At 43.3% G+C, this 144,179-nt stretch overlaps 2 protein-coding genes across 3 annotated transcripts in view; both read right to left on the bottom strand.

The window, feature by feature from the left end:
* LOC121569733 (nuclear body protein SP140) overlaps window positions 1–19,987 on the bottom strand; it is a 21,173-nt gene extending 1,186 nt beyond the window's left edge. The window contains exons 1-11 of one of the 2 annotated variants that reach the window (XM_041880889.2): window positions 19,848–19,987; window positions 18,372–18,491; window positions 16,633–16,766; window positions 15,158–15,205; window positions 9,438–9,485; window positions 8,787–8,835; window positions 4,644–4,853; window positions 3,861–4,000; window positions 3,587–3,655; window positions 369–496; window positions 90–207 (exon numbers count right to left, since the gene is read on the bottom strand). In XM_041880889.2, coding sequence (XP_041736823.2) covers window positions 90–207; window positions 369–496; window positions 3,587–3,655; window positions 3,861–4,000; window positions 4,644–4,853; window positions 8,787–8,835; window positions 9,438–9,485; window positions 15,158–15,205; window positions 16,633–16,766; window positions 18,372–18,491; window positions 19,848–19,980 — 1,197 coding nt within the window. In that variant the 5' untranslated portion in view covers window positions 19,981–19,987. The remainder of the gene's footprint in view (window positions 1–89; window positions 208–368; window positions 497–3,586; window positions 3,656–3,860; window positions 4,001–4,643; window positions 4,854–8,786; window positions 8,836–9,437; window positions 9,486–15,157; window positions 15,206–16,632; window positions 16,767–18,371; window positions 18,492–19,847) is intronic. The other variant, XM_041880890.2, reaches the window with a different exon arrangement.
* Window positions 19,988–36,113: 16,126 nt separating this feature from the next.
* Window positions 36,114–114,477, bottom strand: LOC121569732 (nuclear body protein SP140-like protein). Its single transcript, XM_041880888.2, has 15 exons — window positions 113,925–114,477; window positions 105,747–105,921; window positions 105,278–105,514; window positions 74,568–74,687; window positions 66,843–66,976; window positions 45,298–45,345; window positions 44,562–44,610; window positions 44,174–44,371; window positions 43,383–43,522; window positions 43,109–43,177; window positions 41,754–41,881; window positions 41,490–41,607; window positions 38,188–38,262; window positions 37,909–38,052; window positions 36,114–37,671 (listed from the first exon to the last, which is right to left on the bottom strand). Exons 1-15 carry the CDS (start codon window positions 114,066–114,068, stop codon window positions 37,558–37,560), a joined length of 1,893 nt encoding a protein of 630 aa, XP_041736822.2. The 5' UTR covers window positions 114,069–114,477; the 3' UTR covers window positions 36,114–37,557.
* Between the last annotated feature and the right edge of the window lie 29,702 nt (window positions 114,478–144,179).

The raw sequence follows: 144,179 nt of genomic DNA, 5'->3' as shown, positions 1-144,179 counted from the left end.
TAATGGAAAGACTGACAGATGGATAGGTTGATTAATTGATTGACAGGCAATTGGCCGAATGGTAGCAGTCATTAATTCAGGCTCCTCACCAGTAGGTGGTCAGAGATTTGGCAGGTCAAGGCTTCCTGGTAGGTCATTTGTTTGGGGTAACGCCACGACTGACTGTCCCTCAGTACACAGAATGTACACATCCATGGACCATTATCCCTGTGATTACACACACACACACACACACACACAAACACACACACTTCAATAGTGCACAAATAAGCTAAACAGCTAAATTTACCTACACAGAACAAACAGACCTCTCTTCTATCAATCTCTTTCTCTCACTCTCTCTCTCATCAACCCTCAACTCTTCTCACCCCAGCATATCGTCATCCACATTAGGAAGATGACATCTCTGATGGAAGGAGCGAGGACACTTATCACAGCATATCAAGCTGCCCTGGCTTCTACAGATGAAGCAGTCGTCATCGTTATCCTGATCGTGCTGACAAGACAGAGAAGAGAGGAAGGTGAGAAGGAATTGGTTAACAATCAAGCACCAACTGCCTGTTTGTGTGTTAATAAATATCGTACAGATTTGTTTCCCACACCCTCGGGTGTAAAACAAGGAGACGCCTTATCACCGACTCTGTTTGCTATGTTTATTAATACTTTGGCAAAATAAATTAAACAGTTAAATATTGGAGTAAGATATGATGATGAAATGCTGATGATATTACTTTGATGCCAGAAACTGAACAAGACCTGCGGAAAATGTCAATTGGTGCAAAAGATGGAGAATCATGTTTTGTTTTTTTTTTACAACAAAAATGCATTTTAGAAATCCAAGTACTAAGATACGTTTTTTCAGTTTTGTTGTGGTGAAAAAATGATTTAGTTTACTAGCAATTATCAATATTTGGGTCTTTATTTTGATGAACATAAGACCTGTCTATATGGCACATCTGCCCTCAGCATGTAGAAATATTGGGGGAGTTATAGGAAAGTCAAAAATATATTGGTTATGCATACCTGGCGCCGACGAAGATGGCGGCCTCGCGACTAGCTCTTAGGAAACTTTGAGGTATTTTGTTTTTTATGTACAGTTGAAGTCGGAAGTTTACATACACCTTAGCCAAATACATTTAAACTCAGTTTTTCACAATTCCTGACATTTAATCCTAGTAAAGATTCCCTGTCTTAGGTCAGTTAGGATCATCAATTTATTTTAAGAATGTGAAATGTCAGAATAATAGTAGAGAGAATGATTTATTTCAGCTTTTATTTCTTTCATCACATTCCCAGTGGGTCAGAAGTTTACATACACTCAATTAGTATTTGTGATGAGGTGGTATTGAAGAAGTCAGGAGCAGGAGGGTATATCACAGAATAACAGGCTTTAATCCGCAAAATACAGGTTTACGCAGAAATGCGTCAAACACACTCCAGGGCACAAAACAGGCACACTGGAAAATACAAGGCACACGGGAAATACACAAGCTTCACAAACCTCCACAATAAACAATCACCCACACAGACAAGGAAAGCAGAGGGAACACTTATACCATGACTAATGAGGGAATAAGGACCAGGTGTGTGTGATTGAAGACAAGACAAATGGAGTGATGATAAATGGATTGGCAGTAGCTAGTAAGCCGGTGACACCGAAAGCCGAAACCTGCCCGAACAAGGAGAGGAGGCAGCCTCGGCGGAAGTCGTGACAGTATTTGCTAGCATTGCCTTTAAATTGTTTAACTTGGGTCAAATGTTTGGGTAGCCTTCCACAAGCTTCCCACAATAAGTTGGGTGAATTCTGGCCCATTCCTCCTGACAGAGCTGGTGTAACTGAGTCAGGTTTGTAGGCCTCCTTGCTCGCACACGCTTTTTCAGTTTTGCCCACACATTTTCTATAGGATTGAGGTCAGGGCTTTGTGATGGCCACTCCAATACCTTGACTTTGTTGTCCATAAGCCATTTTGCCACAACTTTGGAAGTATGCTTGGGGTGATTTTCCATTTGGAAGACTCATTTGCGACCAAGCTTTAACTTCCTGAATGATGTCTTGAGATGTTGCTTCAATATATCCACATACATTTCCTTCCTCATGATGCCATCTATTTTGTGAAGTGCACCAGTCCCTCCTGCAGCAAAGCACCCCCACAGCATGATGCTGACACCCCCGTGCTTCATGGTTGGGATGGTGTTCTTCTGCTTGGAAGCATACCCCCTTTTTCCTCCAAACATAACGATGGTCATTATGGCCAAACAGTTCTATTTTTGTTTCATCAGACCAGAGGACATTTCTCAAAAAAGTACGATCTTTGTCCCCATGTGCAGTTGCAAACCGTAGTCTGGCTTTTTTATGGCGGTTTTGGAGCAGTGGCTTCTTTCTTGCTGAGCGGCCTTTCAGGTTATGTCGATATAGGACTCGTTTTACTGTGGATATAGATACTTTTGTACCTGTTTCCTCCAGCATCTTCACAAGGTCCTTTGCTGTTGTTCTGGGATTGATTTGCACTTTTCGCACCAAAGTACGTTCATCTCTAGGAGACAGAACGTGTCTCCTTCCTGAGCGGTATGACGGCTGCATGGTCCCATGGTGTTTATACTTGCTTAGTATTGTTTGTACAGATGAACGTGGTACCTTCAGAAATTGCTCCCAAGGATGAACCAGACTTGTGGAGGTCTACAATTGTTTTCGGAGTTCTTGGCTGATTTCTTTTGATTTTTCCATGATGTCAAGCAAAGAGGCACTGAGTTTGAAGGTAGGCCTTGAAATACATCCACAGGTACACCTCCAATTGACTCAAATGGTGTCAATTAGCCTATCAGAAGCTTCTAAAGCCATGACATCATTTTCTGTAATTTTCCAAGCTGTTTAAAGGCACAGTCAACTTAGTGTATGTAAACTTCTGACCCACTGGAATTGTGATACAGTGAATTATAAGTGAAATAATCTGTCTGTAAACAATTGTTGGAAAAATGACTTGTGTCATGCACAAAGTAGATGTCCTAACCGACTTGCCAAAATTATAGTTTGTTAACAAGACATTTGTGGAGTGGTTGAAAAACTAGATTTAATGACTCCAACCTAAGTGTATGTAAACTTCCGACTTCAACTGTAGCTCCTATATAGCAAAGTGCACATATGTCTATAGATTGTGTGTAGGCCTGTTTCACACTTGAATCGTCTCTTTGTGCGAGACCAGGTTTAAACACTTTGTTTAATTTTTCTGTATTTATTTTTTATAATTTTTACTGGTCTAGGGTTATTATTATTATTGCTTGAATAACCTTATCTACTATTATGTACTGATTTCTTTTTCATTATTTATGTTGTGCGCACTGCGCAGAACACCAGAATAATTATCACTGAATTATCACTGTGAATCATTGTAATGTTTGTTTATGTGTCAATTAATCTTGCAACTGATGATTTGACATGAAAATGTCATGAATTAATTCCCTAAAGAGGTGATGTTAAGAAACATCTTGGAATTTCATTATTACAACTGAAGCATTCGTTTAACCAATGTGATTGGCTGATTGGTAAGTGGGTGCCACCATGTTCCTGAGGGTCGATGGGGAAACATACCTGGTCTTTGGCTGTGGGGCTGCACAGCTTGCATTTACAAAGGAGAGAGTGGATGACCAAGATCTTACTCTGAAAATGAGAAACAAACAAAGACAGTAGTAGTACTAGTAAAACGTTTTTGAAGAAGGGAAATGTTTTCATCACAGATCCTTAAAGACCTGGCAGACTATCTTAAGCCATTCCATGTACAGTAGGTTGGTAAGTGCCAAACACACATCTTCATTCTCTCTCATCTCTGTTCCTCTCTCTCTTTCTGTTCTCTTTTCGTCTGTACCTCGAGAAGGACACTGAGTGGTTTCCCATCCCACTGGATGTCTTTCTTCCAGGAGGCATCCTCCAGAGCTGAACTCCCCTTCACAAACTCCACCGGGGTCATCCAGCGCAGCTCCGTACGGATGCTCTTTCCACATGACCCTGGGGCAACAGAGAAGATAGGGGCAGAAGGATAATCTCAAATGAAAACCTATTATAACCCTAGTATAAATCCAATATGGCGCACGACAGCTGACCAGAGTGACATAGGGCTATGGTAAAATAACCTGTAGTGTATTATCGACAAAGTGTGTCATTTACTTTACTTTATTACGTTTATTTTTGCAGAGAGATTTTCAGTAAAAGTGCCGGTTTTAGCCAGTTGGCAAAATTTCGACCTTAGTCCCGTAGTACAGACAGACAATGAGCACATAGAGAGCAACATATGACAACTAAGACACGAACACCTCACAAACTACAGACAGGTTGTGTGTGGCGCAGTTACCTGTGTCTGGAGGTAGTTATGTTCCAGACATGGGAAGCTCTGACTGAAGCCGTCTGACTGAAGGTACTTTTCCTTAAGGGAACTATACAGTCACCTTTCATGGCAGACCTTGTGGATCTGCTGCCATGGGTTTTCTGCTTGATAAAAGCACTAAGTGGGGGCATTATTTGAGGTGCAGCCAGAGAAAGAGGGTTGCCAACATGTAAAAGTGTCTCCAGTACCTCCAATAGTTTCTGAGACACGGCAATAGCTATAGGACTTTCTTATGTTTATTAAACCTTGAGAGAATAAAATATGTACCTGATGCAAACCGATCCTTATGTAGCGTTCCATTGATGGCCCCACAGGTGACTTTGAAGACAGACTTTTTCACAACACCATGGCTGCCTCCTGTACTGCTCTCTCCTCCAGCAGTGTTTGCCTGCTCTCCTCTCCCTCCTTCCTCTCTTTCCTGCTCAGCTTCTTCTTCCTCCTCTTCCTCCTCATCATCGTCATCATCCTCCTCAGATTCTGAAGTAAAGATAAACAAAGAGGTGCCTTTTGAAAGTATTCAGACCCCTTGACCTTTTCCACATTTTGTTATGTTACAGCCTTATTCTAAAATTGATTAAATAAAAATCCTGAGCAATCTACACACAATGCCCTATAATGACAAAGGGAATACAGATTTCTAGACATTTTTGCTAATTTATAAAAAAACAGAAATACCTTATTTACATAAGTATTCAGACCCTTTGCTATGAGACTCAAAATTGAGCTCAGGCGCATCCTGTTTCCATTGATCATCTTTGAGATGTTTCTACAACTTGATTGGAGTCCACCTGTGGTAAATTCTATTGATTGGATGTGATTTGGAAAGGCACACACCTGTCTATATAAGGTCCCACAGTTGACAGTGCATGTCAGAGCAAAAACCAAGCCATGAGGTCGAAGGAATTGTCCGTAAAACTCAGAGACAGGATTGTGTCGAGGCACAGATCTGGGGAAGGGTACCAAAACATTTCTGCAGTATTGAAAGTCCCCAAGAACACAGTGGCCTCCATTATTCTTAAATGGAAGATGTTTGGAACCACAAAGACTCTTCCTAGAGCTGGCCCCCGGCCCAACTGAGCAATTGGGAGAGAAGGGCCTTGGTCAGGGAGGTGACCAAGAACCCGATTGTCACTCTGACAGAGCTCTAGAGTTCCTCTGTGGAGATGGGAGAACCTTCTAGAAGGACAACCATCTCTGCAGCACCACCAATCAGACATTTAAGGTAGAATAGCCAGAAGGAAGCCACTCCTGAGTAAAAGGCACCTAAAGACTCTCAGACTATGAGAAACAAGATTCTCTGGTCTGATGAAACCAAGATTGAACTCTTTGGCCTGAATGCCAAGCGTCACGTCTAGAGGAAACCTGGCACCATCCCTATGGTGAAGCACGGAGGTGGTCTCATCATGCTGTGGGGATATATTTCAGCAACAGGGACTGGGAGACTAGTCAGGATCGAGGGAAAGATGAACAGAGCAAAGTATAGAGAGATCCTTGATGAAAATCTGCTCCAGAGCGCTCAGGACCTCAGACTGGGGCGAAGGTTCACCTTCCAACAGGACAACGACCCTAAGCACACAGACAAGACAACACAGGAGTGGCTTCGGGCCAAGTCTCTGAATGTCCTTGAGTGGCCCAGCCAGAGCCCGGACTTGAACCCGATCGAACATCTCTGGAGAGACCTGAAAATAGCTGTGCATCAACGCTCCCCATCCAACCTGACAGAGCTTGAGAGGATCTGCAGAGAAGAATGGGAGAAACTCCCCAATTACATCTGTGCCAAGCTTGTAGCATCATCCCCAAGAAGACTCTAGGCCAGGGGTGTCAAACTCATTTTAGCTCAGGGGCCACATGGAGGAAAATCTATTCCCAAGTGGGCCGGACCGGAAAAATCATGGTATATATAACTTAAAAACAACAACTTCAGATTGTTTTCTTTGTTTTAATACGATCAACATACAACATAAAGCTGGAGCCTGAGGACAGTGTGTCCAAAATAGTACAAGCACAACATCACTATTAATCATAAAACACGTCAAGTTTATTTGAAAATTCTAAAGAAAAAGAACACACAAACACACAATGCCTCAGTGATTAACAGAACTGTTTCACAGATCACAGAACTATATCAGGGTGTCATTTCTCAGGCAGAAATGTAGATAAAAATAATGAAATCCTGTTCCCCAAACAAGTGCAAGAACCACAGAGTCAAGAATAGGTTAAATATACAAATAAAATAAAATCAATTAAAAACAATAGCACATCAACATAAAAACATATAAACATAAATCTGAAAGCGTTGCTCAAACTCCCGTAACAGTCCAGTTATTTTATCTTTGAACCGCTTCATGTCTGCCACATGTTGGGTCGCGCACACATTTTTCAGACAGGGGAAGTGAGCTGCATCACCACCGGCAAGTTGCGTCTCCCACAATGACAGCTTCAACTTGAAAGAACGTATGCTGTCATAATACTGCGTGACAACTTTGTTGCGCCCTTGCAGCTGTTTGTTCAAGTTATTCAGGTGCTCTGTAACATCCACCATAAATGCAAGGTCCGGCATCCATTCTGCGGAATGAAATTCTAACACTGGTTTGCCCTTTTCTTCCATGAACTGTTCAATTTCTTCTCGTAAATCAAAGAAACGCCTCAGCACAGCACCTCGGCTTAACCATCTTACCTCAGTGTGGTATGGCAGGCCATAGATGTGGTCTTTCTCTCTGAGAAGGCTGTCAAACTGACGGTGATTCAGGCTTCTGGATCGGATGAAATTAACAGTTTGGATGACCACCTTCATGACGTTATCCATCTTTAATGACTTGCAACACAAAGCCTCCTGGTGCAAAATACAGTGAAAAGTCAAAAAATCACATCCTCCATTTGCAGATTGCACTTTCTCTCTGAACTTTGTCACAACGCCTGCTTTTTTCCCCGATCATTGAGGGCGCACCATCTGTAGCCAGGCTGACAGCGCGGGACCAGTCCACTCCGACCCTGTCCAGCGCGCCCGACGAGTGCGGTAAAAATATCAGCTGCTGTCGTTGTATCTGTCACCGGCACCAACTCCACGAACTCCTCGGTGACGGTCAATGTGTCATCAACTCCGCGGATGAAAAAATTGCCAGTTGTGCAACATCTGTAATGTCCGTGCTTTCATCAATTGCAACCGAAAACGCAATAAATGACTTTACTTTTTGCTTCAACTGGCTGTCCAAATCCACTGAAAGATCGGAAATCCTGTCTGCAACTGTGTTTCTTGTCAGGCTGATATTTGCAAAAGCCTGCTGCTTTTCAGGGCACACAATCTCCGCTGCCTTCATCATGCATGTTTTTACAAATTCACCCTCACTAAATGGTTTTGAAGCCACTGCGATTTCATTAGCAATGAGGTAGCTAGCTTTCACTGCAGCGTCACTGATGTCTCGGCTGTGAGTAAACACAGACTGCTGTTTCTTCAGACCCGCCAACAGTTCATTCACCTTCTCTCATCTCCGCTGTCCTTGAAAGTTGTCATATTTGTCGGCATGAAGACTCACATAGTGGCGACGAAGGTTATATTCTTTCAGCACTGCAACATGCTCTGAACACACCAAACATACAGCTTTCCCATTCAATTCCGTGATTAAATAGGATGACCATTTTTCTTGGAACACTCTGCACTCTGCGTCCACTTTTCTCTTTTTTGACAGAGACATATTGGGGCAATGAGGGTGCCAAAGCACATAATGTTAAAAGTAGAAGCCGTAATAAATATCGCGGGCAAAACAAAGTAGCTCATTGGCTGCACGTGCTTGACCTACTTGCTCTGCCCCGGTATAAACAGTTTGCTTGCTTAACACAATTGCTATTGCGCCATCCAGTGGACGCAATTGGAACAGCAGTTTATTTAATTGAAAAATTGCAGCGCATTTTTATACTTAAAAAAAAAAATATATATATATATATATATATTTTTTGAAATCATCTCGCGGGCCGGATTAAACCCGTTTGCGGGCCTGATCCGGCCCGCGGGCCGTACGTTTGACACCCCTGCTCTAGGCTATAATAGCTGCCAAAGGTGCTTCAACAAAGTACTGAATAAAGGGTCTGAATACTTATGTAAATGTAATATTCCGTTTTTTATTTTTAATACATTTCTACAAACCTATTTTTGCTTTGTCATTATGGGTTATTGTGTGTAGATTGATGAGTGGAAAAAACGATTTCATCAATTTTAGAAAAAGGCAGTAATGTGGAAAAGGTCAAGGGGTCTGAACACTTTCCGAAGGCAAGTGTGAAGGGACAGGCCTGTGTTATTCACAAAACGTTACAACAACAAAAACACACAATTAGAGAGACAACACCATCCCCTTTACCAGAGAGTCATGTCTAAAGGATTCAGAAAGATTCCATTGTTGTGATTGGTGTACATACCTGTGATTGAGCCCGCTGATTGGTTGGAGGGTAACAGTGTTCTCTTGGCCTAGATAGGAGAAAAGGGACAGAGCAGTTTTACATATATCAGTCACATAATAGACTCTTCTTCATCTAATATGGTAAGAACATGGACAAAGAAAAGTATCATTGGTCAAAGTATGATCACGCCCAAGAAATATAAATACATGCCCGTAGAAACATCACAATATCAACGGCTAAGGCTAAGCTGTTGCATTAAAACTGATTCATGACTAACATTTATAAACAGCATGTCTTCAGATGCTATGACGATGCAGCACTTCCTTTGCACATCTTTCTATGCCCAGTATGGTATAAGGCTCTAGCTAGGGAAGCTGAATTGCCATGATATGTTAACGTTCTATTAATTTGTGGGGACCTCCTAACAGTGGATGAGGTACCAGGGTGGTGAACCTGGATTATATTCAGTTTATAAAGGCAAGGATATCTTTTTTAATTCAGTTATTACAAAGTAATTTTTACATAGAATGATGTGGGTGAACTGTTATATAGATATACAGTACAATGTGGATGTACTAAGCATTTGAGGGCATTTGTACAACTAAATAGTCAAATTAAGTTTGGCTGTTAATCTAGAGGATGTGGTATATTTAAAGATTGGTCACTTACCCGTGTACTCTTTCTTCTTTTAAAGCCTGGTGAAGTTAAATGACCTTCCTGAGGTGGGCGGGATGGTGAAGTGAGTGGGGAAAGAAAGGGGGACACATTTAATTTGAGTGTTGAGTGACTGAATGGCATATCAGTGAAATACTTGTACAGTTTCTTTACAGAAAAACAAAAAGGGTATAATGTAGCTATAGTTTGTTGCTCCGTCTGGCCCAATTTTCTGGTATATGTAATGATAAACCGATATGCTGTGGTAAGAGTAGGGGAGACGGGGGTTGGTTGTCTCACGGGTTGGTTGTCACAGTGCTAATTACTCCCAATCTAAATGGCGCTGTGTAATGTTTTTTAAGTTAAAATGTGTGAATTCCTCGAAAGAACTCATCCACCTGGTCAATTCATGTCAGAATGACAAAACATTGAGGTGAGGGGAATTTATGTTTTTATAGGTGAAATTAACTAAATTAATTATTGGTATTTTCTTTGTAAATGTTTGAATTATGAGAGTATCCATGAACAATTGGATGGGACAAGAGGAAAGGGAGAGCTATATTTCAAACCAATTTCTGAGTTCCTGGGTCAAGCCATGTGGAAACTACCATTTTAAAGAGATTCTCCAGTAGTCCTGAACATAGCGCTCACAAGCCAAAATTAGTCCCAGAAAATTGCGTCCTATATCACACGTGCATATACAGTACCAGTCAAAAGTTTGGACACACCTACTCATTCAAGGTGTTTTCTATATTTTTACTATTTTCTACATTGTAGAATAATAGTGAAGACATCAAAACTATGAAATAACAAATATGGAATCATGTAGTAACCAAAAAAGTGTTAAACTTTTTATACAAAAGACAGTCCTATTTGGTAAAAGACCAAGTCCATATTATGGCAAGAACAGCTCAAATAAACAAAGAGAAACAACAGTCCATCATTACTTTAAGACATGAAGGACAGTCAATACGGAACATTTCATGAACGTTGAAAGTTTCTTCAAGTGCAGTCGCAAAAACCATCAACCGCTATGATAAAACTGGCTCTCATGAGGACCGCCACAGGAATGGAAGACCCAGAGTTACCTCTGCTGCAGAGGATAAGTTCATTAGAGTTAACTGCACCTCAGAAATTGCAGCTCAAACAAATGCTTCACAGAATTCAGGTAACAGACACATCTCAAAATCAACTGTTCAGAGGAGACTGTGTGAATCAGGCCTTCATGGTCAAATTGCTGCGAAGAAACCACTGCTAAAGGACACCAATAAGAATACGTTTTCTTGGGCCAAGAAACATGCGTAATGGACATTAGACCGTTGGAAATCTGTCCTTTGGTCTGGAGTCCAAATTGGAGATTTTTGGTTCCAACCGCCGTGGCTTTGTGAGATGCAGTGTGGGTGAACGGATGATATCCGCATGTGTATTTCCCACTGTAAAGCATGGAGGAGGAGGTGTTATGGTGTGGGGATGCTTTGCTGGTGACACTGTCAGTGATTTATTTAGAATTCAAGGCACACTTAACAAGCATGGCTACCACAGCATTCTGCAGCGATATGCCATCCCATCTGGCTTGGGCTTAATGGGACTATCATTTGTTTTTCAACAGGACAATGAACCAACACATCTCCAGGCTGTTTAAGGGCTATTTTACCAAGAAGGAGAGTGATAGAGTGCTGCATCAGATGACCTGGCCTCCACAATCCCCCGACCTCAACCTAATTGAGATAGTTTGGGATGAGTCGGAACGCAGAGTGAAGGAAAAGAAGCCAACAAGTGCTCAGCATATGTGGGAACTCTTTCAAGACTGTTGGAAAAGCATTCCAGGTGAAGCTGGTTAAGAGAAAGCCAAGCGGGTGCAAAGCTGTCATCAAGGCAAAGGGTGGCTATTTGAAGAATCTCAAATATAAAATATATTTTGATTTGTTTAACACTTTTTTGGTTACTACATGATTCCATATGTGTTATTTCATAGTTTTGATGTCTTCTCTATTATTATACAATGTAGAAAATAGTAAAAATTAAGAAAAACCGTGGAATGAATAGGTGTGTCCAAACTTTTGACTGGTGCTGTATGTGCACCATGTTATTGCTCTCTCGCATGCTCTGATGTGTGTGCTTCTTGCTAGATGTCACTCAAATGGTGAGGGGCTGAAGCTGGTTGGATGGGGATGGTTGTCACATGGAATGTGGGGTTGGTTGTCACTACCAACATTGCCACTGCCAGTGCACAATAAATCCCAAGATCTTTTGTGCTTGCGCTATAAAGAGATCCCTTCGTTGCCTCTCTCTCACACATATTTTTCCTGTCACACACCCACGTGTGCAAACACACATTTACTCAAAATGTCATATGTTATTCTTAAGGCATGAAATGCTGAATTTTGTTAGGAATATTGTTTGATCAAAGAAAGGCTATTTCTAAGACTGTTTGCTAAATTGCTTCACTTCTTGTTACAAAAGGAATAATCTACTAGTAAACATTGTGACAACCAACCACATACTGTGTGACATCCAACCCCACAATGGGGCTGGTTGTAACAAGTGGACAGAGTGTGTTTGATGGCTTATAAAATCAAATCAAATTACATTTTATTTGTCACGCTTCATAAACAACAGGTCTAGACTAACAGAGAAATACTTACTTACAGGTCCTTTTCCAACAATGCAGAGTTAAAGATAACGAGGTAATTGAGGTAGCTATGTACTGTAGGTAGGGGTAAAGTGACTAGGCAACAGCATAGATAATACACAGTAGTAGCAGCGTATGTGGTGAGTGTGAAAGAGTGTGTGTTTGTGGCGTCAGTATGCAGGGAATATATTTCACATTTCCCCAAAAAAATTTATCAAATTTTCCCCCAATGTCGGCACTAATGCAATTCCACAAAATACACAACATGAGCAGCATCAGATTAGCAAAAAATGAAATAGCACATTATCCTAACAGGTTGTCGCATGGAATCCTTTAGACTAGCGTATTTACTTCACAAACAAATTGCATTAATTCAAAGTACACGCATAATTGATACTGCTGGACTGCACACGCGACCCGAATGCAATTAATAAAACCTACAGGAAACCCCTACATTACAGCCTATAAAACAAGGTTCCCCAACTGGCGGCCTGCGGGCTGAATTTGGCCCACTGGTGGTTGTATTTGGCCCATCAAGTTTTCTGAGCAAATTTTCATTGTTGGACATAAAATACTATAATTAACACCAGCAAATCAACTCCAAGTGATTTTAATTTTGGAAATCTGTTCCAAAGTATTTCCACGCATAATAAAGACACACGTGATCATATACAAATTTAAGCAAGGTTTGAAATTATTATGTTTTAGTCATACAGTGGGGAAAAAAAGTATTTAGTCAGCAACCAATTGTGCAAGTTCTCCCACTTAAAAAGATGAGAGAGGCCTGTAATTTTCATCATAGGTACATGTCAACTATGACAGACAAAATGAGAATTTGTTTTCCAGAAAATCACATTGTAGGATTTTTTATGAATTTATTTGCAAATTATGGTGGAAAATAAGTATTTGGTCAATAACAAAAGTTTCTCAATACTTTGTTATATACCCCTTGTTGGCAATGACACAGGTCAAACGTTTTCTGTAAGTCTTCACAAGGTTTTCACACACTGTTGCTGGTATTTTGGCCCATTCCTCCATGCAGATCTCCTCTAGAGCAGTGATGTTTTGGGGCTGTCGCTAGGCAACTCCCTCCAAAGATTTTCTATGGGGTTGAGATCTGGAGACTGGCTAGGCCACTCCAGGACCTTGAAATGCTTCTTAAGAAGCCACTCCTTCGTTGCCCGGGAGGTGTGTTTGGGATCATTGTCATGCTAAAAGACCCAGCCACGTTTCATCTTCAATGCCCTTGCTGATGGAAGGAGGTTTTCACTCAAAATCTCACGATACATGGCCCCATTCATTCTTTCCTTTACACGGATCAGTCGTCCTGGTCCCTTTGCAGAAAAACAGCCCCAAAGCATGAAGTTTCCACCCCCATGCTTCACAGTAGGTATGGTGTTCTTTGGATGCAACTCAGCATTCTTTGTCCTCCAAACACGATGAGTTGAGTTTTTACCAAAAAAGTTATATTTTGGTTTCATCTGACCATATGACATTCTCCCAATCCTCTTCTGGATCATCCAAATGCACTCTAGCAAACTTCAGACGGGCCTGGACATGTACTGGCTTAAGCAGGGGGACACGTCTGGCAATGCAGGATTTGAGTCCCTGGCGGAGTAGTGTGTTACTGATGGTAGGCTTTGTTACTTTGGTCCCAGCTCTCTGCAGGTCATTCACTAGGTCCCCCCGTGTGGTTCTGGGATTTTTGCTCACCGTTCTTGTGATCATTTTGACCCCACGGGGTGAGATCTTGCGTGGAGCCCCAGATCGAGGGAGATTATCAGTGGTCTTGTATGTCTTCCATTTCCTAATAATTGCTCCCACAGTTGATTTCTTCAAACCAAGCTGCTTACCTATTGCAGATTCAGTCTTCCCAGCCTGGTGCAGGTCTACAATTTTGTTTCTGGTGTCCTTTGACAGCTCTTTGGTCTTGGCCATAGTGGAGTTTGGAGTGTGACTGTTTGAGGTTGTGGACAGGTGTCTTTTATACTGATAACAAGTTCAAACAGATGCCATTAATACAGGTAACGAGTGGAGGACAGAGGAGCCTCTTAAAGAAGAAGTTACAGGTCTGTGAGAGCCAGAAATCTTGCTTGTTTGTAGGTGACCAAATACTTATTTTCCACCATAATTTGCAAATAAATTCATTAAAAATCCTACAATGTGATTTTCTGGATTTTTTTCTCCTCAATTTGTCTGTCATAGTTGACGTGTACCTATGACGAAAATGACAGGCCTCTCTCATCTTTTTAAGTGGGAGAACTTGCACAATTGGTGGCTGACTAAATACTTTTTTCCCCCACTGTATATTATATCTGTTTGGGCTTCTTGTGGTCAATTTGCAGTCTACAAATTATTTGTAATTATGTTCCATCCCCCACACCATCCGCTCAAGAAAAAATCGTCCTGTGGCTGAATCTAGTTGATGATCCCTGCTATAAAAGAGCATGTGCCTCTTTGAGCTGTCATTGTGACTCTTCAGACAGTCACAAATTTGATAGGTCTACGCACAATTCACTACATATGCATCTCTGTCACAGACATGAAGTCTGTTAATAATTCAGAGAGGCATACGGGAAAATGCTATCTTCTCCTGACCTATAGCCAAGGCTATTTTCCTATCCAGTCCCAATCCCACTGAAACCCCAAATCCTGACTCCTGTCTCGCATGAAAATTCCTAACTTTATTCTGATGGCTTATAACTCCATGTTGGAATAAGATATGAGGATAAAAAGGGACCCCATTTCAACCCAAGACCTTGGTCTTTCTCCTAATATTGAAAAGAGTCTTGTTAGATATACTGAGAAATACACACAGAGTAAAAAATGGTGACAACCAACTCCAGTCTCCCCTATATGATATGATACAGACTATGATACAAACCTATATACACTAAGTGTACAAAACATTAAGAACACAAATAATCCTAATATTAAGTTTAAGGGATCATATCTTTCACCTGGATTCACCTGATCAGTCTATGCAAGGGTTCCATAAATAATGTTGATTGTGGCCTGCGGGTGATTTAATTTGGCCCCCAAAGTTTGAGCGAAAACACATGTAATCTAGAGGATGTGGTATATTTAAAGATAGGTCACCTACCTGTGTACACTTTCTTCTTTTAAAGCCTGGTGAAGTTAAATGACCTTCCTGAGGTGGGTGGGATGGTGAAGTGAGGGGGGAGAGAAAGGGGGAGAGAGTTATTTTGGGTGTTGAGTGACTGAATGGCATATCAGTGAAATACCTGTACAGTTAGTTTCTTTACAGAAAAACAAAAAGGGTATAATGTAGCTATAGTTTGTTGCTCCGTCTGGCCCAATTTTCTGGTATATGTAATGATAAACCGATATGCTGTGGTAAGAGGGGAGACGGGGGTTGGTTGTCTCACGGGTTGGTTGTCACAGTGCTAATTACTCCCAATCTAAATGGCGCTGTGTAATGTTTTTTAAGTTAAAATGTGTGAATTCCTCGAAATAACTCATTCACCTGGTCAATTATGTCAGCATGACAAAACATTGAGGTAAGGGGAATTTATGTTTTTACAGGTGAAATTTACAAAAGTTATTATTGGTATTTTCTTTGTAAATGTTTCAATTATGAGAGTATCCATGAACAATTATGTTTGTTGAAAAGAGGAAAGAGAGAACTATATTTCAAACCAATTTCTGAGTTCCTGGGTCAAGCCATGTGGTAACTAGCATTTTAAAGAAATTATCTGGTACTTCTGTATACTTTTTAGCCAGTAGTTCTGAATGTAGCACTCACAAGCCAAAAGTAGTCCTTGAAAATTGCGTCCTATATCACACATCTGCATATACAGTACCAGTCAAAAGTTTGGAAAAACCTACTCATTTAAGGGGTTTTCTTTATTTTTTACTATTTTCTACATTGTAGAATATTAGTGAAGATATCAAAACTATGAAATAACACATATGGAATCATGTAGTAACCAAAAAAGTGTTAAACAAATCAAAATATTCTTTAGATTTGAGATTCTTCAATAGCTACCCTTTGACATGATGACAGCTTTGTAAACTCTTACAGTTTCATGTTTTAGTCAAATATTATATATGTTTGGACTTCTTGCGGTCAATTTGCAGTCTACAAATTATTTGTAATTATGTTCCGGGCCCCTGACCATCCGCTCAAGAAAAAGAATCTGCCCGCGGCTGAATCTAGTTGATGATCCCTGGACTATGCAATGTTTTGTACACTCAGTGTAAATCCCAGAGTGTAGTGAATGGCAACAGTGTTCAATTGCTATAGTCCTGATTAGAGTATGAAAAGTGACGAAGCTGTTAACAAAGAAAAGTTTATCTTCATTTTTTTTTATTTTATTTTTTTTACATTTTAGTCATTTAGCAGATGCTCTTATCCAGAGGGACTTACAGTTAGTGAGTGCATACATTTTAATACTGGCCCCCCGTGGGAAATCGAACCCACAACCCTGGCGTTGCAAGCGCCATGCTCTACCAACTGAGCTACACGAGGGGCTAATGCATTGTATCCACATATCTGGTTGAATTGTTTTTTTAAATGGTCAAATAAATCAAATCAAATATAAATATATGCCGTACCTGAATCAGTTTTCCCAGAGTGGTGTCTCTACAGCGGATACTGTACTTCCAGTTCTTACTGCTCTTCTTCCCCCCAAACTCCTCAAAGCCACTTGGGGTTAACCAGCGACCCTGGACCACAATGCACCTCTCCCCTGAGACAAACCAATGAGGAAGTCAGACATCATACACACCACCACAAATTAAAACCATGCAATGTCAAATGGACCGTAGTACATGTTCCTGACTGTGATTGAAACATGGGTCTCCTGCAATTCACAATACTGTGTTCACCCACTAAAGGCTATGCTTTAGATCTGGGCCCGTATTCACAAAGGGTCTCAGAGTAGAACATTTATTGTAAGTGCTGATGGGTAGAAAATTAAAGCTATCCTTGAAGCCTTTAGTCATGAGTCACATCTAGAAAAACGCAACGAGTCAGTGGTTCCTGCGCCACATGCAATTACTTTGGAGTTGTTAAAATAATGTTTTGATATTTCTATATGATCAATCCATAAATAATCTAGACCTACATGTAACAGTATCTCTTGAGCATTTGACAATGATTTTACATTAGGCCTATTTCACAAGTATATGCCTAAATACTTATAATCCACTAGGCTAATAAATAAACACGTTTCTCTTTTCGATTATTTAATTACCTACATCATGTTATTTCAAGTTATCCATTTGGAGCGCAACATCACTGTTAAAAATATATTTCTAAATTGGGCATGCCTATAAATTGGGCAATTGAAGGCATTTAAGGCTTCTGTTGACTGATTGTGTTCGATGAAAATGATAGACCTTTCAAACGTTGTATGCAACATTGTTGGCAAGCGACTTGATGCCTCCTGTGCCAAAGCGATTCGGAGTTGTTAAATGTAGGTTGATATAAAGGTAATCTTGTAAAAATATTTTAACAACCATCAGAATAAAATAAAAATAAAAGTTATGCATGCCAACATATTGGAGTAGGAAAGTGATCATGGCAGGCGAAAATTATATCAAAGTTTTTACCATTGCAACATTTGATGTAGGCTAAAGTCATTTCAACATGGTTACATGTTACCTATAGAGTTCACAACTGGCAATGCCTCATTGCGATTGGTTATTCCCCATCATTTGCAACAATGTCAATGAGCCTCATCACTATCTTTCCTTTGCTGTACCTACAAATGTCATGATTACCTGCTGAGAAAAACTTAAGAGTTGATTTTAACCCTGGCTCAGAATTTGTCTGGGCAGTGTCTTACAACATCCTAAAACCTACTGTGAGTTTTTTTGTTTGTTGTTGTCTTAAAACATGTTTTAACAGGATTCCTAGGACCTTTTGAGATCCTTTGTGGATACGGGCCCTGGTCTCTGGGCTGGAGAAATGTAACCAATCTCAAATTCATAAAAGGGGCTATGGATGCAAGGACTGACCATCCATGCTATTAACATTATAGTTTTAACCATGTTTTGAGGGTATACCGTGTTTGTTTACATGTACTTTGTTTACAAACATTGAAGTAAAACAAGCTTACATTTTGTTCTGATGGGGTAAGACAGTTGAACTAATTCATAAGGCATTTATAAGTTATATTCTTCAAGAATCAATGGGTACATATCATAAATGTATAAGTCCAAAAATGGATGTAGCAACTGCAGATTGCCACTTTCAAGGTTTCAGGTGCGGTTATTCCGGCCGAACCACATCCACTGTTACACAAAAACACAGAGAATCACATCACATTAAGTCCATTGTTACGATCTACCTTTGGCCAGCTTGTCCCTGATGAGTATGCCTTCTTTGTCCCCACAGGTGACTGGGAGCTGGGTCTTGTAGATGGGCCAGTTCCAGATGTCAGCTTTCTCCCCATTCCTGAAAGGAGAACCTGCATTGGGACACGTTGGGGATAGTCATTAAGATGTGACTTGAAATTTAAAATGAATATATTTCACCCCCCAAAAAAAGGTTACAGAGGGACTTTAGACTTTCTGACTCAAGGCCTCCTCTTTCCCCCAAAGAACATGAAGTCTGGGACTCACAGTATTTGAGCCTCTGGACTTTCCGGCTCTCCGTAGCCGATGTGAGTAAAACCTTTAAACAGGTCTACATTCACAAGGCCGCAGGGCCAGACGGATTACCAGGACGTGCACTCCGAGCACGCGCTGATCAACTTGCAAGTGTCTTCACTGACATTTTCAATATGTCCCTGTCTGAGTCTGTAATACCAACATGTTTCAAGCAGACCACCATAGTCCCTGTGTCCAAGAACACTAAGGTAACCTGCCTAAATGACTACAGACCTGTAGCACTCACGTCTGTAGCCATGAAGTGCTTTGAAAGGCTGGTCATGGCTCACATCAACACCATTATCCCAGAAACCCTAGACCCACTCCAATTTGCATACCGCCCCAACAGATCCACAGATGATTCAATCTCTATTGCACTCCATACTGCCCTTTCCCACCTGAACAAAAGGAACACCTACGTGAGAATGCTATTCATTGACTACAGCTCAGCGTTCAACACCATAGTGCCCTCGAAGCTCATCACTAAGCTAAGGACCCTGGGACTAAACACCTCCCTCTGCAACTGGATCCTAGACTTCCTGACGGGCCGCCCCCAGGTGGTAAGGGTAGGTAACAACACATCTGCCATGCTGATCCTCAACACAGGAGCCCCTCATGGGTGCATGCTCAGTCCCCTCCTGTACTCCCTGTTCACCCATGACTGCATGGCCAGGCATGACTCCAACACCATCATTAAGGTAGCCGACGACACAACAGTGGTAGGCCTGATCACCGACAACAATGAGAGCTTATAGGGAGGAGGTCAGAGACCTGGCCATGTGGTGCCAGGATAACAACCTCTCCCTCAACGTGATCAAGACAATGGAGATGATTGTGGACAACAGGAAAAATAAGTGGACCAAGCACGCCCCCATTCTCATCGACGGGGCTGTAGTGGAGCAGGTTGAGAGCTTCAAGTTACCACCCCCCCCTCCCCCCTCCTCTTTTACGCTGCTGCTACTCTCTGTTTACTATCTATGCATAGTCACTTTAACTATACCTACATGTACATATTACCGCAATTACCTCGCACATTGACTCTGTACCGGTACCCCCTGTAAATAGCCTCGCTACTGATAATTGTACTTATCTATTGTTTACTTAACACTTATTTCTCTTAAAACTGCATTGTTGGTTAGGTCTTGTAAGTAAGCATTTCACTGTAAGGTCTACACCTGTTGTATTCGGCGCATGTGACAAATACAGTTTGATTTGATTTGATTTGACTGGGGTGGACTGGGTGGACGTGCTGGGCTGCTCCTCCTCCATACTCTCATTTCTCTTTTTCCTCTGTTTCCTTCCTTTCATCTCCTCCTCCTCCTCCTCCTCCTCCTCCTCCTCTTCTCCTTCCGCTGAAGCCTTCTTCTTCTTCTTATCCTCTTCCTCTTCCTTCTCTGGCAGTTTCTCATAGAATGTGAACGACCCTGGAAGGGATTGGAGGCAACATTTAGCAAACCATGTACACCTAATTACAAAAATTATTATACAAATTTGACAGGTCTTTGAACCTCAACTTCAAAGTATCCACCATTGTGACTACATTTATATTACACTAGGAGTTAGAATTATATACCGATATTAACTAACAAATGCCATAATAATACAATAATAAGAGTGAATGCTCCAGAACTGACCGTCCAGCAGGCGGTTTCGTAGCAGGCGTAACGTGGGGTACTGCTGCAGGAGGTGGTCCCTGAACACACAGTTCCAGAACACCTTGATGCTGTCGGGCCTCTCTGCCTCCACCCAGTCCAACACCTGGTACACACCCTTCTCCCTCAGCTCCTTACTCCGAATCCGAATCAGCTTCTGCAGGAGAGGTCAAATACAAATCTATGGTCCAATTTGTGGGGGTTGTCAAATGAAGACTGGAGTGGAGTGATAGACTTGATTCTCTAAAAGCAACCACCATCTCAATCAGTTCATGAGACAGACAGGAATTTATGGACAATGTTCAGGCATTACTAATCAATGATCATCAACTCCAATTTCCACTCCTACAATAATGTTTAGAGACCTGTTACCAGCTAGCAATAGGACAGTAACTGGTGTTAGTGTACACAGTACACTCACACTTATACAAAATAGGATAAATAATTTTACCAAATCAATTCTGTAGACTACAGTTTGTTTTGTTACAGGGTTTAATCTGGGTTTTATTCAGTAGAGCATAGTAGAGTACAGTACGGTACAGTATAGTTTAATTCAGTAGAGTACAGTACAGTTTAGTTCAGTAGAGTACAGTTTAGTTCAGCAGAGTACAGTTTAGTTCAGTAGAGTTTAATTCAGTATACAGTTTAGTTTAGTAGGGTACAATACAGTACATTATACTGTACTATACTCTAATGTGCTGTACTCTATTGTACTGAACTATACTTCACTTTTCTTTAATGTACTGTACTCTGCTGTGCTCTACTGTACTGCACTGTGCTGTCCAAACTTGTGAAACATAGATGTCTATGATTGGTTCAGATTTCTGAACCAATCATAGACATCTGTCAATGTTTGGGCCAAATCAAAGCCGGTCCTGACTGGACCAAATCTGAACCAATTTTAGACGTCTATGTTTGGCCCAAATAAATTCCTGTCTGGACCAGATGTCTGTGGAAGTTGAAATTAAGTCCAGTACAGACCGGACCAAATCTGAACCAAACATTGAAGTCTGTGATTGGTTCCGATTTGGTCCAGTCCAGACCAAAACTCAACGTCAGTGGATGAAAAAAAAAAACACACCAAAAAAAAAGATGGCTGAAGACCTGGGCGTCTGTCCGTGCTTGGTAGGATGTAATTTAGCGCTGCTTGCTTAGACTTTGAGTGGGCGGGTGTGTCTATATAGAAACTTCGCAGTCTCTGCTGCTCTCACCTTGTACATTTCTTCCGGAATGAGGTGGTAGTCTCGGAGCTGGTTAAGAAAGGTGTGTGGTTTCTCCATGCACGACATCTCTGTCTTACTACAGCGGAAAAATCGCAGTAACTCCTCATCTGTCAGAAAATCCAACGGGTCCATTGGCGCCGACGCAACTGCAGTTTACCTCTTCAATACAGTTTTCCTTGTAGAAAAAATCCTATATTTAGCAGGTCACTGAATATCATTAGTAGTTTAGTAATGAACGAAACGGCTCATATCGGGTTGCACATATAGACGAACCAGATCATATTGGGTTGCACCTACAGACTGATAAATTAAAGTTTAAATTATGTGATGTAGTCTTTTAGATTTCAATACAGGCCCCGGGCGGACTGATTCATTCAGACGAGCGCTCATACGGATAGACGCGCGTTTTGACGAAGAACGGAGAGGACGTAAACAAAACGTTTTCAGCTGTAGGCCAACAAATTGTTTTTGTTTTTTTGTAAGATAAAATACATAGCCCGCCAACACGGAAGTACACTTCAAATGACGTTTGGAAAGTGAAAGTGTTCATGTGAACCACAAGGGGAGAGGCTATAGATTTTTTTTTTACCTCATTGTTCTATCTGTGAGGAGGAGCTCCGCGGACACTTTTTGTTCGGAAGTAATTTAGCCAGTCTAGGCATTGGCGCAAGGGTTGCCAGGTGTAGCTGAAATGTCTAGACCAATGACCAACAAAAACACTGGACCACAAGGCCTGAAAACTAGCCCAACATTTTACTTGTTTGACTGCTATGATTGTAAATAAATCCGTTATGCACATGTGCTTAACTATAGATACATCCGACAAGAGTTTGTTTGAGACAGGAATTTGTTTGAGGGATGAAAGTTCGACAGAGGATCTCAAAAAAGCTGTGCAAGAAATACTTGGACGAACTTTTCTGGCAATTGTGACTTTATTATGTGCCAGATTTTAAGACTACAAACCGTTATTATGGCCTATTTTTTAGATTGACTTGTCATTTCAATAGACATAGGCTAGGCCTACTGACTAAAATCAGGGTTTATGATTGTAATTCAACTTTGCCATGGTTTGGTTAGCTAGATGCTGGTAGCCTACAGTCCCCGATAGGCATACATCTAATTACAGATAGCCTACAGCAGGGTTCTTCAGTCCTTCTAATCAGGGAATTCAGACCTGGCACCAGTATCATTAACTACAGTAGATAAAAACAGAAGTGTTCGGCCCTCCTTGACCTGGCCCTAACCTAGGCAAGATGTATGCAATATATAAAATGAACGATTTAGCAGCTTTCTTAGTTCAAATTCACAGACTAATTCATTCAACATGAATAGGGAGGCGTATGGAGTGTGTGGAGCAATTTCAGTGACAACAGAATTGTATTAGAATTGTATAATTTAGAATTTGTGTTAGGATATTGAATTTAATATCTTTGAATTCGTAATGCACAAATTGAATCATTAAATTCCTAAATTGAACGAATATTGCATTCAGTTTTAAAATTCAATTTCAATGTAATTAAATATTCAAATTCAAAATGTAAATATTCAGTTTCAATATGGTAGATATTGCATTCATTTTATGTGTATCAAGTTTACAAAATATCATTTCAAGTCTACTAAAGATTCATATGTTCAATTTCTCAGATGGATTCAGATTCAGTTTTCAAATTCAGTTTTCAAACTGCTCTCAACAACATCCTGGTACTTTGCCAGCCAGGAAAAGTAGAAGAGCAATGATAAATCTAACTCCCTTCCAGCCAATCACAAAGGAAAACCTGACCTCATTAATGGCCGTTGCGTTGACGGTCTTTGCTGGCAGAAGAAGCAAGAGACTGTAGTGATCACTGAGAAGTCATGTTAACTAACTCTAAGAAAGGAGTTGTCTTTGATATCACACCTTATCAAACACAACGTGGGGCGATGCCACTGTACCACCACTGTCAACGGTAAGTTTTAACTGTCTGTCATACTTTGATCACTCGCGACACGAATTAGTGGAATGCAGGATAGGGCGTAACGTTTGCTAGCTAGCTAGAATAACTAAAAAAAGAAAAAACCTTGCGATCACGTTGCTAACGTAGCTGCTTGTCAACTGCAGTATAAACTCTTGGGATAACCAAAACTAAGCGAAACTGTAACACATTGGTTGATGTTTAATTTGATTTAATCAGAGCAACCAAAACGGCACAAAACAGGCTTCTTATGAAGGTAGCTACCTTTGCTAGCAACAGTTTACCCTATACCATGGCCTGGTTAGCCAGATCCAGATGTTGAGATGTGTTAACATGCGGCCATGGTTTACCCCCCAGTCTCATACAGTTGTTTGTTTGCAACCAGGTTGTGCCCTGCCTCCTAAAGTTTTCTTAGCAGACAAAGAAAGAAACCAGACACACACTCCAATTCAGTTTAAAGTGGGCAAAAGTAGTGACATTTTTTGACATTCTCCAACATCTACATAATTTGGTCTAATGTAAAGACTAATAAGCTTGAAAACTTGCTGAAGCTTGTTAAATAACAGGCAGATTTATCTAACCAAGCAAACCCCATATGTATGTTAATTTGGCTGCTGATCCAGCCTCTCCAACTAATGTGTGTTTTTGTGTGTGTGTGTTTGTGTGTATCAGAGGAGGCTCCTCAGAGGAGGAAGGAGAGGACCATCCTCAGTGATTTAATTTTTTTTTTTTTATAAATAGTAAAACATAAAAAAAGTTATCCTTTTTAGATAAAATGATACTAAAGTTATTCACGTACCAAATAATTGATTAAAACACACTGTTTTGCGATGAAGGTCTAGAGTAGCCTCAGCAGCACTCTGTAGGTTATAGCACCATTGTTTAGCCAGAGGACAGCTAGCTTCTGTCCTCCTCTGCGTACATTGACTTCAATACAAAACCTAGGAGGCTCATGGTTCTCACCCCCTTCCATAGACCTACACAGTAATTATGACAGCTTGCAGAGGACATCCTCCAACCTATCAGAGCTCTTGTAGCATGAACTGACATGTTGTCCACCCAATCAAAGGATCAGAGAATAAATCTAGTACTGAAAGCACAAGCTACAGCTAGCTAGCACAGCAGTGCATAAAATGTGATGAGTAGTTGACTCAAGGAGAGAGAAATACAATAGTTGAACAGTTAACAAATTCCTTCCAAAATGAAGGAGAAGCGAGAGAGAGAGAGGGAGAGAGATAGACAGAAAGCTAGCTTTTTTGCTTACAACTTATTTAAATCCGACCCTTGGAAGGACTCTTGGAATTTATTGAGAAACACTGATTTAGATAATGTGATTAAACTACTGTTATAAGATGACTGTGGCAACAACAACAAAAATCCTCAAACAAACGTAGTTTGTTTTGCTTTTCAGGAAGACGATGAAACGCACAATGAGCCCAGAAGACCCTTCCGCAGTGCAAGCACCAGTCCAAGCCCCAGTGGACCAAGTACAAAATGGGTCAAGTCCCGATGGAGAGACACCCAAGGCCTCCAGAAGGAGAGTCCATCCCAGTGTGAATGATCAGGAAAAAGGAGGTCTTCACCAAAATTATTTCTTGCCTATGAGAACCAGCACCCACAGCCACAGATCCATCTGTAGTTTTTTGGGCTGCTACTGAGGGGATGCTACCAAGACTTCGATAGATGGCCAAAAGTGGACATCTAGCAATTGCTCCTAAAGTATATTTTTCAGACTCGTCTCAAAGCCACTCCTTTCTTGTCTGTGTGCTTAGGGTTGTTGTCCTGTTGGAAGGTGAATCTTCACCCCAGTCTGAGGTCCTGAGTGCTCTGGAGCAGGTTTTCATCAGGGATCTCTCTGTACTTTGCTCCGTTCATCATTCCCTCGATCCTCACTAGTCTCTCAGTTCCTGCCGCTGAAAAACATCCCCACAGCATGATTCTGCCACCACCATGATTAACCTTAGGGATGGTGCCAGGTTTCCTCCAGACGTGATGCTTGGCATTCAGACCAAGAGTTCAATCTTGGTTTCATCATACCAGATGATCTTGTTCCTCATGGTCTGAGAGTCCTTTAGGTGCCTTTTGGCAAACTCCAAGCAGGCTGTCATGTGCCTTTTATTGAGGAGTGGCTTCCGTCTGGCCACTCTACCAAAAAAAAAATGGATTGGTGGAGTGCTGCAGAGATGGTTGACCTTCTGGAAGGTTCTCCCATCTTCACAGAGGAACTCTGGGAGCTCTGTCAGAGTGACCTCCCTGACCAAGGCCCTTGTCCGCTGATTGCTCAGTTTGGCCGGGCGGCCAGCTCTAGGAAGAGTCTTGGTGGTTCCAAACTTCTTCCATTTAAGAATGATGGAGGCCACTGTATTCTTGGGGACCGTCAATGCTGCTGCAGAAATTCTTTGGTACCCTTCCCCAGATCTGTGCCTTGACACAATCCTGTCTCGGAGCTCTACAGATAATTTGACCTCATGGCTTGGTTTTTGCTCAACTGTGGGACCTTTTATAAAGGCAGGTGTGTGCTTTTCCAAATCATGTCCAATCAATTGAATTTATCACAGGTGGACTCCAATCAAGTTGTAGAAATATCTCAAGGATGACCAATGGAAACAGGATGCACCTGAGCTCAATTTCGAGTCTCATAGCAAATGGTCTGAATACTTATGTAAATAAGGTATTTATTTTTAATAAATGTGCCAACATTTCTAAAAACCTGTTTTCACGTCGTCATTATGAGGTATTGTGTGTAAATTTGAGGATTTTTATTTATTTAATCCATTTTAGAATAAGGCTGTAATGTAAAAAAATATGGAAAAAGTGAAGGGGCCTGAATACTTTACAAATGCACTGTATAAATTAATGTTGAATACCCATTGATCCCATTGATTCTTGAAGAATATAACCCCATTAGAACCCAAAATGCAAGCTTGTTTTACTCCAATGTTTGTAAACAATGTAAACGTAAACAAACACTGCATAGCCTCAAAACATGGTTAACTATGTATGACTACTATAATTTTGATATCATGGATGGTCAGTCCTTGCATCCATAGCGCTGTCTATGAATTTGAGAATGTTTACATTACCCCAGGCCCATCCCTCAGCGTTTTACCAAAACACAGGCGGGGTGCCCGCTTTGTAATTGTTTCAGTTAAAGTTTCTAGCTTTAGTGAGGGTGTTACCTTGGCAGATAATGTTACCCATCTAAATAATTTGTTTTGTTGTTGTAATAATTAACTAAATGTATGGTGTTTTTGGTGTACGCGTATGGTCCGTCAGCTTCATTGTTTATTGTTATGCTATAAATGGTTACATTAAGGTTGTAAGTGATCAAATTAACTAACATTATTTTATATTTTGCGATTCTGAGTAATTACCACTTCAGTAAGGATTATTATACACTTATTCAGTTAAGTTGGGTATATACATTTCTTGATAGACTAATGAAAACATTGTGGCCCGGCTCCACGTGAGGGCAAAATGGGGGTACAAAATGTGTACATTCGCTGTGCCAAGCCAGCACAAAGGACAGATCGCGCCACGGTGTGTGTAGGGGGGCTATGGAAAGCCACTGGGGTGGTTAGATATGACTCCTTGGGGTTTCCATAAAAAGTGGGAAAAAACGCTTCTCATCTGTGGTAGGCTTAGTGAATAACGTGATGTGCCTCCGCCTGTAATATTTTATTTTGATTTATAAAAGGCGGGGTTAAGTTTACAGTTGAAGCGGCTTCATTCAACTCTGCCTCACACCCCACTACTACAGAGTTTAGAGCATAAAAAGCTTTAGTGTTATTAGCCTTAACCTATTTAGCTAGCTCGAACCAGCTCGGCAGTATCGTCACTGCTGGGCTTGGTTTGATGCTTCACCAAAGTACCCAAAAGAAAGCCAAAAGAGAAGGAGAGCGATGAGTAGCAGAAGCATCAAACCACTGAGGCCGCCGCCAAGCCCAGCAGCAATGATACTGCTGAGCTCCAGCTAGCTCCGCTTGCAGATTCTACCCACCCTTCCACAAACGCCGCCAAGATAATTGCTCCACAGCCCCCTTCACCTCTGACTGTTCCTGACCATCTTGGAACAGAGGAGCCAGCCCAGGTTTTGGCCCATTCCTCCATGCAGATCTCCTCTAGAGCAGTGATGTTTTGGGGCTGTCGCTGGGCAACACGGACTTTCAACTCCCTCCAAAGATTTTCTATGGGGTTGAGATCTGGAGACTCCAGGACCTTGAAATGCTTCTTACGAAGCCACTCCTTCGTTGCCCGGGCGGTGTGTTTGGGATCATTGTCATGCTGAAAGACCCAGCCACGTTTCATCTTCAATGCCCTTGCTGATGGAAGGAGGTTTTCACTCAAAATCTCACGATACATGGCCCCATTCATTCTTTCCTTTACACGGCTCAGTCGTCCTGGTCCCTTTGCAGAAAAACTGCCCCAAAGTATGATGTTTTCACTCCCATGCTTCACAGTAGGTATGGTGTTCTTTGGATGCAACTCAGCATTCTTTGTCCTCCAAACACGAAGAGTTGAGTTTTTACCAAAAAGTTCTATTTTGGTTTCATCTGACCATATGACATTCTCCCAATCCTCTTCTGGATGCACTCTAGCAAACTTCAGACGGGCCTGGACATGTACTGGCTTAAGCAGGGGGACACGTCTAGCACTGCAGGATTTGAGTCCCTGGCGGCGTAGTGTGTTACTGATGGTAGGCTTTGTTACTTTGGTCCCAGCTCTCTGCAGGTCATTCACTAGGTCCCCCCGTGTGGTTCTGGGATTTTTGCTCACCGTTCTTGTTATCATTTTGACCCCACGGGGTGAGATCTTGCGTGGAGCCCCAGATCGAGGGAGATTATCAGTGGTCTTGTATGTCTTCCATTTCCTAATAATTGCTCCCACAGTTGATTTCTTCAAACCAAGCTGCTTACCTATTGCAGATTCAGTCTTCCCAGCCTGGTGCAGGTCTACAATTTTGTTTCTGGTGTCCTTTGACAGCTCTTTGGTCTTGGCCATAGTGGAGTTTGGAGTGTGACTGTTTGAGGTTGTGGACAGGTGTCTTTTATACTGATAACAAGTTCAAACAGGTGCCATTAATACAGGTAACGAGTGGAGGACAGAGGAGCCTCTTAAAGAAGAAGTTACAGGTCTGTGAGAGCCAGAAATCTTGCTTGTTTGTAGGTGACCAAATAATTATTTTCCACCCTAATTTGCAAATAAATTCATTAAAAATCCTACAATGTGATTTTCTGGATTTTCTGGGAAGACTGAATCTGCAATAGGTAAGCAGCTTGGTTTGAAGAAATCAACTGTGGGAGCAATTATTAGGAAATGGAAGACATACAAGACCACTGATAATCTCCCTCGATCTGGGGCTCCACGCAAGATCTCACCCTGTGGGGTCAAAATGATCACAAGAACGGTGAGCAAAAATCCCAGAACCACACGGGGGGACCTAGTGAATGACCTGCAGAGAGCTGGGACCAAAGTAACAAAGCCTACCATCAGTAACAAACTACGCCGCCAGGGACTCAAATCCTGCAGTGCAAGACGTGTCCCCTGCTTAAGCCAGTACATGTCCAGGCCCGTCTGAAGTTTGCTAGAGTGCATTTGGATGATCCAAAAGAGGATTGGGAGAATGTCATATGGTCAGATGAAACCAAAATATAACTTTTTGGTAAAAACTCAACTCGTCGTGTTTGGAGGACAAAGAATGCTGAGTTGCATCCAAAGAACACCATACCTACTGTGAAGCATGGGGGTGGAAACATCAAGCTTTGGGGCTGTTTTTTCTGCAAAGGGACCAGGACGACTGATCCGTGTAAAGGAAAGAATGAATGGGGCCATGTATCGTGAGATTTTGAGTGAAAACCTCCTTCCATCAGCAAGGGCATTGAAGATGAAACGTGGCTGGGTCTTTCAGCATGACAATGATCCCAAACACACCGCCCGGGCAACGAAGGAGTGGCTTCGTAAGAAGCATTTCAAGGTCCTGGAGTGGCCTAGCCAGTCTCCAGATCTCAACCCCATAGAAAATCTTTGGAGGGAGTTGAAAGTCTGTGTTGCCCAGCGACAGCCCCAAAACATCACTGCTCAAGAGGAGATCTGCATGGAGAAATGGGCCAAAATACCAGCAACAGTGTGTGAAAACCTTGTGAAGACTTACAGAAAACGTTTGACCTGTGTCATTGCCAACAAAGGGTATATAACAAAGTATTGAGAAACTTTTGTTATTGACCAAATACTTATTTTCCACCATAATTCGCAAATAAATTCATAAAAAATCCTACAATGTGATTTTCTGGATTTTTTTCCTCATTTTGTCTGTCATAGTTGACGTGTACCTATGATGAAAATGACAGGCCTCTCTCATCTTTTTAAGTGGGAGAACTTGCACAATTGGTGGCTGACTAAATACTTTTTTTCCCCACTGTACTTAACAGGTCACATAATGGTGTTTAACATGATTTTTGAATGAGTACCTTATCTCTACCCCACACAATTATCTGTAAGGTCCCTCAGTCGAGCAGTGGATTTCAAACACAGATTCAACCACAAAGACCAGAGAGGTTTTCCAATGCCTCGCAAAGAAGGGTACCTATCAGGGACGGCTTGTTCAATAGGGCGATATGGGCGACGCACTGCCAAACGGGAAAAGGAAGGGATTTTTTTTCTAATCAATTATAAAAAAAAAAAATAAAAAAAAAATTATATATTTTTTAAATAAATTTATAAAAAATTATATCACGGCAACAGCAGTTATCAGTGTTCACGTCTGATCTGACAGCCACTAAATGTCAAATCAGGCTAAAGTCGTGCTTCAAATGGCCCCGCCCGTTTTTTGGGCGATTTCAGTCAGGTTGAAAATCGCCCAGAAGTCTCTCATAGCCTGTCATGTAAAATCTATTTTTTTTCACATTTCAAAGCTTTCAATACATTCTCTATGGGTGTCTGTGGGCTTGCACTTACGCGCTTTCGTCATACATAACGTAACCACGAATGAACGTAACTAAGAAAAGACCAGGTAGCAGCCTCAATCAATTCACTACTACTATCAAAATGGCTAGGCTTCAGTCCAACTCGATTGTGTCTTTGAAAGAAGTTCCTTTTTGTCGGCGAACAAATTAAGATAAATTGGCAACGAAACAATTAGGACCTCCCAGACCAAATTTAATAATTCAACAGGTTTCTACTAAAGGCGGAAAGTCCTACACCCGAGGATTTTCCAAAAATTGGTACGAACGAAAAAGACATTGCCACTCACTCAACTGGATGACGAGGGATACAGGCTAGCTGTCCGCCGCCACAACGATGAGGTTAGTGTTGATAATCACAAGTTTACTGGATGTGGATATGGTGTAATAAAGGCAGTTTATTCAGAGGTAAATATATCTGGAATCGCGTTCACGGACCCGTTCGTCAAACTCTTAGGGAGCTATAAATTAAGCCCCATTACTTACCATATCAGATAAGAGAAATTGCTGCAGCTACATATATTTTACATCCTGGCCCTACATAGTTCACTATTTGCATCACTTACCAAAATATTACATGTGGTCATATATGCTTGGAAAGTGGAGATGCCATAGAACGTCAAAAAAGTAAACATTGCTGGAGACACATTGTCGTTTTGGAGAAGACATCGCGTTTGCTAGCGAAGAGATTTGTTGTGGCAAATGAACTTGGCCTGGGAATTGCCAGGAACCTCACGATAAGATATATGCATCAGCATTGCGAGTCTCATGATTCTATACGTATTGCGATTCGATACTGTGATTTTATTGCGCACCATATGTCTGTTGCAGAGGGATAAGAAAGCCATGAGAACGAGTTTTGATCAGTCATGGAAATAAAAGTGCTGAAAACTAATTGGCTCCCAATGTGAAAAGATTGAGAACAAGCTATGAAGGAACAATAATGGTGTTTTGGTGCAGGTACAGCCAACTAGCGCTAAAATATTGCGATATTGTCAATACAGTATATCGTAAAGTATCACTATGTAACTCGATTTCTTTCACCCCAATCCCTCAAATTAACGGTAAATAACTGAATTGTTTGCCCCACATTTAGCTAAGATGATTAGCTAGCCAGCTAAAATGTTTTATTTAGTTAGCAGTCGCATCTACAATAGTTTACTGTCAATAACATGTCTCCAAAAATGACGTGGTGTCTCCAATTGTGTTGACATTTTACAATTGCAATGCGCATCCATGAGTATCCACTTTCTGTAGCTCAGCTGGTAGAGCATGGTGCTTGTAACGCCAAGGTAGTGGGTTCGATCCCCGGGACCACCCATACACAAAAATGTATGCACGCATGACTGTAAGTCGCTTTGGATAAAAGCGTCTGCTAAATGGCATATTATTATTATTATTATTATCTGAAGAGAGCCCCGAAACATTGTGTGCAGACATTTTATGCAATAAATGAAGTAGGTTCAATCTAGTAGTTCTGATCTTCTGATTGGTCCTGATGAGTTGGGCGAGGTCACCTCCAGGCTACTGTCACTGTTGCATTGGCTCTGAGTCGGGTTCTCTGTCTTCAAATGTTCAGCCTAAGAGAGGGGATTTTTGTGTGTGTGTGTGTGTGTGTTTAACAGTGATGATGTGTGTGTGTGTGTGTGTGTTTAACAGTGATGATGTGTGTGTGTGTGTGTTTGTGTGTGTGTGTGTCCTCAGAGCAAGAACTCGTGAGTTGGAAGAACTGAGAGGCCTATGGCGTGGGTGTTGTCCTTGGCCACCTGCTGACAAGGCTGACAAGATAGGACCCTTTTGTCCATTGTTATTGGATAGGAACAGAACTTATAACCAGCTCCTGACCTAAATAGATCTTAGCACAACATTTTACTCAACATATCATATTCCATATTCACTATAACAAATATATTTACTACGACATTAGCAAGAACCGCCACATCCTCAGCCGGCTAATCCAGTGTGTGAAGTTTTGCGGAGTGTTTGAGTTAGCTTTTGCGAGGCAAAGATGAAACTGAGGGCTCCACCAACCCTGGTAAGCCAACACTTTTGAGATCAGTCAATAAATGCTTCTGGTATTGACTTATATGCTGCCCCTGTCTTCATGTTGTTGCTGGACATATCTTTTTTTTAAATGTGTGTAGGTCACCTAAATCATCAGAAAAATTGCCCCTCCTGAGAATTTTTTCAGGAGCCGCCACTGGTACCTATTGGTAGTTAGGTAAAAAAAAAAGCAGACATTGAATGTGCTGAAGTTATTAATTACACTGTGAATGGTGTATCAATACACCCAGTCACTACAAATAATACAGGCGTCCTTCCTAACTCAGTTGCTGGATAGGAAGGAAACCGCTCAAAGATTTCACCATGAGGCCAGGGTTTAATGGCTGTGATAGGAGAAAACTGAGGATGGATCAACAAAATTGTAGTTACGCCACAATACTAACCTAACTGACAGAGGGAAAAGAAGGAAGCCTGTACAGAATAAAAATATTCCAAAACATGCATCCTATTTACAACAAGCCACTAAAGTAACACTGCAAATAAATTGGCAAAGCAATAATTGTTTTGTCCTGAATACAAAGTGTTATGTTTGGGGCAAATCCAATACAACACATTACTGAGTACCACTCCATATTTTCAAACATAATGGTGGGTGCATCATGTTATGGGATTGCTTGTTTGTAATTGTTAAAGACTGGGGATTTTTTTAGGATAAAAATGAAACGTAATGGAGCTAACCACAGGCAAAATCATAGAGGAAAACCTGGTTCAGACACTGGGAGAGTATTTCACCTTTCAGCAGGCCAAATCTACACTGGAGTTGCTTACCAAGACAACATTAAATGTTCCTGAGTGGCCGAGTTACAGTTTTGACTTAAATCTACATGGAAATCTATGGCAAAACCTGAAAATAGTTGTCTAACAATGATCAACAACCAATTTAAGAGCTTAAATAATTTTGAAATGAATAATGGGCAAATGTTGCACAATCCAGACGTGGAAAGCTCTTAGAGACTTACCCAGAAAGACTCACAGCTTTAATCGCTGCCAAAGGTGCTTCTACAAAGTATTGACTCAGGAGTGTTGAATACTTCTACAACGTGAATAATATCGGGGGGAAAAATGGGATTGATAGACCTAACAACTAGAAATGGGCAGATGTTTTAGTAAGTGGTGTCAGGTGTGGTCACGGGACGTTTCCAAGTGTCCCTAAACCTCTCCAAAATAGCTGCCTGCTTTTTAGGTTCCTGTTTGATATTCTTAGTTTGTAGCGTTTCTTTCCCCTTGAGAAGCCATCTTTTATGCTAAAGAGATTAAATTAAAGCGATGAAATCTGTTTACAATGTAATGTAGCGTGCTCAGTGCGTCTCTGAGCCAGGTAGCAAAAGTTCGCATTGCGCATAAAAAGGTTCTAGGCCTTGCTTTGTCCCACCCAGGTCAACTGCATTTCCCTGGAAAGCTTATCTCATTGGCTACAAGACTGTCAAGGTGCCATAGGAGTCAATCCCCTGTGTAATGGATGCCCACAGCATGTGAGCAGGCAACATCATATTTTTGAAGCGCAAAGATATAGTCACTGTGGACATTTGATGTTGCCATTAATAGGCTAGATTTGTTCCTACCAACCTAAAGTTTCATTTGATACCACCCATGTAGCTATAGCTTAAACACAGATCAAATCAATGCTTACCTTGTAAGATGTTTGGTGAAAACGTTTGACTCTCGGAGCTGGTGATCAATAACGGTAGGTCACAGGCAGACAAATATGATATCCTCATGATCTGTGGAGTCCCAGCTTTCGGTGTGTATCAACGTATTCCGTGTTTATTTAATTTATGCTTCACAACACTAACCGGAATGTAGGTAGCATCCATCTTGAAATTAGGTAATCGGCTCGGCCTGCCCTTATAAATTCATATGCCCATATATAGTACTAAGTCACACCAAAGATTTGAAGGCACCGATCAATAGCCAAGATACTCGGCTTTCTGCAGACACCCTGGTTTTGCAGATAGGGGCTACCGTTCTCATACCAGACTGAATTGAATAAAAAAAATGGGAACTTTATATTTAAGAGGCTAGGACGGACGTAGTCAATATAACTATTTGTTCAGCACTTTTGAAATGTACAGCGAGCGAATTCAGAACATGGGCCGTTCTTACAGTATTCTCTCTGTATACCAAGTCAGAACCGTAGGATAAATAAAAGGGGGTATATAAGCAGACAATGAAAGCTCTTACAATATTCAATGATTACATTTCTCTAAAACAGGCTATAGGCTACATGTGCACCACCAAGTCAGAACAATAGGTGAAATTATGAGGGGAAAATTGACCAAAGTGTTAGGGTGAGGCACATGGGCTACTAACAGCTTACTACACAACATACACTTATGTATACTGTAGCTAAGAAAGTAATACTATCTCCCTGGCATATTACATCATTTATGCAGCAGCATACAATACATTTTTGGACTCCCCTTGTTGTGCTCACTTGAACAGGAAGGTGGCACGGCGGTCCTTCTTGGGTAAATTTTGTCATCAAACTTTGTCATCAAAGTCTGGCATTCTCTGGATTTATGGTGCTTTCAAGACAACTGGGAACTTGGAAAAAAGCTAGGTCGAATCATGGTGACGTCAGTGATCTTCAGGTCGGAGCTCTAGAAAGAGGTCAGAGTTCCCGACCTTGCAATTCAGAGTTGGATGACCGTTCAAAATGTATTTTCCCAGTTGGAGCTCGTTCTTTTCAGATTTCCCAGTTGTCTTGAACTCACTGAAGTCCGAGATTTCCCACTTTTGAGTTTCCAGTTGTTTTGAGCGTGACAGAAGGCATGCTGGATTGACAGGATGGCCAATGTTGAATGTTTATCCTTTTAAGCTTGGAAAAGAGACCCTTAAAAACAGACTTGGACCACACACCCATTCCACTGAATAGCAGGCTAGCGATTGCTTTGCAATGCTTGCAGTTAACCGCTGATTCCTTCCAAACCACTCTTTGTTGAATTTCCGATTTCCAACTTGTTGTGTAATGTTTATGTCCAATAGCCGATGAGCACCGATACGTTGTATCTAATTATTTATCTTCATATGACAAGGATTGAAAAGGATTTGCCAGTAGATTGTCGACTTGATTCATGATGATGACTGCTTGTCTAGCTTGCTAGCTAAGATTTTGAAAGTATGATTCTGACATGATCAGTCCAATCAAAGCTACTGTAGATATAACTTGATTTGAAGTAATTTTATCTGTGGCCAATGACCTTGAGCCTTCTTGAATGGGACCTCTAATGTAACACTATGGCAGCACCCAAGGGGCTTGAATTTTCAAGCTCTAACCGTAGATTTTGCGGTGGCGTAGTGTCTCCATGAGTGACAGAACAATGAGCCAATCACGGCACAACTAGAGAACAATGCCAACCCCTACGCTCCGTATTTTCCGCTGGCTGCCCCACCACCACAGAAAGCACTGAGCTAAGCTGAAACACCTGCATTTTGGAGCTGCCTTACTCAAACAAGCAAAAAAGAGACTGTTTGTATGCGGCTTTATTAACTCAATTATTGTATTTTTGTTTTTTTTACATTGTTTGCAAACTGATATGTGACACGTATTAACGCCAAAAGAACATGCAAAACAGGCACAAAAAAAAGAAACATACAAAACAGGTTTTTAGCTAAACGGGTGGGCTATGCCCCACCTGCCCTGAATGACGGGTCGCCATTGGTGCAGACGAAAATATAGTTTCAATAATCCCATGATTTTAAGCCAACACTGTCTGTTATGCCCGGAAGATGTGCACGCATTTTATTTTGCTTTAGCTCATAATTTCAATACAATTCTGATCTTTCATTAAATACTGTTCTAGTATTTCTAATGTGTGCAGAGACATTTTCCTGTTACTCCAGTTTTGCCTCCAGCACCTTCACTAGGCTAATCAGCTCTGGTTGTGCGGTATATTCTGCTATTATCTACTAGTGTTTCTAAACAAAAAGTTCCTGTGAGACAAGACTGAAATATGCTATCTCTGTCTGATTATACAGTTCCAACAATAACTTAAAGTACAGTGGGTTTGGTGGTCCTTTTAGTTGCCAGCCGCCCATGCTGTGTTGAATACTCTGCATTGTCTTCTATTGGACTGCCTTCTCCCGGATAAATATTATGAAGAACTGCAGACTCTGAGCCTCTTTTATCCAAATGCAGTGAAGATGAATCGTCGTCTTCGGAGTCTTCTCTTTTTACAGTGATATTAAATTACATTACCGTGTCTACCAAGCACACTTTCTTGGCTATGGAATCGATCGATAAATAGGCTGCCTATGTGGCTTTCTCAATGTTTATGAGAAGGAAAAAGTTTTCGTCTTTCAAGTAGATATAAAGAAACTTGCCTACAAACCCAACATCAGCAACTATTGCAGTATTTACATTCTTGGACCTGTGGCTTTACAACAAGCTGAAGAGAAAAGGCTGCGTTCTTTACCAAGCATGTCTGCGCAACACTGATGCGCAGCTCTGGGCAGGGATTCGCTGCTGGCAATTGTGGTGACGTTACCAGCGTTCCCGGGCCCTGCACGAGGGCAGAGACGCAACGCAGACGCTGTCCAAACTGCCCTAAAGAGAGTGCTGCTACTCTGTCTGATGATATTCTCCTTCCAAAATAACCCCATTTTGGTAGGCTACACACAGTCAAACAAGTAGACCTACAGTATGTTGTACAATTTTTTTGAAAATCTTTAGTTTATTTTCGACAGAATCCCTGGACATAAATCTAGTAAGGCCTGACCAGAAGTAAGAAGCCTGGAAGGTAAGGACTTCTATGGCTCTTGCATGAGAAGTTAGGAAAGCGACATTTACTGTATGAAATGCAATGTTTTCACCATCATTCTATTTCAATTATTATCACACACCCATTTTTGACTGGTAGAAAGAATGAAAGAAATTCATGAAAGGACTAGATGGATAATAATGTACATGCATGGAAAATAAGATCTGTACAACTTGGTGTACAAGTCTGTATGAAGGCCGTATACAAAGACCAGGGCATGGTGAATAATCCCTGTTGTCTCATAGTGAGATAACAGTACAGACTTGATGAAGGCTCTACTGGCTGTTGGATGCAGTTGGATGCTGAAGTTGGATGCTGAATGTACTCTTGAACTCTCTCTCAAATAGATCCTTCAATCTTTCGCCCATACCACGAAACTCTGCATTGTCCTTCAGAAAAAAAAGACAGACACAATTGTATAGAAAACATAATAAATAAGGTAGAAATGCAATTAAAACAGCTCATTTTGCCTAATGCAGCTTTGTTATGGATTAAACAAAGGCACATTTTTAAAGTGTTATTCATTCATTAGCATAAGTAAAGTTGACTAGCATAATTCCAAGATTTATTTTTCAAAATGTTAGCCCTGAGTCTTCACATTGGATACTGCAGTAGTGCAGTCTTACCCTGTTAAATGTGGCACAGTTGGTGAAGATAAGCAACACGTCAGACACAAAGTGTTGCACTGACTGGTAGAGATTCTGCTGCAGGTTCTCCACAACCCTGTCCAGCCATATAGGGGTCTTAATCACACTGGTGTAGTTTCTCACCTGGCAATGAAACATATAGACGGAGATATATGTGAACTTTCTCTCTCACTTTCACACGCACGCACGCGCACGCACACGAACACACACACACACACACACACACACACAGAGAGAGAGAAAATCAAGCAAACTTACGTGGATGCAAGGATCTTCCACAAAGATCTGGTCCTCGTCCGCGTAGTATAGACAGAGCAGGAGGTACTGGCATTCCTGTCAGAGTAAACACACCTTTATGTGTCTGGTCAAAGCTGGTTTACATTTAATTCTAAATAATTATTTAATGTCAAGTATATACAGTGAGGGAAAAAAGTATTTGATCCCCTGCTGATTTTGTATGGTTGCCCACTGACAAAGAAATGATCAGTCTATAATTTTAATGGTAGGTTTATTTGAACAGTGAGAGACAGAATAACAACCGAAAAATCCAGAAAAACGCATGTCAAAAATGTTATAAATTGATTTGCATTTTAATGAGGGAAATAAGTATTTGACCACTCTGCAAAACATGACTTAGTACTTGGTGGAAAAACCCTTGTTGGCAATCACAGAGGTCAGACGTTTCTTATAGTTGGCCACCAGGTTTGCACACATCTCAGGAGGGATTTTGTCCCACTCCTCTTTGCAGATCTTCTCCAAGTCATTAAGGTTTCGAGGCTGACGTTTGGCAACTCGAACCTTCAGCTCCCTCCACAGATTTTCTATGGGATTAAGGTCTGGAGACTGGCTAGGCCACTCCAGGACCTTAATGTGCTTCTTCTTGAGCCACTCCTTTGTTGCCTTGGCCATGTGGTTTGGGTCATTGTCATGCTAGAATACCCATCCACGACCCATTTTCAATGCCCTGGCTGAGGGAATGAGGTTCTCACCCAAGATTTGACGGTACATGGCCCCGTCCAGAGTCCCTTTGATGCGGTGAAGTTGTCCAATCCCCTTAGCAGAAAAACACCCCCAAAGCATAATGTTTCCACCTCCATGTTTGACGGTGGGGATAGTGTTCTTGGGGTCATAGGCAGCATTCCTCCTCCTCCAAACACGGCGAGTTGAGTTGATGCCAAAGAGCTCGATTTTGGTCTCATCTGACCACAACACTTTCACCCAGTTCTCCTCTGAATCATTCAGATGTTCATTGGCAAACTTCAGACGGGCCTGTATATGTGCTTTCTTGCGCAGGGGGACCTTGCGGGCGCTGCAGGATTTCAGTCCTTCACGGCGTAGTGTGTTACCAATTGTTTTCTTGGTGACTATGGTCCCAGCTGCCTTGAGATCATTGACAAGATCCTCCTGTGTAGTTCTGGGCTGATTCCTCACCATTCTCATGATCATTGCAACTCCACGAGGTGAGATCTTGCATGGAGCCCCAGGCCGAGGGAGATTGACAGTTATTTTGTGTTTCTTCCATTTGTGAATAATTGCACCAACTGTTGTCACCTTCTCACCAAGCTGCTTGGCGATGGTCTTGTAGCCCATTCCAGCCTTGTTTAGGTCTACTATCTTGTCCCTGACATCCTTGGAGAGCTCTTTGGTCTTGGCCATGGTGGAGAGTTTGGAATCTGATTGATTGATTGCTTCTGTGGACAGGTGTCTTTTATAAAAGTAACAAGCTGAGATTAGGAGCACTCCCTTTAAGAGTGTGCTACTAATCTCAGCTCGTTACCTGTATAAAAGACACCTGGGAGCCAGACATTTTTCTGATTGAGAGGGGGTCAAATACTTATTTCCCTCATTAAAATGCAAATCAATTTATAACATTTATGACATGCGTTTTTCTAGATTTTTTTGTTTTTATTCTGTCTCTCACTGTTCAAATAAACCTACCATTAAAATTTTTGACTGATCATTTCTTTGTCAGTGGGCAAACGTACAAAATCAGCAGGGGATCAAATACTTTTTTCCCTCACTGTAGTAATACTTATAATGGCCAAACTGACAGACATACAGACAGATGGATACAGTGCCTTGCAAAAGTATTCATCCCCCTTGGCGATTTTCCTATTTTGTTGCATTACAACCTGTAATTTAAATGGATTTTTATTTGGATTTCATGTAATGGACATATTCAAAATAGTACAAATTGGTGAAGTGAAATGAAAAAAATTACTTTTTCAAAGAATTCAAACAAATAAATAATGGAAGAGTGGTGCGTGCATATGTATTCACCCCCTTTGCTATGAAGCCCCTAAATAAGATCTGGTGCAACCAATTACCTTCAGAAGTCACATAATTAGTTAAATAAAGTCCACCTGTGTGCAATCTAAGTGTCACATGATCTCAGTATACATACACCTGTTCTGAAAAGCCCCAGAGTCTGCAACACCACTAAGCAAGGGGCACCACCAAGCAAGCGGCACCATGAAGACCAAGGAGCTCTCCAAACAGGTCAGGGACAAAGTTGTGGAGAAGTACAGATCAGCGTTGGGTTATAAAAAAATATCAGAAATGTTTTAACATTCCACGAAGCACCATTAAATCCATTATTAAAAAATGGAACGAATGTGGCACCACAACAAACCTGCCAAGAGAGGGCCGCCCACCAAAACCCACAGTCCAGGCAAGGAGGGCATTAATCAGAGGCAACAAAGAGACCAAAGATAACCCTGAAGGAGCTGCAAAGCTCCACAACGGAGATTGGAGTATCTGTCCATAGGACCACTTTAAGCCGTACACTCCACAGAGCTGGGCTTTACGGAAGAGTGGCCATAAAAAAGCCATTGCTTAAAGACAAAAATAAGCAAACACGTTTGGTGTTCACCAAAAGGCATGTGGGAGACTCCCCAAACATATGGAAGAAGGTACTCTGGTCAGATGAGACTAAAATTGAGCTTTTTGGCCATCACCTTCCAGCAGGACAATTACCCTAAGCATACTGCTAAAGAAACACTCAAGTGGTTTAAGGGGAAACATTTAAATGTCTTGGAATGGCCTAGTCAAAGCCCAGACCTCAATCCAATTGAGAATCTGTGGTATGACTTAAAGATTGCTGTACACCAGCGGAACCTATCCAACTTGAAGGAGCTGGAGCAGTTTTGCCTTGAAGAATGGGCAAAATTCCCAGTGGCTAGATGTGCCAAGCTTATAGAGACATACCCCAAGAGACTTGCAGCTGTAATTGCTGCAAAAGGTAGCTCTACAAAGTATTGACTTTGGGGGGGTGAATAGTTATGTACGCTCAAGTTCTGTTTTTATGTCTTATTTCTTGTTTGTTTCACAATAAAACATATTTTGCATCTTCAAAGTGGTAGGCATGTTGTGTAAATCAAATGATACAACCCCCCCAAAAATCCATTTCAATTCCAGGTTGTAAGGCAACAAAATAGGAAAAATGCCAAGGGGGGGGGTGAATACTTTCACAAGCCACTGTAGGTTAATTAATTTATTGATTGAGAGGCAATAGGAGGCAATTGGCCCAATGATAGCAGTCATTCATTCAGGCTCCTCACCAGTAGGTGGTCAGAGATTCGGCAGGTTAAGGCTTCCTGGTAGGTCATTTGTTTGGGGTAACGCCACGACTGACTGTTCCTCAGTACACAGAATGTACACATCCACAGACGATTATTCCTGTGATTACACACACACACACACACACAAACATTTCAATAGTGTACAAATAAGCTGACAGCTAAGTTTACCTACACAGAACAAACAGACCTCTCTTCTATCAATCTTTCTCACTCTCTCTCTCATCAACCCTCAACTCTACTCACCCCAGCATAGCGTCATCCACATTAGGAAGATGACATCTCTGATGGAAGGAGCGAGGACACTTATCACAGCATATCAAGCTGCCCTGGCTTCTACAGATGAAGCAGTCATCATCGTTGTCCTGATCGTGCTGACAAGACAGAGAAGAGAGGAAGGTGAGAAGGAATTGGTTAACAATCAAGCACCAACTGCCTGTTTGTGTGTTAATAAATATCGTACAGATTTGTTTCCCACACCCTCGGGTGTAAAACAAGGAGACACCTTATCACCGACTCTGTTTGCTATGTTTATTAATGCTTTGGCAAAATAAATTAAACAGTTAAATATTGGAGTAAGATATGATGATGAAATGCTGATGGTTTTATTTCGATGGCAGAAACTGAACAAGTTGTCAATTGGTGCAAAAGATGGAGAATCATGTACTAAGTACTTTTTCAGTTTTATTGTGGTGAAGAAATTATTGTGTTTACTAGCCATTATAAATATTTGGGTCTTTATTTTGATGAACATATGACCTTTCTATACGGCACATCTGCCCTGGTTCACTCAGCAAGTAGAGCTCATGGGGGAGTTATAGGAAAAACAAAAACAAACATATCGGTTATGCCACATATTCCAAAATGTATAAGACGTTTGTGACCTGTTCTGGACTATTCGGCAGGAGTGTGGATTGCTAAGAGGTATCTCAAAGCAGTACATAATTTTTTAGGTGTCCACAAGTTTGCGCCTATACTGGCAATAACTGGGGACATGGGCTGGGAACCCTGTGAGGTGAGATGGAAGCGTGTATGGTGAGACTTTGGAATAGACTATTGGATATGCCAATTGCCAGAATAGCTAGAAAAGTTTTTCAATGGGACCTTTTCCAGCAGTCTGACTTAGAACATTTGTATGAAAACCAAATTAAGGGAGACATAGACACAATTAAAAAACAACTGATGACGCAATATGAAAATAAATGGGTGGGGGACATTAATCATAAACCCAAATTGAGAACCTTTTGTTTGATTAAGGGTGAATTTGTGTGTGAGAGATACAGTATATTATGTACAACCTACCTAAAAGCAAGAGATCGCTACGTGTAAGATCAGGGATATTGCCCCTGCGTATTGAAACAGATCGGTATAATGGTGAAATGGATGGGGAAAGACTATGTAAGTATTGTGACCTCGATGAAATAGAGAATAACATTCATCTTATAATCTATTGCACTTTCTACCACAATATACACACTTGTCCTTATTCCAGAAAGCCCACCAGATATACCCTGGCAATATGTGGTTGAGCGATGAGGAGAAACTGAAATGGTTGTTCCTACGTTGTTCCCATGTTCCTGAGGGTTGAGGGGGAAACTTACACGGTCTTTGGCCGTGGGGCTGCACAGCTTGCATTTACAAAGGAGGGAGTGGATGACCAAGATCTTACTCTGAAAATGAGAAACAAACAAAGACAGTAGAAGTACTAGTAAAACGTTTTTGAAGAAGGGAAATGTTTTCATCACAGATCCTTATAGACCTGGCAGACTATCTTAAGCCATTCCATGTACAGTAGGTTGGTACGTGCCAAACACACATCTTCATTCTCTCTCATCTCTCTTCCTCTCTCTCTTTCTGTTCTCTTTCCCTCTGTACCTCGATGAGGATGCTGAGTGGTTTCCCATCCCACTGGATGTCTTTCTTCCAGGAGGCATCTGCCAGAGCTGACCCCCCCGTCACAAACTCCATCGGGGTCATCCAGCGCAGCTCCGTACGGATGCTCTTTCCACATGACCCTGGGGCAACAGAGAAGATAGGGGCAGAAGGAAAATCTCAAATGAAACCCTATTATAACCCTAGTATAAATCCAATATGGCGCACGACAGCTGACCAGAGTGACATAGGGCTATGGTAAAATAACATGTAGTGTATTATCGACAATAGCTAAAAGTGTGTCATTTACTTTACTTTATTACGTTTATTTTTGCAGAGAGATTTTCAGTAAAAGTGCCGGTTTTAGCCAGTTGGCAACATTTCGACCGTAGTCCCATAGTACAGACAGACAATGAGCACATAGAGAGCAACATATGACAACTAACACACTAACACCTCACAAACTACAGACAGGTTGTGTGTGGCGCAGTTACGTGTGTCTGGAGGCAGTTATGTTCCAGACATGGGAAGCTCTGACTGAAGCCGTCTGACTGAAGGTACTTTTCCTTAAGGGAACTATACAGTCACCTCTCATTGCAGACCTTATGGATCTGCTGCCATGGGTTTTCTGCTTGATAAAAGCACTAAGTGGGGGCAGTATTTGAGGTGCAGCCAGAGAAAGAGGGTTGCCAACATGTAAAAGTGTCTCCAGTACCTCCAATAGTTTCTGAGACACGGCAATAGCTATAGGACTTTCTTATGTTTATTAAACCTTGAGAGAATAAAATATGTACCTGATGCAAACCGCTCCTTATGTAGCGTTCCATTGATGGCCCCACAGGTGACTTTGAAGACAGACTTTTTCACCACACCATGGCTGCCTCCTGTACTGCTCTCTCCTCCAGCAGTGTTTGCCTGCTTTCCTCTCTCTCCTTCCTGCTCAGCTTCTTCTTCCTCCTCTTCCTCCTCATCATTGTCATCCTCCTCAGATTCTGGAGTAAGGATAAACAAAGAGGTTTAGGGAAAGATGGTTTATTATATAAGTGTGAAGGGTCAGGCCTGTGTTATTCACAAAACCTTATAACAACAACAACACACGGTTAGAGAGACACCAACCCCTTTACCAGATAGTCATGTCTGAAGGATTCAGAAAGATTCCATTGTTGTGATTGGTGTACATACCTGTGATTGAGCCCGCTGATTGGTTGGAGGGTAACAGTGTTCTCTTGGCCTAGATAGGAGAAAAGGGACAGAGCAGTTTTACATATATCAGTCACATAATAGACTCTTCTTCATCTAATATGGTAAGAACATGGACAAAGAAAAGTATCATTGGTCAAAGTATGATCACGCCCAAGAAATATAAATACATGCCCGTAGAAACATCACAATATCAACGGCTAAGGCTAAGCTGTTGTCAAGTTTAGATGTTGCAATAAAACTGATTCATGACTAATATTCATAAACAACATGTACTCAGATGCTATGACGATGCAGCACTTTCTTTGCATTTTCAATGGTCACACATCTTCCTATGCCCAGTATGGTATAAGCCTCTACTTAGAGAAACCGAATTGCCATGATATGCTACATTCTATTAATTCATGGGGACCTTGATTATATTTAGTTGATAAAGTCAAGGATTTTTTTTTTTTCACAGTTACTACAAAGTAATTTTTACATAGAATGATGTGGGTGAACTGTTATCAAGATATACAGTATGATGTGGATGTACTAAACATTTGAGGGCATTTGTACAACTAAATAGTTAAATTAAGTTTGGCTGTTAATTCAGAGGGTAAATTTAAGCAATAAGGGCCGAGGGGGTGTGGTATACAGTCTGATATACCACGGCTGTCAGCCAATCAGCATTCAGGGCTCGAACCACTCAGTTTATAATGAAAGACTGCTCTCCTACCTGTGCACTCTTTCTTCTTTTAAAGCCTGGTGAAGTTAAATGACCTTCCTGAGGTGGGTGGGATGGTGAAGTGAGGGGGGAGAGAAAGGGGGAGAGACATAGCTTTTTAGTGTTGAATGACTGAATGGCAAATCAGTGAAATACCTGTACAGTTACAGAAGAACAAAAATGTGTGAATTCTTCGAAAGAACTCATCCACCTGGTCAGTTCATGTCAGCATGACAACACATTGAGGTGAGGGGAATGTCTGTTTTTTATAGGTACAAGTAAAAAAAATATGTGATAGGGGACAGAATGCGGTTGGACCATCATATAATAGGCATATACATTACTCTGACTGAATTTCCACGTGGGCGAGGATATTGGAAATTTAATCAAAGCCTATTAGATGATAATTTATTTATAATTAGAACAAAGGAATTTATAACTGACTTTTTCCAACATAACATAGGTACAGCGAATCCCCTTATTGTATGGGACACCTTTAAATGTGCCTTTAGAGGCCATGCAATTCAGTACTCATCTCGAAAACAAAAGCAATTTAGGTCAAAAGAGTTTATACTAAGAAAGGAAATAGAAAGTCTAACAGAACAGATAGATGGCAATAAAAACTGTAACATAGAGGCTCAGAATAAATTAGAGGAAAAACAAAAAGAAATGGAAAAACTTATTCAAGAAAGATCAAGTGTAATATATTATAAAAATAAAGCAAACTGGATGGAATATGGGGAAAAATGCACAAAATTCTTTTTAATCTTCAACATAGGAATGCTACCAAAAAGAACTTAATGAAACTGGTTACAATTGACGGAGTCACCCATAATTCACCTAATGATATTTTGAAGGAAGAAACAAAGTATTTTAAGCATATGTTTTCTTTTCAGTCGCCTCCATCTCCTCTAACTGAAGCTAATTGTAGAGATTTTTTTCTATTGATAATGTCAAATTAACAGCCACACAGAAAGACTCATGTGAAGGTGAAATTACAGAGGAGGAACTTCTGGATGCAATTAAAGACTTTAAGTCCGGGGAAAACTCCAGGGTTGGATGGCATACCAATCGAGGTATACCAAACCTTTTTTGATATACTAAGAGGACCGTTATTAGCATGTTTTAACCACTCCTATGTAAATGGTAGATTATCTGACACTCAAGAAGAAGGTCTGATCTCATTATTACTGAAACAGGATACAAGTGGAAAATATAAAGATCCAGTCCATTTACAAAATTGGAGGCCACTTACACTTCAGTGTTGTGATGCAAAAATCCTAGCAAAATGTATAGCGCATAGAATTAAAAAGGTATTGTCGGATATTATTCATTCTAATCAGACAGGTTTTTTACATGGAAGATACATTGGAGATAATATAAGGCAAGTATTGGAAACAATAGAACACTATGAAAAATATGGGAAACCAGGCCTGCTATTCATAGCAGACTTCGAAAAAGGCATTTGATAAAGTTCGACTGGAATTTATATATAAATGCCTGGAGCATTTCAATTTTGGAGAATCTCTTATAAAATGGGTCAAAATCATGTATAGTAACCCTAGGTGTAAAATAGTAAATAATGGCTATTTCTCAGAAAGTTTTAAACTGTCAAGAGGAGTGAAACAAGGTTGTCCACTATCGGCATATCTATTTATTGTGGCCATCGAGATGTTAGCTATTAAAATCAGATCCAATAATAATATCAGAGGATTAGAAATACAGGGCTTAAAAACAAAGGTGTCATTGTACGCAGATGATTCATGTTTTCTTTTAGATCCACAACTAGAATCCCTCCACAGCCTCATAGAGGATCTAGATACATTTTCTAACCTCTCTGGATTAAAACCAAATTATGACAAATGTACTATATTACGTATTGGATCACTAAAAATACAATTTTTACATTACCATGTAGTTTACCAATAAAATGGTCTGATGGTGATGTAGATATACTGAATACATATCCCAAAGGAAATAAATGATCTCACTTCAATAAATTTTAATAGAAAGTTAGCAAAAATAGATAAGATCTTACTACCATGGAAAGGAAAATACCTGTCAATTTGTGGAAAAATCACCCTGATTAACTCTTTAGTATTATCCCAGTTTACCTATTTGCTTATGGTCTTGCCTACGCCTAGCAAACAGTTTTTTAAATTATATGAGAAAAAAATATTCAATTTTATTTGGAACGGCAAGCCAGACAAAATTAAAAGAGCATATTTATATAATGAATATGAATTCGGAGGACAGAAATTATTAAATATTAAAGCATTAGACCTATCACTAAAATCTTCAGTCATCCAAAAGTTATACTTAAATCCGAACTGGTTCTCAAGCAAATTAGTAAGATTGTCTCACCCACTGTTCAAGAAAGGCCTTTTTCCCTTTATTCAGATTACAACCTCTCACTTTCAGTTATTTGAAAAGGAAATAATCTCCCAAATGTCACTATTTCTAAAACAAGCCATAGAAAGTTGGTTGCAATTTCAATTTAATCCTCCAGAAACGACAGAACAAATAATGCAACAAATATTGTGGTTAAATTCAAATATACTAATTGACAAAAAACCTTTATTTTTTGACAGAATGTTTAAAAAGGTATAATCTTCGTAAATGATATCATCGGTAGGACTGGTGGAGTTATGTCGCACATGCAGCTAACAAAAACATATGGAAATGTCTGCTCTACCCAGAATTATAACCAAATAATTGCAGCCTTACCGCAAAAGTGGAAGAGGAAAGTTGAAGGGGGAGAAAGTAAGGAACTTGTCTGTCGGCCTTGCATTAAAGAACATAATTGGTTAAGGAAAACTGTGATAAATAAAAAAGTATATCAGTTTCACTTAAGGACCAAAGGATTGACAGCCGTCCCATATAGATTGCAAAATAGTTGGGAAGAGATCTTTGACGTACCGATCCCATGGCATAGTGTTTATGAACTGACACGCAAAACGACCCCCGGATTCAAAAATTAGAATCTTTCAATTTAAATTATTATATAAAATTCTTGCTACCAATAGAATGTTATTTATATGGGGGATACAATCTTCCCAGCTCTGCAGATTTTGCTGTGAAGAGATAGAATCATTAGATCATTTGTTTTGGTTCTGTCCATTTGTAGCTTGTTTTTGGACACAGGTCCAGGAATGGCTAAAGGATTGCAATATTTACCTGGAACTAACCTTGCAGATAGCATTACTGGGTGATCTGAAAAGTCATAGTCAATCAATCAATAATATAATAATACTTTTAGCAAAAATGTTTATTTTTAATTCACAATCTGTAGAAGCAATGAGAATAGAAAGGTTCAGAACTTTTGTAAAACATCACAGTACGGTTGAAATATATATGGCAAATAGAAATCCTATATGGATGGTGTTAAGAGATAGATGGGAGGTATTGAATAGAGTTGAAGGATGGGACTAATAACAAATAACAACAAATAATAACAAAGATAGCTAATAATGTAAGCATACTGTGTCCATAATAAGTATATAGGTTGTATGTTGGGAGCTTTTGGGAAAGAGCACAGTTAGAAAGATATGGCATTTAGAAGCAAACCGGATGGACATCATGAAAATGATCGGAGAGGTTGGAGCAAAAAAATAAATAAATAAATATATATATATATATATAGATATAGAATTATTGTAAAATTAACTCTGTCCATAAGGTGTAGATAGTAAGTATAGACCGGAAGTAGAGGCCTGGGCGTTGTTGTTCACTAATTTACTCCAAGTAGGGAAAGGATGGTGGGGTTGAAAAGTAATAAAGGGGAATATAAAAAATAAAAAAAATAAAAACATGGGGGATTGGAAGTGATGCAGACAATTACATTGATAGAAGATACAATCTATCTGCAATATTAAGCTGATCCATCCCCCCTAAAAAAAATAAAAAAAAAATAAAAAAAATATGTGTGATATTTTCTTTGTAAATGTTTGAATTATGGGAGCATCCATGAACACGTATGTTTGTTGAAAAGAGGAAAGGGATAGCTATTCAAACCTATTTCTGAGTCCCTAGGTCAAGCCACGTGGTAACTAGCATCTTCAATGATTTAGTCTTATCCCAGTTTACCTATTTACTTATGGCCCTGCATACACCAAACTACTTTTTAAATATTTTATTATATTAACAAAAAATATTCCACTTTATTTGGAATGGCAAGCCAGGCAAAATTAAACGGGCCTATTTACAGTGGGGAAAAAAAGTATTTAGTCAGCCACCAATTGTGCATGTTCTCCCACTTAAAAAGATGAGAGAGGCCTGTAATTTTTATCATAGATACACGTCAACTATGACAGACAAAATGAGAAAAAATAATCCAGAAAATCACATTGTAGGATTTTTAATGAATTTATTTGCAAATTATGGTGGAAAATAAGTATTTGGTCAATAAGAAAAGTTTCTCAATACTGTGTTATATACCCTTTGTTGGCAATGACACAGGTCAAAGGTTTTCTGTAAGTCTTCACAAGGTTTTCACACACTGTTGCTGGTATTTTGGCCCATTCCTCCATGCAGATCTCCTCTAGAGCAGTGATGTTTTGGGGCTGTCGCTGGGCAACACGGACTTTCAACTCCCTCCAAAGATTTTTTATGGGGTTGAGATCTGGAGACTGGCTAGGCCACGCCAGGACCTTGAAATGCTTCTTAAGAAGCCACTCCTTCGTTGCCCGGGCGGTGTGTTTGAGATCATTGTCATGCTGAAAGACCCAGCCACGTTTCATCTTCAATGCCCTTGCTGATGGAAGGAGGTTTTCACTCAAAATCTCACGATACATGGCCCCATTCATTATTTCCTTTACACGGATCAGTCGTCCTGGTCCCTTTGCAGAAAAACAGCCCCAAAGCATGATGTTTCCACCCCCATGCTTCACAGTAGGTATGGTGTTCTTTGGATGCAACTCAGCATTCTTTGTCCTCCAAACACGACGAATTGAGTTTTTACCAAAATGTTCTATTTTGGTTTCATCTGACCATATGACATTCTCCCAATCCTCTTCTGGATCATCCAAATGCACTCTAGCAAACTTCAGACGGGCCTGGACATGTACTGGCTTAAGCAGTGGGACACGTCTAGCACTGCAGGATTTGAGTCCCTGGCGTCGTAGTGTGTTACTGATGGTAGGCTTTGTTACTTTGGTCCCAGCTCTCTGCAGGTCATTCACTAGGTCCCCCCGTGTGGTTCTGGGATTTTTGCTCACCGTTCTTGTGATCATTTTGACCCCACGGGGTGAGATCTTGCGTGGAGCCCCAGATCGAGGGAGATTATCAGTGGTCTTGTATGTCTTCCATTTCCTAATAATTGCTCCCACAGTTGATTTCTTCAAACCAAGCTGCTTACCTATTGCAGATTCAGTCTTCCCAGCCTGGTGCAGGTCTACAATTTTGTTTCTGGTGTCCTTTGACAGCTCTTTGGTCTTGGCCATAGTGGAGTTTGGAGTGTGACTGTTTGAGGTTGTGGACAGGTGTCTTTTATACTGATAACAAGTTCAAACAGGTGCCATTAATACAGGTAACGAGTGGAGGACAGAGGAGCCTCTTAAAGAAGAAGTTACAGGTCTGTGAGAGCCAGAAATCTTGCTTGTTTGTATGTGACCAAATACTTATTTTCCACCATAATTTGCAAATAAATTCATTAAAAATCATACAATGTGATTTTCGGGATTTTTTTTCCTCAATTTGTCTGTCATAGTTGACGTGTATCTATGATGAAAATTACAGGCCTCTCTCATCTTTTTAAGTGGGAGAACTTGCACAATTGGTGGCTGACTAAATACTTTTTGTCACGATCGTCTAATGAGGGAGACCAAAGCGCAGCGCGTTGAGCGAACATTACTTTATTAAATTAAAGTACTCACTACAAAAACAACAAACAGTGACGAATCGTGAAGTCCTCAGTTACAATGACTGACAAGGAACAAAAACCCACAACACTAAGGTGAACACTGACAGTTTAAATATGGCTCCCAATCAGAGATAACGAGCCGACAGCTGACACTCGTTACCACTGATTGGGAGTCACACGACCAAACAAGGAAACACAACCAAATGAACACACCCTGGCTCAAAATACACAGTCCCGGAGCCAGAGCGTGACAGTACCCCCCCCTAAAGGCGCGGACTCCGACCGCGCCTACACCCCAAATAGGGAAGGGCTGGATGGGTATTGCTCCTCGGAGGCGGCTCCGGCTCCGGGCTTGACCACCACCCTACTACAATCCCCCCGTAGTGCCCCCAGTCCGATCTGACCCAGTTAGCTGGATCAGGACTGCCGACGCACACCCCTGGCTTGGCGCGTGAGGCAGGAATGGACCGGACCTGGCAGACGATACGCACCCTTTGCATGGTGCGTGGAGCCGGAACAGGCCTCACCAGGCTGAAGACTCGCATCCCTGGCTTGGTGCGAGTAGCAGGAATGGGATGAATCCGGCTGACGACTCGCACCCTTGGCTTGGTGCGAGTAGCAGGAATGGGCTGAATCCGGCTGACGACTCGCACCCTTGGCTTGGTGCGAGTAGCAGGAATGGGCTGAATCCGGCTGACGACTCGCACCCTTGACTTGGTGCGAGTGGCAGGAACAGGCTGAATCCGGCTGACGACTCGCACCCTTGTCTTGGTGCGGGGAGCAGGACTGAGCCGGACCGGGCTGACGACGCACACCACTGACCTGGTGCGGGGAGCTTGGATGGGCCGGACTGGGCTGGCGACGCGCACCACAGACTTGGTGCGGAGAGCAGGAACGGGCCGGACAGGGCTGACGAAACGCACCATAGACTTGGTGCGGAGAGCAGGCACGGGCCTGACAGGGCTGGCGACGCGCACCACAGACTTGGCGCGGAGAGCAGGAACGGGCCGGACAGGGCTGACGACGCACACAACTGGCTTGGTGCGGGGAGCTTGGATGGGCCGGACTGTACTGGGGACACACACCACTGGCCCTACACCGGGATCTGGAACGGGCCGGACCGGACTGGCAACACACGCCAGTACCTCTCGCCGTGCCTCTACTTCCTCCATCCCCTCTTCGACCAGTGGCCCCCGTAACCCGACGGCCTCCTCCGGCAACCCACTGGACCGCTCTATCGCGGCCTCCTGCTGGTCCGACGTCGTGAGCCCCCCTAAAAATTTTCTGGGGTTCTCTCCTCTTCGTGGACCAGGCCTCCATCGTTCTCGCCAGACTATCACCCCACTGCTCCAAAGTCCAACCTCTCTCCTCTTCTCTTGGCTTGGCCCAGTCGAGACTCCTACTCAACTGCTCCCAAGTCCATCCTCTCTTTCTTCATGCTGCTTGATCTGGTTAAGGTGGGTTTTTCTGTCACGATCGTCTAATGAGGGAGACCAAAGCGCAGCGCGTTGAGCGAACATGACTTTATTAAATTAAAGTACTCACTACAAAAACAACAAACAGTGACGAATCGTGAAGTCCTCAGTTACAATGACTGACAAGGAACAAAAACCCACAACACTAAGGTGAACACTGACAGTTTAAATATGGCTCCCAATCAGAGATAACGAGCCGACAGCTGACACTCGTTACCACTGATTGGGAGTCACACGACCAAACAAGGAAACACAACCAAATGAACACACCCTGGCTCAAAATACACAGTCCCGGAGCCAGAGCGTGACACTTTTTTTCCCCACTGTATATAATGAATATGAATTTGGAGGGCTGAAATTATTAAATATTAAAGCATTGAACCTCTCACTAAAGGCTTCAGCCATACCAAAGTTGTACTTAAATCTGAACTGGTTTTCCAGCAGATTAGTCAAAATGGCTCACCCCATGTTAAAAATGGCCCTTTTCCCTTTATTCAGATTACAACCTCTCACTTTTGGTTATTTGAAAATGAAATAATCTCCAGAATATTGCTATTTTTAAAACAGGCCATAGAAAGCTGGTTGCAATTTCAGTTTAATCCATCAGAAAAGACAGAACAAATATTACAACAAATATTATGGTTCAACTCAAATACACTAATTGATTAAAAACATTGTTATAATCTTTGTTAATGATATCATAAATATAACTGTGTCACGCCCTGGCTCTGGGGACTCTAGTATGTTGAGCCAGGGTGTGAGTTTTCATTTGTTTTTGTTCTAGTTTTTGTAGTTCTATGTTGGCCAGTGTGGTTCTCAATCAGAGGCAACGTGTATCAGCTGTTGCTTGTTGTCTCTGATTGGGAACCATACTTAAGCAGCCAGTTTTCCCACAGTGTTTGTGGGATCTTGTTCCTGTGTAGGTTTGTGTTTTGCACCATTGGGCGTCACGTATTGATTTTGTTATTTTGTTCGTGTAATCATTATTTAATAAATATGTTCACCTTCCACGCTGCGCCTTGGTCCTCTGTATCCGACGATCGTGACAGAAGATCCCACCAAGACTGGACCAAGCAGCGTGTCCAGGAGCCATTGCCAGGGAGATCTCTAGCGGATCTCCTTCGCCTCCTCGACTGGGTCAAGCCGTGTGAGGAAGAGAGGGGCTTGACTTGGAAGCAGAAGGGCGAAAGGCTGGCGAGAGATATGGAGACCTGGCCCACAGGAAGGAGAGAAGCCCAGAATTTTTTTAGGGGGGGGCTCACGCCGCGGACGACGGGGCAGCAGGAGGCCGCGATGGAGCGGTCCAGCGGGTTTGCAGAGGAGGGTGCCAGGTTAAGGGGGCCACTGGTCACAGAGGAGAGGGAAAGTGTAGAGGCACGGCGAGAGGTACTGGGGTGTGTTACCAGTCCGGTCCGGCCCGTTCCTGATCCCTGCGTAGGGCCAGTGATGTGTGTCCCCAGTACGGTCCGGCCTGTTCCTGTTCCTCGCATCGAGCCTGTGGTGCGCGTCGTCAGCCCGGTCTGGCCTGTTCCTGCTCCCCGCACCAAGCCTATGGTGCGCGTCGCCAGCCCGGTCCGGCCTGTTCCTGCTCCCCGCACCAAGCCTACGGGGAGCAGGAACAGCCCGGCCCGGCCTGTTCCTGCTCCCCGCACCAAGCCTATGGTGCGCATCGTCAGCCCGGTTCGGCCTGTTCCTGCTCCCCACACCAAGCCAGTGGTGTGCGTCGTCAGTCCGGCACAGCCCGTGCCTGTTCCACCGGTGCCTGGTTCGGCACCGGTCAGCTGCTCCACGCCGGAGCTAGAGCAATCCACTCCACCGGTGTTCAGTCCAGCTCCGGCCAGCAGGGTCAGACCAGACCAGGGGTACTTTGGGGGGTTGGAGAGGGAATGGGAATCATGCCCGGAGCCGGATCCGCCGCCAAGGCGGAGTGCCCACCCGGTCCCTCCCCTGTGGTGTTTGGTTGGCGCGGCCAGAGTCCGCGCCTTTGGGGGGGGGGTACTGTCACGCCCTGGCTCTGGGGACTCTAGTATGTTGAGCCAGGGTGTGAGTTTTCATTTGTTTTTGTTCTAGTTTTTGTAGTTCTATGTTGGCCAGTGTGGTTCTCAATCAGAGGCAACGTGTATCAGCTGTTGCTTGTTGTCTCTGATTGGGAACCATACTTAAGCAGCCAGTTTTCCCACAGTGTTTGTGGGATCTTGTTCCTGTGTAGGTTTGTGTTTTGCACCTTTGGGCGTCACGTATCGATTTTGTTATTTTGTTCGTGTAATCATTATTTAATAAATATGTTCACCTTCCACGCTGCGCCTTGGTCCTCTGTATCCGACGATCGTGACAAACTGTTGGAGTTATGTCAAACATGCAGCTAACAAAAATATATGGAAATGTCTGCTATATCCAAAATTACAACCAACTGATTGCAGCATTACCACAAAAATGGAAGAGGCAAGTGGAATGGCCCTACATTAAAGCCCACATTTGGTTAAACCAAATTGTGATGAATAGAAAAGTATACCAGTTTCATTTAAGGACTAACAAATTGACAGTTGCGCCATGCAGGTCACAAAATAGTTGGGAAGCGATTTTCGATGTGCTGATTCCATGGCACATGGTTTATGAACTGATACACAAAACAACGGCGGATTAAAAAGTTACGAGTTTTTCAGTTTAAATTATTATACAAAATTCTTGCAACCAACAGAATGTTATGTATATGAGGGATACAAACAATCCCAGCTCTGCAGATTTTGCTGCAAAGAGACAGAATCATTAGATCACTTGTTTTGGTACTGCCCATATGTAGGGCGGCAGGTAGCCTAGTGGTTAAGAGCCCTTGTCAATGTGCCCTTGAGCAAGGCACTTAACCCTAATTGCTCCTGTAAATCGCACTGGGTAAGAGCATCAGCTAAATTACGTAACTGTAGTTTGTTTTTGGTTGCATGTTCAGGAATGGCTGAAGAATTGCAACATTTACCTGGAACTAACTCTGCAAATAGCACTGCTGGGTGACTTGAAAAGCCATAGCCAATCGATCAATAATATAATAATAATTTTAGTAAAAATATTCATCTTTAATTTAGAATCTGTAAAAACTATGAGAATAGTTCAGTACTTTTGTGAAACATGACAGCACAGCTGAAAAATGTATGGAAATTAGAGATACATGGGAGGAGTTGAGGGTAGCTGAAGGGTTGGACTAAAAGCGAATAAAAAAATATAACTAATGTAAAATATACCGTGTCCGTAAAATATATATAGTATGTGTAAGCTGGACGTAGAAACCTAAGTATTGTTGTCCATTATTTTACTCCAACTAGGGGAGGGGACGTAGGATTAGGGTAAATTGATAAAGAAGGAAACAAATATTAAGAATATACAGTTGAAGTCGGAAGTTTACATACACTTAGGTTGGAGTCATTAAAACTTGTTTTTCAACAACTCCACAAATTTCTTGTTAACAAACTATAGTTTTGGCAAGTCAGTTAGGACATCTACTTTGTGCATAACAAGTCATTTTTCCAACAATTGTTTACAGACAGATTATTTCACTTATAATTCACTGTATCACAATTCCAGTGGGTCAGAAGTTTACATACACTAAGTTGACTGTGCCTTTAAACAGCTTGGAAAATTACAGAAAATGATGTCATGGCTTTAGAATCAAATCAAATCAAATCAAATTTTATTGGTCACATGCGCCGAATACAACAGGTGCAGACATTGCAGTGAAATGCTTACTTACAGCCCTTAACCAACAGTGCATTTATTTTAAACAAAAAAAGTAAGAATAAAACAACAACAAAAAAAGTGTTGAGAAAAAAAGAGCAGAAGTAAAATAAAGTGACAGTAGGGAGGCTATATATACAGTAAAATAAAGTGACAGTAGGGAGGCTATATATACAGGGGGGTACCGTTGCAGAGTCAATGTGCGGGGGGCACCGGCTAGTTGAGGTAGTTGAAGTAATATGTACATGTGGGTAGAGTTAAAGTGACTATGCATAAATACTTAACAGAGTAGCAGCAGCGTAAAAAGGATGGGGTGGGGGGGCAGTGCAAATAGTCCGGGTAGCCATGATTAGCTGTTCAGGAGTCTTATGGCTTGGGGGTAGAAGCTGTTGAGAAGTCTTTTGGACCTAGACTTGGCACTCCGGTACCGCTTGCCGTGCGGTAGCAGAGAGAACAGTCTATGACTAGGGTGGCTGGAGTCTTTGACAATTTTGAGGGCCTTCCTCTGACACCGCCTGGTATAGAGGTCCTGGATGGCAGTGAGCTTTGCCCCAGTGATGTACTGGGCCGTACGCACTACCCTCTGTAGTGCCTTGCGTTCAGAGGCCAAGCAGTTGCCATACCAGGCGGTGATGCAACCAGTCAGGATGCTCTCGATGGTGCAGCTGTAGAATTTTTTGAGGATCTGAGGACCCATGCCAAATCTTTTTAGTCTCCTGAGGGGGAATAGGCTTTGTCGTGCCCTCTTCACGACTGTCTTGGTGTGTTTGGACCATGATAGTTTGTTGGTGATGTGGACACCAAGGAACTTGAAGCTCTCAACCTGTTCCACTACAGCCCGTCGATGAGAATGGGGGCGTGCTCAGTCCTCTTTTTTTTCCTGTAGTCCACAATCATCTCCTTTGTCTTGGTCACGTTGAGGGAGAGGTTGTTGTCCTGGCACCACATGGCCAGATCTCTGACCTCCTCCCTATAGGCTGTCTCATCGTTGTCGGTGATCAGGCCTACCACTGTTGTGTCGTCGGCAAACTTAATGATGGTGTTGGAGTCGTGCCTGGCCATGCAGTCATGGGTGAACAGAGAGTACAGGAGGGGGACTGAGCACGCACCCCTGAGGGGCCCCCGTGTTGAGGATCAGTGTGGCAGATGTGTTGTTACCTACCCTTACCACCTGGGGGCGGCCCGTCAGGAAGTCCAGGATCCAGTTGCAGAGGGAGGTGTTTAGTCCCAGGATCCTTAGCTTAGTGATGAGCTTAGAGGGCACTATGGTGTTGAATGCTGAGCTGTAGTCAATGAATAGCATTCTCACGTAGGTGTTCCTCTTGTCCAGGTGGGAAAGGGCAGTGTGGAGTGCGATAGAGATTGCATCATCTGTGGATCTGTTGGGGCGGTATGCAAATTGGAGTGGGTCTAGGGTTTCTGGGATTATGCTGTTGATGTGAGCCATGACCAGTCTTTCAAAGCACTTCATGGCTACAGACGTCAGTGCCACGGGTCGGTAGTCATTTAGGCAGGTTATCTTAGAGTTCTTGGGCACGGGGACTATGGTGGTCTGCTTGAAACATGTTGGTATTACAGACTCAGTCAGGGACATGTTGAAAATGTCAGTGAAGACACTTGCCAGTTGGTCAGCACATGCTCGGAGTACACGTCCTGGTAATCCGTCTGGCCCTGCGGCCTTGTGAATGTTGACCTGGCTTTAGAAGCTTCTGATAGGCTAATTGACATCATTTGAGTCAATTGGAGGTGTACCTGTGGGTGTATTTCAAGGCCTACCTTCAAACTCAGTGCCTATTTGCTTGACATCATGGGAAAATCAAAAGTAATCAGCCAAGACCTCAGAAAAAGAATTGTAGACCTCCGCAAGTCTGGTTCATCCTTGGGAGCAATTTCCAAACGCCTGAAGGTACCACGTTCATCTGTACAAACAATAGTACGCATATATAAACACCATGGGACCATGCAGCCATCATACCGCTCAGGAAGGAGACGCGTTCTGTTTCCTAGAGATTAACGTACTTTGGTGTGAAAAGTGCAAATCTATCCCAGAACAACAGCAAAGGACCTTGTGAAGATGCTGGAGGAAACAGGTAAAAAATAATCTATATCCACAGTAAAACGAGTCCTATATCGACATAACCTGAAAGGCCGCTCAGCAAGGAAGAAGCCACTGCTCCAAAACCGCCATAAAAAAGCCAGACTATGGTTTGCAACTGCACATGGGGACAAAGATCGTACTTTTTTTGAGAAATGTCCTCTGGTCTGATGAAACAAAAATATAACTGTTTGGCCATAATGACCATCGTTAAGTTTGGAGGAAAAAGGCAGATGCTTGCAAGCCGAAGAACACCATCCCAACCGTGAAGCACGGGGGTACCAGCATCATGCTGTGGGGGTGCTTTGCTGCAGGAGGGACTGGTGCACTTCACAAAATAGATGGCATCATGAGGAAGGAACATTATGTGGATATATTGAAGCAACATCTCAAGACATCAGTCAGGAAGTTAAAGCTTGGTCGCAAATGGGTGTTCCAAATGGACAATGACCCCAAGCATACTTCCAAAGTTGTGGCAAAATGGCTTAAGGACAACAAAGTCAAGGTATTGGAGTGGCCATCACAAAGCCCTGACCTCAATCCTATAGAATATTTGTGGGCAGAACTGAAAAAGCGTGTGAGAGCAAGGACTCCTACAAACCTGACTCAGTTACACCAGCTCTGTCAGGAGGAATGGGCCTAAATTCACCCAATTGATTGTGGGAAGCTTGTGGAAGGCTACCCGAAATGTTTGACCCAAGTTAAACAATTTAAAGGCAATGCTACCAAATACTAATTGAGTGTATGTAAATTTCTGACCCACTGGGAATGTGATGAAAGAAATAAAACCTGAAATAAATCACTCTCTCTACTATTATTCTGACATTTCACATTCTTAAAATAAAGTGGTGATCCTAACTGACCTAAGACAGGGAATGTTTCCTAGGAATTGTGAAAAACTGAGTTTAAATGTATTTAGCTAAGGTGTATGTAAACTTCCGACTTCAACTGTATAGCCTTCCACAAGCTTCCCACAATAGCCTTCCACAAGTTTCCCACAATAAGTTGGGTGAATTTTGGCCCATTCCTCCTGACAAAGTTGGTGTAACTGAGTCAGGTTTGTAGGCCTCCTTGCTCGCACACGCTTTTTCAGTTCTGCCCACAAATGTTCTATAGGATTGAGGTCAGGGTTTTGTGATGGCCACTCCAATACCTTGACTTTGTTGTCCTTAAGCCATTTTGCCACAGCTTTGGAAGTATGCTTGGGGTCATTGTCCATTTGGAACACCCATTTGCGACCAAGCTTTAACTTCCTGACTGATGTCTTGACATGTTGCTTCAATATATCCACATAATTTTCCTTCCTCATGATGCCATCTATTTTGTGAAGTGCACCAGTCCCTCCTTCAGTAAAGCACCCCCACAGCATGATGCTGACACCCCCGTGCTTCACGGTTGGGATGGTGTTATTCGGCTTGCAAGTACCCCCTTTTTCCTCCAAACATAACAATGGGCATTATGGCAATCAGTTCTATTTTTGTTTCATCGGACCACAGGACATTTCTCCAAAAAGTACAATCTTGGTCCCCATGTGCAGTTTCAAACTGTAGTCTGGCTTTTTATGGCGGTTTTGGAGCAGTGGCTTCTTCCTTGCTGAGCGGCCTTTCAGGTTATGTCGATATAGGACTCGTTTTACTGTGGATATAGATACTTTTGTACCTGTTTTCTCCAGCATCTTCACAAGGTCCTTTGCTGTTGTTCTGGGATAGATTTGCACTTTTCGCACCAAAGTACGTTCATCTCTAGGAGACAGAACGCGTCTCCTTCCTGAGCGGTATGACGGCTGCGTGGTCCCATGGTGTTTATACTTGCATACTATTGTTTGTACAGATGAACGTGGTACCTTCAGGCGTTTGGAAATTGTTTCCAAGGATGAACCAGACTTGTGGAGGTCTACAATTCTTTTTCTGAGGTCTTGGCTTATTTCTTTTGATTTTCCCATGATGTCAAGCAAAGAGGCACTGAGTTTGAAGGTAGGCCTTGAAATACATCCACAGGTACACCTCCAATTGACTCAAATGATGTCAATTAGCCTATCAGAAGCTTCTAAAGCCATGACATTTTTCTGGAATCTTCCAAGCTGTTTAAAGGCACAGTCAACTTAGTGTATGTCAACTTCTGACCCACTGGAATTGTGATACAGTGAATTATAAGTGAAATAATCTGTCTAAATAATTGTTGGAAAAATTATGTCACGATCATTGAGAGACGGGTCAGACCAAGGCGCAGCGTGAAATGTATACATGTTTATTAACGAATAAACACTCACGACAAAACAACAAATCAACGTAACGTGAAGTCCAAGGCTATACACAATACAAGCCTAACACGGAACAAGATCCCACAAACATAGTAGGCAACTGGGCTACCTAAGTATGATCCCCAATCAGAGACAACGAGCGACAGCGGTCTCTGATTGGGAATCACACCGGCCAACCATAGAAACACAATACCTAGAATATAAACATAGAATGCATCACATAGATCTCCACACCCTGACTCAACATACAAGAGTTCCATACGTCAGGGTGTGACAGTACCACCCCCCCCAAAGGTGCAGACTTCGACCGCACAAACCTGACATAACAGGGTAGGGTCCGGGTGGGCATTCCGCCTCGGAGGCGGATCTGGCTCCGGGCGTGACGACCTCCTCCTCTCAGCCTCCCCGTTGCGCCCCTGGTCTGGTCTGGACCTCGGCGCGATGCTTCCCCTCTCCTTCCTCCCACGATGCACCAAGCCCTGTCTGGACCCTGGTGTTGGAGACCCCGAACCTGGAGAGGGGCTGACGTCTGGGCCTGGATCGGCAATCCTCCCGCGATGCACCAAGCCCTGTCTGGGCCCTGGTGTGGGAGACCCCGAACCTGGAGAGGGGCTGACGTCTGGGTCTGGACTGGAGCCGCTGACCGGAGCTGAACTGGACCCCGGTGGAGCGGACTGCTCTGGCTCCGGAGTGGAGCAGCTGACCGGTGCTGGACCAGGCACCAGTCGAACGGGCACGGGCCGTGCCGGACTGGGAACACGCACCCCTGGCTTGGTGCGAGGTGCAGGCACGGGCCAGGCCGGACTGGAGACACGCACCACTGGTTTGGTGCGGGGAGCAGGGACGGGCCGTACTGGACTGGGAACACGCACCACTGGCTTGGTGCGGGGAGCAGGTACGGGGCGTACCGGGCTGCCGACACGCACCACTGGTTTGGTGCGAGGAGCAGGGACGGGCCGTACTGGACTGGGAACACGCACCACTGGCTTGGTGCGTGGAGCAGGTACGGAGTGTACCGGGCTGGCGACATGCACCACTGGCCTGGTGTGGGGAGCAGGTACGGGGCGTACCGGGCTGGCGACACGCACCACTGGTTTGGTGCGAGGAGCAGGGACGGGCCGTATTAGACTGGGAACACGCACCACTGGCTTGGTGCGTGGAGCAGGAATGGGCCAGGACGGACTGGGAACATGCACCATTTGCCTGGTGCGGGGAGCAGGTACAGGGCGTACCGGACTGGCGACACGCACCACTGGTTTGATGCGAGGAGCAGGGACGGGCCGTACTGGACTGGGAACACGCACCACTGGCTTGGGGCGTGGAGCAGGAACGGGCCGGGCCGGACTGGGGAATACGCACCACTGGCCTGGTGTGGGGAGCAGGTACGGGGCGTACCGGGCTGGCGACACGCACCACTGGTTTGGTGCGAGGAGCAGGGACGGGCCGTACTGGACTGGGAACATGCACCACTGGCTTGGTGCGGGGAGCAGGTACAGGGCATACCGGGCTGGCGATACGCACCACTGGTTTGGTGCGAGGAGCAGGGATGGGCCGTACTGGACTGGGAACACGCACCACTGGCTTGGTGCGGGGAGCAGGTACGGGGCGTACCGGGCTGGCGACACGCACCACTGGTTTGGTGCGAGGAGCAGGGACGGGCCGTACTGGGAACACGCACCACTGGCTTGGTGCGTGGAGCAGGAACGGGCCGGGCCGGACTGGGAACACGAACCACTGGCCTGGGGCGGGGAGCAGGTACGGGGTGTACCGGGCTGACGACACGCACCACTGGTGTGGTGTGGGGAACAGGCACGGGCCGTACCGGACTGGGAACCGACGCTGGAGGTCTACGACTGTACCAGTCCTTTACTCTCCGTGTGAGGACTCCTCCTTGAGCCCCCACGAGTGCAGTGGTCGGGGCTCTTCTCTATCGATCCCCGACCACCCTTTTAGCCCCCCCCCAAAAATGTTATTGGAGCTGTCTCGCGGGCTTCCTCCTCGGCCGACGCCGTCTGTGTTCCTCTCCTGCCTGGGCCTCCTCCTTCGCCCAGGGTCCTTTCCCTGCAAAAATCTCCTCCCATGTCCAAAAACTCTTCCCCACCTGTGTCCAGGGTGTCTGCTGCTCCTGGGCACGCTGCTTGGTCCGTTGTTGGTGGGATCTTCTGTCACGATCGTTGAGAGATGGGTCAGACCAAGGTGCAGCGTGGTATGCAAACATGTTTATTTACGAATAAACACTCATGACAAAACAACAAACCAACGTAACGTGAAGTCCAAGGCTATACACAATACAAGCCTAACACAGGAACAAGATCCCACAAACTTAGTAGGCAACTGGGCTACCTAAGTATGATCCCCAATCAGAGACAACGAGCGACAGCTGTCTCTGATTGGGAATCACACCCGGCCAATACAATACCTAGAATGTAAACATAGAAATAATAACATAGAACTTCCACACCCTGACTCAACTAACAAGAGTTCTATACGTCAGGGCGTGACAAATTACTTGTGTCATGCACAAAGTAGATGTCCTAACCGACTTGCCAAAACTATAGTTTGTTAACTAAAAATGTGTGGAGTGGTTGAAAAACAAGTTTTAATGACTCCAACCTAAGTGTATGTAAACTTCCGAATTCAACTGTATATGGGGGATTGGAAATGATGCAGACAATTACATTGATAGAACCCACAATCTATCTCCAATGTTAAAGCTAATCTACCCCCTAAAAAAATAAATATACAGTACCAGTAAACAGTTTGGACACACCTACTCATTCAAGGGTTTTTCTTTATTTGTACTATTTTCTACATTGTAGAATAATAGTGAAGACATCAAAACTGTGAAATAACACATATGGAATCATATAGTAACCAAAAAAGTGTTAAACAAATCAAAATATATTTTATATTTGAGATTCTTCAAAGTAGCCACTCTTTGCCTTGATGACAGCTTTGCACACTCTTGGCATTCTCTCAACCAGCTTCATGTGGTAGTCACCTGGAACGCATTTCAATTAACAGGTGTGCCTTGTTAAAAGTTAATTTGAGCCAATCAGTTGTGTTGTGACAAGGTAGGGGTGGTATACAGAAGATAGCCCTATTTTGTAAAAGACCAAGTCCATATTATGGCAAGAACAGCTCAAATAAGCAAATTACTTTAAGACATGAAGGTCAGTCAATACGGAAAATGTAAAGAACTTTGAACGTTTCTTCAAGTGCAGTCGCAAAAAACATCAAGCGCTATGTTGAAACTGACTCTCATGAGGACCGCCACAGGAAAGGAAGACCCAGAGTTACCTCTGCTGCAGAGGATAAATTCATTAGATTTAACTGCATTAGATTGCAGCCCAAATAAATGCTTCACAGAGTTCAAGTAACAGACACTTCTCAACATCCACTGTTCAGAGGAGACTGCGTGAATCAGGCCTTCATGGTCGAATTGCTGCAAAGAAACCACTACTAACGGACACCAATAATAAGAAGAGACTTGCTTGGGCCAAGAAACACGAGCAATGGACATTAGACCGGTCGAAATTTGTTCTTTGGTCTGATGAGTCCAAATTTGAGATTTTTGGTTCCAACCGCCATGTCTGTGTGAGACGCAGAGTAGGTGAACGGATCATCTCTGCATTTGTGGTTCCCACCGTGAAGCATGGCGGAGGTGTGATTGTGTGGGGGTGCTTTGCTGGTGACACTGTCTGTGATTTATTTAGAATTCAAGGCACACTTAACCAGCATGGCTACCACAGCATTCTGCAGCGATACGCCATCCCATCTGGTTTGCGCTTAGTGGGACTATCATTTGTTTTTCCAACAGGACAATGACCCAAAACACACCTCCAAGCTGTGACCAAGGAGAGTGATGGAGTGCAGCATCAGATGACCTGGTCTCCACAATCACCCGACCTCAATCCAATTGAGATGGTTTGGGATGAGTTGGAACGCAGAGTGAAGGAAAAGAAGCCAACAAGTGCTCAGCATATGTGGGAACTCCTTCAAGACTGTTGGAAAAGCATTCCTCATGAAGCTGGTTGAGAGAATACCAAGAGTGTGCAAAGCTGTCATCAAGGCAAAGGGTGGCTACTTTGAAAAATATAAAATATAAAATATATTTTGATTTGTTTAACACTTTTTTGGTTACTACATGATTCCATATGTGTTATTTCATAGTTTTGATGTCTTCACTATTATTCTACAATGTAGAAAATAGTAAAAATAAAGAAAAAACCTTTGACTGGTACCGTAAAAGGACACATATGTGCAGATATGTTCACCACGTCATTGCTCTCTCACTCGTTCGCTCTGCTTTGTGTGCATCTTGCTAGCTGTCACTCAAATGGCAAGGGGCTGACCACTGCGCCACTGGGGGAAAATGTAGGCTGCGGTCAGATGCCAAGCAGTTGCCATACCAAGCGGTGACGCAGCCAGTCAAGATGCTCTCAATGGTGCAGCTGTAGAACTTTTTGAAGATCTGAGGGCCCATGCTAAATCTTTTCAGCCTCCTCAGAGGGAAGAGGCATTATTGTGCCCTCTTCATGACTCTGTTGGTGTGTTTGGACCATGATAGATTCTTAGTGATGTGGACACTGAGGAACTTGATGCTCTCGACCGGTTCCACTACAGCCCTGTTGATTTGAATGGGGGCGTGCTCGGCTCTCCGTTTCCTGTAGTCCACGATCAGTTCTTTGTCTTGCTGACATTGAGGGAGAGGTTATTGTCCTGGCAATACACTGCCAGGTCTCTGACCTCCTCCCTATGTGGTCCTCTGTAGCTCAGCTGGTAGAGCACGGCGCTTGTAACGCCAAGGTAGTGGGTTCGATCCCCGGGACCACCCATACACAAAAATGTATGCACGCATGACTGTAAGTCGCTTTGGATAAAAGCGTCTGCTAAATGGCATATTATATTATTATTTATTATATTATATTATTATATATTATTATTATTATCTCAACGTCGTCGGTGATCAGGTCTACTGCCGTCGTGTCGTCTGAAAACTTAATGATGGGGTTGGAGTCATGCGTGGCCACGCAGTCGTGGGTGGACAGGGAGTACAGGAGGGGACTAAGCACGCACCCCTGAGGGGCCCTGGTCTTGAGGGTCAGAGTGGCGGATGTGTTGTTGCCTACCCTCACCACCTGGGGGCATCCCGTAAGGAAGTCCAAGATCCAGTTGCAGAGAGAGGTGTTCAGTCCCAGGGTACTTAGCTTAGTGATGAGCTTTGAGGGTACTATGGTGTTGAACGCTGAGCTTTAGTCAATGAACAGCATTCTCAAGTAGGTGTTCCTTTTGTCCAAGTGGGAAAGGGCAGTGTGGAGTGCAATAGAGATTGCATCATCTGTGGATCTGTTGGGGCGGTATCCGAATTGGCGTTGGTCCAGGGTGTCTGGGATGATGGTGTTGATGTGAGCCATGACCAGCCTTTCAAAACATTTCATTGGCTACAGATGTGAGTGATACAGGGTAATAGTCATTTAGACAGGTTACCATGGCGTTCTTGGGCACAGGGACTATGGTGGTCTGATTGAAGGTACGTAGGTATTACAGACTGGGTCAGGGAGAGGTTGAAAATGTCAGTGAAGACACTTGCCAGCTGGTCAGTGCATGCTCTGAGTACGTGTCCTGGTAATCCATCTGGCCCTGTGGCCTTGTGAATGTTAACCTGTCTTACAGTGTTGGAATAAGATATGAGGATAAAAAGGGACCCCATTTCAACCCAAGACCTTGGTGTTTCTCCTAATATTGAAAATAGTTTTGTAAGATATACTGGTGCTGAGAAATACACACCAGTCTCCCCTATATGATACAGTATATGATACAGACTATATGATACAGACCTATATCCCACAGTGTAGTGTATGGCAACAAAAAAAACAACCAAAAAAACATTGTGAAGTGGTGATCCCACTGGCTATAAGGTGAATGCACCTATTTGTAAGTCGCTCTGGATAAGAGCGTCTGCTAAATGACGTAAATGAAAATTGTCCAAATGACATAGGCCTGATTAGAGTATGAAAAGTGACCAAGCTGTTCAACTTTTCTGTTTTATCTTTGATGATTTTAAATGCATTGTATCCATGTCTGGCTGAATTGTGTTTTTAATTGTCAAATAAAATAAATCAGCTACAGTATATGCTGTACCTGGATCAGTTTTCCCAGAGTGGTGTCTCTACAGCGGATACTGTACTTCCAGTTCTTACTGTTCTTCTTCCCCCCAAACTCCTCAAAGACACTTGGGGTTAACCAGCGACCCTGGACCACAATGCACCTCTCCCCTGAGACAAACCAATGAGGAAGTCAGACATCATACACACCACCACAAATTAAAACCATGCAATGTCAAATGGACCGTAGTACACATGTGTCTGACTGTGATTGAAACATGGGTCTCCTGCAATTCACAATACTGTGTTCACCCACTAAAGGCTATGCTTTAGATCTGGGCCCGTATTCACAAAGGGTCTCAGAGTAGAACATTTATTGTAAGTGCTGATGGGTAGAAAATTAAAGCTATCCTTGAAGCCTTTAGTCATGAGTCACACCTAGTCAACAGATGTTTAGGACACCTCATGAGCTGTCCTAACCAGTTAAGAGTTACCAGCAGGTGTCTTGATAATGTGGTTCCTGCGCCACATGCAATTACTTTGGAGTTGTTAAAAGAATGTTTTGATATTTGAATATGATCAAACCATAAATAATCTAGACCTAATTGTAATAGTATCTCTTGAGCTTTTGGCAATGATTTCAAGAGACCTATTTCACAATTATATGCCTAAATACTTAGAACCACTAGGCTAATAAATAAACAAGTTTTCTTTTGATTATTTATTTATCTACATAACATCACTTTGTTAAAAAAAAGTATATATTGGGCATGCCTATAAATTGGGCAATTGAAGGCATCTAGGGCTTATATTGACTTTGATTGTGTTCGATGAAAATGATAGTGTCATGAGCACTCTCTCTCCCAGTATATCAAGCCCTGGTTTTCAGCCAAGCCCTGTCAGATCGTCTTCAAACCCGGACCAGTAACCTGCCTGTCTGCGCTCTGACTCCTGTTTGTGATACCGATCCTTTCTTGACTGCCTCCTTGTTCTACTGCCCCGTCTATCCCAACCTGCCTTCTGGACCTCGACTACTCTCCGATCTTCAGCCCCTCCGGTAACTCGTTTCTGCCTTCTGTCTCTCACCACGATATTTGCCCAGCCCTGATCTGTACTTCTGCCTGCCATTCATATTGCTGTTGTGTGTGTGTGTTCCCCAGGTCTCCGACCACCAGATGAGCGTGCCCAGACGTTTCACCACCCTCAGCCCGATACGCCGCTCCATCACTGGGGAACACACACACTAAGCACTTGGACTGGACACCCCCGGACATTTGGTGACCCCCGGAGCACAGGTACCCACAGGAGGACCCTGAAAGACCCCCTGACACCCCTGGGACTCCTCTTCCCGCCTGTAACCTTGAATAAAGAACTCTGAATTTGAACTTGCGCTCTTGGGTCCTCTTCTGTTCGTGACAGAACGATCTGACCATCATGGACCCAGCGCACTCCCTGACCACGATGGAGGAAGAGCCAGAGAGGACTGCCCTACAGCGACTGGAACGTTCTGAGGGAGACATAAATCGGATGGCTGGCGACATCGCTTCCCTTCTCCAGCTATTCAACCAGCAGCAACAACAGTTCCAACTGCAGCAACAACAGCTAGCCCAAGCCCTGCAACTACTCTCAAGCCCCGGCTACTCCACCTGCACCCCCCCTGGTCCTTTTGTTCCTGTACCACCGATACTCCTTCATCCCTCCGCTGGAGGTCCCAATGCTGCAGGCCCGGCAGTGCTGCCACCAGATCCCCACGCTCCTGAACCAAGGATTGGGAACCCGGAACGTTTTGATGGCAACCAGAAGCAAGTAAGACCATTCTTGAGCAGCTGCCGAATCCAGTTTGCACTACAGCCCAGGACTTTCTCAACAGAGGGAGCCAAGGTGGGGTATGTCATCACACATCTCACCGGTCGAGCTCGGTTGTGGGGAACGGCGGAATTCGACCGGCAAACCCCAGCCTGTGCCTCCTTCAGTGCCTTTGAGGAGGAGATGTTAAAGGTCTTTGACCTAGGCTCGCCAACAGCCGAAGCGTCACAAGCTCTGCTCACCATCCGTCAGGGCAATCGGACAGTGGCAGACTTCTCCATTGACTTTCGTACCCTGGCCAGTCAAAGCTCGTTTAACCCAGAGGCACTGGTGCAAGCCTTCCTCCATAGCCTGGCGGACTATATCAAGGACGCAGCTTGTTTCCCATGACCCGCCCTCAACGCTTGATGCCGCCATTGACCTTGCCGTTCGCATTGACCGCCGTATACAGACCCGGAGGAGGGAGAAGGGCCGTCTCAGTCAACCTGCCATCCGTACTCGGGTCGATACCGCTTCTGTCCAGCCCCTGCCTGTCAAGTCCCATAGCCAACTCAATCAGCCTGAGCCCATGGAGATTGGCCGTGCCTCTCTGACTCCCGAGGAGCGTCGGCGCCGTCTAAGCTCCAACCTTTGCCTCTACTGTGGTGGCGAGAATCACCGTGTCGCTACTTGTCCGGCAAAAGCCGCAGCTCACCAGGTGTAGGGGAGATCCGGGTGAGCTCAACAAGCCTTCAGTCTCCCTCCATCCGAAAGACCCTGCTTCATCTCCGCCTTCAGCTTTCTGACAAGACTCATACATTGGCCGCCCTTGTGGATTCCGGGAGCCGAAGCAAACATCATGGACCCTGAGCTTGCACAGCAACTGGGCGTGAACCATCATCAACTGACACAACCCATTCCTGCACGAGCCCTGGATGGGCATCATCTTGGCACTGTCACTCATATCTCCGCCCCTGTGACAATCCTGCTGTCAGGAAACCACCAGGAGTCCATCCAGTTTCACCTCCTACACTCACCTGGCCAACCACTCATTCTTGGATACCCGTGGCTCCGTCAGCACAACCCCCCACATCGACTGGGAGACAGGAACAGTCCGTGAGTGGGGAAGGAGTTGTCACCAGACCTGTTTAAGGGGGGCCACCCTGCCCGTTCACCGGGAAGGATCTAGCGCTACCTCCGACATATCCAATGTTCCGGCCTGTTACCACAGCCTGAAAGAGGTGTTCAACAAATCCAAGGCGACATCTCTACCCCCACACAGACCCTATGACTGCGCGATTGATCTCCTGCCTGGCACAGCACCTCCCAAGGGTCGTCTGTATTCACTGTCAGCCCCGGAAAGAAAGGCCATGGAGGACTACATTAATGACTCTCTTGCCTCCGGGATAATTAGACCGTCGTCTTCCCCCGCAGGAGCGGGATTCTTCTTTGTCGGCAAGAAGGACGGTTCTCTTCGTCCATGCATAGATTACCGGGGTCTGAACGACATCACGGTTAAGAATCGCTACCCACTGCCCTTACTTTCGTCTGCCTTCGAACTGCTGCAGGGAGCCACTGTATTCACTAAGCTGGACCTTCGCAATGCCTACCATCTGGTGCGGATGAGGGAGGGAGACGAATGGAAGACAGCGTTCAACACACCAACCGGCCACTATGAATATCTCGTCATGCCCTTCGGCCTCACCAATGCCCCAGCAGTTTTTCAAGCCCTAGTGAATGATATCCTCAGGGACATGCTAAATACGTTCGTATTTGTGTACCTTGACGATATTTTAATATTCTCAAAGACTCTGTCAGAACACACGCACCACGTCCGGTTGGTCCTGCGCCGCCTGCTGGAGAACTCTCTTTTCGTGAAGGCAGAGAAGTGCGAGTTCCATGCCAAGACCGTTTCATTCCTGGGGTATGTGGTGACCGAGGGCAGCATTCAGATGGATCTCACGAAGGTGTCGGCTGTCACTTCCTGGCCAGTTCCTGAGTCTCGGAAGAAGTTGCAACAGTTCCTGGGCTTTGCCAACTTTTATAGGAGATTCATCAGAAACTATAGCACAGTGGCTGCACCCCTCACGGCGCTAACCAGCACTAAACAACCGTACCAATGGACATCAGCTGCTGATAAGGCCTTCAATATCCTCAAGACATGTTTCACTTCTGCTCCCATCCTCCAGATGCCAGATGCAGCAAGGCAGTTTGTGGTGGAGGTAGATGCTTCGGACGTGGGAGTGGGTGCAGTGCTTTCTCAAAGAGCAGCTGAGGATGGCAAGATGCACCCCTGTGCCTTCTACTCCCGTCGGCTAACCCCTGCCGAATGCAACTACGACATTGGGAACCGCGAGCTGTTGGCTGTCAAGCTCGCCCTTGAAGAATGGCGGCACTGGTTAGAGGGGTCAAAGGAACCATTCGTAGTGTGGACAGACCACAAGAACCTGGAGTATATCCAAACAGCCAGGAGGCTGAACTCCCGTCAACAGCGGTGGTCTCTGTTCTTTACGCGCTTCAATTTCACGCTCTCCTACCGCCCGGGATCTCGCAACATCAAACCTGATGCTCTTTCCCGGATGTTTCAGAAGGACGAGACCACCGCCATGACAGCTCCCATTCTTCCCAGCCACTTGGTCGTAGCGGCCCTCACCTGGGAGATCGAGAAGCAGATCATGGAGGCTCTTCGGGACCAGCCAGGTCCAAGCACCAGCGCCCCCAACCGTCTGTTTGTTCCAGCAAATCTCAGGTCACCTGTGATTCAGTGGGGGGCACGAATCCCGTCTGGCCTGTCATCCCGGCATCACTCGCACCCTTCATCTGGTCCGCCAGCGGTTCTGGTGGCGGGGGATGAGACGGGATGTCCGAGAATTCATCCGAGCTTGTCCCACTTGTAACCGAAACAAGACTCCCAACCAGCCTCCTGCTGGGTTGCTGCAACCCCTACTCATACCCAAGAGGCCCTGGTCCCACGTTTCACTGGACTTTGTTACGGGCCTTCCGCCCTCTGACGGACACACAGTCATCCTTACCATTGTTGACCGCTTTAGTAAGATGACCCACTTCGTGCCCCCTTCCCAAACTACCCTCTGCTAAAGAGACCTCCCAGGTGGTCCTGGAACATGTGTTTCGTATCCATGGCCTACCCCAGGATATAGTGTCAGACCGGGGCCCGCAATTCTCAGCAACCTTTGGAAGGAGTTCTGTCATCTCCTTGGGGCCACCGCCAGCCTATCGTCTGGATTCCACCCGCAGTCAAACGGCCAGACTGAACGCATGAACCAGGAGCTGGAGAAGGCACTGAGGTGTGTGGCTTCCCAAAATCCCCGGGCCTGGGCTCAACACCTGCTCTGGGTGGAATATGCCCATAATTCACTCACCAGTTCCTCCACCGGGCTCTCCCCCTTTTCAGTGTGTCTACGGGTATCAACCTCCACTGTTTGCCAGCCAGGAGGCGGATGCCACCTGTCCGTCTGCTCTTGCGTATGCCCGCCGCTGCCGCCGCACTTGGGCCCAGGCTCGCACTGTGCTCCTGAAGTCTGGAACCAGCTACGCCGTCGGTGCCAACCGACGGAGGACCCCAGCACCTACTTACCGGGTTGGTCAGAAGGTCTGGCTGTCTGCCCGGGATCTGCCGCTGCGGGTTGTATCACGAAAGCTGGCCCCTCGCTTCATTGGTCCTTTTCCTGTGCAGAAAGTCATCAGTCCAACGGCGGTCCGACTTCAGTTGCCCGCTCCATGCGGGTCCACCCCACCTTCCACGTCTCCAAGGTCAAGCCGGTCCATGAAAGTCCCCTGGTCCCTGCAGCTCCGGCGCCACCTCCTCCGCGCCTCGTAGATGGCGGTCCGGTCTTCACCGTCCGGCGGCTGCTCCGCTCTAGGCGAAGGGGTAGGGGTCTCCAGTACCTCGTTGATTGGGAGGGATATGGTCCAGAGGAGAGGACCTGGATCCCGGCCAGGAGGATAGTGGACCGGACCCTTATCACTGACTTCCACCGACTACATCCTGATCAGCCTGCAATCCGTAGGGGGCCGTCCAAGAGGGGTTCCTAGCCGTCCGGCCCGCCCTGCTCCTGTCTCAGTGCCTGTCCTGTCTCCCGACCGTGACCCTCCAGCTCCTTCTGAGGATGAGGAGATTCACTCGGACCGCTCGGAGGAGTTCTGACCCGCCGCCTGCTCCCCTCCACCCTCCCGGCATGATGTTGTTCTTGGGACTTCTGGGGCCGTCCCTTGGAGGGGGGTCCTGTCATGAGCACTCTCTCTCCCTGGTAGCAACATTAATTGCATTCAATTATCTTCCACTCTGCTCACCTCCCTCTCTCTACTCAGCCTAACTAGCTCCACCTGCCCTGCTCTGCTCTTGTTACCTGGCCAGCTGCACTGCATTTCCCACTCACCATCCTCACCTTGCCTCACTCTGTTCTAATTACTCTGCCAGCTGAACTGCATTTCCCCACTACCTCTCCCAGTATATCAAGCCCTGGTTTTCAGCCAAGCCCTGTCAGATCGTCTTCAAACCCGGACCAGTAACCTGCCTGTCTGCGCTCTGACTCCTGTTTGTGATACCGATCCTTTCTTGACTGCCTCCTTGTTCTACTGCCCCGTCTATCCCAACCTGCCTTCTGGACCTCGACTACTCTCCGATCTTCAGCCCCTCCGGTAACTCGTTTCTGCCTTCTGTCTCTCACCACGATATTTGCCCAGCCCTGATCTGTACTTCTGCCTGCCATTCATATTGCTGTTGTGTGTGTGTGTTCCCCCAGGTCTCCGACCACCAGATGAGCGTGCCCAGACGTTTCACCACCCTCAGCCCGATACGCCGCTCCATCACTGGGGAACACACACACTAAGCACTTGGACTGGACACCCCCGGACATTTGGTGACCCCCGGAGCACAGGTACCCACAGGAGGACCCTGAAAGACCCCTGACACCCCTGGGACTCCTCTTCCCGCCTGTAACCTTGAATAAAGAACTCTGAATTTGAACTTGCGCTCTTGGGTCCTCTTCTGTTCGTGACAGATAGACCTTTCAAACGTTGTATGCAACATTGTTGGCAAGTGAATTGATGCCTACTGTGCCAAAGCTTTTCAGAGTTGTTAAACGGAAGTGACGATTGTGTTGATATAATGGTAATATTGGCATAATTCCGCTTTTAATGACCATCAAAAAATGCATGCCAACATATTAGAGTAGGCAAAGTGATCGTGCCAGATGAAAATAATATCGAACTTTTTACCACAGTCACATTCACCATGGTTGCGTGTTACCTATAGAGTTCACAGCTGGCAATGCCTCCTCACGATTGGTTATTCCCCATAATTTGCAATGTCAATGAGCCTCATCACTATCTCTCCTTTGCGGTACCTCAAACTGTCGTGATTACCAGCTGAGATAAAAGTTTATGAGTTGATTTTACTCCTGGCTCAGAATTTGTGTGGGCAGTGTTAACATCATCCTAAAACCTACTCTGAGCTGGTAGTTTTCTTTGTCTTAAAACTGTCTTAAAACATTCCTAGGACCTTTTCTGAGATGCTTTGTGGATACGGGCCCTGGTCTCGAGGAGTATTTAAAGGGGCAATCAGCAATTGCATCAATTACAAAGAGGACTCCCCACCAATGTTTCGGTAAAAAGCTGAAGGATGGGCCTGGAAAAAAAGAGCTATGGAGGCAAGGACTGACCATCCATGCTATTAACATTATAGTGTTAACCATGTTTTGAGGGTATACAGTGTTTGTTTACATTTACTTTGTTTACAAATATTGGAGTAAAACAGCCGTATACAGTATTTTGTTCTGATGGGGTAAGACAGTTGAACTAAGCTCATGAGGTTGTTATAAGTTATATTGCTACATTCAAAATTGGATGTAGCAACTGCAGATTGCCACTTTTAAGGTCTCAGGCAAGGTTATTCGGGCCAAACCACATCCACCATTACACACAAACACATAGTATTAAGTCTATTGTTACGACCTACCTTTGGCCAGCTTTACCCTATTGAGCATGCCTTCTTTGTCCCCACAGTTGACTGGGAGTTGGATCTTGTAGATGGGCCAGGTCCAGATGTCAGCTTTCACCCCTTTCCTTAAAGTAGAACCTGCAATGGGACACGTTGGGGACAGTCATTAAGATGTGACTTGAAAATAAAAATAAACATATTTCACCCCCACCCCCCAAAAAGAAAACTACTTCTTACGCTATGAATTCAGCAGTCAATATTTCAGAAAATCTATGTTTGAAGTTACAGAGGTACTTCAGACGTATTATTTTTTTATTTTTTTAGGGGGTAGATCAGCTTTAATATTGCAGATAGATTTGTAGCTTCCATCAATGTAATTGTCGGCATCATTTCCAATCCCCAATATATATTTTCTATATACACTGCTCAAAAAAATTAAGGGAACACAAAAATAACACATCCTAGAATGAAAGAATGTTATTAAATACTTTTTTCTTTACATAGTTGAATGTGCTGACAACAAAATCACACAGAAATTATCAATGGAAATCAAATTTATCAACCCATGGAGGTCTGGATTTGGAGTCACCCTCAAAATTAAAGTGGAAAACCACACTACAGGCTGATCCAACTTTGTTGTAATTTTGATGTAATGTCCTTAAAACAAGTCAAAATGATGAGGTGGCGGATGGTCTCCTGAGGGATCTCCTCCCAGACCTGGACTAAAGCATCCGCCAACTCCTGGACAGTCTGTGGTGCAACGTGGCGTTGGTGGATGGAGCGAGACATGATGTCCCAGATGTGCTCAATTGGATTCAGGTCTGGGGAACGGGCGGGCCAGTCCATAGCATCAATGCCTTCCTCTTGCAGGAACTGCTGACACACTCCAGCCACATGAGGTCTAGCATTGTCTTGCATTAGGAGGAACCCAGGGCCAACCGCACCAGCATATGGTCTCACAAGGGGTCTGAGGATCTCATCTCGGTACCTAATGGCAGTCAGGCTACCACTGGCGAGCACATGGAGGGCTGTGCGGCCCCCCAAAGAAATGCCACCACACACCATGACTGACCCACCGCCAAACCGGTCATGCTGGAGGATGTTGCAGGCAGCAGAACGTTCTCCACGGCGTCTCCAGACTCTGTCACGTCTGTCACATGTGCTCAGTGTGAACCTGCTTTCATCTGTGAAGAGCACAGGGCGCCAGTGGCGAATTTGCCAATCTTGGTGTTCTCTGGCAAATGCCAAACGTCCTGCACGGTGTTGGGCTGTAAGCACAACCCTCACCTGTGGACGTCGGGCCCTCATACCACCCTCATGGAGTCTGTTTCTGACCGTTTGAGCAGACACATGCACATTTGTGGCCTGCTGGAGGTCATTTTGCAGGGCTCTGGCAGTGCTCCTCCTGCTCCTCCTTGCACAAAGGCGGAGGTAGCAGTCCTGCTGCTGGGTTGTTGCCCTCCTACGGCCTCCTCTACGTCTCCTGATGTACTGGCCTGTCTCCTGGTAGCGCCTCCATGCTCTGGACACTACGCTGACAGACACAGCAAACCTTCTTGCCACAGCTCGCATTGATGTGCCATCCTGGATGAGCTGCACTACCTGAGCCACTTGTGTGGGTTGTAGACTCCGTCTCATGCTACCACTAGAGTGAAAGCACCGCCAGCATTCAAAAGTGACCAAAATATCAGCCAGGAAGCATAGGAACTGAGAAGTGGTCTGTGGTCACCACCTGCAAAACCAGTCCTTTATTGGGGGTGTCTTGCTAATTGCCTATAATTTCCACCTGTTGTCTATTCCATTTGCACAACAGCATGTGACATTTATTGTCAATCAGTGTTGCTTCCTAAGTGGACAGTTTGATTTCACAGATGTGTGATTGACTTGGAGTTACATTGCGTTGTTTAAGTGTTCCCTTTATTTTTTTGAGCAGTGTATATATATATATATATACAGTTGAAGTCGGAAGTTTATATACACTTAGGTTGGAGTCATTAAAACTCGTTTTTCAACCACTCCACACATTTCTTGTTAACAAACTATAGTTTTGGCAAGTCGGTTAGGACATCTATTTTGTGCATGACACAAGTAGTTTTTCCAACAATTGTTTACAGACAGATTATTTCACTTATAATTTACTGTATCACAATTCCATTGGGTCAGACGTTTACATACACTAAGTTGACTGTGCCTTTAAACAGCTTGGAAAATTACAGAAAATTATGTCATGGCTTTAGAAGCTTCTGATAGGCTAATTGACATCATTTTAGTGAATTGGAGAAGTACCTGTGGATGTATTTCAAGGCCTACCTTCAAACTCAGTGCCTCTTTGCTTGACATCATGGGAAAATCAAAAGAAATCAGCCAAGACCTCAGAAAATAAATTGTAGATCTCCACAAGTCTGGTTCATCCTTGGGAGCAATTTACAAACGCCTGAAGGTACCATGTTCATCTGTACAAACAATAGTATGCAAGTATAAACACCATGGGACCACGCAGCCGTCAAACCACTCAGGAAGGAGATGCGTTCTGTCTCCTAGAGATGAATGTACTTTGGTGCGAAAAGTGCAAATCAATCCCAGAACAACAGCAAAGGACCTTGTGAAGATGCTGGAGGAAACAGGTAACAAAATTATCTATATCCACAGTAAAACAAGCCCTATATCGTCATAACCTGAAAGGCCGCTCAGCAAGGAAGAAGCCACTGCTCCAAAACCGCCATAAAAAGCCAGACTACGGTTTGCAACTGCACATGGGAAAAATATCATACTTTTTGGAGAAATGTCCTCTGGTCTGATGAAACAAAAATAGAACTGTTTGGCCATAATGACCATCGTTATGTTTGGAGGAAAAAGGGGGTGCTTCCAAGCCGAAGAACACCATCCCAACCGTGAAGGACGGGGGTGGCAGAATCATGCTGTGGGGGTGCTTTGCTGCAGGAGGAACTGGTGCACTACACAAAATAGATGGCATCATGAGGAAGGAACATTATGTGGATATATTGAAGCAACATCTCAAGACATCAGTCAGGAAGTTAAAGCTTGGTCGCAAATGGGTCTTCCAAATGGACAATGACCCCAAGCATTATTCCAAAGTTGTGGCAAAATGTCTTAAAGACAACAAATTCAAGGTATTGGAGTGGCCATCACAAAGCTGTGACCTCAATCCTATAGAAAATGTGTGGGCAGAACTGAAAAAGCGTGTGCAAGCAAGGAGGCCTACAAACCTGACTCAGTTACACCAGCTCTGTCAGGAGGAATGGGCCAAAATTCACCCAACTTATTGTGGGAAGCTTGTGGAAGGCTACCCGAAATGTTTGACCCAAGTTAAACAATTTAAAGGCAATGCTACCAAATACTAATTGAGTATATGTAAACTTCTGACCCACTGGGAATGTGATGAAAGAAATAAAAGCTGAAATAAATAATTCTCTCTACCGTTATTCTGACATTTCACATTCTTAAAATAAAGTGGTGATCCTAGCTGACCTAAGAGAGGGAATTTTTACTAGGATTAAATGCCAGGAATTGTAAAAAACTGAGATGAAATGTATTTGGCTAAGGTGTATGCAAACTTCCGACTTCAACTGTATATACAGTGGCTTGCGAAAGTATTCACCCCCCTTGGAATTTTGGGGGTTTGTATCATTTGATTTACACAACATGCCTACCACTTTGAAGTTGCAAAATATTTTGTATTGTGAAACAAACAAGAAATAAGACAAAAAAACTGTAAACTTGAGCGTGCATAACTATTCACCCCCCCAAATTCAAAACTTTGTAGAGCCACCTTTTGCAGCAATTACAGCTGCAAGTCTCTTGGGGTATGTCTCTATAAGCTTGGCACATCTAGCCACTTGGATTTTTGCCCATTCTTCAAGGCAAAACTGCTCCAGCTCCTTCAAGTCGGATGGATTCAGCTGGTGTACATTAATCTTTAAGTCATACCACAGATTCTCAATTGGATTGAGGTCTGGGCTTTGACTAGGCCATTCCAAGACATTTAAATGTTTCCCCTTAAGCCACTCAAGTGTTGCTTTAGCAGTATGCTTAGGGTCATTGTCCTGCTGGAAGGTGAACCTCAGTCCCAGTCTCAAATCTCTGGAAGACTGAAACAGGTTTCCCTCAAGAATTTACCTGTATTTAGCGCCATCCATCATTCCTTTAATTCTAACCAGTTTCCCAGTCCCTGCAGATGAAAACCATCCGCACAGCATGATGCTGCCACCACCATGCTTCACTGTGGTGATGGTGTTCTCGGGGTGATGAGAGGTGTTGGGTTTGCACCAGGCATAGCGTTTTCCTTGATGGCCAAAAAGCTCAACTTTAGTCTCACTGAGCAGAGTACCTTCTTCCATATGTTTGGGGAGTCTCCCACATGCCTTTTGGTGAACACTAAACGTGTTTGCTTATTTTTTTCTTTAAGCAATGGCTTTTTTATGGCCACTCTTCCGTAAAGCCCAGCTCTGTGGAGCGTACGGCTTAAAGTGGTCCTATGGACAGATACTCCAATCTCCGCTTTGAGCTTTGCAGCTCCTTCAGGGTTATCTTTGGTCTCTTTGTTGCCTCTCTGATTAATGCATTCCTTGCCTGGTCTGTGAGTTTTGGTGGGTGGCCCTCTCTTGGCAGGTTTGTTGTGGTGCCATATTCTTTCCATTTTTTAATAATGGATTTAATGGTCCTCGTGGGATGTTCAAAGTTTCTGATAATTTTTTATAACCCAACCCTGTACTGTACTTCTCCACAACTTTGTCCCTGACCTGTTTGGAGAGCTCCTTGGTCTTCATGGTGCCGCTTCCTTGGTGGTGCCCCTTGCTTAGTTGTGTTGCAGACTCTGGGCCTTTCAGAACAAGTGTATATATACTGAGATCATGTGACAGATCATGTGACACTTAGATTGCACACAGGTGGACTTTATTTAACTAATTATGTGACTTCTGAAGGTAATTGGTTGCACCAGATCTTATTTAGGGGCTTCATAGCAAAGGGGGTGAATACATATGCACACACCACTTTTCTGTTATAATTATTTTTGACATTTTTTAAACAAGTTATTTTATTTTTTTCACTTCACCAATTTGGACTATTTTGTGTATGTCCATTACATGAAATCCAAATAAAAATCAGTTTAAATTACAGGTTACAATACGAAAGTATTGCAGACAAATCCGCATTTTATAAAATCTAAAATCAGACAATGCGCGAATGGATGTTAAGTAAATTAGGGTTTTTCTATGTGGAACCATATCTCAGTGATTTATCAGCATGGACAGATAATGAGTATCCTCCAGAAGGTATTTTTAAAAGGGATAAATTACAGATAGTGCGAAAATATATAATTTACAATATTGCCGTAGCAACACGAAATGGGATTTAAATTATATGAAAGAGGCATATAAAGCAGGGGATTTAATGAGCGCACGATGGCCTGGAAATATAATTAATAAGGAGAAAAAGTCAGCTTACGAAGTTAAGTAATTGAATGGAACAACATAGGCTACCTTATGAACAGAGAGCTTAAATAAATTTTAATCTGAAGTGTGCATAATAAATTACAGAAATGTGTATGATAATTTGATATAAGTTTGGATAATACATTTTGATATATAACAGAATTAGGTCATAGAAGATCAAGGAGTGGTATTGAGAGCGGGATGGTGTTTTACAAAGTACTGGAAAGTCGTTATTTTCTGGGAGGATCCCATGACAGGCAGGGCAATGTCCGGGAAACTAAAGTCTGTTTTTTGGTTCCGCTGGGAGTATGTTTGAAGAAGCTGATTTATGTTGATTGAGAATCGTTAAAAATACGAAGGGATTGCTTGATGTGAGTACCTAGGAGTTCTAACGTTCTATATGGATTATGTGAATATATGAAAATAGGATGAATTTTATGTGTGTGTAGTCGAATACTAGAGATTTCATAAAGTAATAATTGGAATAATATTCATATGATAACTTGCGCACCCAAAACGTAGACGTACGTGAGGGGTGGGAAACAATACATAGATCATTTGATTGAGATGAGGTTAAGCATTATTTGATTGTCTCTCATTGCGGAGCTAAGGTGGTGTAGTAGAGGAATTTCATTATGTCGCAAGAGAAAACATAATCCATTTGATTAAACTTGTTAGATCTGTTTCCAAATTAATGAATGTAGATTTGACTCGTTGACTGTTAATTTATTCCCTTTGAGCATGTGAGATCTTTGCAAATGTTATGATGAGTTTCTCTGGCATCATGTAATTCAGTATGCAAGAAGATACTTAAATACTTACATGGAGAGTTGATTCAAAGTATTTAATATTGCGGTACCGGGTTCACATAGCAAACGGCACGTGGGTGGCCCATTGCTATCTGAACTCCTGAACAAAGGAAATCTCTTAGCTTATATACTTGTTTGCAAGCTAATTCTATCCAACAGTTGCCAACCATTATTGAGTGTCACTCCTCACCACAATAGCATCACCCTATATGGTATCGTGTTGCACCCTAGTCAGGATATTCCATCACGTACTCCTTCTAAGATTAGCACCAGCGGCCCCCCAGCTATCTTGGTACGCATAACTTCTGGCACCCACCAGTGACAGAAATAAATACATGGAATGTCCTCATCCTCCAAATCATGTGCAGCTCTCAATATCAAACATGAACTAATCCTGTATAAAATACGTAATATCAGCAAAGAAACACTTGGATGACCTTTAAGGCTATTTTATGGTAATTGTGTTATGTGACAGATGTTAAGACTACAAACCATTGTAATTGGGGTATTTGTGGGATTTACTTGTCATTTCAATAGGCATAGGTTCGGTGTTACTGACTGAAATCTGGATTTCTGATTATCTCGGCTGTGGCCGTGGGTTGCTTGGATTGACATGGCAGCCAGTCTTTATTTTAAGATGTAAACGGAACGATTTGAGGGAATACATTTTTGTTTTGTGTGGCCTGATGATGCTGGAGGAACCTACTGGGAAACGGGGTTGTAATTTTAAATATTGAATGGAATATGGAAATTAATTGAATATATGCTTGTCAACTACAGCAAGTGTTTGGTTTGTTACCTGTAGCCTAATCAGAAAGGACAGTTACCTAGACCTGCTGACTTCTAATAATAGCGGATTGGTTTTTTCATAGAGCTGTGGATATGATCTTAGTTGATAACAGGGGAAAATAAGAGTATAGTGCCGAAGCACAGGGAAGCGAGTGTGTTATCTTAATGGGAAGTGAAGCAAGGGGACAAAGATAATAAAAATAGTATTAAAAACACAAGGGATAAAAACACATTGTTGGAAAGAAGCAGAGTATGAAGATATATTAGGGAGAAAGATACCATTAACTGAGGAATATAAAAACTTTTAGCTGAGATCCAGTGGCGGCTCCTGAAAAAATTCTCAGGAGGGGCAATTTTTCTGATGATTTAGGTGACCTACACACATTTAAAAAAAGATATGTCCAGCAACAACATGAAGACAGGGGCAGCATATAAGTCAATACCAGAAGCATTTATTGACTGATCTCAAAAGTGTTGGCTTACCAGGGTTGGTGGAGCCCTCAGTTTCATCTTTGCCTCGCAAAGCTAACTCAAACACTCCGCAAAACTTCACACACTGGATTAGCCGGCTGAGGATGTGGCGGTTCTTGCTAATGTCGTAGTAAATATATTTGTTATAGTGAATATGGAATATGATATGTTGAGTAAAATGTTGTGCTAAGATCTATTTAGGTCAGGAGCTGGTTATAAGTTCTGTTCCTATCCAATAACAATGGACAAAAGGGTCCTATCTTGTCAGCCTTGTCAGCAGGTGGCCAAGGACAACACCCACGCCATAGGCCTCTCAGTTCTTCCAACTCACGAGTTCTTGCTCTGAGGACACACACACACACAAACACACACACACACACACACATCATCACTGTTAAACACACACACACACACACATCATCACTGTTAAACACACACACACACACACACACACAAAAATCCCTCTCTTAGGCTGAACATTTGAAGACAGAGAACCCGACTCAGAGCCAATGCAACAGTGACAGTAGCCTGGAGGTGACCTCGCCCAACTCATCAGGACCAATCAGAAGATCAGAACTACTAGATTGAACCTACTTCATTTATTGCATAAAATGTCTGCACACAATGTTTCTGGGCTCTCTTCAGATAATAATAATAATAATATGCCATTTAGCAGACGCTTTTATCCAAAGCGACTTACAGTCATGCGTGCATACATTTTTGTGTATGGGTGGTCCCGGGGATCGAACCCACTACCTTGGCGTTACAAGCACCATGCTCTACCAGCTGAGCTACAGAAAGTGGATACTCATGGATGCGCATTGCAATTGTAAAATGTCAACACAATTGGAGACACCACGTCATTTTTGGAGACATGTTATTGACAGTAAACTATTGTAGATGCGACTGCTAACTAAATAAAACATTTTAGCTGGCTAGCTAATCATCTTAGCTAAATGTGGGGCAAACAATTCAGTTATTTACCGTTAATTTGAGGGATTGGGGTGAAAGAAATCGAGTTACATAGTGATACTTTACGATATACTGTATTGACAATATCGCAATATTTTAGCGCTAGTTGGCTGTACCTGCACCAAAACACCATTATTGTTCCTTCATAGCTTGTTCTCAATCTTTTCACATTGGGAGCCAATTAGTTTTCAGCACTTTTATTTCCATGACTGATCAAAACTCGTTCTCATGGCTTTCTGATCCCTCTGCAACAGACATATGGTGCGCAATAAAATCACAGTATCGAATCGCAATATGTATAGAATCATGAGACTCGCAATGCTGATGCATATATCTTATCGTGAGGTTCCTGGCAATTCCCAGCCCAAGTTCATTTGCCACAACAAATCTCTTCGCTAGCAAACGCGATGTCTTCTCCAAAACGACAATGTGTCTCCAGCAATGTTTACTTTTTTTGACGTTCTATGGCATCTCCACTTTCCAAGCATATATGACCACATGTAATATTTTGGTAAGTGATGCAAATAGTGAACTATGTAGGGCCAGGATGTAAAATATATGTAGCTGCAGCAATTTCTCTTATCTGATATGGTAAGTAATGGGGCTTAATTTATAGCTCCCTAAGAGTTTGACGAACGGGTCCGTGAACGCGATTCCAGATATATTTACCTCTGAATAAACTGCCTTTATTACACCATATCCACATCCAGTAAACTTGTGATTATCAACACTAACCTCATCGTTGTGGCGGCGGACAGCTAGCCTGTATCCCTCGTCATCCAGTTGAGTGAGTGGCAATGTCTTTTTCGTTCGTACCAATTTTTGGAAAATCCTCGGGTGTAGGACTTTCCGCCTTTAGTAGAAACCTGTTGAATTATTAAATTTGGTCTGGGAGGTCCTAATTGTTTCGTTGCCAATTTATCTTAATTTGTTCGCCGACAAAAAGGAACTTCTTTCAAAGACACAATCGAGTTGGACTGAAGCCTAGCCATTTTGATAGTAGTAGTGAATTGATTGAGGCTGCTACCTGGTCTTTTCTTAGTTACGTTCATTCGTGGTTACGTTATGTATGACGAAAGCGCGTAAGTGCAAGCCCACAGACACCCATAGAGAATGTATTGAAAGCTTTGAAATTTAAAAAAATAGATTTTACATGACAGGCTATGAGAGACTTCTGGGCGATTTTCAACCTGACTGAAATCGCCCAAAAAACGGGCGGGGCCATTTGAAGCACGACTTTAGCCTGATTTGACATTTAGTGGCTGGCAGATCAGACGTGAACACTGATAACTGCTGTTGCCGTGATATAATTTTTTATAAATTTATAAAAAAAAAATATAATTTTATTTTTATTTTTTTTATATAATTGATTAGAAAAAAAATCCCTTCCTTTTCCCGTTTGGCAGTGCGTCGCCCATATCGCCCTATTGAACAAGCCGTCCCTGCTGAGATCACTACAGAAATATTACTGACCCAACATCCTAACAGAGACACTGAACCAAAACATAAAGCTACAACAGCAATCTAGGATTATGAAAGTTGTCAAGTTAGCTTTTTAACCCTACGATAGAGGTAAACATAGAACGCTGTTTGAGAATGGGTTTTAGTCTGCGGGTGTTAGGGACTGGGGCTCGCTGAACTGGAGCGGGCTGTAAGGGACATAATGGGTTAAGTTTGGTGTAGTGGGATCACTGGTTGCTACGGAAAAGGAGGAGGTCAAACGGGGGTGAGTGTAACTGGTGTGAAATGGCTAGCTAGTTAGCGGTGCGAACTTGTAGCGTTTCAATTGGTGACGTCACTCGCTCTGAGACAGTGAGGTAGTTGTTTCCCTTGCTCTCCAGGGGCCGCGGCTTTTGTGGAGCGATGGGTAACTGTGCTGCGAGGGAGATTGTTTTTGATGTGTGCAGAGGGTCCCTGGTTCAAGCCCAGGTAGGGACTGAAGCAAAGCTGTTACATTGATGCTGTTGACACGGATCACTGGTTGCAATGATTGGATTATCGGAAAGGGGTTATGGGTTTGTTAGTTTGTAAGGTGTATTTACACTTAATGGAACAGTGTTGTCTGATGTGTCTTGAGTGGGATTCTTTCTTCCAGGATTGATGTTAAGGGAAAAGTAGGAGACAACGTCTCAAACAACTTTTTTAATAGATGCCTGGGATAAAATATCACTGATTCCTTACACGTAGTAATTGATTATATTGGCGAATGAATAAAATATGACATGTAAAGGGTTGACAGGAACAATGTAAGGCGAAACAGCTATTGCCTATTTCGTTGATCCAGTAACTATACCACGATAATTTGACATGGGAGCAAATGGAGCCAATTTTGGGATTGAATAATCCTTGTGTGAATTACGGACAGTGGAGTCTAAAGGGTAATCAATTAAAGATACTCATTGCAAAATCAGAGAACCTTGGGTGGTTTTCATATTGTGAGAGAGTTTAGGTCATCTTATTCTGGAGTAGAAACGAGGAAATAAATGTAAACATCAATTAAGATGTGAGGGAAGATAGTGGAATTATCGTCGTCATGATTGTTACTGATTAAGAGTGAATGTTAACAATATGTATACTTTTTCTTACAGGAGAAGGGGGTTTCATTATCTTTTTCAGATGTTCCAGAGTATGTGGTCTTGGGGAGAGATGTTAGTTAAATTCTGCAATTTTATAAGTAGTAAGATATCCGGAGTAGGCAGTGAAGGGAGCTACCAAATTAAATAAGGCCTGGCCATTTTTGTTAGTTTTTGTACCATTTGGTTTTGAAATAACCACACACAACCCACCTATTATGAAATGTTAGTTGGATAGGGTATTTATTTTTATTTTAGGGGGTTTTCACAGGTTAGGAATGAGGTTTCTTAAAGGGACAAACACATGGAATTTTTTGAAGTTTTATTTTCTGAGTGAGTTGTAATTAAACATGTGATTTCTTTTGAAAATAAATGTACTGAGGACTTACTGTACACTTGGGATACAAAATGTATTAAATCCTTTGATTGTTGTTAATGATTAGTCTACTATAGAATGAAACACTTCTTAGAAGGATTTCAATGACCTCTGACCTCTGTTCTGACTTTTTGGTGGGATCTGATCACCCTCACTAGAGAACCTAGAACATTGGGTGACATTTAAATGTAATATGTAAACACTAATGATTAGGAAGAAGTTTATAATTTGGCAATAGTCCTATATATGATTCGGACCATGACAATGACAGAGAGAGAGCGCTAGCCCTGAATGAGGGACACCTGTCGCTAGTCAATTTTACTACCCCTTCAATTACTTTATGGGATACAATTAAGTTAAGATGATATCAATGGTTGTCATTCTAATTTGATTTGTTATTTTGATTTAACAGGCAATGTTGTTTTATTTTTTGAACGCATGAATCACGATGTGAATCATGTGACCAAAGGGGGGAATTACTGGTCCCTTGGGGCCTTTTGGTAAATATGCAAATTGTATTAAGAATATGAGCAGTAGTAATTAATGTGTTATGGGTTAGATGGAATATGTTATGGGCAAATGTATTTGTGGCCAGAGACAAAGTACAAAGGGGGCTGGTCCCTGAAACTAGTGGACTACAAAAAGCTGCAATAATGTGCACTTCCTAATCTGAAGGCTTTTCCTGACTGATGAGAAGACATGGTACAGTAGCATACTGTGTCTCACCTAACAATGTTCTTAAAACTTTCTTCCCACGGGTGAAGGCTTCTTTGCCAAACCGAGCAGGAGAATCTGAGCATTGTCTGCGCCCTGGAGACTTCGTGGCGGTAAAAGACTACAGTAGAAAGAGCTGGAAAGACCCTAGGTGGAGGGGCCCGTACCAGGTGTTGCTGGCTACCTCAATGACGGTGAAAGTGGCAGAGACAGATACCTAGATCCATGTGTCCCACTGTAGGAGAGTTCTAACCCCAGAAGAGGAAGATGGCCCCGCCATTGGTAGAATTGTTTTATTTTGTGTCTGTCTGTGTCTGTGTGTCTTTGCAGTAGGGACACCGAGCTTCCCTATTGGTACGCTGCCAGAAGGACACTCTCCGCAGACCGATGTCGATGGATTGAGAGGGACTCTGCCTGATCCGGAGACCCTAGTGACGGAAGAAGGTCAGAGCCAAAGAGACCATACATCGTCACCCAGGCTGTACCGACGGCTGTACGGATAGATGGGAGCTCGACCTGGTATCATCCAAACCACTGCACAAGAGTACCATGAGGAAACCGACGACCTAGAGATGAGGGAGCTGAGGATGCTGGAGCTGGTCAGACTTAGGAGATGGGGGAGGATGGCAATGGGAAGGCTACTGATGAGCTAAGTGCTCTGGCTGATTCGACAGGGTGATAAGGGGAGTATATTAGAAATTGGTATTAAGAATAATTGGTAAAACATAATAATTTGTCATATAGTCAATGCTTATGTGGATTTCTTGGATTGGAAATGAACTCAACTAAACTGTTATGATCTGTCCTCTCTCGAGGTTACTACAGATGGTGTCTTGATGCATAGCAGAGATAATTCGGTCCAGAACGGTGTGAACCGCAATAAAATAAAATAAAAACTTCGAACCGGCTGAAGAGGAGCAACAAAGGCATTGAATACGTTCCTGTACAGCACCACTTCTACCTGCAACCGGTGTACAGCTTCCAATCGAAGCTATCAACTGATTTTCTCTCATGCTTTTCTCGCGGGGGTGTGACAGGAGTCCACGGGGAGTGGGCATGGAGAGAGATCCGTTCAACTACATTTCTCATGTTGCTGGTATACTGGTGATAAAGAAATGTGTGAGTAAGATATGACTGAAATGTCACACCCTCAGTTAAACTAATAATGTATGACTAATTAGTAGACTAGAGCTTAGAGAGTTAATCAAATGTGTTTATATCCCAGCAACAGAGTATTTGTGTCTTGTAATTAGGCAAGCAGAAGTGCAAAACGATTGAAACCAATAACAGGAGACTGGTTCCAAAACACACAGGGAAAGGAGAGTGAAAAGGATTGCAGGATATTGTGAGAACGGCGATAACTAAAAAATGCAGCCTGCCCGAGCAAGGAGTAGACTATGATAAATTACGTGTGTGTGTGTGTGTGTGTGTGTGTGTGTGTGTGTATGTGTGACCTGATGGTCAGGAGAGCAGAGGAAAATCACATGAGCTAAACCCAGGTGTGAGCTTACAAAATATGTACAGTGGAAAAATAAAGCCCGCCTAAAGCGGGGTGGGATTTTTCCTCTAACGAGTGTGTATAAAACAATAAGTTGGGTGAATTTTGGCCCATTCCTCCTGACAGAGCTGGTGTAACAGAGTCAGGTTTGTAGGCCTACTTGCTCGCACACACTTTTTCAGTTCTGCCCACAAATGTTCTATTGGATTGAGGTCAGGGCTTTGTGATGGCCACTCCAATACCTTGACTTTGTTGTCCTTAAGCCATTTTGCCACAACTTTATGAAGTATGCTTGGGGTCATTGTCCATTTGGAAGACCCATTTGCGACCAAGCTTTAACTTCCTAACTGATGTCTTGAGATGTTGCTTTAATATATCCACATAATGTTCCTTCCTCATGACGCCATCTATTTTGTGAAGTGCACCAGTCCCTCCTGCAGCAAAGCACCCCCACAGTATGACGCTGCGACCCCCGTGCTTCACGGTTGGGATGGTGTTCTTCAGCTTGCAAGATCCCCCTTTTTCCTCCAACATGACAATGGTCATTATGGCCAAACAGTTCTATTTTTGTTTCATCAGACCAGAGGACATTTCTCCAAAAAGTACGATCTTTGTCCCCATGTGCAGTTGCAAACCGTAGTCTGGCGTTTTTATGGAGCAGTGGCTTCTTCCTTGCTGAGCGGCCAAAGTACGTTCATCTCTAGGAGACAGAATGCATCTCCTTCCTGAGCGGTATGACGGCTGCGTGGTCCCATGGTGTTTATACTTGTCACGCCCTGACTCAGGGGACGCTTATATGTTGAGTCAGGGTGTGTATATTCCTTGTTGTATTTTCTATGTTTGTGATCTAGTATGTATAGTTCTATGTTGGCCGGTGTGGTTCCCAATCAGAGGCAGCTGTCGCTCGTTGTCTCTGATTGGGGACCATACTTAGGCAGCCTATTGGCACTAGTTGTGGGATCTTGTTCCGGTTAAGGTTTGTTGTGTCTACCTTGGACTTCACGTTTCGTTTGTTGTTTTGACGTTGTGTTGCTAAGTTAATAAACATGTACGCATATCACGCTGCGCCTTGGTCTGACCCATCATTCAACGAACGTGACAGAAGATCCCACCAAACAAGGACCAAGCAACGTGCCGAGAAGGAGCAAACGCCTGGGACTCAACAGGAGGTAACATTAGTAGATGTTCTCCTCGGTTGGGGGAGAATTACAGAGGAGGAGGCCGTCCGTTATCGGAAGGCAATGAAGGAGGAAGCCCGGGTAGGAGAGGAGAAACAACGGAGACCCGAGAGGCAACCCCAAGAAAAAAAATGTGGGGGGGGAGGGGCACACGGTGTGGACGACGAGGCAGCAGGAGGCCGTGAAAGGGCGGATCTGCAGGTTAGGAGAGGAGGCCACCATGTTACGGGGGCTGTTGGCTCAGAGGGAACAGGAGTTATTCGGTCAGAGGGAGGCGCTACAGGAGGCTAAAAGGGAGAAGGAAAAAGTAGAGGCACGGTGAGAGGAGCTGATTAGGCAGCAGAAGGAGCGGGGGTTAATAAAGGAACCCAGTCCTGCGCCCCGCACCAAGCCAGTGGTGCGCGTCGCCAGTCCGGCCCGGCCCGGCCCGTTCCTGCTCCTCGCACCAAGCCTGTGGTGCGCGTCGCCAGTCCGGCCCGGCCTGTTCCTGCTCCTCGCACCAAGCCAGTGGTGCGCGTCCACAGTCTGGCCCGGCCCGTTCCTGCTCCTCACACCAAACCAGTGGTGCGTGTCACCAGTCCGGCCCGGCCCGTTCCTGCTCCTCGCACCAAGCCAGTTGTGCGCGTCGCCAGTCCGGCCCGGCCCGTTACTGCTCCTCGCACCAAGCCAGTGGTTTGCGTCGCCAGTCCGGCCCGGCCTGTTCCTGCTCCTCGCACCAAGCCAGTGGTGCATGTCGCCAGTCCGGCCCGGCCCGTTCCTGCTCCTCGCACCAAGCCAGTGGTGCGTGTTCCTAGTCCGGTCCGGCCCGTGCCTGCTCCTCGCACCAGACCAGTGGTGCGTGTGTCCAGTCCGGCCCGGCCCGTTACTGCTCCTCGCACCAAGCCAGTGGTTTGCGTCGCCAGTCCGGCCCGGCATGTTCCTGCTCCTCGCACCAAGCCAGTGGTGCGCGTCGCCAGTCCGGCCCGGCCTGTTCCTGCTCCTCGCACCAAGCCAGTGGTGCATGTCGCCAGTCCGGCCCGGCCCGTTCCTGCTCCTCGCACCAAGCCAGTGGTGCGTGTTCCTAGTCCGGTCCGGCCCGTGCCTGCTCCTCGCACCAGACCAGTGGTGCGTGTGTCCAGTCCGGCACGGCCCGTGCCCGTTCCACCGCTTTACACCGGTTGCCTGATCCAGTTCCGGTCAGCTGTTCCACTCCGGAGCCAGAGCAGTCCGCTCCACCGGTGCCTGATCCAGCTCCGGTCAGCGGCTCCAGTCCGGAGCCTGAGCAGTCCGCTCCACCGGTGCCTGGTCCAGCTCCGGTCAGCGGCTCCAGACCAGACCAGGGGCGCAACAGGGAGGCAGAGAGTAAGAGGTCGTCACGCCCAGAGCCGGATCCGCCTCCGAGGCGGAATGCCCACCCGGCCCCTACCCTGTTATGTTTATGTTGTGCGGTCGGAGTCCGCACTTTTGGGGGGGTACTGTCACGCCCTGACTCAGGGGACGCTTATATGCTGAGTCAGGGTGTGTATATTCCTTGTTGTATTTTCTATGTTTGTGATCTAGTATGTATAGTTCTATGTTGGCCGGTGTGGTTCCCAATCAGAGGCAGCTGTCGCTCGTTGTCTCTGATTGTGGACCATACTTAGGCAGCCTATTGGCACTGTCTAGTTGTGGGATCTTGTTCCGTGTAAGGCAGGGGTGTCAAACTCATTTTAGCTCAGGGGCCACATGGAGGAAAATCTATTCCCAAGTGGGCCGGACCGGTAAAATCATGGTATATATAACTTAAAAACAACAACTTCAGATTGTTTTCATTGTTTTAATACGATCAACATAAAACATAAAGCTGGAGCCTGAGGACAGTGTGTCCAAAATAGTACAAGCACAACATCACTATTAATCATAAAACACCTCAAGTTTATTTGAAAATTCTAAAGAAAAAGAACACACAAAACACACAATTCCTCAGTGATTCACAGAACTGTTTCACAGATCACAGAACTATATCAGGGTGTCATTTCTCAGGCAGAAATGTAGATAAAAAGAATGAAATCCTGTTCCCCAAACAAGTGCAAGAACCACAGAGTCAAGAATAGGTTAAATATATAAATAAAATAAAATCAATTAAAAACAACATCAACATAAAAACATATAAACATAAAGCTGGAGCCTGAGGACAGTGTGTCCAAAAGCACAACATCACTATTAATCATAAAACACCTCAAGTTATTTGAAAATTCTGAGGACAAAGAACACACAAACACACAATGCCTCAGTGATTCACATAAGTATATCACAGATCACAGAACTATATCAGGGTGTCTCATGCAGCACTTTAAGTGGGGTTGCATAGTTTATTTGACTCCTGATACCTGGCATCTTTTAGCTTTCACCAGCGCATCAATATCAGGCGTCACATCCTGAGTGGCAGCCAACTTCAGGATGTGATTCAAGTGCTTGTGCGTGAGCCTTGAGAGCAGCTTTGTTTTATTTATGCTCATTACAGAGAAAACTTGCTCACAAAGATATGTGGTTCCAAACATACACAACAGTTTTGCAGCGAGGGTTGTCAAGTTGGGGTAACCTGGCAAGAGATTCTGATAAAATGTGTCCAAGCCAGCTGCGGCAAATTTGCCCTTCAAATCCGAGTCACACAGCAAGTCTATAATTTCAAGTTGGATGCTGACGGGCAGATCAGAAGGATTCACGGTGAATGGCGAGCAAAAAACGTTGAAGTCTTTCTCCCGTTCACCCAAAATCTGAAAGCGTTGCTCAAACTCCCTTAACAGTCCCGTTATTTTATCTTTGAACCGCTTCATGTCTGTCACATGTTGGGTCGCGCACACATTTTTCAGACAGGGGAAGTGAGCTGCATCACCACCGGCGAGTTGCGTCTCCCACAATGACAGCTTCAACTTGAAAAACTTATGCTGTCATAATACTGCGTGACAACTTTGTTGCGCCCTTGCAGCTGTTTGTTCAAGTTATTCAGGTGCTCTGTAACATCCACCATAAATGCAAGGTCCTGCATCCATTCTGCGGAATGAAATTCTAACACTGGTTTGCCCTTTTCTTCCATGAACTGTTTAATTTCATCTCGTAAATCAAAGAAACGCCTCAGCACAGCACCTCGGCTTAACCATCTTACCTCAGTGTGGTATGGCAGGCCATAGATGTGGTCTTTCTCTCTGAGAAGGCTGTCAAACTGACGGTGATTCAGGCTTCTGGATCAGATGAAATTAACAGTTTGGATGACCACCTTCATGACGTTATCCATCTTTAATGACTTGCAACACAAAGCCTCCTGGTGCAAAATACAGTGAAAAGTCCAAAAATCACGTCCTCCATTTGCAGATTGCACTTTCTCTCTGAACTTTGTTACAACGCCTGCTTTTTTCCCGATCATTGAGGGCGCACCATCTGTAGCCAGGCTGACAGCGCGAACCAGTCCACTCCGACCCTGTCCAGCGCGCCGACGAGTGCGGTGAAAATATCAGCTGCTGTCGTTGTATCTGTCATCGGCACCAACTCCACGAACTCCTCGGTGATGGTCAATGTGTCATCAACTCCGCGGATGAAAATGGCCAGTTGTGCAACATCTGTAATGTCCGTGCTTTCATCAATTGCAACCGAAAACGCAATAAATGGCTTTACTTTTTGCTTCAACTGGCTGTCCAAATCCACTGAAAGATCGGAAATCCTGTCTGCAACTGTGTTTCTTGTCAGGCTGATATTTGCAAAAGCCTTGCGCTTTTCAGGGCACACAATCTCCGCTGCCTTCATCATGCATGTTTTTACAAATTCACCCTCACTAAATGGTTTTGAAGCCACTGCGATTTCATTAGCAATGAGGTAGCTAGCTTTCACTGCAGCGTCACTGATGTCTCGGCTGTGAGTAAACACAGACTGCTGTTTCTTCAGACCCGCCAACAGTTCATTCACCTTCTCTCTTCTCCGTGTCATATTTGTCCGCATGAAGACTCACATAGTGGCGACGAAGGTTATATTCTTTCAGCACTGCAACATGCTGTGAACACACCAAACATACAGCTTTCCCATTCAATTCCGTGAATAAATAGGAGGATGACCATTTTTCTTGGAACAATCTGCACTCTGCGTCCACTTTTCTATTTTTTGACAGAGACATATTGGGGCAATGAGGGTGCCAAAGCACATAATGTTAATAGTAGAAGCCGTAATAAATATTGCGGGCAAAACAAAGTAGCACTTGCTTGACCTACTTGCTCTGCCCCGGTATAAACAGTTTGCTTGCTTAACAAAATTGCTATTGCGCCATCCAGTGGACTCAATTGGAACAGCAGTTTATTTTATTGAAAAATTGCAGCGCATTTTTATACTTTACAAAATCATCTTGCGGGCCGGATTAAACCCGTTTGTGGGCCTGATCCGGCCCGCGGGCCGGACGTTTGACACCCCTGGTGTAAGGTATGTTGTGTGTGCTACCTTGGACTTCACGTTTCGTTTAGTTTGTTGTTTTGTCGTTGTGTTTATTTGGTTTAATAAACATGTACGTATATCCTTGGTCTGACCCGTCATTCAACGAACGTGACAATACTTGTGTACTATTGTTTGTACAGATGAACGTGGTACCTTCAGGCGTTTGGAAAGTACTCCCAAGGATGAACCAGACTTGTGGAGGTCTACCATTTTTTTTCTGAGGTCTTGGCTGATTTCTTTTGATTTTCCCATGATGTCAAGCAAAGAGGCACTGAGTTTGAAGGTAGGCCTTGAAAAACATCCACAGGTACACCTCCAATTGACTCAAATTATGTCAAGTAGCCTATCAGAAGCTTCTAAAGCCATGACATAGTTTTCTGGAATTTTCAAAGCTTTTTAAAGGCACAGTCAACTTAGTGTATGTAAACGTCTGACCCACTGGAATTGTGATACAGTGAATTGTAAGTGAAATAATCTGTCTGTAAACAATTGTTGGAAAAATTACTTGTGTCATGCACAAAGTAGATGTCCTAACCGACTTGCCAAAACTATAGTTTGTTAACAAGAAATGTGTGGAGTGGTTGAAAAACAAGTTTTAATGACTCCAACCTAAGTGTATGTAAACTACTTCAACTGTATATCCACTGCTACATTCATAGTAATTTCGACTAAGAATGCATTGTAATAATAATCTGTAGTTATTCTCATGATGAGTAAGGTAATACTAGAATTATGGATAGTTACACTGTATGTTAACATATGTGTACATTCTGACAATGGTAATGTGTGTTAAGTTGAGGGTTTTTAACTTTAAGTGATTGGACAATGTGAAGCACTAAGAATTATCATTCTACATTTGGTTGGGATAATTAATTTGGTTTTGGTTATGACTTATAAGATTACTGAGTGATTTAAGTAAATCATTAGTATTTATTAGTAACTAAGGATGTTGAAACTATTCTCAGCATGACAACTGTTTTAAATGGATATTATGGTTAGAACAGCGATATATTATTTTACTAGGTTAGGACACAAATATTGGTTAGTGCGAGTAGAAATTTTGAAATCTTACTGTTTGAAACATATAAGGTTAATGCAATGATTGTGCCTTATATCATGAACATGTTGATTATTAGGTTACTGTATTCACATATCAGTCACTATATACATTTGAAGTATTTGGATGTATTGATAGGGGACCTATGAAGTCCTAGAGAAGGGGGATTGATGTGTATGTTTTATAATGAAAGGTTTAAACATTGGTACATATGTGTTGCTAGGCAAGAACTTAATTGTTTCATATCACTGGGGTTGGTGTGTGAAAGAGGAAAGTTTGTTTTCTATCTTTATCTGATCTGACCTCGGGTTGAATTCCTCATTCCTAAGTAATCCAAGGCTGTCCTGATTTATCAGTGACTGAAACCAGAGTCTTATCCTTTGCCTATATCCTAAGGAATATTACTGGAACGGAGTCAGCGTTGAACAAAGTTCAGGCTAAACCTGGTACCTTCTAACAGTCATGGGTTTTCAAGCAATTGGGTCTGAAATGGTACTCATTAGACAATATGCAATTGATAATCGCATAGCATTCGATGGTATTACAGCAGCTAAAGGGGGAGTGTATGCGATTATAGGGGAGATGCATGTTGTACATACTTACCATCAGAATCGGAAGGTCTTGGGAATTTAACTAAAGCTATTAGAGAAATAGAGGATGGAATTACGAATACAAATAGGGATGCAAAGATATTAGGGGGATATAGCAATTTGAACGCTGGTGAAGTCCTTTCAAGGTTTTTTAGTGGTAATTCAATAGGAACATGGATGGCAAGCATTCTAGGTCCCCTAGTAGCCATATTCATTATAATAGCCATAGTCATGGGGTGTTGTTTTCCCATATTTCGGGGATTGATTTTGAGATCTGTACAAACGATTACTAACATGCCAGTGATTATAGCTAGAGCTCTATCAGTCAATATTAATGCAAGGAGGGAAAGTACAAATTCTTCATCTATATCATCTTATTCAAGTGTAGAGTCCATTGATAATGTTGATTGACAATTGGGGAATGTGATGTTGGAATTGTATAACTTTGACTATAAGGTTACAGGATGCGTAATGGGGGAACGTGACTATTTTAGTAGATAAGATAGTGACCCAGTGTGAAAATGTGGGGTTTTCTATGAAGAAATGGAGAATGAAGATTGAAGTTATTTTTATTGGGATATATTCATGAATCAATGTATTTTCTTGGATGATATCATGATGTTAAGCATTCATGTTTATGTTTTTATTGTTAGCATGTCTGAAAGGATGGGTCTATGTGGGATTTTTCCATATCTATAACTGAGGTTTTGCCTACATAGATATTTAGAGTGAATATATATATTAGTTAGTCATGTATCGATATTTTACTCAGACTAAGTCCATAGAGGTTTGAGATGTTTGATTGTGCATGAGCCAGGTGACTGAGAATGTATACCTTTGTTGATTAAATACATTGAGAATATGGTTGGATTCAAGTATAGAGAATGTAGCTGGGAGATGAATTCTTATTTATCTAGCATAGTTTAGACTCCAGTCATATATCTATACTACTGATTGGAGAACATTTTATTTTTATATGAAGTTTTATGTGAATTGTTTGGGTTAAGTAATGTTATATCTGGGGAATGTTACTTACAACAGAAAAAAAAGAATTGGGGGATTGATATGACGTCTTTTCATAGTGTTGTAGGAACAATGTTAAATCTATTAGATAGGTGACTCTTGGTGCCACAGAGTCTGAATGCCAAGGATTCCAGTATGTCGAGGGAGCTTACTGGTGTTTATCTTAGAATGATTGATAGATGGAATAGCCTGCCTTGGGTACAAGGCGATACCATCAGGGTGGGGAGTGCCCACTGATGGTAACCAGATGTTGTTGAAGCAATATGTAACAGGGACTATAAGAAGAGATACATTTTCTTTGTCTAGTAGTTCGGATGACAAGAGGCAACGCATGTGCCATTTGTTATGCTGAACCCGGTACCGTATGTATTAAATACTTTGTATCAACTCTCCATCTAAGTGTTAAATATCTTATTGCATCCAGAATGACTTGATACCAGAGAAACTCATGATAACAGGGTGGCTCTTTGAAGAATCTCAAATCTCAAATATATTTTGATTTGTTTAACATTTTTTGGGTTACTACATGATTACTTTCCCGCCTGGACAAGAGGAACACCTACGTGAGAATGCTATTCATTGACTACAGCTCAGCATTCAACACCATAGTGTCCTCAAAGCTCACCACTAAGCTAAGGATCCTGGGACTAAACACCTCCCTCTGCAACTGGATCCTGGACTTCCTGACGGGCCGCCCCCAGGTGGTAAGGGTAGGTAACAACACATCTGCCACACTGATCCTCAACACGGGGGCCCCTCAGGGGTGCGTGCTCAGTCCCCTCCTGTACTCCCTGTTCACCCATGACTGCATGGCCAGGCACGACTCCAACACCATCATTAAGTTTGCCGACGACACAACAGTGGTAGGCCTGATCACCGACAACGATGAGACAGCCTATAGGGAGGAGGTCAGTGTCACGGTTTCGGCCGAAGCTGCCTCTCTTCCTTGCTCGGGCAGGCTTCGGCGGTCGTCGTCTCCGGAGTACTAGCTGCCACCGTTGTATGTTTCGATGTTCGTTTGGTTTGGTCTAGATGTGGTACACCTGTTATCGTTTAGCGTTCATTAGTTGTCCTATAAGTTCTCGTTGTGTTTGTCATGTGTTGTGTGTGATTGCGCTTCTGTTGGTTGTCTGTGCTTCGTTGTTTTCCTCCTCTGTTTGGGAGGGTTCTCGCACATGTTAGTGTGCATTTTGTTTTACGCCTGTGTGCGTACTTTCTCGCCTCCGGGCTTTTTGGCTTGTGTTATGAGTGATTGTTCACTAAAGTCTTTTGGACTAAGTTTCTGCGTCCTGCGCCTGATTCCTGCACCACACCCACCTACAGCACCCGCTGACAGAATCACACACCTTAAGGATGGAATCAGCAGGAGCCGCAGCAGCACCTGAGTCTCTGGAGGATAGGGTCCGTGAGCAGAACGATCAGATCCTTCGTATCGGGACCGCCCTTCAGGACGTGATTAACACCATTCAACGCTGGGAGACCAGAGGGACACCCACAACTCCACCTCCCGTGCCATCACCATCGGCCAGTCAGCCCATTCAAGCTCCGGAACCCAGGGGAATTCGGCTCTCGCTCCCGAGGGCCTATGATGGGACCGCTGCCGGGTGTCAGGGCTTCCATCTGCAGGTGGAACTATACCTGGCCACCGTACACCCGGCGCCCTCGGGACACGAGAGCGTGTCCGCCCTCATCTCCTGTCTTACCGGCAAGGCTTTGGAATGGGCCAACGCCGAGTGGAGGAGAATAGACGCCTCCACTATCACCTACTCTGAGTTCTCCCGCCGCTTCAGGGCTGTGTTTGACCATCCACCTGAGGGGAAAGCGGTGGGGGAGCGTCTGTTCTACCTCCGGCAGGGGAGGAGGAGCGCCCAGGAGTTCGCTTTAGAATTCCGAACTCTAGCGGCGGATGCAGGGTGGAATGAGCGGGCCCTCATCGATCACTACCGCTGTAGTCTACGAGAGGACGTCCGTCGGGAGCTGGCCTGCAGGGATACCAGCCTCACTTTCGATCAGTTAGTGGACATGTCCATCAGGCTGGACACCCTGCTGGCTACCCGCGGACGTTCCGAGGGGGGTCCATCCATTCCATCCTCCAGCACCTCCGAGCCGAGCCCTATGGAGCTCGGGGTGCTGGCGCTAGAGAGAGGAGGGGTCGGAGCACGAGGGGGCCGCCCCTGCACCAACTGTGGCCGTGGAGGACACACCGCGGCTAGGTGCTGGGGAGGGTCTCCTAGGGGAGTAGACGACAGGCTCCGCACTGGGGAGTCCTTCCAGGTGAGTAGGCGCCCCACTTACCCAGAGCTCTCTGTTGCGCACTTCTGTATACCTGTGCGATTTCCACAGGTTGCACCTCATTCCCAGCATAAGGCGCTAGTAGATTCAGGCGCGGCTGGGAATTTTGTTGATAGTAAATTTTGTTTAGAATTAGGGATTCCCCTTCTTCCTGTTGACGTCCCATTCCCCGTTCATGCCCTAGATAGCCGTCCGTTGGGATCGGGCTTGATCAGGGAAGTCACAGCACCACTTAGGATGTGTACGCAGGGGGGTCATGAGGAGATTATCCAGCTATATCTGATCGACTCTCCTGCGTATCCGGTGGTGCTGGGAATGCCCTGGTTGAGTATCCATAATCCGTCTATTTCGTGGCAGGAGAGGGCTCTGATGGAGTGGTCTGCCCAGTGTGTGGGGCGATGTTTAGGTGTTTCCGTGGGGGCTACCTCGGTGGAGAGTCCAAACCAGGTGCCCGCTTTGCACATTCCCCCCGAGTATGAGGATTTGGCTATTGTGTTCAGTAAGTCGAGGGCGACGCAGTTACCTCCTCATAGGCAGGGAGATTGTGCGATAGACCTCCAGGCAGGAGCTGCGCTCCCACGGAGCCATGTGTATCCTCTGTCTCAAGAGGAGAAGAGAGCTATGGAGACTTACATAGACGAATCTCTGAGACAAGGATACATACGGCCATCCACTTCCCCTGCGTCCTCGAGTTTCTTTTTTGTGAAGAAGAAGGATGGAGGGTTACGCCCGTGCATTGATTACCGTAGTCTCAATCAGATCACGGTGAAGTACAGTTATCCACTTCCTCTGATTGCGACCATGACGGAGTCATTGCACGGGGCGCGTTTTTTTCACAAAATTAGATCTCAGGAGCGCTTACAACTTCGTACATATTACCTCAACTACCTCAACTAGCCGGTGCCCCCGCACATTGACTCTGCAACGGTACCCCCCTGTATATATAGCCTCCCTACTGTCACTTTATTTTACTGTATATATAGCCTCCCTACTGTCACTTTATTTTACTTCTGCTCTTTTTTTCTCAACACTTTTTTTGTTGTTGTTTTATTCTTACTTTTTTTGTTTAAAATAAATGCACTGTTGGTTAAGGGCTGTAAGTAAGCATTTCACTGTAATGTCTGCACCTGTTGTATTCTGCGCATGTGACCAATAAAATTTGATTTGATTTGATTTGATTTGGTACGCATTAGGGAGGGCGATGAATGGAAGACAGCGTTTAGTACCACCTCGGGTCATTACGAGTATCTTGTCATGCCATACGGGTTGATGAACGCTCCTTCAGTTTTCCAATCATTTGTGGATGAGATCTTCAGGGACATGCAGGGGCAGGGGGTGGTCGTGTACATAGATGACATTCTTGTGTACTCGTCTACCCGAGTCGAGCATGTGGCCCTGGTGCGCCGAGTGTTGAGGAGGCTGTTGGAGCACGACCTGTATGTCAAGGCAGAGAAATGTCTGTTTTTCCAGGAGTCGATCTCCTTTTTGGGTTATCAGTTGTCTGCGTCAGGGGTGAAGATGGAGGTTGACCGGGTGTCAGCCGTGCGTAATTGGCAGACTCCAACCACTGTTAAAGAGGTGCAGCAGTTTTTGGGGTTTGCAAATTACTACCGGAGGTTTATCCGGGGTTTTGGACAGGTGGCAGCTCCCATAACGTCTCATTTGAAGGGGGGTCCGGTGCGTTTGCAGTGGTCAGCCGAGGCGGACAGGGCTTTTGGGAGACTGAAGGACCTGTTTACTTCGGCTCCGGTGCTGGCGCATCCGGATCCCGCTTTACCATTTCAGGTAGAGGTGGACGCGTCAGAGGCCGGTATAGGGGCCGTGCTTTCGCAACGGTCCGGCACGCCACCTAAACTCCGCCCCTGTGCCTTTTATTCCAAAAAGCTCAGTCCGGCGGAGCGAAATTATGACGTAGGGGACAGGGAACTGTTAGCCGTGGTACAGGCCCTAAAGGTGTGGAGGCATTGGCTTGAGGGGGCTCAACACCCTTTTCTCATTTTGACTGACCACCGTAACCTGGAGTACATCCGGGCAGCTAGGAGACTGAACCCTCGCCAGGCACGGTGGAACATGTTTTGGCCCGGTTCGTATTTAAGATCACGTACATCCCTGGGTCACAGAACGGTAAGGCAGACGCACTGTCTCGGCGGTATGACACAGAGGAGAGGTCCGTGGAGCCCACTCCCATACTGCCGGAGTCTTGTCTGGTGGCACCGGTAGTGTGGGAGGTCGATGCTGAAATCGAGCGGGCGTTGCGCACCGACCCTAGTCCTCCTCAATGCCCGGAGGGTCGGGCGTACGTCCCGCTCGAGGTTCGGGATCGATTGATCTATTGGGCTCACACGTCACCCTCCTCTGGACATCCTGGTATTGGCCGGACAGTGCACTGCCTGAGTGCTAAGTACTGGTGGCCCACGTTAGCCAGGGATGTGAGGGTTTATGTCTCCTCCTGCTCGGTGTGCGCCCAGTGTAAGGCGCCTAGACATCTGCCTAGGGGTAAGTTACAACCCCTGCCCGTTCCACAACGACCATGGTCTCACCTCTCGGTGGACTTCGTCACTGACCTTCCCCCTCGCAGGGGAATACTACTATACTGGTCGTTGTGGACCGGTTCTCTAAGGCCTGTCGTTTGCTCCCTATGCCGGGCCTTCCTACTGCCCTACAGACCGCCGAAGCTCTATTCACCCACGTTTTCCGGCACTACGGGGTACCCGAGGATATTGTGTCTGATCGAGGTCCCCAGTTCACCTCCAGAGTCTGGAGAGCATTTATGGAGCGTTTGGGGGTCTCGGTGAGCCTTACCTCGGGTTACCATCCTGAGAGTAATGGGCAGGTGGAACGTGTGAACCAGGATGTGGGTAGGTTTCTTAGATCTTACTGCCAGGGCCGGCCGGAGGAGTGGGCACGGTACGTTCCCAGGGCAGAAATGGCCCAGAATTCCCTACGCCACTCCTCAACTAACCTAACCCCTTTCCAATGTGTGTTAGGTTACCAGCCGGTTCTGGCACCATGGCAGCAGAGCCAGATCGAGGCTCCTGCGGTGGATGAGTGGGTGCGGCGCTCGGAGGAGACGTGGAACGCTGCACACGTCCACCTGCAGCGGGCCCTCCATCGTCAGAAGGCGAGCGCCGATCTCCACCGCAGTGAGGGGCCGGTGTACGCACCTGGTGATCGAGTCTGGCTCTCTACCAGAAACCTGCCCCTCCGCCTGCCCTGCCGGAAGCTGGGTCGGCGGTTTGTGGGGCCATTCAAAGTCCTGAGAAGATTGAACGAGGTGTGTTACAGATTACAACTGCCTAGTGATTATCGTATTAACCCCTCGTTCCATGTGTCTCTTCTCAGGCCGGTGGTAGCTGGTCCACTCCAGGAAGATGAGATCAGAGAGACTCCTCCGCCCCATTGGACATCGAGGGGGCACCGGCGTACACCGTGCGGTCCATCTTGGATTCGAGACGTCGGATGGGGGATCTCCAATATCTCGTGGAGTGGGAGGGGTACGGCCCGGAGGAACGGTGCTGGGTGCCGAGGAGAGACATTTTGAACCCGTCTCTCCTGACAGAATTCCACCGTAGTCACCCGACGCGCCCTGCTCCGCGTCCTCCTGGTCGTCCCCGAGGCCGGGGTCGGCGCACGGCTGGAGCCGCGCGTCAAGGGGGGGTACTGTCACGGTTTCGGCCGAGGCTGCCTCTCTTCCTTGCTCGGGCAGGCTTCGGCGGTCGTCGTCTCCGGAGTACTAGCTGCCACCGTTGTATGTTTCGATGTTCGTTTGGTTTGGTCTAGATGTGGTACACCTGTTATCGTTTAGCGTTCATTAGTTGTCCTATAAGTTCTCGTTGTGTTTGTCATGTGTTGTGTGTGATTGCGCTTCTGTTGGTTGTCTGTGCTTAGTTGTTTTCCTCCTCTGTTTGGGAGGGTTCTCGCACATGTTAGTGCGCATTTTGTTTTACGCCTGTGTGCGTACTTTCTCGCCTCCGGGCTTTTTGGCTCGTGTTATGAGTGATTGTTCACTAAAGTCTTTTGGACTAAGTTTCTGCGTCCTGCGCCTGATTCCTGCACCACACCCACCTACAGCACCCGCTGACAGTCAGAGACCTGGCCGTGTGGTGCCAGGATAACAACCTCTCCCTCAACGTGACCAAGACAAAGGAGATGATTGTGGACTACAGGAAAAAAAAGAGGACTGAGCACGCCCCCATTCTCATCGACGGGGCTGTAGTGGAACAGGTTGAGAGCTTCAAGTTCCTTGGTGTCCACATCACCAACAAACTATCATGGTCCAAACACACCAAGACAGTCGTGAAGAGGGCACAACAAAGCCTATTCCCCCTCAGGAGACTGAAAAGATTTGGCATGGGTCCTCAGATCCTCAAAAAGTTCTACAGCTGCACCATCGAGAGCATCCTGACTGGTTGCATCACCGCCTGGTATGGCAACTGCTTGGCCTCCGACTGCAAGGCACTACAAAGGGTAGTGCGTACGGCCCAGTACATCACTGGGGCCAAGCTTCCTGCCATCCAGGACCTCTATACCAGGCGGTGTCAGAGGAAGGCCCTCAAAATTATCAAAGACTCCAGCCACCCTAGTCATAGACTGTTCTCTCTGCTACCGCATGGCAAGCGGTACCGGAGTGCCAAGTCTAGGTCCAAAAGACTTCTCAACAGCTTCTACCCCCAAGCCATAAGACTCCTGAACAGCTAATAATGGCTACCCAGACTATTTGCACTGCATTTCACTGTAATGTCTGCACCTGTTGTATTCGGCGCATGTGGCCAATAAAATTGAATTCGATTTGATTTGATTTGATTCCATGTGTGTTTTTTCATAGTTTTGATGTCGTCACTATTATTCTACAATATGAAAAATGATTGAGTAGGTGTGTCCAAACTTTTGACTGGTACTGTATATCCTTCATCTGCACAAAATTGAAAGCTCTCTCTCACAACCCCTGCTCACAGACACACATTGGTTCTGGGATATGCAACCATTTCCTTTCACTCACTTAACGCCACACTTTTCCAAACACAAAAACGCACACCACACATTCCACCACAATACATCCACACATACCCACATACTGTGCCTTCTATGTCTTCTGTTTGCTATGTTTTTATCTCCACTATGTTGATTGAGTAATTTTGTGTTCTAATGAGTTATATCTGAAGATGTATTATTTCGCTAGTTATCTTTTCTTGTATTGCCGTCTTATCCCTTTATAAAATACTATAAATGTGTTTTATTATTACAATCCCTACCATGGCTAGTATTGGCTGTTCCATTATTCCACTCCTCTATTAGAACAGAATAGCCATTGTGTCTCTGAACATTTGGTTATCAATATACAGTTTATCGACTACGAGTGCTACACGTTTCCCCTTTAATCTATTATCTTTGAAGACTGGGTACAGAACTTTGCGCCGTTCTACAATTTCCTTCGGGAAATGATAATTCATGCCTATTTTCGTGCCAGCAAGTCTTTCACCCAGGCTTTTAACCATTATTATTTTATTTTTTAAACGCACATTTGGCAACGATTGGGCGCTCATATCTCTGTCCCCTCTGTCCGAAACGGTGTACACGTTCGAGTTGGATTTTGTCGACAGCTTCACGTGGAATCTGAAGTGCTGTAAGGAGGAAGTACCTCACTACACCCTCAGGAACATCTCCTTCTTTCTCTTGGATACCAGTAAGTACCAGATTTTCTCTCATAGAGCTAGTCTGTATGTCAAGTAAGGCTTCTCTCAGAAAAATGTTCTCCTTTTTAAGTTCATTACCGTCCGTTTCAATCTTATTGACTGTCCCTTTTAGCTTTTTAGTTTCTTTCTCTATTGTCGCAGCTTTTTCGTCACTCATCTCAAGGCTCGCCTTCAACTCCTTTATATCTTTACTGACTAATTCAAGTATGCCCAGTTTGTCATTTATCCATTTAAACAGATCGGTTTCCACCCTTACCATTCCCGGTGGTGAAAAGCTTAAGTCGTCTGTGTCCATCGAGGAGTCGCGTTTCCTTATGGGGATTGGTTCTCCAACTGTAGCTCAGTTGGTAGAGCATGGAGCTTGCAACGCCAGGGTTGTGGGTTCGATTCCCACGGGGGGCCAGTATGAAAAATGTATGCACTCACTAAAACTGTAAGTCGCTCTGGATAAGAGCGTCTGCTAAATGACTAAAATGTAAAAATGTAAAATGTTTACTCTCCGTCATATTTGGGTGTTGCTTGTTTTCGTAATATTTGTCAATACATTTCTCTAGCCTTATGATTTGTTTTGTCTTTTTTTTCCAGATTGAAGGTTATTACCCACCAGTATGTGAAGTGCTAATATTTAGTCTAACTTACAGATATTGAATATTACGTTTTTATCTTGAGGTGATCTGCACTGCTGTGTTCAGTCTGCCATCTTTCCTGACCCTATCTTTCCTATTTGACAGTTATTTACAGGTACTTTAGACTTTCCGACTCAAGGCCTCCTCTTTCCCCCAGGGAACATGAAGCCTGGGACTCACAGTATTTGGGCCTCTGGACTTTCCTCTTCTGACTGGGGGTGGACTGGGTGGACGTGCTGGGCTGCTCCTCCTCCATACTCCCACTTCTCTTTTTCTGTTTCCTCTTTCTCCTTCCTGTCTTCTTCTCCTCCTCCTCCTCCTCCTCCTCTTCTCCTTCCACTGAAGCCTTCTTCTTCTTATCCTCCACCTCTTCCTTCTCCACCTTCTCTGGCAGTTTCTCATAGAATGTAAACGATCCTACAAGGGATTGGAGGCTAAATTGAGCAAACCACGCAACCTAATTCATGTACACCTAATAAAGAATTATAATAAATACAAATTCGACAGGGCTTTGTACCTCAACTTCAAAGTATCCACCATTGTGACTACATTTATATTACACTAGGAGTTAGAATTATATACCGATATTAACTTATACAAACGAATGCCATTATAATACAATAATAAGAGTGAATGCTCCAGAACTGACCGTTCAGCAGGCGGTTTTGTAGCAGGCGTAACGTGGGGTATTTCTGCAGGAGGTGGTCCCTGAACACACAGTTCCAGAACAACTTGATGCTGTCGGGCCTCTCTGCCTCCACCCAGTCCAACACCTGGTACACACCCTTCTCCCTCAGCTCCTTACTCTTCATCCGAATCAGATTCTGCAGGAGAGGTCAAATATAAAACCATGGTCCAATTTGTGGGGGTTGTCAAATTGTGGCTGGAGTGATAGACTTGATTCTCTAGAAGCAACTACCATCCCAATCAGTTCATGTGACAGACAGGAATTTATGGACACACGTCAGGCAGTACTAATCAATGATCATCAACTCCAATTTTCACTCTTACAATAACATTCCATAACCTGTTATTTGTACCCAGCTAGTAATAGGACAGTGACTGGTCTTAGTGTACACAGTACACTCTTAGAATTAGTGTTGACCCGATGAACCCTGGAGATCCTCAAGGAACCTCTAGCGGTCAAACAGGGAAATGGTTACAATCGTTCATTTTTCCCATCTTTCTTTTTTTGAAACACTTAAAATAAGGGCTGTGTTTCATGTAGGCTTACCCTGGAGTGACGTTTTGATAACCGTATAAATCTCTCTAGGACAAGGTGACTTTTATCAATATATTCACCTGCATTTACCCTCCAAAAATGAAATGCTAATTATATGCTAATGTCGTTATCATAAAGAAGTACAAATGCCATGATGATCTGGACGAGACTGCCGAATCGAGGCAAAGGTAAGAATCTCTGGATCAACTATCTAATGTTAGCTAAATGTAGTAATGAATAAATTAGCTACATTTCTTTAAATGGACAATTCTGTGAAATGTTTTGTGCAAGTTTTAAATTGACACAATACCAGTTAGCAAAGGTGTCAGCTAGAGATGACGTGCAGGAGCTTGCAGCGATTTGTAGTCTTGCATGATGTCTACTTTGATGCTAATTAGCATTTTCGAATCTGAGCATAAATAGAGCCGAATATGTTGATAAAAGTCACCTGGTCCGAGAGAGATTTACAGCAGTCCTCCAGAGGAATGAATCTAATTATTATACAGTAATACAGTATTTCAATTCAATGTTTCAAGGACAAAATGACATGTATTTAAGTATTTTCTGTTGTTGTAGTGGGGACAGTAACATTAGTACAATATAGTTTGTGTTTTTATATTTTAATTATTTATTTTATGTTTAGCTCACATAATATAATTTAAAAGTATGCATTAAGGTGTCTGTCATACAATAAACTTGTCAAAAATTAATGTAGACATGAATAAATGCAAATATTTTTTACAACGGAGGAGTACCAAGATGGCTGCGCGGTGGCTTCAATGCAGCACCCACTGTCCAGGGTTTATTTACATCATTGACCTTTACACAGAGGTTCCTCGAAGAACCTCGAGGACCCTTTTCAGACTCGAGGAACCTTTTTCAACCGGAAAGGTTCCGCTGGTGTGGTAACCCAAAAGGTTTGTCCAGGCACCTTTACTTGCAAAATAGGAGGAAGAATTTTACCAATTAACTTCTGTAGACTACAATTTGTTTTATTACAGGGTTAAATCAGGGTTTTATTCGGTTGAGTAAAGTACTACAGTACAGTACAGTAAGGTGTACAGTAGAATTTAAATCAGTAGAGTACAGTAGAGTTAATTCAGTAGAGTACAGTACAGTAGAGTACATTAGAGGAAAGTATTAAACAATACAGTACATTATACTGAACTATACTCTACTGTGCTGTACTCTAATGTACTGAACTATACTTACTTTTATTTACTGTACTGTGCTCTACTGTATTGTACTGTACTCTACTGTACTGTACTATAGTCAACTTTTCTTTACTGTGCTGTACTGTAATGTACTGTACTCTGCTATGCTGTGCTGTACTGTACTGTGCTGTCCAAACTTGTGAAACATAGATGTCTATGATTGGTTCAGATTTGGTCCGGTTCAGACAGCCTTGAGTCTTCTTGGGTATGACGCTACAAGCTTGCCACACCTGTATTTGGGGAGTTTCTCCCATTCTTCTCTGCAGATCCTCTCAAGATCTGTCAGCTATTTTCAGGTCTCTTCAGAGACGTTAGATCGGGATCATGTCCGGGCTCTGGCTGGGCCACTCAAGGACATTCAGAAACTTGTCCCGAAGCCACTCCTGCGTTGTTTTGGCTGTTTGCTTAGGGTCGTTGTCCTGTTGAAAGGTGAACCTTCGCCCCAGTCTGAGCTCTGGAGCAGGTTTTCATCAAGGATCTCTCTGTACTTTGCTCCGTTCATCTTTTCCTTGATCCTGACTAGTCTCACAGTCCCTGCCGCTGAAAAACATCCTCACAGCATGATGCTGCCACCACCATGCTTCACTGTAGGGACGGTGCCAGGAATCCTCCAGACGGGACGCTTGGCATTGTACTCCAGCCCTGTTAACCCATGCCCTAACCCTAACACCCACATACTAATACCCTAATATTGATACAATCAAGTACCGATGCACCCATATCTTAGCCCTAAATGCCCTATTTGCTAATCATAGACCCCAGTTCCTTTGCCAATACACATCCCTGTTACTTGCCTATCTCAGCCCTGTTACCCACTTTACCTAGGCCTGTATTCCCCAAGTCACCAACAGTAACCTGAAGGTAACTGCCAAAATAAAGGAAACAACAATATAATGTGTCTTAATAGGGCGTTAGGCCGCCACAAGTCGTCAGAACAGCTTCAGTGTGCCTTGGCATAGATTTTACAAGTGTATGGCTATCTATTGGAGGGATGCGACACCATTCTTCCACGAGAAATTCCATCATTTGGTGTTTTGTTGATGCTGGTGGAATACGCAGTCTCAGGCACCGTTCCAGAATCTGTGTTAAAGTGTTAAACTTGGTTGAGATCTGGTGACTGAGACGGCCATGGCATATGGTAAACATCATTTTCGTGCTCATCAAACCATTCAGTGATCACTCGTGCCCTGTGGATTGTGTCATTGTCATCCTGGAAGAGACCACTCCCATCAGGATAGAAATTATTCATCATAGATTGAAGGTGATCACTCAGAATGGCTGTGTATTTCTTGGTGTTTACCTTGCCCTCTAAGGTATTGAGTAAATCTAAACCGTGCCAGGAAAATGCACCCCACACCATAACAGAGCCACCAGAACTCTCGTTTTAAGTGTTTCCTTTATTTTTTCAGTTACCTGTATATCAAGCTATTCGCTGCACACCCCAAACCTGTTATTTGCATATGTTAGTCCTATGACCTTTGACCTGTATACGCTTATCATTTCATAGATAAACCCATAGTACAGTGGTATAACACATGTGCTCTAGCCCCATTCACTTTTTTTCCTACCACAAACTTGTTGCCAGAAAGGATTTGAATGGGCAATAGACCAATTACCTGTATGAGCCTTGTGTATCCCTACACCCCATTAAACATATAAACCAGGTAAGTCCATGGGCATATGCATATAAAACAGGTCTACCCCAGTGCCCAAGCCTAAACACTCATACAAACCAGGTCAACACTTGTACTTCAGCCCCGATATTCTTACAGACCAGGTGTACACCTGCACATCTAACCCAATACAGATTTTTGTCAATAATGTTACATGTCAGACCCAATTGCCATAAAAATAGGTATACTTCTGCATTTCAGCCCCAATATTAATACAAACCAGGTCTACACCTGTACTTCAGCTCCAATTTACATACCTACAAAGTCTGCACCTGTGCTTGATCCCAATTAGTCAACTAAGCCAGGTCTAAATGTGCCAAAGCCTGATTACTCAAACTGTAAACCAGGTCTACCCCTGCACAGCAAGGCCGTAGCTACATATAAGGACACCGAGGTCCGGACCTCTGTGATTTTCTCTGTGAATACACAAGTTGCAATTTCGAAACTTGGTTGTGCATCAGCAGTTTTCCTCGTTATGTCACTCGCTGACAGTCACTCAATTAGCCAATGTCACTTAATTTGCTTTTAAAACTGCAAAAACTTCTCCCCACCACATGGCAAAATGTGTAGAATTGCAGGAAATTAGCTGTAAAACTGCAACAACAAAAAAGTTATGTTAAGCAAACGTATTTACCTTTTGTTAATAAAATAATTTTTCTGCTAACAGATCCCTCTGTACATATTCAATTATAGTTTTAATCCTGGTGCTGAGTTAATGTGAGTTAATGTGTAGCGGCTAATTGTATAGCCAATAGGCTATGTGTTTGTAGATCGACTGAGGTGACTGAAGCTACAGCAACCAATGTGATAATGGTTGTTGTTTTTTTTTGCTTGTTTTTGCTGTTCTCCAAATAGCATTTTAGAGTTTTTAAATTGTATAGAAATGCAGTAAATGAGCGTCAACTTTCTTAAAATGTCTAAAACTCAGACCCTGGCTACAGCCCTGCACCTCAGCGCCAGTACTCCTACAAACTGGGTCTACACTTTTTACGAGTCCCAATACTAATATAAACCGGATCTACACCTGCATATCTCAGCACAAATACCCATACGAACCAGGTTTACACCTGTGGCTATGTCCCACTACTCTGATAATCCAGGTGCCCTTGTGACTATTCAGCAAAACTCACAAAAGGTCTACAAACCTAAACAAACCTATTGACATTACATTTTTGATCAGTTATTACATTAATTCAGTATATGGGTCTATACATGGCCAACATTTTACAGTCAACATCACTGATTTAAACATATGTAAAGGCTAATGGATAATGGTAAAATCATCTGTAAGATAATCTTGATGATCAAGTATATCCATAACCCAACACAACGAGCATCATGGATTCAACACTGTAATGGAAAACTGTAATTTATACGGTAATTTGAGGTATTATCAACAGTAAAAAAAAAACTTTTACATTTTACTGCAGCATACTATAAATGATGCATTTTAGTAGAATTGCTGTATATTTAATGGTGCTGTAATTCCACCCCACAGAAAATATTTTGACCAATAGTGGGTCCATGGTATTGTTGTTTCTGTAACGTTAACATATTTTGAGGCATGCCTTGTAAGAGGCTATATTTGTTGCACCCGTGATTGAGAATGCTTTACCAATTTAACTTGTATGTGGTTATAGTGCCCCATCAATTAAAAATGTATAGGGGACAGATTGGAGTGGCAGCTAATCTTAAACCTTAAAGGGTTGAGCAAAAGGCATTTGCCATGTCCTTTTGGTGTGTTTTTCCCTGTAGTTGCTGCTAATTTGGAAGCCTTTCTTAAGGTCTCTAGAAGTGCAAGTGATATAAAACTCTAGTGATGGGAAACCGATGCTTAATGAAGGCTTCAGCGCTTTCACCAAAATGTGCCAAAAAACTGAGCTTCATTATCTGTTCACAATGCACATTAGTTACATCTGCTGGTTAGCAATAAATAGCAGCGAATGATTATCAGATAGATGTTGTTTTTCTCCACTGTTTTCATCAAAACTCTGTGGCGCAGCAGTAAGTTGTTGGCTTCAGTAGCCTATAATCAGTTGGAATACCAGCTTTGCATCTTACATCAAGCTTCCCTTTTTTGCCTTCAAGTTTACTGTTTTTCAAAATCTGAATATATGGCATTATTTAGGATGCTTAAGACAGAAGCTTATACTATACTAAATATAACAAATTATTTGAACAGTGCAGAAAGTGTTCTTTCACATAAAACAAAACTGTAATTTATACGGTAATTTGAGGTATTATCAACAGTAAAAAAAAATTTTTTTTACATTTTACTGCAGCATACTATAAATGGTGCATTTTAGTAGAGTTGCTGTATATTTAATGGTGCTGTAATTCCACCCCACAGAAAATATTTTGACCAATAGTGGGTCCATGGTATTGTTGTTTCTGTAACGTTAACATATTTTGAGGCGTGCCTTGTAAGAGGCTATATTTGTTGCACCCGTGATTGAGAATGCTTTACCAATTTAACTTGTATGTGGTTATAGTGCCCCATCAATTAAAAATGTATAGGGGACAGATTGGAGTGGCAGCTAATCTTAAACCTTAAATGGTTGAGCAAAAGGCATTTGCCATGTCCTTTTGGTGTGTTTTTCCCTGTAGTTGCTGCTAATTTGGAAGCCTTTCTTAAGGTCTCTAGAAGTGCAAGTGATATAAAACTCTAGTGATGGGAAACCGATGCTTAATGAAGGCTTCAGCGCTTTCACCAAAATGTGCCAAAAAACTGAGCTTCATTATCTGTTCACAATGCACATTAGTGACATCTGCTGGTTAGCAATAAATAGCAGCGAATGATTATCCGATAGATGTCGTTTTTCTCCACTGTTTTCATCAAAACTCTGTGGCGCAGCAGTAAGTTGTTGGCTTCAGTAGGCTATAATCAGTTGGAATACCAGCTTTGCATCTTACATCAAGCTTCCCTTTTTTGCCTTCAAGTTTACTGTTTTTCTAAATCTGAATCTATGGCATTATTTAGGATGCTTAAGACAGAAGCTTATACTATACTAAATATAACAAATTATTTGAACAGTGCAGAAAGTGTTCTTTCACATAAAACAATTGTCTAAATAGTGTGCCTTCAACAGGATTCTACCTCATACCCTCACGTCCCGGAATGTTCTCTACTCTACCAGCTAAGCTACCGTTCAGATGAAACTTTTTGTACAAAATTCGAACTATATTTGTAAGTACGTGTCCAATACAGGTCAGTATTTGAAAGCAGCTTGGAATCGAAGAAAGCACCGGAACCAAAGAGAAATTAGTAGGATTTCACATTTTGTAACACACGGTTTGAAAATGCACGTGATCAAATGAAGCTTTGGACGTCATTGATTACATACTTCTGATAAAGTGATACACGCATCAGCACACTGCTTCGAAGTTAGCTGCTTAGCGATTTTGACGCATGCCTCGGAGCTCCGATATCAAACGTAACATCACTATAAAACACAAAATATGAATGAATATGCTGTGAAATGTAAACACTTTAGAGGAGAGTGGGGTAAGTTGACCCATTTTTTACATTCAGCATCACTCCGTCAAGGGAAATATAGTGTTCTTTCTAACAAAGATATCTACATATATTTCACATGATGTTGTGTATCCCCGGAAATAATCAGAATTCATGTAAACATGACAATTTTGAAACATAATTAGTCCCAAAAAAGCGGTCTCTTGGCACAACTTATGAGGTAAGATGAGCTGCGGGACAGGGTAAGTTAAGCCGCCTAAAAATGTCTGTACTGAATGAAATATTGCCACTACCTTTTTAAAACCATGTTTATCTTTATTTCCCAAACACAATTCAACACAATCCCAATAACTTTTTGTCTTTTAATAATTTTAAGCATCTTTTAACACAGGCTTAACACCTAACAAACACTTCTTAAAAACAAACACTTTTTACATAGGACAGGCCCTGTTGTTTCCTTATATCCCAGCAATAATGCCTTGCATTACGCCTGGGAAGGAAACACTTCAATTTGCTCAATTTGCCATTGGCTCAACTTACCCAATTTCCTTTGGCTCAATTTACCTGAAGGCAAACATTTTGACTATATTAGCCCACACAGCTACAAGGATGCACTTTTATGCTAGGTTTAGGACCTCACCTCAATTCATTCAGCCAATCATTCATTCATGTTGATGATGGTAGCATTTACTTTTTTTTTTTTTACAGTATAGGCCTAATACAGTAATGTTTACAGTATTGTACTGTGTCATTACACAGTACTTGCTATGATACTGTATTTATATTACAGTAGGTGTACTTTAATATTAAATACTGAATTTTACTTGCCACAGAGCTGACTATAAATTACAGTCAAATTCATGATGACCCCTTTAAAGTAAATGTGTTGAAAATTAAGGCACACAGCCTATGTAAACTAGACCCTTTAAACATTAAACAAAATATTAAAAATGTAAATATGAAAACATTTCAACAAAAAAAGTGTTTTTTAAGCTGTTGAATACAGACTTCTGGTGTAAAAGTAGGTCTACACCTTCGAGATTTATCCTTGTCTTGTGACCATTTTGAGAAATTTAATGAAACTTCTCTGAATCATACTTCACCTTAATAATGCATAATATATTACTTATTTGTTAATTACAACTTTACCTTATTTAAAGCATGTAAAGTAGGCCTACCCAAGTTTTTTTTTCGGTATTGTGACCGATAGGATTACATTTAACCTTTGAGTATTTGCTCTCACCTTGTGCATTTTCTCCGGAATGAGGTGGTGGTCTCGGAGCTGGTTAAGAAAGGTGTGTGGTTTCTCCATGCACGACATCTCTGTCCTACTACAGTGGAAAAACTGCAGTAACTGCTTATCTGTCAGAAAATCCAACCGGTCCATTGGCGCCGATCGCAACTGCAGTTCACCTCTTCAAATCAGTTTTCTTTGTTGAAAAAAATGCTATATTTACCAGGTCATTGAATATTATTAACAGTTTAATAATTAACGAACCGGTTCATATTGGGTTGCACATATAGATTCATAAATTAAAGTATGATTGTAGGCTATTTACGTTTCAATACAGGCCCAGGGCGGATTGATTCACTCAGACGATAGACGCGCAAAAGCAATCGAGACGAAAATAGCCTACATTCCAGTTTGGACGATGGACGTAATCAAAACGTTTTCAGCTGTAGGCCTACAACATGTTGTTATTGTTATTTTCGAATATAAAATAGATCTCCCGCCAGCACGGAAGGCCACTTCAAATAACATTTGGAAAGTGAAAGTGCTCATGTGACGGATCCTTCCTGGCCACTCTGCCGCCCTAGGCGATTCAACCAAATTGCCGCCCCTTACGAGAATAGTCCCAGTAAGCAAAATAACGTTAAAACACGTCTACAATACGTATTTTTCCAGACATTGAAGTTAGTTTCAATTTAGGTTCTGAATTAAAGGTGAAAATATGTATTTTCCAGATGTTGAAGTCAGGTTCATTTTCGGTTTTGAATGAAAGTTGAAAATACGTAATTTATAGACATCTAGACATTGTGAATGTTGACCTGTTTAAAGGTCTTACTCACATCGGCTATGGAGAGCGTGATCACACAGTTGTCCAGAACAGCTGATGCTCTCATGCATGTTTCAGTGTTACTTGCCTCGAAGCGAGCATAGAAGTAATTTAGCTGGTCTGGTAGGCTCGTGTCACTGGGCAGCTCGCGGCTGTGATTCCCTTTGTAGTCTGTATTAGTTTGCAAGCCCTGCCACATCCGACTAGCGTCCGAGCCGGTGTAGTACGATTCGATCTTAGTCCTGTATTGATGCTTTGCCTGTTTGATGGTTCGTCGGAGGGCATAGCTGGATTTCTTATAAACTTCCGGGTTAGAATCCCGCTCCTTGAAAGCGGCAGCTCTACGCTTTAGCTCAGTGCGGATGTTGCCTGTAATCCATGGCTTCTGGTTGGGGTATGTACGTACAGTCACTGTGGGGACGATGTCATCGATGCACTTATTGATGAAGCCAAAAACTGATGTGGTGTACTCCTCAATGCCATCGAAATAATCCCTGAACATATTCCAGTCTGTGCTAGTAAAACAGTCCTGTAGCTTAGCATCTGCTTCATTTGACCACTTTTTTATTGACCGAGTCACTGGTGCTTCCTGCTTTAGTTTTTGCTTGTAAGCAGGAATCAGGAGGATAGAATTATGGTCAGATTTGCCAAATGGAGGGCGAGGGAGAGCTTTGTCCGGGTCTCTGTGTGTGGAGTAAAGGTGGTGTAGAGTTTTCAAATATACATAGACCGCCACCCCTTGTCTTACCAGAGGCTGCTGTTCTATCCTGCCGATACAGTGTATAACCGCCAGCTGTATTTTATTAAATTCTTCGTTCAGCCACGACTCGGTAAAACATATTACAGTTTTTAATGTCCCGTTGGTAGGATGTACGTGCTTGTAGTTCCTCCAATTTATTATCAAGGGATTGTAAATTGGCCAATAGTATCGATGGCAAAAGCAGATTAGCCACTCATCACAGGCTCCTAACCATGCTCCCCGATCTCCTTCCGAGATATCTCCTTTTCTTTCTACTGCGAATGACGGGGATGAGGGCCCTGTCAGGTGTCTGGGGCAAATCCCTCTCGTCCGACTCATTAAAGAAAAATTATTCGTCCAGTTCAAGGTGAGTAATCGCTGTTCCGATGTCCAGAAGCTCTTTTCGGTCATAAGAGACGGTAGCAGCAACATTATGTACAAAATAAGTTACAAACATTGCAAAAAAACACACAAAATACCACGGTTGGTTAAGAGTCCATAAAACGGCAGCCATCCCCTCTGGTGCCATTGTATGCAATGTGAAAAGACTCGTAGGAAAACACACACATTTTTGTGCAACTTAATTCCTAGGAAAATACATATTTTGGGGGCAAACTTCAGAACAATCTTTTGAAAGTTATTAAAGCAATGCATGATGTTCTACACTGCCTTTTGTTTTGTGTCCCACATTTATTTATATAAAAAAACAAACGTGTTAACAACCCAATATTGTTAATGAACCAGGTTGTCACAGAAATAATAATAGTATAATAGTAAATATATTATAATAGTAGCCCTACGTTATTTTTTATTTTATTACTGCCAATACTGTTTTCTATGCTTGTTTTCACTTAATACTTTGGGATACTGGTGCACTTGTAGTCAGAAAGGCCTACACAATTTTATTCATAATGCATTTAATACAAGGCTCCACTTTTTCATGTACATTACACCATTTGTTTCATAATGCATTTTATACAAGGCTATGTTACATTTTATGAGGTTTACCAGATTAGAGAAAAAATACAAAATGTTTTTTGCTTTTTGGTATCGATGAAGGTATTTGATTGGGGAATGGGGATACGTTTTTATGATTGGAAATTATAATACACACCATAATACACATGCACACGCACACAAAAATGTACACACATATACACACACTCACTTTGTTTGTACTCATGTTATAGCCAACTCTTGACTTTTGTATGAATTATTTTTTATAAAATATTTGTATCTAGTAGTCATGTATTCATTATCTTTAACGGGTTAAATGTTTGTAGTTTGCATGTTTCCGTAATGATTAACATGGCTAAATAGTCGTACATCTCTGCTTGATTTAGCTTTTTATATATTTGGCATTTTTATACATATTCTGTATTTCCACTGAAGAAAGCAATAATTAGTCAACACACTACTGTAAATAAAACGACACTAGCTGTTATAAAATGGAAATTGATTGCTGGAAATAAATGGTGAGAAATGCTCATTCTGAAGCCATTTACATTCTATGGGGTATAAGATGTTGAGAATAGTGGCATAGGAGAGTCTGAAATGAATTAAATACCCTAACCCTAAACTATGTTAAATGTCAGCAGCAATTTCCAGTGAGAAATGCTCAGTCTGAAGCCATTCGGCTATGGGTTTCACAGCTCTATAATAATGATACAAGTTATATCACCTTAAAAAGGGTTTATTTACAACTTCTGGGGTATAACATGTTGGGCAAAGTGGTATAAAAGAGTCTGACATATAACCCCTAACTTGAGTTTAGTCTTCGCCAATGAAAACCAAGAGGGGCCTAGCTTCGTTCTTCATGACTGGGAAAGGCCTCAATTATACTTTTTGCACCAAAGTACGTTCATCTCTAGGAGACAGAACGCGTCTCCTTCCTGAGCGGTATGATGGCTGCGTGGTCCCATGGTGTTTATACTTGCGTACTATTGTTTGTACAGATGAACGTGGTACCTTCAGGCATTTGGAAATTGCTCCCAAGGATGAACCAGACTTGTGAAGGTCTACAAAAAAAATTAGTCCTGCACAAAGTAGATGTCCTAACCGACTTGCCAAAACTATAGTTTGTTAACAAGAAATTTGTGGAGTGGTTGAAAAAACGAGTTTTAATTACTCCAACCTAAGTGTATGTATACTTCCGACTTCAACTGTATTTTCCCTGACACTGAAAAGTACTCGTTACATTTGTAATACTTAGCAGGACAGGAAAATGGTCCAATTCACACACTTATCAAGAGAACATCCCTGGTCACATCTACAGCCTTTGATCTGGGGACTCACAAAACCCAAATGATTCATTTGTAAATAATGTCTGAGTGTTAGTGTGGCCCTAGCTATCCATACATTTTAAAAACACAAAAATTGTGCCGTCTGGTTTGCTTATAAGGAATTTGAAATGATTTATACTTTTACTTTTGATACTTAAGTATATTTTAGCAATTACATTTCCTTTTGATACTTACACATATTTAAAACCAAATACTTTTAGACTTTTAATTAAGTAGTATTTTACTGGGTGACTTTCAATTTTACTTGAGTAATGTATTTGAGTCATGTAGTCAAGTATGACAATTAGGTACTCTTTCAGCCCAGCTGAAAACATTTATTCTATGAACAAAATACATGTAAAAAAAAAAACGTCTTTCCAACAAAAATAATGATTATACATATAAACATATATTGTGTAATAATATTAATATGGATTATCTATATGAATGTTTAGTAAAAAAAAAACGAAAAAAATATCATGGTTATAGTTTCATATTGTATAGTAAAACTTTAATAATAGTAATATGTATGTTTAAATGTATGTACTAAAGATTTAGAATAAAATAAAGAGACTTAAAATGTGTATTTACCTTTTAATTAAATATCTCTTCCACTGGACCTCTGTCTCCCCGATCTCTCTCTCTCTCTACACAAGAGCCAATTGGGTCTGGGTGGGATGTGTTTGTGTGTGTGCGTGTGTGTGTGTATGTTTGAACCAAGTTTAATTTTTTTACCTGTCTAACCTTTAAACTTTCAAAAAGACTTCTCATCAGATCCATATATTTTAATAGTCAACATGATTGGTTCGTTGGTGGGACCCTTTACCCCTCAGTCCCCCAAACAACTGTCTGAAAAACAGTTGTGTCTGGACCTCTGTCTCTGTGAATGTGTCTGTATGTGTGTTTGAACCAACTGTTTTTTAAACCTGTTTCACTTTTACCCTTTCTCAGCAAATCCATATATAAATGGGCAATAGGTTGTCCATCCTGGGATGTACACAATAGGTCACTATATGTAGATAAGGGTACCCCCAAACAACTGTTTGAAAACAGTTGTTTGGGGCATCCTGAGATGTCCGGGGCGATGTCCAGGGGAAATGTCCGGGGGAATGTCTCAGTCAATAAAAAATAAATAAAATAAAATAAAGGGTCATTGTATTTTTCAAGATGTACCCTCTACTTATGACTTAAACAGTTCATTTTACCCCCTTAATAACCTTTTAATGCAGTGGGCTAAATCAGGGGCACACAGAGTGTTTCTTGGTAGTCTTAAACAAATCTACTGTGAAACAAAAGTATACACCTCACACACATGGTTAGGGGCTTAGAAAAGAAGACACCAGTAACATGTCAGAAACAGTTTAAATGTATTCATTATTGACACTTTAAATACATCACAGAAGACTGAAATGTAACAAAAAGTATATTGTGTTTATTGAGCGGTACACTGAGATGCTCAGTTAGTCAATATTCCCCTCAAGCGATTCCCCAACATCTTGTCAACATGGGACCCAAAAATGGAGCAGATATCTTATACCAATCTATCTTTGTAGACATTTATCCATAACAAGGCCTAGGCGGCCACTATAGTGCCCAAAAATCTCTCCAAAATGTCACATTTCTAAGCATCTTTATTTTCATGCATATAACTTGTCAAAAAGCATGTTTATGACCAAATCACATTCTTTAGTGTAGACAATAATTTGTTCATGTTTTCATGAGTGTTTGAGATTAGGTCCCTGAATGGTCAAAAACCTCTTCAAATAGAAGTATGTTTGTAGCACAAAATATCACAAAATATCTTACAGGTAGGCTCTCTCTCACTCTCTCATCATGTCACAAGCTGACAGGCTCCCAAAGGAAGGGTCATAAAAGGCCCCAGCTCACTCAACTTCCCCTCCCCTCTCCAACAGCCATCAGCCCAGAACATGCTGAAGACAGAACATCTAAAATATAATCTGGGAATAATTTCATCCTCATGGAGCTTTTTTGAAGGTGAGTTGAATATTTAATGTGATGTTTGTATATAGATATATATTATTTAAGACTGATATATATATAAATTATTTCATTGACATGTAAGCTTTTAAAAAATGAAGGCTGTTTATCCATTGTGCAGTAGCGATTGTTTTTATTCACACTGTTTGTAGACAATAGCTTCTGCCCTCTAAGGTTCTATTTGACCCTCTTTATTATATCAAAACCTCTCAGACTAGAAACTGTGATTAGAAACTATAATTAGAAAATATGACAAACTATGATCAAACTATGATAAGAAACTTTGACCAACTATGTAGCCGTCTGTGTGTGTGAGTGATGATCTATTATTTAATTGTGTTATATTTCTCTCTCTCTCTCTCTCTCTCTCTCTCTCTCTCTCTCTCTCTCTCTCTCTCTCTCTCTCTCTCTCTCTCTCTCTCTCTCTCTCTCTCTCTCTCTCTCTCTCTCTCTCTCTCTCTCTCTCTCTCTCTCTCTCTCTCAGGCTATGAAGAAGACAAATGACATGACATTGACTCCCGAGTGTTGAACTTTTGCCCACTCTATAGCCACCCTGGTTATTATCTGAACCTGCCGGTCATCTACTAACGTTGGAACATCTTGAATAACAACAAGGGGCACATGTACTCTTAAATGTGCACTCAGCACAGCCCCTGGAGCATGGTTCCTCTCTAATTTTAAGCCTAGGTTTATGACTTCTCAGGGGTGTTTCCTAGATGCTGTGCTTCGGCATATGCATTGATTGTTCTTAGGTTTGTAGACTGGGTATCTGTAAAACACTTTGTGACAACTGCTGATGCAAAAAAGGGTTTTAAGAAATACATTTGGTTGATTGACAGATGTGTATTATTTTAAAAAATATATATTATTTTAAATCATATTCATTATTATTATAATTATAATATTAATAATAATAATAATAATAATTATTATGTTACAGGTGAGACATCCCCAGAAATGTCAATGTCTTGTCAAGTGCTCAAACCCGGGCCTTATGGATAAACCCCCAAAAAGACTACATGAGCTTGGAGGAGCTGACCGTGAGTGATATAAAAAATTAATTTAAAAAACTTCTGACTTCTCTGTACAGCAGCCCCAGACAATCATGTACAGTAGCTCCAACTTACAAGAATGGGTTTACAGGGCAGTGATGAAAACAGTTTATATGAGCGCTAATTCAAACATACAATGATATATATTTGATACAATTACTCATTCAAAAATGTTGTTACAAAATCACTTCTTATTGTGTACATTTCAAGGTTTCACAAACATAAAACAACTATCTAGTTAATGTTTCTCGGACTAACACACTGTTGAGTTTCCTATTTACTAAAGAACAATCATTAAGACAAAACTTAAAACGTAGTAACATAATCTGTATACATGTCATTCTATACTGAAAACAGGTACATTCTGAAAGATTTTGTTGTTGTTGATGTGATAACACAATTTTTATTCACGTCTCAATTTAGGATAATACTGTTTTTATTTTACTTAAATTGTATTATTTATGTTGTCTCATACCATGCTAATACACTACCAAGCAATGCAAGCAGATGTGGAATTAACCCCAAAACAGTGCTGTCTTTTTGAATCAAGAATTGATCAAGAATACCAATTATCAGATCCTCTTTCCCATTTAGGCATCATACAATGAACAGCCACATGCAAATCCATAAACTCTACCAATAACACATTGAAAACCTTAACATGTGTCACGGAATCAGCCGAGGCTGCTCCTCCTCCTTGCTCGGGCAGGCTTCGGCGTTCGTTGTCCCCGAAGTACTAGCTGCCACAGATCGATGTTTCGGTGTTTGTCTAGTTTGTCTTGATTGTTTTCACCTGTTTCCCATTATGTTACATTGTATTCCCTTTATAACCCCCTGTCTCTCATTGGTTATTGTGTGTGATTGTTGTCCATGAGGTCGGCAGTGTTCGGGTGTATGCATATTTTGTTCCTCCCTGTTTGGAGGTTTTGTTTGTATTTTGATTAATGTGCAAGTAAAGTTCGTCTGCCAGTAGCTCGGTGTCCTGCGCTTGACTTCGCTCACAGCATACACGTCACCCTGACAGAATCACACACCACTCATGGAGTCAGCAGGAGCGGCGGTGCCAGCTGGATCAATGGAGGAACGCGTCGAACACCAAGCGGCCATGATCCAGGCTCTCGGCACTGCCATGGAACGGGTGGTGAGCACTATTGAGCGATGGGAAAGAGGGGGTCTGCCTACGCCTCCTCCAACGATACCACTACCATTAGGGATGCCCATCGCTTCACCTCCGGGGTCCAGTGGGATTCGGCTCTCGCTCCCGAGGGCTTATGATGGCACAGCGGCCGGGTGTCAGGGTTTCCTGCTCCAGGTTGAACTCTACCTAGCAACCATCCACCCGGTGCCCTCGGGATACGAGAGCGTGTCCGCCCTCATCTCCTGTCTGTCCGGCAAGGCGCTGGAGTGGGCCAATGCCGAGTGGGGGGAATAGAGGCCGCTACTGTCAACCATATGGAGTTCACCCGCCGCTTCAGGCCAGTATTCGATCATTCACCAGAGGGTAAAACGGCGGGTGAGCGTCTATTCCACCTTAGACAGGGGAGGAGGAGCGCACAGGAGTTCGCGCTGGACTTCCGGACGCTGGCTGCCAACGCGGGATGGAATGAGAGGGCCCTCATCGACCACTACAGATATAGCCTGAGGGAGGACATGCGTCAGGAATTGGCCTGCAGGGACACCAACCTCAGCTTCGACCAACTGGTGGACATGTCCATTCGCCTGGATACCCTGTTGGCTACCCGCGGACGTTCGGATTCAGGGCCGTCCATTCCATCCCCCAGCACTTCCGAGCCGACCCCTATGGAGCTCGGAGGTGCTGGTGCTAGGGAGACCAGGAGAGAGACCAGGAGGGAGGCCGTCCCCTGCACCAACTGTGGCCGCAGAGGACACACTGCTGGTCGGTGCTGGGGAGGGTCTCCTAGGAATCGAGGCAGTATGCAGCGCACTGATGAGTCATTCCAGTTGAGTAGGCACCCAACTCACCCAGAGCTCTCTGTTGCGCATATGTGTATTAAAGTTGTGTTTCCCGAGGTTTCTCCTCACTCCCAGCATAAGGAATTTTATCAATCGCCAATTCACCTATATAGTAAGTTAGGGATTCCTATTGTACCAGTTGATGTGCCCTTCCCCATCCATGCCCTAGATAGCCGCCCTTTGGGGTCAGGATTGATTAGGGAAGTCACAGCGCCTCTCAGGATGAAAACGCAGGAGGGCCATGAGGAGATACTACGTTTGTATTTGATTGATTCTCCTGCGTTTCCCATGGTGTTGGGGCTTCCCTGGTTAACATCTCATGACCCCAACATTTCATGGCAACAGAGGGCTCTCAAGGGATGGTCTGATCAGTGTTTCGGGCGGTGTGTAGGTGTTTCCGTAGGGGCAACGACGGTTGAAAGCCCGAACCAAGTTCCCACCATGCACATTCCACCAGAATATGCCGATTTGGCACTCGCCTTCTGTAAGAAGAAGGCGACTCAATTACCACCTCATCGACAGGGGGATTGTGTGATAGACCTCAAAGTAGGCGCTGCGCTTCCGCGTAGTCATGTGTATCCTCTGTCTCAGGAGGAGACGGCGGCTATGGAGACATACGTCGCCGAATCTCTGAGACAGGGATACATACGGCCGCCCACTTCCCCTGCGTCCTCAAGTTTATTTTTTGTGAAGAAGGATGGGGGTTTACGCCCATGTATTGATTACCGTGGTCTCAATCAGATCACAATCAAATACAGCTATCCTCTCCCTCAGATTGCTAGTATGACGGAGTCATTACACGGGGCGCGATTCTTCACAAAATTGGATCTCAGGAGCGCGTACAACCTGGTGCGCATTAGGGAGGGAGATGAGTGGAAGACAGCATTCAGTACCACCTCGGGTCACTATGAGTACCTCGTCATGCCATACGGTTTAATGAATGCTCCTTCAGTCTTCCAATCATTTGTGGACAAGATTTTTCAGGACTTGCATGGACAGGGTGTAGTGGTGTATATTGATGACATTCTAATATACTCCGCTACACGAGCCGAGCAAGTGTCCCTGGTGCGTCGAATGCTTGGTAGACTGTTAGAGCATGACCTGTATGCGAAGGCGGAGAAATGTCTGTTCTTCCAGGAGTCCATCTCCTTCATGGGACATCGGTTGTCCTCGTCAGGGGTGGAGATGGAGATTGACTGCGTTTCTGCCGTGCGTAATTGGCAGACTCCCACCACGGTGAAGGAAGTGCAGCGGTTCTTGGGTTTTGCCAATTACTACCGGAGGTTTATCCGGGGCTTTGGACAGGTAGCAGCTCCCATTACCTCCCTGCTAAAGGGGGATCCGGTGCGTCTGCAGTGGTCGACTGAGGCGGACAGGGCGTTTATACATCTGAAGGACCTGTTTACCTCGGCTCCGGTGCTGGCACATCCGGATCCCTCTTTGGCGTTCCAAGTTGAGGTGGATGCGTCCGAGGCTGGGATCGGCGCTGTGCTGTCTCAGCGCTCGGGTATGCCACCAAAACTCCACCCCTGTGCTTTCTATTCTAAGAAGCTCAGTCCGGCGGAGCGCAATTATGACGTGGGGGACAGGGAGCTGTTAGCTGTGGTTCAAGCCCTGAAGGTGTGGAGGCATTGGCTTGAGGGGGCTAAACACCCTTTTCTCATTCTGACTGACCATCGTCACCTGGAGTACATCCGGGCAGCGAGGAGGCTGAAACCTCGCCAGGCAAGGTGGGCTATGTTTTTTTCCCGATTTGTATTTAAGCTCACCTATAGACCAGGGTCACAGAACGCTAAGGCAGACGCCCTGTCCCGACTATATGACACAGAGGAGAGGACCATTGAGCCCACTCCCATACTTCCGGAGTCTTGTCTGGTGGCACCGGTGGTGTGGGAGGTTGATGCGGACATCGAGCGGGCGTTACATACTGATCCTACTCCCCCACAGTGTCCAGAGGGTCGGAAGTACGTGCCGCTCGAGGTTCGCGATCGATTGATATATTGGGCTCACATGTCACCCTCCTCTGGTCATCCTGGTATTGGTCGGACAGTGCACTACCTTAGTGGGAAGTACTGGTGGCCCACTTTAGCTAAGGACGTGAGGGTTTATGTTTCCTCCTGCTCGGTGTGCGCCCAGTGTAAGGTGCCTAGACACCTGCCCAGAGGGAAGTTACAACCCCTACCCGTTCTACAACGGCCGTGGTCTCACCTATCGGTGGATTTTGTCACTGACCTTCCCCCCTCCCAGGGGAACACGACGATCTTGGTCGTTGTGGATCGGTTTTCGAAGGCCTGCCGTCTCATTCCTATGCCAGGTCTCCCTACTGCCCTACAAACTGCTGACGCCCTGTTCACGCACGTCTTCCGGCACTACGGGGTGCCTGAGGATATAGTGTCTGATCGGGGTCCACAGTTCACCTCTAGAGTCTGGAGGGCGTTTATGGAACGTCTGGGGGTCTCGATTAGCCTTACCTCAGGTTTTCACCCCGAGAGTAATGGGCAGGTGGAGAGAGTGAACCAGGATGTGGGTAGGTTTCTGAGGTCTTATTGCCAGGACCGGCAGGAAGAGTGGTCGGGATATATTCCCTGGGCAGAGATAGCCCAAAACTCACTCCGCCACTCCTCCACTAACCTTACGCCTTTTCAGTGTGTGCTGGGATATCAGCCGGTACTGGCACCTTGGCATCAGAGCCAGATCAAAGCCCCTGCGGTGGACGAGTGGTTTCGGCGCTCGGAAGAAACCTGGAACGCTGCGCATGTCCATCTGCAGCGGGCTATCAGGCGGCAAAAGGCGAGAGCCGATCGCCACCGCAGTGAGCAAAGAGGAGGAGCAGCCTCGGCTGATTCCGTGACAGTACCCCCCCCCCCTTGACTCGCGGCTCCAGCCGTGCGCCGACCCCGGCCTCGGGGACGGCCAGGAGGACGCGGAGCAGGGCAAGTCGGATGACTCCGGTGGAAGTCCCTCAACATGGAGGGATCTAGGATGTCCCTCCTAGGGACCCAGCACCGGGAGATCGGGTCTGGCTCTCGACCCGAAACCTGCCCCTTCGCCTGCCCTGCCGGAAGCTGGGTCGGCGGTTTGTGGGGCCATTTAAAGTCCTGAGGAGATTGAACGAGGTATGTTATAGGTTACAACTTCCCATTAATTACCGCATTAACACCTCGTTCCATGTGTCTCTCCTCAGGCCGGTGGTGGCTGGTCCACTCCAGGAGAGTGAGGTACGAGAGTCTCCTCCGCCCCTGTTGGACATCGAGGGGGCTCCTGCGTACTCAGTCCGTTCCATCTTGGATTCGAGGCGTCGGATAGGGGGCCTGCAGTATCTCGTGGAGTAGGAGGGACATCCTAGATCCCTCCATGTTGAGGGACTTCCACCGGAGTCATCCGACTCGCCCTGCTCCGCGTCCTCCTGGCCGTCCCCGAGGCTGGGGTCGGCGCACGGCTGGGGCCGCGCGTCAAGGGGGGGGGTACTGTCATGGAATCAGCCGAGGCTGCTCCTCCTCCTTGCTCGGGCAGGCTTCTGCGTTCGTCGTCCCCGGAGTACTAGCTGCCACCGATCGATGTTTCTGTGTTTGTCTAGTTTGTCTTGATTGTTTTCACCTGTTTCCCATTATGTTACATTGTATTCCCTTTATAACCCCCTGTCTCTCATTGGTTATTGTGTGTGATTGTTTTCCGTGAGGTCGGCAGTGTTCGGGTGTATGCGTATTTTGTTCCTCCCTGTTTGGAGGTTTTGTTTGTATTTTGATTACTGTGCAAGTAAAGTTTGTCTGCCAGTAGCTCGGTGTCCTGCGCTTGACTTCGCTCACAGCATACACGTCGCCCTGACAACATGACTACTGGCAATGTCATTATTTTCGTCACTATCCGTCAATAGTTGAATTGCATTATTTTTCTTTGTACATTTATCTGCTTTGTACTATTAAGCAAGAGGCCTGACCTATTTCTATAGAAGAAGCCCCTTTTTTTATATTCAGCATCTTAATTAACTAACTCATCAATATGTTTTGTTTTAAGACAGCTTAACATCTATACAGATACACAAATACTAGGTCACACACTTCAATCATTGGAATCATTTTTGTGCACTCTAGAAAACAACATATGCTTAGTTTGACACGTATTCAATAATAATTGAAGGTCAATAAAGGTTTCTCTGCAAAAGAATGAAGGCACAATGTAGTTCAGATAGAATGGAGGGCAATAGAGTACACAACTGTATCGTCTGCATACAGGTGCAGGTAACAGTTTATTATTATTATATTCATATTTCTTTTGACAAAACAAAATTGCTAATGTACATTACCATTCAAAAGTTGGGGTCACTTAGAAATGTCCTTGTTTTTGAAAGAAAGCAATTTTTTTGTCCATTAAAATAACATCAAATTGATCAGATATACAGTGTAGACACTGTTAATGTTGTAAATGGCTATTGTAGCTGGAAACGGCTGATTTGTAATGAAATATCTACATAGGCGTACAGAGGCCCATTATCAGCAACCATCAGTCCTGTGTTCCAATGGCACGTTGTGTTTGCTAATCCATGTTTATCATTTTAAAAGGCTAATTAATCATTAGAAAACCCTTTTGCAATTATGTTAGCACAGCTGAAAACTATTGTGCTGATTAAAGAAGCAATAAAACTGGCCTTCTTGAGACTAGTTGAGTATCTGGAGCATCAGCAATTGTGGGTTCGATTACATGCTCAAAATGGCCAGAAACAAATAACTTTCTTCTGAAACTCGTCAGTCTATTCTTGTTCTGAGAAATGAAGGTTATTCCATGCGAGAAATTGCCAAGAAATGTGGTGAATTTTTATTAATGAACTGTAGAGTTTTAGTGTACTGTGAGATGAAACTGGGTTAATCACGACCATAAAGTTAGAATTCTTTGTTACTGGGCCAGGAATTGTATTGGGTCATTTAATTTCACTGTGTGGGTGAGTAGAGAGGGAATCTGCCCTAGGGTCAGTTTGCTTGCTCTTACTTAAATCCATGGCTGTCTTATCTGATGAGAGACTGAAACTAGCTTGTGGCCTTTTGTCTCTGTCTTCAAACACCGTGAAGGGAGCGGCACCAGGATTGAATGGAGTTTGGGCCTTTGTCTCCTTGGTATGTTCTTGATTGATTACAGCATGATGGGGTGGGATTTGTGTATGTTTCAAGGATTTAGGGCCTTGTTATGTTTAAACTAAACATGAGTGTGTGTGCAAGACAGGGGAGTGAGTGAGTGGTTGGAGTACTATGTGCATAGTCTCCGAGTGGCGCAGTGGTCTAAGGCACAGCATCGCAGTCCTAGCTGTGCCACTAGAGATCCTGGTTCAAATCCAGGCTCTGTCGTAGCCGGCCGCGACCGGGAGACCCATGGGGCGGCGCACAATTGGCCCAGCGTCGTCTAGGGTAGGGGAGGGAATGGCCGGCAGGGGATGTAGCTCAGTTTGTAGAGCATGGTGTTTGCAACACCAGGGTTGTGGGTTCGATTCCCACGGGGGGTATAAAAAAAATAAAAAAATAATGTATGCACTAACTGTAAGTCGCTCTGGATAAGAGCGTCTGCTAAATGACTTAAATGTAAATAATAAAAGTCGAGTTTAGCCGCCCTCAGAGACAAAGGAAGTGGGCGTGGAGTGGAAAAGAGCGGGAAAATGTAGGAGGAGGGATTTTAAGTGAAGAGAGAGACAGAAGGTGGTATATATAGAGGGAGAGCAAGAGAGAGGAGGGGCTACTCTGCAGACCGGCCTGGCTTTGTTGAAACTCGAATAAAGTCATTTTTGTTGCAACCAAAACTCTGAAAATATTTTGATTTCTTATAAGGTACAGTGATTGATTTTCCACAACAGAAACTGAAGATCTCGTACAACTCTGTGTACTACTCCCTTCACAGAACAGCACAAACTGGCTCTAACCAGACAGTTGTTTGGGGGACTGAGGGGTTAAGGGTTCCCCCAACGAACCATTCATGTTGACTATTAAAATATATGGATCTGATGAGAAGTCTTTTTGAAAGTTTAAAGGTTAGACAGGTAAAAAAAAAAATGTTGGTTCAAACACACACACAAACAAACACATCCCCCCGGACCCAATTGGTTATTGTGTAGAGAGAGAGAGAGAGAGAGAGAGAGAGAGAGAGAGAGAGAGAGAGAGCGAGAGAGAGGTCCAGAGGAAGAGATATTTCATTAAAAGGTAAATACACATTTTAAGCCTCTTTATTTTATTCTAAATCTTTAGTACATACATTTAAACATACATATTACTATTATTAAAGTTTTACTATACAATATGAAACTATAACCATAATGGTTTATTTTATTTTTTTATATAGATCATCCATATTATTATTATTGCACAATATATGTTTACATGTATAATCATTATTTTTGTTGGAAAGACAGTATTTTTTTAACATGTATTTTGTTCATAGAACAACTGTTTTCAGCCGGGCTCTCTCTCTGCTTGTAAACCCACAGCTCGTAACCTGACTACCATGCATCCAGAGGGCAGAGAGCCAGAGGGAGAGAGACAGAGGGCCAGAGGAAAATATATTTCATTCCATGAAGGTAAATACAATTTTCTTCATTATATAAATCATACATATAATTATTTAAAATGTACTATACAATATTAAATATTAAATTAATGTTTTTTTATTTTTATTTTTTTTACTAAACATTTATATAAATCATCCATATTATTAAACAATACTACACTTTAATACCCAATAAATGTTTATATAATTATTTTTGTTGTAGGAAAGACAGTTTTTTAAATTTATTTACTCTTTTAAAGAAGGCCTTGGGCCGGGCTCTCACTGCATCTGAACCCACAGCTATTAGCCTGACACCTACCATGCATCCTGGCATACACACACCCAGAGACATTGGGCCAGAGGAAGATATATTTCATTCCATGAAAGTAAATAAAAATTTTCTTCTTTATATAAATCATACATATTACAATTATTAAAAATGTACTATACAATACTACACAATACATGTTTATATGTATATTTAAAAAAATATATACATTTCTTAGAGAAAAAAAGGCCTTGGGGAGGGCCTATTATAACCAAACACCACCATCAGTCTCCAAATCGCTGTCTTCAAGCTGTGAGGGCCTCAGACAATGTCTCTTCCACGCTGGATCTCCACGGCCTTCCAGGTATGGTATGGTTTCTTTTCCAGGAGAGATCAGCCTTCTTGATGTTAAGCCCAAGTTTTGTCTTGAGGACAGACTGGACCATCGTCGTAAATGTTCACGATGGTGGAAAGAATGTTATACTTGTTTCATCATATCAAGCACTTTAAAATAATCTCCCCACCTGAAGCTAAAGACAGGCACAAAGTAGTTGACCTCTGTGCATGCTTTTGAAAATACATACGTACTAACAGATTTGGTGGCATTTGCGCTATTGAATTCAGAACAACCTAAAATGGTCACTTTGGAGTCTGGACTATAGGCCAGTGAAGAAATTCTTATGGCTTTCAAATCATCTCGCCCGCAGACTTCCTCTTCCAATGCATACCCCGGCAGGGATGTTCCACTCAGGGCCTATTTGATATGACATAGAGCAAGTGTTTTCTTAAGCCATTCTCTCATGCGAAATGCAGGAGAAAAACTCCCGGTTTTTGGCTGAAAAAGGGTGTTGAGACAGCTTTTTGTGAAAATCTTCACTGTTGAATCGTCCGGTTGGAAAATGTAACCCATATGTTCTTCACTCGTATCAATCACACCATTAAAACAATCAGGTGCATCACAAAGAATGGCATCGATGGTTTTGTCATTGTGGCCCAGACATGAAGGACACAATACACCTAGAATTGGTCTAGGAGACATGTTTTCTGTAGAGTTTTCAGGGGTTTATCTCTCTTGAGGTTTCTTGTCACTCGTAGTATTCACAGGGCTAACACTTACTTATACTACCCCGGAAATTACTTTTTCATTCTACAAGGGGTCACAACCTCACTACACAGCAACTCCATAAGTTCACTACAAAAATTCCCAACTGTTTCAACTCTTCAAACACTTCAAACTCAGGCCTACCCATTCACTACAAAAATTCCCAACTGTTTACACATTTCTAAACAGATTGAACAGTTCAACAAGGTCACTACACCACACATCAATCACCAGGACATTACTTTTGATTTCAAACAGGTGCTTTACTTCAAAGGAACAGCTGCACTATCAAGTTACATAAGCACTCACTCGATCGTGTGAGAACATCCGGACAGGATGTCCTTAAAAGGACATAAACACAGGACACAAACATAGCCCATCAATCACTTTTTGACACATACCTTTAACTATATTCTCTCTAGCATTGTTGTGGACATAAAACATCCCCCCAAAAATCATAAAATATTGAGAGGGAAAACGTGAAAAAAAGTTGAAAAAACTGAAACCTGGAAAAACAAACTGGAGAAAACTGAATTTGGGGAAAAAACAAACGTAATCAGGGAAAATATAAAACAGATTTCATAGGGCCCTAGGAATGCATAATAGAAGTTACACCATGTTGTCTGAAATGCTATGACACAAGGTTTACAGGAGAATCTGGGATTCAAAAAACAACAAATCATAATTTTCTGGTCAACAGCTATGGGCTGCAGCTGGAGAAATGCAACCACTCTGAAATAGACAGAGCTATGGAGGCAATTATTATTTTGTAGAAATCCCAGATTTTCCCTTTAATTCCAGAGGGCAGGCTTTGAAAGCTATTGAAGTCATGAAGCAGATCTTAAGGCATACATACCCACATGCTAAATATTTGTTTGGCAGGTACATAGTGTGCTAGAAAGAAATGATTAGGCTACTGACATTTCTACAGATTTTAAATAAGGGTAGGTTATTGTTCACTGGGGTACAAAAATACATATAATGTACCTTCAGAGGTACAAATAATGATCTCACATGGTACTGTGTGGATAAAGAGTATAATAGTACATTTTTGTACCCCATATTTTGAATATAAAGGTGCAATCATCACACTCTCACTCTTAAAAAATGGGGTACAATGTGAAGGTACATTTCTGTTTCCCAGCGTACAAACTTATGTTGTGTACCCTCAATACCCTAATGCCCACCATAAGGTACAATGATGAATTTTTGCCACCTAAAAGGAACTAATGGCTTTGTCACTGGAGTGGTACCTTAAAAAGGCACATTTGCACCATAATCATGATAATCTTTCCCATATTTCCCAGCATGCTCTACGGCAGGTAAAGAAAAAAAAAAGTTTTTAATAGCTGTGTTTTGCATGTTCATTGAGCGATTGATCTTATGCTACACAAAGATAAATAACATACTTTTTGCACCTGTTACTGAAATGGTTGTCCCAGTTTAAATGGCTTAGGTAGTCTCCTCACAATGGTTCTAACCGTGATAGTCATTATAAATGTAGGTTGCGGGTGAAAAAAACTAATTAAGCTGTTGGATATCCTAACTCTGGCTGGATTCCAATAGGAATTACAAATCACTTTGCAAGTCAGCATAATATGACTTTCAGGTAAGGTTGTAAAATCCTACTAACTTTCCCAGGTTTTCCAGATATCCTGGTTGGAAGATTCCTGGACATGGGAAGGAATTTGCAGGAAATCCTTCAACCAGGATATTTTTTTAAATCTGGGAGTTTGGGGAAATGTACCTGAATTTTGCAAGCCTACTTGCAGGCCTAGTTTACAGGCCACTGTATTAGGGTAAAACTACACCTCAAAATCAGGCCTTTATGAGACATGTATTGTCTTGTCGTGAGGAGTTTCATTTTAATGACAATATACATCTAGGAATTCACTTGGTGAAGGACACAGGACTGAAAATAAATGAATTCAACAACCATGTCTCTTTCACTAAGAAACACAGTCATGGGTGATAACTCTACAATTCACTCGAAAAGGCAAGGCATGCTGGGAAATTATATTGGATGCATGGCTTAGTGGCGGCATGGCATTCAGATAGTTCTTTTCGGCCACCTGTGAGTGGAAGTTTTGTACCAGTTTAAGTGGTCTATGGTAGAGATACATTTTTGCCACTTACAAGGAATAAACAAGTTTGTCATTCTGGTGGTACTATATAAAGGCAAAAACACATCAGGTGATTGCCCTGACACAGATGTAGAAATCTGGCCCCTTTCTACACTCTGCCTGTCTTAGTGCTTTCTCTTCAGTCACTCAAATGCAAGAGCTGGCAGGAAAGAGAACCAGAGACTGGAGAGTTAAACATAAGAAAAATTATAGTTAGAGTCCCCAGAAGTGTCTCCTTTCCCCTATTAACCCTATGGCTTCCCTTTCAATTGTCACTATTAACACAAGAGGCCTCAATGACCCCATCAAGTGTCATTATGTCTTTCTTTGACTTATTACATGGGGACAGTGGAGACATATTTCTCCTACAAGAATGTAACATACCCTACAGAGACAATTGCTAGCTATTTCAGGACAGATGGACATATGGGGAATCTGTTTGGTCAGGTGACAAGAAAAAGGACATCAGGGGTTGATATTCTCTTCAGAGATCAGTCCTTTCACATCCAAAAAGTTAAAAAAGGGATTGAAGGGTGACTTTTGAGTGTGGATTTGAATGGAAATTGGGTGAAACTCAGGATTATCAATATGTATTGCCCTTCTGCGCTAAAAGACTGCCTTGTGACATTGCAGGCCTTACAGTCTCTTGTGCTCTGTAGTAGGGAAGTGATTATAGGGGGAATCAACTGGTCTGGTGCAGCCATCTAAGTTTGCAATGACTTTATATTCACACAGCTTCTAAGGACATATACATAAGGTTTACATACAAAATTACATGGCCCCATGTCCATCGGTTCAGTTCTTATAGCTCTGGTGTGATATGGTGCCATCTAGTGGTGTAACGTGACCGACATTGAAAGCAGCAACTAATCATTCTCAAATTCATTATAGGCTAATTCATTGAGTCTATATACCAAATCTGGAGTCAATCTGACTTATGGTTCATGAGAGTAATATTTTTAGCAATAGTACTTTTATCATTAGCATATGTGCATCTATAGGTACAGTGCGGCAAAACTTTTATGGAGCAATTTGTTTTTCACAAAACCATTAAAGATCAAATACAAAATATGGAGTGAATCTGACGTATGAGGAGAAGATGATTGCAGATGATTTTGAGCAACAGCATTTGAGTTGTTAATAGTTTCCTTGTTTTTTGAAATATCAATACAAAATTCAGCGTGGTTCATCTTAGGGACATCCATGATAGCGATGACAAGTTTCATATTGATAGGCCACTGTGGAGTGGATTTACAGTGGCTTAAATGGACACTTCAAATCTGAATTTGTATTTGCCGAAAACTCAGCAATATTTTGACCAATCCTTTAGCTTTTCTCAAACTAAGTTAAGACATGTACCATGGCCTATATTCCAAATTGTATCCTATGGTTCATGAGAAGAAAAATATTGAAGTATTTTTAGCATATTTTAGCAAATTAGCATATGTGCTAATATGCATCTACTGGTATAGTATGGCCATCTTTGAATGCATCAACGGTTTTTTCTCAAACTCTTTAGTGACTATTGTGATAAGTCCGAAGACCAAACGCTAACCCTAACCTCAAGCGGTCAAAAATGTCCTAACCTTTTTGATCCTTCTGAAATGTTGGGACTTTGTCAAGCAACTAGATAAGGACAAAAAAATATGATTTACCATGATTTCTGTGTTATTATGGAGGAATAAAAGTAACCTCTCTTTTGTATACTAGTGGTGCAGACTCAATAGACTCAATAGTAAACTATACTTGGTAACACTTTACTTGACACCCAGCGGTCATAACGATGACATAACAAATGACATAACATGTCATAATATGGTCATGATACTGTCATAACACATACAGTACTGCTCAAAAGTTTGGACACACCTACTTATTCCAGGGTTTTTATTTATTTTTACTATTTTCTATATTGTAGAATAATAGTGAAGACATCAAAACCATGAAATAACACAAATGGAATCATGTAGTAACCAAAAAAGTGTTAAACAAATCAAAATATTTTATTTTGAATTCAAGGCACACTTAACCAGTATGGCTACCACAGCATTCTGCAGCGATACGCGGTTGGCAACCACGTTCTATTTTAGACGCTTGACATGCTGCAAGTCCCTCCTCTCCCATCTCCTCATTGGTTTTTAGGAGTATATACACACGTAGGTGATTGAAAGATGAACGAGGTCCACACTCCAGTCCAGTTGGTGGTGGTAATGGACCTTAAAGTTGGTTGCCAACCGCCATATAAAGTTCACAGAGAAGAAGAAGCCTGAAGGAGGAGAGATTACTAGAAACTAACTAGGGTTCCCCTTTTATCTGTGGATGAATTGTCAGAGTAGAGAACACACAATTGTGTGTGACTCAAAATGGGTCCAAATTCTACAAAGATCCAGAAAAAAAGGACCTTGTGCATTTCAGGTAAAATAACAAGCCAATGTTTATATCCCAGAACAAATTAGCTAGCAACAGCAAGCTAGCTAGCTAAATGTCCATGAACGTTTCATATGCGTTTTGACCTGTCCCCAAATTAATATAGTTGGTCAATTCGTTTTGATACTTCAACCTGCATGTCCTGATCGCGTCTGGTGTGGATGGACAAAATCAACATGCGTGAGATGGCGCATGCGGACGCACGTGCGTGCCTGGTGTAGTCAGCATGTTATGTAGGTTTCATAACCAGCCATAAAATAACGCAATATATGTCACAACAGGTGTAAATATATGGGTCATGACAGTGTTATGACCATATTATGCCAGGTTATTACAAGTTATGTCAGCTGTTTTATGTCAACATTTTATGACATGGTTATGACCGTGTCATAACGTGTTATGACGCTGGGTGTCAAGTAAAGTGTTACTCTGTACTCAATAGTAAACTTTGTGATAAAAGCACCAGATTTGGCACAGAGGTAGATGTACCCTGAAAAGATATGGAGCCACCCCCGATTTGGACCCTGGGGGGCGTAGCTGAAACAAAAAAATTACTCTAAAATTCAAATACATATTTAGCGTCCAGTCAATGTCTCTATACCAAGTCAAGAGTCTCATCTTTCAGATGCAATTGGAACTGAGTTGATAAACCATAGCGTTCCAAAGTTAGAGCTAAAGATCTGATGGCACCGGTGCCCATATCGCCTATATCACCCATATTGGTGGCCATCGTAGGTCGTACCGACATGTCAGATTAACTCATTCGCCAATTCCTCAGCCTCTGAGTATCACAGAAACAAAACACGTTGAATGAATAACAGACAAATGTTCATAACAAGTGGCTATGAATTTATCAAAATATCTGTTCAAAACATGAAAAACATACAAATCCTTATACACTGCTCAAAAAAATAAAGGGAACACTAAAATAACACATCCTAGATCTGCATGAATGAAATAATCTTTTTTCTTTACATAGTTGAATGTGCTGACAACAAAATCACACAAAAATTATCAATGGAAATCCAATTTATCAACCCATGGAGGTCTGGATTTGGATTTGGAGTCACCCTCAAAATTTAAGTGGAAAACCACACTACAGGCTGATCCAACTTTGATGTAATGTCCTTAAAACAAGTCAAAATGAGGCTCAGTAGTGTGTGTGGCCTCCACGTGCCTGTATGACCTCCCTACAATGCCTGGGCATGCTCCTGATGAGGTGGCGGATGGTCTCCTGAGGGATCTCCTCCCAGACCTGGACTAAAGCATCCGCCAACTCCTGGACAGTCTGTGGTGCAACGTGGCGTTGGTGGATGGAGCGAGACATGATGTCCCAGATGTGCTCAATTGGATTCAGGTCTGGGGAACGGGCGGGCCAGTCCATAGCATCAATGCCTTCCTCTTGCAGGAACTGCTGACACACTCCAGCCACATGAGGTCTAGCATTGTCTTGCATTAGGAGGAACCCAGGGCCAACCGCACCAGCATATGGTCTCACAAGGGGTCTGAGGATCTCATCTCGGTACCTAATGGTAGTCAGGCTACCTCTGGCGAGCACATGGAGGGCTGTGCGGCCCCCCAAAGAAATGCCACCACACACCATGACTGAACCACCGCCAAACCGGTCATGCTGGAGGATGTTGCAGGCAGCAGAACGTTCTCCACGGCGTCTCCAGACTCTGTCACGTCTGTCACGTGCTCAGTGTGAACCTGCTTTCATCTGTGAAGAGCACAGGGCGCCAGTGGCGAATTTGCCAATCTTGGTGTTCTCTGGCAAATGCCAAATGTCCTGCACGGTGTTGGGCTGTAAGCACAACCCCCACCTGTGGACGTCGGGCCCTCATACCACCCTCATGGAGTCTGTTTCTGACCATTTGAGCAGACACATGCACATTTGTGGCCTGCTGGAGGTCATTTTGCAGGCCTCTGGCAGTGCTCCTCCTGCTCCTCCTTGCACAAAGGCGGAGGTAGCAGTCCTGCTGCTGGGTTGTTGCCCTTCTACGGCCTCCTCCACGTCTCCTGATTTACTGGCCTGTCTCCTGGTAGCGCCTCCATGCTCTGGACACTACGCTGACAGACACAGCAAACCTTCTTGCCACAGCTCGCATTGATGTGCCATCCTGGATGAGCTGCACTACCTGAGCCACTTGTGTGGGTTGTAGACTCCGTCTCATGCTACCACTAGAGTGAAAGCACCGGCAGCATTCAAAAGTGACCAAAACATCAGCCAGGAAGCATAGGAACTGAGAAGTGGTCTGTGGTCACCACCTGCAAAACCAGTCCTTTATTGGGGGTGTCTTGCTAATTGCCTATAATTTCCACCTGTTGTCTATTCCATTTGCACAACAGCATGTGAAATTTATTGTCGATCAGTGTTGCTTCCTAAGTGGACAGTTTGATTTCACAGAAGTGTGATTGACTTGGAGTTACATTGTGTTGTTTAAGTGTTCCCTTTATTTTTTTGAGCAGTGTGTTTTGAAACAGCAAATGTAACTATACAGTGAAGGTTCGCTGCTTCGTCAATCAAAAGCCCTGGATTAACACTGAGGTTGGCGCTAAACTAAAGGACAGGGCTATCGCAGACAATCCTGAGGCTACGGCTTTTAAAAGCACCTCTCTCACTCATGGAGAGCGAGGTAAAACTAGGGTGAGAGGGATAGGATTCTACCAAGAACTGTTTTCATCTGATGAACCCTTTTTGGAAGATGAGGGTTCTTTGTAAGGGAAAGGGTTCTTTCTACCTAGACCCTTCTTCATCCTAAGAACCGTACTGGAACAAATGGTTATTTTATGATTATTTGGAAGGCAAGAAGGATTCTTTGGAAGGTAAGAAGGGTTCTACATAGAAGTTTTATAGTATGTGAAATTTCGAAAATCGAGTATGCTTTAAATGCCAGGATGTTAAACTCATTTCGGCTTTTCATTTTGTAGAATTCGCTGCACACTTTTGAGGAATAGAATCGTCTTTCTAGACTGATTATCGGACTGTACCCAAATGAACGAATGGTGGGAATTAATGCAATTGCACATTAGATGACGCATTCTCAGGATGGGTGAGCCTAGTATGTTGATATTTGTTACTTACTGCATTCATTTTTACTAAACAGTATGTTCTAAATAGTATGTAGTACGATTAGTACACAGTATATAGTTTTAGTAAGTAGTAGGCAAGACAGATTTCGGACACAGCCAGGGTGAACCAGCAGTGTATTATATGGTACATAGCAAATTGGCCAGTGTTATCTAGTGTTTTTCAGTGTAACATTTATAGTGTTGATTCAGGAGTTAAATGAACACTCAGTGACTCAGTGGTATAATAGAACCCCAGTGTTGGTGTTAAGTTCTTAGGCAAGGTTATTCGGGCCGAACCACATCCACCATTACACACAAACACAAAGAATCACACATGTCTCCCGAGTGGCGCAGTGGTCTAAGGCACTGCATCGCAGTGCTAGCTGTGCCACTAGAGATCCTGGTTCGAATCCAGGCTCTGTCGTAGCCGGCCGCGACCGGGAGACCCATGGGGCGGTGCACAATTGTCCCAGCGTCGTCCAGGGTAGGGGAGGGAATGGCCGGCAGGGGATGTAGCTCAGTTGGTAGAGCATGGCGTTTGCAACGCCAGGGTTGTGGGTTCGATAAAATAATGTATGCGCTAACTGTAAGTCGCTCTGGATAAGAGCGTCTGCTAAATGACTAAAATGTAAATATTAAGTCAATTTTTACCACCCACCTTTGGCCAGCTTGTCCCTGTTGAGCATGCCCTCTTTGTCCCCACAGGTGACCGGGAGCTCCACCGGGGTCACCCAGCGCCGCGCCGTACGGGTACTTTTCCCACACGACCCTAGAGCACAGAGAAAGACAGAGGTCAAAACCCTCTATGGAAAGGAACATGGACCCAAAAAGGGTTCTTCAAAGAGTTTTCCTATGAGAACAGCCAAATCACCCTTTCAGGTTCTAGGTTAAAAAAAAATCCAAAGAGTGTAGTATATACCCAATTTAGCGCATTACTTTTGATCAGAGTCACATAGTGTATAAAGTATTATTTTAAAGGCAGACAGAGTGTTCCCAGTACCTCCAATAGTTTCTGACACATGGTGAAAGCTATAGGATTTTATGATATTTATCACATGTACAGTAGTTGAGAAAATTAACATATAAGAAAAGCGATGCCAGTAATACTATTACTGCAATAATGAATTAGGAGAATAAGTTAATTACTGGCACAAAGGCTATTAATGAGGTTTTCTATTATTTTTACAGGAGTCTATACCAGTCAGAGGATAACTTGGTGGAGGCAGATTATAATAACCTTTTTGCTACGTTAGAGTTGCCTAAAATTTCCTCAGAACAAGCTGATGGTATAGACGCCCCCATTTCAGAGGTGGAGGTTAGTAAGGCTATTGCCCAGCTGATGGAAAATATTTTGGTAATAATAATGTATTACTTTTTTGTTTTTGCTCAATCTGATTGGGTGGGCCTGGCAGAGCTATAAAGTCCGGAATTTAGAATTTTGTGAAAAACCCTTAAAACGCTACTCCTCTGGTACAGACTGACCGATCTGCACAAAACATGATATATGTCATCAATGGACCAAGATCTCTCAACGCAATATTTTTCAGGCTAGCATCTAAAACAACATGGGGGCGTGGTCTGGCACATAAGTGCATATAAATCAGATGCGTATATTCATGTGACAAAACTTGGTACACATGTTCCAAACACTGTCAAGACTCAACATATGCAAGCACATTCAGATCGACCACATGGTGGCACTATAACAGGCACATGTTTGCATCTCTTGATCTGTTTGACTCAGAGTGATGGAATGTGGCACACATACTCAGGGATATGAGTCTAGCTAACTTGTAAAGTATGGTTCAGTTTGGCTGCATGGTGGCGCTGTTGGACAGGAAAAAACATTAACGCAAGCTCATTGGCTCAAAGTGGCCATATTGTTTCAGCTAGAGTCTTTGAAAATATTGCTATATACCAGCAATATAGATGCTACAGTATATACCAAATTTGGTGCCGATCGGTCCAGCAGTTCTGGAGAAGAAGACGTTTAAAGCAGTCAACATTATTAAAAATAGTCCAAAATACATCGAAAGGATATTGCACAATCAGTTTGCGTTTGAGTTTTGATATTTGGCCAGCGTGTCCTCTTTGTCCTGATGGTGGCACAGTGGGCCCACAGCTAAACCCCGGCATTGGTGCTTGCAGCTGTATTGCATGTTTGAGGTTAAAGAGGGACTTTAGACTTTCCAACTCAAGGCCTCCTCCTTCCCCCCAGAGAGTGTAAAGCCTGGGACTCACAGATGGGTGGCCTCTGGACTTTCCTCTTCTGACTGGGGGTGGACTGTGTGGACGTGCTGGGCTGCTCCTCCTTCTTAGCACTCTCACTTATCTTCTGTTTCCTCTTTTTCTTTCCTGTCTTCTTTTCCTCCTCCCCCTCCTCCTCCTTCTCTTCTCCCTCCCCCAGGGCCTTCCTCTTATTCTCCAAGTTCTGTGGCAGTTTCGCGTAGAATGTGAACGACCCTGGGATTGGATGCAAAATGAATCAAACATGTTCATATTAGAGTTATAGGCTGGGACCGTCATATGGACCTCATAAATGGAATGCATTTCAAGTATTCAATTAACCTCAAACCATAATAGTAGTAGTAGTAACAGTCCAGTAACACCCCTTGTGACTTGTACGACAAACCAAAATTCTACCAGATAGTACCAGAGAAATAATAATAATAATACTACCAGAGAGAAAACCGTCCAGCAGGCGGTTTCGTAGCAGGCGTAATGTGGGGTACTGCTGAAGGAGGTGGTCCCTGAATACACAGCTCCAGAACAACTTAATGCAGTGAGGCCTCTCTGCCTCCAGCCAGTCCAGCACCTTGTACACGTGCTTCCCAGTGAGCCAAATTCAATTGAAAAGACGTCTATCAGCTAACCACATCATATGTTAGAGAATTCTGGTGCCCGACATCACAGTGGATGACGTGGCATGCAACCATTGGTTGATGCATGCAACGTCTGAGCAGGGGAACACAACCTTAGACCACTGCGCCACTCGGGAGGTATTACTTAACAATGATAATCAATTCCAATTTCTACTTTTACAACATTCAGAGAGAACTGTTATTTATATTGTTTCTAAATAGGAGAATGAATGTTACCAAAGATTTTCTCTACAATTTGTTATGTTACTGTTGAATGGTTAAACGTTGAGTGGGCGGCTGTGTCTATAGAAACTAAGCGGCCTCTACTGCTCTCAACTTGTACATTTCCTCCGGAATGAGGTGGTGGTCTCGGACATGATTAAGGAAGGCCTCTGGTTGCTCCATGCATGACATCTCTGTTCAACTACAGCCGAAAAAACGCAGTAACTACTCATCTGTCAGAAAATCCAAAGGGTCCATTGCAGTTTACCTCATCAGGTCACTTCCTTAACAGTTTATTAATACACATTTTACATTTTACATCTTATCCAGAGCAACTTACAGTTAGTGAGTGCATACATTATTTTTAATACTGGCCCCCCATGGGAATCGAACCCAAAACCCTGGCATTGCAAACACCATGCTCTACCATTCCCTCCCCTACCCTGGGCCAAATTGTGCGCCGCCCCATGGGTCTCCCGGTCGCGGCTACGACAGAGCCTGGATTCGAACCAGGATCTCTGGTGGCACAACTAGCTAGCACTGCGATGCAATGCGATGCAGTGCCTTAGACCACTGCGCCACTCGAACTTCATATTATGCTGTACATATATAGACTCTTAAATTCACGTTTGATTGATATAATGTAGGCCAGGGGTGTCAAACGTACGGCCCGCGGGCCGGATCAGGCCCGCAAACGGGTTTAATCCGGCCCGCGAGATGATTTTTTAAATAAAAAAAAAATTAAAAAAAATGTTTTTTGCTAAAGTATAAAAATGCGCTGCAATTTTTCAATAAAATAAACTGCTGTTCCAATTGCGTCCACTGGATGGCGCAATAGCAATTGTGTTAAGCAAGCAAACTGTTTATACCGGGGCAGAGCAAGTAGGTCAAGCACGTGCAGCCAATGAGCTACTTTGTTTTGCCCGCGATATTTATTACGGCTTCTACTTTTAACATTATGTGCTTTGGCACCCTCATTGCCCCAATATGTCTCTGTCAAAAAAGAGAAAAGTGGACGCAGAGTGCAGAGTGTTCCAAGAAAAATGGTCATCCTATTTAATCACGGAATTGAATGGGAAAGCTGTATGTTTGGTGTGTTCAGAGCATGTTGCAGTGCTGAAAGAATATAACCTTTGTCGCCACTATGTGAGTCTTCATGCCGACAAATATGACAACTTTCAAGGACAGCGGAGATGAGAGAAGGTGAATGAACTGTTGGCGGGTCTGAAGAAACAGCAGTCTGTGTTTACTCACAGCCGAGACATCAGTGACGCTGCAGTGAAAGCTAGCTACCTCATTGCTAATGAAATCGCAGTGGCTTCAAAACCATTTAGTGAGGGTGAATTTGTAAAAACATGCATGATGAAGGCAGCGGAGATTGTGTGCCCTGAAAAGCGGCAGGCTTTTGCAAATATCAGCCTGACAAGAAACACAGTTGCAGACAGGATTTCCGATCTTTCAGTGGATTTGGACAGCCAGTTGAAGCAAAAAGTAAAGTCATTTATTGCGTTTTCGGTTGCAATTGATGAAAGCACGGACATTACAGATGTTGCACAACTGGCCATTTTTTCATCCGCGGAGTTGATGACACATTGACCGTCACCGAGGAGTTCGTGGAGTTGGTGCCGATGACAGATACAACGACAGCAGCTGATATTTTTACCGCACTCGTCGGCGCGCTGGACAGGGTCGGAGTGGACTGGTCCCGCGCTGTCAGCCTGGCTACAGATGGTGCGCCCTCAATGATCGGGAAAAAAGCAGGCGTTGTGACAAAGTTCAGAGAGAAAGTGCAATCTGCAAATGGAGGATGTGATTTTTGGACTTTTCACTGTATTTTGCACCAGGAGGCTTTGTGTTGCAAGTCATTAAAGATGGATAACGTCATGAAGGTGGTCATCCAAACTGTTAATTTTCCTTCTCAGAGAGAAAGACCACATCTATGGCCTGCCATACCACACTGAGGTAAGATGGTTAAGCCGAGGTGCTGTGCTGAGGCGTTTCTTTGATTTACGAGAAGAAATTGAACAGTTCATGGAAGAAAAGGGCAAACCAGTGTTAGAATTTCATTACGCAGAATGGATGCCGGACCTTGCATTTATGGTGGATGTTACAGAGCACCTGAATAACTTGAATAAACAGCTGCAAGGGCGCAACAAAGTTGTCACGCAGTATTATGACAGCATACGTTCTTTCAAGTTGAAGCTGTCATTGTGGGAGACGCAACTTGCCGGTGGTGATGCAGCTCACTTCCCCTGTCTGAAAAATGTGTGCGCGACCCAACATGTGGCAGACATGAAGCGGTTCAAAGATAAAATAACGGGACTGTTACGGGAGTTTGAGCAACGCTTTCAGATTTCAAATCAAATCAAATCAAATTTTATTGGTCACATGCGCCGAATACAACAGGTGCAGACATTACAGTGAAATGCTTACTTACAGCCCTTAACCAACAGTGCATTTTATTTTAAACAAAAAAAGTAAGAATAAAACAACAACAAAAAAAGTGTTGAGGAAAAAAAGAGCAGAAGTAAAATAAAGTGACAGTAGGGAGGCTATATATACAATAAAATAAAGTGACAGTAGGGAGGCTATATACAGTGGGGAAAAAAAGTATTTAGTCAGCCACCAATTGTGCAAGTTCTCCCACTTAAAAAGATGAGAGAGGCCTGTAATTTTCATCATAGGTACACATCAACTATGACAGACAAATTGAGAAAGAACAATCCAGAAAATCACATTGTAGGATTTTTAATGAATTTATTAGCAAATTATGGTGGAAAATAAGTATTTGGTCACCTA

This window comes from Coregonus clupeaformis, chromosome 7, assembly GCF_020615455.1.
Source record: "Coregonus clupeaformis isolate EN_2021a chromosome 7, ASM2061545v1, whole genome shotgun sequence".
Lineage (NCBI taxonomy): Eukaryota > Metazoa > Chordata > Actinopteri > Salmoniformes > Salmonidae > Coregonus > Coregonus clupeaformis.
Note: the sequence above shows the minus strand (reverse complement) of the source record. Positions and strands in the feature narration are given on the sequence as shown.

Coding starts and splice junctions, on each gene's coding strand:
- LOC121569732 (XM_041880888.2), bottom strand. CDS start 114,068: ATGGACCGGTTGGATTTTCTGACAGATAAGCAGTTACTGCAGTTTTTC. Junction 45,346..66,842: donor CTCTGGGAAAACTGATCCAG/GTACAGCATATA, acceptor CACCCACCTCAG/GAAGGTCATTTAACTTCACC. Junction 44,611..45,297: donor AAAGAAGAAAGAGTGCACAG/GTAGGAGAGCAG, acceptor TCTCCTATCTAG/GCCAAGAGAACACTGTTACC.